Raw genomic sequence first — 121,465 nt, 5'->3', positions numbered from 1 at the left:
GGGGGGCTGACCATTCTTTTGACCTTTGGCAATGCCTGGCCACTTGACACAGCTTTGGGCCAATGTTTTCATCCTACTTTGTCCAGGGTGTGCATCTCCTGTAGCAAAAGCCATTACCCCAGGGTGGCACTATTACACGAGCCCCCCACAACAACATGTCACCCTGACTATATCTCTGTCCTATGCAATAGGTAGGGTCTGAGTTGCTCTGACTTATCATAATGCCAAACTTGTACTTTTGATAGTAGTGGGTCTCTCTCAGTTCAAGTTTTCAGATGGGTACCTGAGGCCGGCAATGTCTTGAGCAGGCGCAACATCATTATTTCTTGTTGTACAAGTGTTGACAGGACGGTCTGCGGAAGAGGAAGGCAGCTGAGTTCACCCCCATTCGATATTTGCCTCCCTGGCCAATGCTGCAAGGAGTAGTTGTACGCAGCTAGCAAGAAGGCCCATCTCTGTACCCTCGCAGAGACAACTGGTGGCACGGGCTTACCCTCTCGTAGTAAACCCAACGGCAGCTTGTGATCGAGCATTGATATGTGAATTTTAGGAGTAAAGAAGCAATGATAAATTCAAAGCCAGCAATGGTTCTATTGCGTGCAGTTTTGAGCACATTATGGAAATTGCAAAGCCACTAGACAGTCAGGATTCTGCCAGAGTTGGAAGCTACAGCAATGGAGAGATGTATTAATGGAACTTACTGCACTGGAGCAGGAAGCAAAGGAGAATTAAAAGGTGCTTGGAACTAGGAAGAGTTTTGATAAGAACAATGGAATAAGATTGCTTTCTCTTGTTGACGAGGATCAGGGGTCATCAATTCAAAGCCAAAAAGAGCAAAAATGTTTCTTTTCAGTAGGGCTGTTGGAAGACTGAATGCTTTGACCCAGGTACTGGTTGAGGGAAGGATCTTTTTAGGGAACATTGAATTAATATTTGAAGCAGAGGAAAATATAGGGACTTGTGGAAAGAAAGCAGGAGCCTGGTCATCCTCCCACTATACAAAACGTGTTTCCAAATTAGAAACCACTTGTGGCACAAATAAATTACAACTCAATGCAAACTGCACAGAAGCAGAGTTTTAAGTACTCACCCTGTACACTTCTTTGGTCTCCAGGTCCCATAGTTTGATGCCACGGCCCGCTGATAGCAACATCTTTCCATCGGGGCTGAGACAAAGACAACTGACGCTGCCTTTCTCAGCTTTCCATTTGCTGTTTGGGAGGGGAGGGGGGAAGAAACATGTGTTTTAGGTTTAATGTTGCACATGTAGATAAAGCTGCAACACTATAGAAATTAACAAATTCTTCTGATTAATTTTCAACTGGGGCTTGGGGAGAGAGGATGTAGGTCATTTAGCCCCCCTCAAGCATTTTCACCATTCAATGATGCAGAACTCAATTTTTTTTTAAATCTATCAACCTCAGTAACTGATCTAGCCATTTGTGGAGGGACCTTCCAAACTCCCATCACTCTTTGACTGAACTGTTTCCTGATTTCACTACTGAAATGTGTGGCTCTAATTTTTAATACTATAACGCCACACATTCCTATACTCTCCAGTCAACAGAAATAGTTTAGTATTATCTACTCCCCCCACATCTTGAAAATGTCAACTGAATCATCCCATAAACTTCTAAATTCATTAGAATACAACCCGAGTTTGTACAATCACTCCTCAGCTTAATCCTCAGAGTCCAGGCATCATTTTGGCAAATCTACACTGCGCTCCCTCCAAGATCAATATGCACTACATTAGGTGTGGTTGGTGCCCACAGTTGTTCATAATACTCCAAGTATTATTAAACAGAACTTTTTCACACAGGGTTTCATTTCAAAGACGCTTACAAATAGATTGATTTTACGTGCTAGATTTAGTGCTCAACTCTCTTCCTTTCTCCCTGGGCATCTAAGCATTGATTTTTAATCACTTTACACCTGGACATGTTTAGCTTGCAGTTTGTCTTCTCCTGCTTGGACCAAGCACCTCTTGCAATATAACTGCTTAAAGTCTCAAACACCGTCATGAAACCAGCAATTCTTCAAACTGGAGCTAAGGTCAGGAAAACCAATGTGTCACTTAATATACTTTACAGAATTCCAATATAAAGCAGCCAATTGTTTCTCTAGAACCCATTCGAATTATGCTGATTTCTTCCTCTCTGTGCCCTGCATCAAATTTAAGATCCACTGGGGGCACAATGCGATAGATGGAAGCAGCCCTCTGCTATCTCACACAAGGGAACATTCTTCACCCAAGAGCTTGTATGCGTCACTGAGCTATCTATCATAGCTGTGCCCACATGGTCTAAGAGTTTGGAAGAAGAGTGATGTTGGACTTGAAGCATTAATGCTGTTTCTCTCTCTTCACAGATGCTACTAGACCTGCTGAATTTTTCCAGAATTTTCTATTTACCTCAATATTTTGCTTTTATTTTATTGTCAAGAGTATTGAGGGAGACTTCCCATGACTGAGGTTGAATCTAATTAAAATTACACCACCAACATAGCATAAAATAGTATTATTTATTTTCTGCACATTAGGGTGAAGGGGTAACAGTAATGAAGGGGCCAATTTTGGAAGGCAGGCAGTCACACAAACACAATCATCATTTCATCTGCAAGGTTATCATTTTGTTTTAAATTAACCCTGAATGGCTACTCATCACCAAAGCAAATCGAGGGATTAGCCAGCTTGCTCAGACAGCCAAGGATGTGTCGTCAGGTTTGTCAGCAAAACAGCGAAACCTTAACAAATCATCACAGCAAGACTTCTGGAAACCCTGCTTTGGTGTAAAGAGTAAACTGTGCTCAAGAGATACAGCTATTCGTTTATGTGACAAGATTGAGAACTTCCACTAACCTTCCCTCCCACCACCCCTGACACCCCATTGCACAGAAACTTCACGCATTTGCTTGTTCCATCATTTTAATGCCAGGCTAGATTCTGCTATCATTCAAAACAAATCTAATCAATACTGATAACACAAAGTGCGCTGGTGGGGTGTGCATTCTGAAAAATCGTCACAGTTTAATGTAAATCAACAATGATCTCCTTGGACATGTGATACCATTGTCAAAAGGAGGTTTAAGAAAATGTCACATGGCACAGGTAATGCCCAGTGAGTAATCTTAAACTCAAAGTACCAAAATGGTAACCAGAAGAAACCCAAGAACCAAATATTTCATTTTTATTAAAAATTCATTCGTGGGACATGGGTGTCACTGGCTGGCCAGCATTTATTGCCCATCCCTCGTTGCCCTTGAACTGAGTGGCTTGCTAGGCCATTTCAGAGGGCAGTTGAGAGTCAACCACGTTGCTGTGGCTCTGGAGTCACATGTAGGCCACACCGGGTAAGGATGGCAGATTTCCTTCCGAAAGGGCATTAGCAAATCAGATCGGGTTTTTCTGACAATCGACAACGGTTTCATGGTCATCAGTAGATTTTGAATTCCAGGTTTTAAAAAATTGAATTCAAATTCTAACATCTGAGATCAAGGAATAGAGAAATGGCACAAAAAGGGAGTCGAGGCCGTAAAAACATATACTCCATAAAATACATAGTGTGATACAGTACTTACTAATTTATGAAGCTGTCTTGTGTCTCAGATACAATTTCAAACATTCAAGCCACAAAAAGACACAGCCTTTAATTCCAATTTAATCTCTAGAATCAGACATCAACTCACAAAGCAAGCAGCTTTAACTTTGTAGAAGTCACACACAGATATTTACCATTTCCACCCTTTCCAGTTTTTTCAGAAACTGTTTAAGACTGTCAAGTTGAAGATGCTGCAAGCACTGGGCCTCCACGATAAAAACCTCAGTTAGTTTCAACGATGGTACACAATTCATTTTAATTCCATTTACCAGCAGTGTGCTCAGATGGCCATAAATCAGGTGTATTTTAAACATCTGAGAAAGAGGCACCTTAAGCGAGCAATGAACTTTGCTATTTAGGACTGAGAGAATGCATTCAGTTAAGGAAACATTTCTCTGTCCCAATTTTCCTAAAGCACAACCAATCGTGTCGCTACCTGCCCCCCACAGCCACCGCAACTCTCAGGAGTGATTCACAAGTGTCTCAGGTTCTGAAGACAAGTCATAGAACAACAAACACTTGCCAGTTGTGCTGTGCATGTTATATACATTGCAGATCCAGTCAAATGATTTATTTTCAGAAATGGTTCACATCTCGGGGATACTCTCTGGTTTAACTATCACAACAAAAACCTGCAAACTTCTGGGGGAACCAATGCGAGCAACTGAACTCCTGAGAATTTACCACCACACAAAGGACTGCGTAACCAACAGAAGGAGATGGGAACTGTCACGGTCAAAGGAACCGTGGCCATATCTTGGCTGTTACAAAAGAATTGATTATAAACTTCAAGCAAAGATTCACTTGTAGAATAATCAAACTTCAGAAAAGTGGTATTCATTCATCATTAACTGGATTGGGGAAGTTATTTCTGAAGAGCCAGTCTAACACACAAATCAGCCAAGTTCCCCAAATCTGAATACAGGAATTAAAGAGGCCTGGAAGAAAATATCTGCCGATTTTTCATGGAAACTAGCAATCCCAGTATCTTTTCTTCAGTTTTGCAAGCACCAGGCAATGAACTGCCACATGTGTAAAATATCATTGCATAGGAATCTGTAATGTGACCTCAGCTTTTCACCATGTATATTATGGACTTAAATTAGATAACATTAATTTAAGAGCTATAAACTGTAATGGTGGGAGCACAAAAGACTGGCTCTGTGAAAAGCTATGACACAGTTTAATGTGAGCAAGTGTAAGGTTACGCACTTGGATCTGCGATAGATAAATATGAATAATTTATTCATGAACACTGGGGAAGGGAGCAAAGGGAATTCGATATCCATGTACACAAATCTAAAAACTGGTGCACAGGTACTAATGCAATGTTGGAAAAGCATCGAAGCATGTGTGACTCTGTTCTAACTGAATTGCGGAACATGCTTTATCAGCTGAATGGTACACTGTTCACATGTTCTTCCGATCAGTCCCATTAAATGTACCCTGGCAAATTTGCAATGCGTTTCCTACACCACAAGATTTGATTCCAGAAATGAGAGGTTTGTCTTACAAAGAGAGATTGGGCAGTTGAGGCCAATACTCCTTCAGAAGAATGCGATCTCTAACTGAGATGTACAAGCTGATAACAGGGACTGACAAAGCAGACATGGAGTGGATGTTTCCTCTTGCAGGGAATCTAGAACAGGAGGTCATGGTACTCTCTGGTTTAACTTCTTCTCTATCACAACAAAAACCTGCAAGCTTCTGGAGGAACCAATGCGAGCAACTGAACTCCTGAGAGTTTACTACCACACAAAGGACTGCGTAACCAACAGAAGGAGATGGGAACTGTCACGGTCAAAGGAACCGTGGCCATATCTTGGCTGTTACAAAAGAATTGATTATAAACTTCAAGCAAAGATTCACTTGTAGAATAATCAAACTTCAGAAAAGTGGTATTCATTCATCATTAACTGGATTGGGGAAGTTATTTCTGAAGAGCCAGTCTAACACACAAATCAGCCAAGTTCCCCCAAATACAGGAATTAAAGAGGCCTGGAAGAAAATATCTGCCGATTTTTCATGGAAACTAGCAACCCCAATACCTTTTCTTCAGTTTTGCAAGCACCAGGCAATGAACTGCCACATGTGTAAAATATCATTGCATAGGAATCTGTAATGTGACCTCAGCTTTTCACCATGTATATTATGGACTTAAATTAGATAACATTAATTTAAGAGCTAGAAACTGTAATGGTGGGAGCACAAAAGACTTGGCTCTGTGAAAAGCTATGACACAGTTTAATGTGAGCAAGTGTAAGGTTACGCACTTGGATCTGCGATAGATAAATATGAATAATTTATTCATGAACACTGGGGTAGGGAGCAAAGGGAATTCGATATCCATGTACACAAATCTAAAAACTGGTGCACGGGTACTAATGCAATGTTGGAAAAGCATCGAAGCATGTGTGACTCTGTTCTAACTGAATTGCGGAACATGCTTTATCGCTGAATGGTACACTGTTCACATGTTCTTCCGATCAGTCCCATTAAATGTACCCTGGCAAATTTGCAATGCGTTTCCTACACCACAAGATTTGATTCCAGAAATGAGAGGTTTGTCTTACAAAGAGAGATTGGGCAGTTGAGGCCAATACTCCTTCAGAAGAATGCGATCTCTAACTGAGATGTACAAGCTGATAACAGGGACTGACAAAGCAGACATGTAGTGGATGTTTCCTCTTGCAGGGAATCTAGAGCAGGAGGTCATGGTTTTACAATATGGGGAGGGAGATTTAAAACAGAGATGAGGAAAAATTACTTCTCTCAAAGGATCGTGACTCTGTGGAATTCACCACCCGAGAGAGTGGCGGATGTCGGGACATTGAGTAAATTTAAGGAAGAGGTCGACAGATTTTTAGTAAGGGTTTGGAGGGCCATGATGAATGGACAGGAAAGTAGAGTTGAGGCTGAGATTAAATCAGCCATGATCGCATGAAATGGTGGAGCAGGCTCGAAGCCCTACTCCTGCTCCTAGTTGTGTACAATAATGCAAGGGTTAATTTTCTGCAACTATTTCAAGACAACTTCAAAGTGCACATTCCGCTGAGGATGTGTTAGGGTTGATATCCAAACTCTACCACTGTAAAACACTTTGCTCACTGCTATTATGTAAACACCCAGGTCAAAGGGAATTTGCTCAACAGTTCATGCGCTCAAATGCTTTTTTTAAACTATCCTTCAGCAGACATCTTTGAATTAAATTCACCAACTTAACACTGATTCACCACACCAATTAATCTGTTCCATGCACTTTCAACTAAAACAACTCCATGATTTGGCAGTTCCACTAGTCCAGATGTGTGGCCTGGTGTTAGGACTTATACTGTTGGTAACAAACTCAAGGTTTTCTTACCAAAAAGGACAGATAAAGGATTTAACATTTTCTTTTGTATTTTAGGGCTCGATGTTTTAGTGGAAACCTCAGCATGTGGAGAAACCAAGAGTCTGGAATCATCTAACTAAGGCCGGCAGATTTCCTTTCCTAAAGGACATTAACGACCCAGTTTTTTAAAATCACAATGTGGTAGTGACATGATCCCATCGCTGATACCAGCATTTAGGATGAGGAGTGAGGAACATATGGTCCTGCGAAGTCTATGTGCAAATCAGGACCATGACCGACCTGGCCACTTCCATATATGCTGGTGATGGCAATAACTCCTGGGCTCGAGCAATGACTTGAGCATTGGCTGACCATTCTTTTGACCTTTGGCAATGCCTGGCCACTTGACACAGCTTTGGGCCAATGTTTTCATCCTACTTTGTCCAGGGTGTGCATCTCCTGTAGCAAAAGCCATTACCCCAGGGTGGCACTATTACACGAGCCCCCCACAACAACACGTCACCCTGACTATATCTCTGTCCTATGCAATAGGTAGGGTCTGAGTTGCTCTGACTTATCATAATGCCAAACTTGTACTTTTGATAGTAGTGGGTCTCTCTCAGTTCAAGTTTTCAGATGGGTACCTGAGGCCGGCAATGTCTTGAGCAGGCGCAACATCATTATTTCTTGTTGTACAAGTGTTGACAGGACGGTCTGCGGAAGAGGAAGGCAGCTGAGTTCACCCCCATTCGATATTTGCCTCCCTGGCCAATGCTGCAAGGAGTAGTTGTACGCAGCTAGCAAGAAGGCCCATCTCTGTACCCTCGCAGAGACAACTGGTGGCACGGGCTTACCCTCTCGTAGTAAACCCAACGGCAGCTTGTGATCGAGCATTGATATGTGAATTTTAGGAGTAAAGAAGCAATGATAAATTCAAAGCCAGCAATGGTTCTATTGCGTGCAGTTTTGAGCACATTATGGAAATTGCAAAGCCACTAGACAGTCAGGATTCTGCCAGAGTTGGAAGCTACAGCAATGGAGAGATGTATTAATGGAACTTACTGCACTGGAGCAGGAAGCAAAGGAGAATTAAAAGGTGCTTGGAACTAGGAAGAGTTTTGATAAGAACAATGGAATAAGATTGCTTTCTCTTGTTGACGAGGATCAGGGGTCATCAATTCAAAGCCAAAAAGAGCAAAAATGTTTCTTTTCAGTAGGGCTGTTGGAAGACTGAATGCTTTGACCCAGGTACTGGTTGAGGGAAGGATCTTTTTAGGGAACATTGAATTAATATTTGAAGCAGAGGAAAATATAGGGACTTGTGGAAAGAAAGCAGGAGCCTGGTCATCCTCCCACTATACAAAACGTGTTTCCAAATTAGAAACCACTTGTGGCACAAATAAATTACAACTCAATGCAAACTGCACAGAAGCAGAGTTTTAAGTACTCACCCTGTACACTTCTTTGGTCTCCAGGTCCCATAGTTTGATGCCACGGCCCGCTGATAGCAACATCTTTCCATCGGGGCTGAGACAAAGACAACTGACGCTGCCTTTCTCAGCTTTCCATTTGCTGTTTGGGAGGGGAGGGGGGAAGAAACATGTGTTTTAGGTTTAACGTTGCACATGTAGATAAAGCTGCAACACTATAGAAATTAACAAATTCTTCTGATTAATTTTCAACTGGGGCTTGGGGAGAGAGGATGTAGGTCATTTAGCCCCCCTCAAGCATTTTCACCATTCAATGATGCAGAACTCAATTTTTTTTTAAATCTATCAACCTCAGTAACTGATCTAGCCATTTGTGGAGGGACCTTCCAAACTCCCATCACTCTTTGACTGAACTGTTTCCTGATTTCACTACTGAAATGTGTGGCTCTAATTTTTAATACTATAACGCCACACATTCCTATACTCTCCAGTCAACAGAAATAGTTTAGTATTATCTACTCCCCCCACATCTTGAAAATGTCAACTGAATCATCCCATAAACTTCTAAATTCATTAGAATACAACCCGAGTTTGTACAATCACTCCTCAGCTTAATCCTCAGAGTCCAGGCATCATTTTGGCAAATCTACACTGCGCTCCCTCCAAGATCAATATGCACTACATTAGGTGTGGTTGGTGCCCACAGTTGTTCATAATACTCCAAGTATTATTAAACAGAACTTTTTCACACAGGGTTTCATTTCAAAGACGCTTACAAATAGATTGATTTTACGTGCTAGATTTAGTGCTCAACTCTCTTCCTTTCTCCCTGGGCATCTAAGCATTGATTTTTAATCACTTTACACCTGGACATGTTTAGCTTGCAGTTTGTCTTCTCCTGCTTGGACCAAGCACCTCTTGCAATATAACTGCTTAAAGTCTCAAACACCGTCATGAAACCAGCAATTCTTCAAACTGGAGCTAAGGTCAGGAAAACCAATGTGTCACTTAATATACTTTACAGAATTCCAATATAAAGCAGCCAATTGTTTCTCTAGAACCCATTCGAATTATGCTGATTTCTTCCTCTCTGTGCCCTGCATCAAATTTAAGATCCACTGGGGGCACAATGCGATAGATGGAAGCAGCCCTCTGCTATCTCACACAAGGGAACATTCTTCACCCAAGAGCTTGTATGCGTCACTGAGCTATCTATCATAGCTGTGCCCACATGGTCTAAGAGTTTGGAAGAAGAGTGATGTTGGACTTGAAGCATTAATGCTGTTTCTCTCTCTTCACAGATGCTACTAGACCTGCTGAATTTTTCCAGAATTTTCTATTTACCTCAATATTTTGCTTTTATTTTATTGTCAAGAGTATTGAGGGAGACTTCCCATGACTGAGGTTGAATCTAATTAAAATTACACCACCAACATAGCATAAAATAGTATTATTTATTTTCTGCACATTAGGGTGAAGGGGTAACAGTAATGAAGGGGCCAATTTTGGAAGGCAGGCAGTCACACAAACACAATCATCATTTCATCTGCAAGGTTATCATTTTGTTTTAAATTAACCCTGAATGGCTACTCATCACCAAAGCAAATCGAGGGATTAGCCAGCTTGCTCAGACAGCCAAGGATGTGTCGTCAGGTTTGTCAGCAAAACAGCGAAACCTTAACAAATCATCACAGCAAGACTTCTGGAAACCCTGCTTTGGTGTAAAGAGTAAACTGTGCTCAAGAGATACAGCTATTCGTTTATGTGACAAGATTGAGAACTTCCACTAACCTTCCCTCCCACCACCCCTGACACCCCATTGCACAGAAACTTCACGCATTTGCTTGTTCCATCATTTTAATGCCAGACTAGATTCTGCTATCATTCAAAACAAATCTAATCAATACTGATAACACAAAGTGCGCTGGTGGGGTGTGCATTCTGAAAAATCGTCACAGTTTAATGTAAATCAACAATGATCTCCTTGGACATGTGATACCATTGTCAAAAGGAGGTTTAAGAAAATGTCACATGGCACAGGTAATGCCCAGTGAGTAATCTTAAACTCAAAGTACCAAAATGGTAACCAGAAGAAACCCAAGAACCAAATATTTCATTTTTATTAAAAATTCATTCGTGGGACATGGGTGTCACTGGCTGGCCAGCATTTATTGCCCATCCCTCGTTGCCCTTGAACTGAGTGGCTTGCTAGGCCATTTCAGAGGGCAGTTGAGAGTCAACCACGTTGCTGTGGCTCTGGAGTCACATGTAGGCCACACCGGGTAAGGATGGCAGATTTCCTTCCGAAAGGGCATTAGCAAATCAGATCGGGTTTTTCTGACAATCGACAACGGTTTCATGGTCATCAGTAGATTTTGAATTCCAGGTTTTAAAAAATTGAATTCAAATTCTAACATCTGAGATCAAGGAATAGAGAAATGGCACAAAAAGGGAGTCGAGGCCGTAAAAACATATACTCCATAAAATACATAGTGTGATACAGTACTTACTAATTTATGAAGCTGTCTTGTGTCTCAGATACAATTTCAAACATTCAAGCCACAAAAAGACACAGCCTTTAATTCCAATTTAATCTCTAGAATCAGACATCAACTCACAAAGCAAGCAGCTTTAACTTTGTAGAAGTCACACACAGATATTTACCATTTCCACCCTTTCCAGTTTTTTCAGAAACTGTTTAAGACTGTCAAGTTGAAGATGCTGCAAGCACTGGGCCTCCACGATAAAAACCTCAGTTAGTTTCAACGATGGTACACAATTCATTTTAATTCCATTTACCAGCAGTGTGCTCAGATGGCCATAAATCAGGTGTATTTTAAACATCTGAGAAAGAGGCACCTTAAGCGAGCAATGAACTTTGCTATTTAGGACTGAGAGAATGCATTCAGTTAAGGAAACATTTCTCTGTCCCAATTTTCCTAAAGCACAACCAATCGTGTCGCTACCTGCCCCCCACAGCCACCGCAACTCTCAGGAGTGATTCACAAGTGTCTCAGGTTCTGAAGACAAGTCATAGAACAACAAACACTTGCCAGTTGTGCTGTGCATGTTATATACATTGCAGATCCAGTCAAATGATTTATTTTCAGAAATGGTTCACATCTCGGGGATACTCTCTGGTTTAACTATCACAACAAAAACCTGCAAACTTCTGGGGGAACCAATGCGAGCAACTGAACTCCTGAGAATTTACCACCACACAAAGGACTGCGTAACCAACAGAAGGAGATGGGAACTGTCACGGTCAAAGGAACCGTGGCCATATCTTGGCTGTTACAAAAGAATTGATTATAAACTTCAAGCAAAGATTCACTTGTAGAATAATCAAACTTCAGAAAAGTGGTATTCATTCATCATTAACTGGATTGGGGAAGTTATTTCTGAAGAGCCAGTCTAACACACAAATCAGCCAAGTTCCCCAAATCTGAATACAGGAATTAAAGAGGCCTGGAAGAAAATATCTGCCGATTTTTCATGGAAACTAGCAACCCCAATACCTTTTCTTCAGTTTTGCAAGCACCAGGCAATGAACTGCCACATGTGTAAAATATCATTGCATAGGAATCTGTAATGTGACCTCAGCTTTTCACCATGTATATTATGGACTTAAATTAGATAACATTAATTTAAGAGCTATAAACTGTAATGGTGGGAGCACAAAAGACTGGCTCTGTGAAAAGCTATGACACAGTTTAATGTGAGCAAGTGTAAGGTTACACACTTGGATCTGCGATAGATAAATATGAATAATTTATTCATGAACACTGGGGTAGGGAGCAAAGGGAATTCGATATCCATGTACACAAATCTAAAAACTGGTGCACGGGTACTAATGCAATGTTGGAAAAGCATCGAAGCATGTGTGACTCTGTTCTAACTGAATTGCGGAACATGCTTTATCGCTGAATGGTACACTGTTCACATGTTCTTCCGATCAGTCCCATTAAATGTACCCTGGCAAATTTGCAATGCGTTTCCTACACCACAAGATTTGATTCCAGAAATGAGAGGTTTGTCTTACAAAGAGAGGTTGGGCAGTTTAGGCCAATACTCCTTCAGAAGAATGAGATCTCTAACTGAGATGTACAAGCTGATAACAGGGACTGACAAAGCAGACATGGAGTGGATGTTTCCTCTTGCAGGGAATCTAGAGCAGGAGGTCATGGTTTTACAATATGGGGAGGGAGATTTAAAACAGAGATGAGGAAAAATTACTTCTCTCAAAGGATCGTGACTCTGTGGCATTCACCACCCGAGAGAGTGGCGGATGTCGGGACATTGAGTAAATTTAAGGAAGAGGTCGACAGATTTTTAGTAAGGGTTTGGAGGGCCATGATGAATGGACAGGAAAGTAGAGTTGAGGCTGAGATTAAATCAGCCATGATCGCATGAAATGGTGGAGCAGGCTCGAAGCCCTACTCCTGCTCCTAGTTGTGTACAATAATGCAAGGGTTAATTTTCTGCAACTATTTCAAGACAACTTCAAAGTGCACATTCCGCTGAGGATGTGTTAGGGTTGATATCCAAACTCTACCACTGTAAAACACTTTGCTCACTGCTATTATGTAAACACCCAGGTCAAAGGGAATTTGCTCAACAGTTCATGCGCTCAAATGCTTTTTTTAAACTATCCTTCAGCAGACATCTTTGAATTAAATTCACCAACTTAACACTGATTCACCACACCAATTAATCTGTTCCATGCACTTTCAACTAAAACAACTCCATGATTTGGCAGTTCCACTAGTCCAGATGTGTGGCCTGGTGTTAGGACTTATACTGTTGGTAACAAACTCAAGGTTTTCTTACCAAAAAGGACAGATAAAGGATTTAACATTTTCTTTTGTATTTTAGGGCTCGATGTTTTAGTGGAAACCTCAGCATGTGGAGAAACCAAGAGTCTGGAATCATCTAACTAAGGCCGGCAGATTTCCTTTCCTAAAGGACATTAACGACCCAGTTTTTTAAAATCACAATGTGGTAGTGACATGATCCCATCGCTGATACCAGCATTTAGGATGAGGAGTGAGGAACATATGGTCCTGCGAAGTCTATGTGCAAATCAGGACCATGACCGACCTGGCCACTTCCATATATGCTGGTGATGGCAATAACTCCTGGGCTCGAGCAATGACTTGAGCATTGGCTGACCATTCTTTTGACCTTTGGCAATGCCTGGCCACTTGACACAGCTTTGGGCCAATGTTTTCATCCTACTTTGTCCAGGGTGTGCATCTCCTGTAGCAAAAGCCATTACCCCAGGGTGGCACTATTACACGAGCCCCCCACAACAACACGTCACCCTGACTATATCTCTGTCCTATGCAATAGGTAGGGTCTGAGTTGCTCTGACTTATCATAATGCCAAACTTGTACTTTTGATAGTAGTGGGTCTCTCTCAGTTCAAGTTTTCAGATGGGTACCTGAGGCCGGCAATGTCTTGAGCAGGCGCAACATCATTATTTCTTGTTGTACAAGTGTTGACAGGATGGTCTGCGGAAGAGGAAGGCAGCTGAGTTCACCCCCATTCGATATTTGCCTCCCTGGCCAATGCTGCAAGGAGTAGTTGTACGCAGCTAGCAAGAAGGCCCATCTCTGTACCCTCGCAGAGACAACTGGTGGCACGGGCTTACCCTCTCGTAGTAAACCCAACGGCAGCTTGTGATCGAGCATTGATATGTGAATTTTAGGAGTAAAGAAGCAATGATAAATTCAAAGCCAGCAATGGTTCTATTGCGTGCAGTTTTGAGCACATTATGGAAATTGCAAAGCCACTAGACAGTCAGGATTCTGCCAGAGTTGGAAGCTACAGCAATGGAGAGATGTATTAATGGAACTTACTGCACTGGAGCAGGAAGCAAAGGAGAATTAAAAGGTGCTTGGAACTAGGAAGAGTTTTGATAAGAACAATGGAATAAGATTGCTTTCTCTTGTTGACGAGGATCAGGGGTCATCAATTCAAAGCCAAAAAGAGCAAAAATGTTTCTTTTCAGTAGGGCTGTTGGAAGACTGAATGCTTTGACCCAGGTACTGGTTGAGGGAAGGATCTTTTTAGGGAACATTGAATTAATATTTGAAGCAGAGGAAAATATAGGGACTTGTGGAAAGAAAGCAGGAGCCTGGTCATCCTCCCACTATACAAAACGTGTTTCCAAATTAGAAACCACTTGTGGCACAAATAAATTACAACTCAATGCAAACTGCACAGAAGCAGAGTTTTAAGTACTCACCCTGTACACTTCTTTGGTCTCCAGGTCCCATAGTTTGATGCCACGGCCCGCTGATAGCAACATCTTTCCATCGGGGCTGAGACAAAGACAACTGACGCTGCCTTTCTCAGCTTTCCATTTGCTGTTTGGGAGGGGAGGGGGGAAGAAACATGTGTTTTAGGTTTAACGTTGCACATGTAGATAAAGCTGCAACACTATAGAAATTAACAAATTCTTCTGATTAATTTTCAACTGGGGCTTGGGGAGAGAGGATGTAGGTCATTTAGCCCCCCTCAAGCATTTTCACCATTCAATGATGCAGAACTCAATTTTTTTAAAAATCTATCAACCTCAGTAACTGATCTAGCCATTTGTGGAGGGACCTTCCAAACTCCCATCACTCTTTGACTGAACTGTTTCCTGATTTCACTACTGAAATGTGTGGCTCTAATTTTTAATACTATAACGCCACACATTCCTATACTCTCCAGTCAACAGAAATAGTTTAGTATTATCTACTCCCCCCACATCTTGAAAATGTCAACTGAATCATCCCATAAACTTCTAAATTCATTAGAATACAACCCGAGTTTGTACAATCACTCCTCAGCTTAATCCTCAGAGTCCAGGCATCATTTTGGCAAATCTACACTGCGCTCCCTCCAAGATCAATATGCACTACATTAGGTGTGGTTGGTGCCCACAGTTGTTCATAATACTCCAAGTATTATTAAACAGAACTTTTTCACACAGGGTTTCATTTCAAAGACGCTTACAAATAGATTGATTTTACGTGCTAGATTTAGTGCTCAACTCTCTTCCTTTCTCCCTGGGCATCTAAGCATTGATTTTTAATCACTTTACACCTGGACATGTTTAGCTTGCAGTTTGTCTTCTCCTGCTTGGACCAAGCACCTCTTGCAATATAACTGCTTAAAGTCTCAAACACCGTCATGAAACCAGCAATTCTTCAAACTGGAGCTAAGGTCAGGAAAACCAATGTGTCACTTAATATACTTTACAGAATTCCAATATAAAGCAGCCAATTGTTTCTCTAGAACCCATTCGAATTATGCTGATTTCTTCCTCTCTGTGCCCTGCATCAAATTTAAGATCCACTGGGGGCACAATGCGATAGATGGAAGCAGCCCTCTGCTATCTCACACAAGGGAACATTCTTCACCCAAGAGCTTGTATGCGTCACTGAGCTATCTATCATAGCTGTGCCCACATGGTCTAAGAGTTTGGAAGAAGAGTGATGTTGGACTTGAAGCATTAATGCTGTTTCTCTCTCTTCACAGATGCTACTAGACCTGCTGAATTTTTCCAGAATTTTCTATTTACCTCAATATTTTGCTTTTATTTTATTGTCAAGAGTATTGAGGGAGACTTCCCATGACTGAGGTTGAATCTAATTAAAATTACACCACCAACATAGCATAAAATAGTATTATTTATTTTCTGCACATTAGGGTGAAGGGGTAACAGTAATGAAGGGGCCAATTTTGGAAGGCAGGCAGTCACACAAACACAATCATCATTTCATCTGCAAGGTTATCATTTTGTTTTAAATTAACCCTGAATGGCTACTCATCACCAAAGCAAATCGAGGGATTAGCCAGCTTGCTCAGACAGCCAAGGATGTGTCGTCAGGTTTGTCAGCAAAACAGCGAAACCTTAACAAATCATCACAGCAAGACTTCTGGAAACCCTGCTTTGGTGTAAAGAGTAAACTGTGCTCAAGAGATACAGCTATTCGTTTATGTGACAAGATTGAGAACTTCCACTAACCTTCCCTCCCACCACCCCTGACACCCCATTGCACAGAAACTTCACGCATTTGCTTGTTCCATCATTTTAATGCCAGACTAGATTCTGCTATCATTCAAAACAAATCTAATCAATACTGATAACACAAAGTGCGCTGGTGGGGTGTGCATTCTGAAAAATCGTCACAGTTTAATGTAAATCAACAATGATCTCCTTGGACATGTGATACCATTGTCAAAAGGAGGTTTAAGAAAATGTCACATGGCACAGGTAATGCCCAGTGAGTAATCTTAAACTCAAAGTACCAAAATGGTAACCAGAAGAAACCCAAGAACCAAATATTTCATTTTTATTAAAAATTCATTCGTGGGACATGGGTGTCACTGGCTGGCCAGCATTTATTGCCCATCCCTCGTTGCCCTTGAACTGAGTGGCTTGCTAGGCCATTTCAGAGGGCAGTTGAGAGTCAACCACGTTGCTGTGGCTCTGGAGTCACATGTAGGCCACACCGGGTAAGGATGGCAGATTTCCTTCCGAAAGGGCATTAGCAAATCAGATCGGGTTTTTCTGACAATCGACAACGGTTTCATGGTCATCAGTAGATTTTGAATTCCAGGTTTTAAAAAATTGAATTCAAATTCTAACATCTGAGATCAAGGAATAGAGAAATGGCACAAAAAGGGAGTCGAGGCCGTAAAAACATATACTCCATAAAATACATAGTGTGATACAGTACTTACTAATTTATGAAGCTGTCTTGTGTCTCAGATACAATTTCAAACATTCAAGCCACAAAAAGACACAGCCTTTAATTCCAATTTAATCTCTAGAATCAGACATCAACTCACAAAGCAAGCAGCTTTAACTTTGTAGAAGTCACACACAGATATTTACCATTTCCACCCTTTCCAGTTTTTTCAGAAACTGTTTAAGACTGTCAAGTTGAAGATGCTGCAAGCACTGGGCCTCCACGATAAAAACCTCAGTTAGTTTCAACGATGGTACACAATTCATTTTAATTCCATTTACCAGCAGTGTGCTCAGATGGCCATAAATCAGGTGTATTTTAAACATCTGAGAAAGAGGCACCTTAAGCGAGCAATGAACTTTGCTATTTAGGACTGAGAGAATGCATTCAGTTAAGGAAACATTTCTCTGTCCCAATTTTCCTAAAGCACAACCAATCGTGTCGCTACCTGCCCCCCACAGCCACCGCAACTCTCAGGAGTGATTCACAAGTGTCTCAGGTTCTGAAGACAAGTCATAGAACAACAAACACTTGCCAGTTGTGCTGTGCATGTTATATACATTGCAGATCCAGTCAAATGATTTATTTTCAGAAATGGTTCACATCTCGGGGATACTCTCTGGTTTAACTATCACAACAAAAACCTGCAAACTTCTGGGGGAACCAATGCGAGCAACTGAACTCCTGAGAATTTACCACCACACAAAGGACTGCGTAACCAACAGAAGGAGATGGGAACTGTCACGGTCAAAGGAACCGTGGCCATATCTTGGCTGTTACAAAAGAATTGATTATAAACTTCAAGCAAAGATTCACTTGTAGAATAATCAAACTTCAGAAAAGTGGTATTCATTCATCATTAACTGGATTGGGGAAGTTATTTCTGAAGAGCCAGTCTAACACACAAATCAGCCAAGTTCCCCAAATCTGAATACAGGAATTAAAGAGGCCTGGAAGAAAATATCTGCCGATTTTTCATGGAAACTAGCAATCCCAGTATCTTTTCTTCAGTTTTGCAAGCACCAGGCAATGAACTGCCACATGTGTAAAATATCATTGCATAGGAATCTGTAATGTGACCTCAGCTTTTCACCATGTATATTATGGACTTAAATTAGATAACATTAATTTAAGAGCTATAAACTGTAATGGTGGGAGCACAAAAGACTGGCTCTGTGAAAAGCTATGACACAGTTTAATGTGAGCAAGTGTAAGGTTACGCACTTGGATCTGCGATAGATAAATATGAATAATTTATTCATGAACACTGGGGAAGGGAGCAAAGGGAATTCGATATCCATGTACACAAATCTAAAAACTGGTGCACAGGTACTAATGCAATGTTGGAAAAGCATCGAAGCATGTGTGACTCTGTTCTAACTGAATTGCGGAACATGCTTTATCAGCTGAATGGTACACTGTTCACATGTTCTTCCGATCAGTCCCATTAAATGTACCCTGGCAAATTTGCAATGCGTTTCCTACACCACAAGATTTGATTCCAGAAATGAGAGGTTTGTCTTACAAAGAGAGATTGGGCAGTTGAGGCCAATACTCCTTCAGAAGAATGCGATCTCTAACTGAGATGTACAAGCTGATAACAGGGACTGACAAAGCAGACATGGAGTGGATGTTTCCTCTTGCAGGGAATCTAGAACAGGAGGTCATGGTACTCTCTGGTTTAACTTCTCTATCACAACAAAAACCTGCAAGCTTCTGGAGGAACCAATGCGAGCAACTGAACTCCTGAGAATTTACCACCACACAAAGGACTGCGTAACCAACAGAAGGAGATGGGAACTGTCACGGTCAAAGGAACCGTGGCCATATCTTGGCTGTTACAAAAGAATTGATTATAAACTTCAAGCAAAGATTCACTTGTAGAATAATCAAACTTCAGAAAAGTGGTATTCATTCATCATTAACTGGATTGGGGAAGTTATTTCTGAAGAGCCAGTCTAACACACAAATCAGCCAAGTTCCCCCAAATACAGGAATTAAAGAGGCCTGGAAGAAAATATCTGCCGATTTTTCATGGAAACTAGCAACCCCAATACCTTTTCTTCAGTTTTGCAAGCACCAGGCAATGAACTGCCACATGTGTAAAATATCATTGCATAGGAATCTGTAATGTGACCTCAGCTTTTCACCATGTATATTATGGACTTAAATTAGATAACATTAATTTAAGAGCTAGAAACTGTAATGGTGGGAGCACAAAAGACTTGGCTCTGTGAAAAGCTATGACACAGTTTAATGTGAGCAAGTGTAAGGTTACGCACTTGGATCTGCGATAGATAAATATGAATAATTTATTCATGAACACTGGGGTAGGGAGCAAAGGGAATTCGATATCCATGTACACAAATCTAAAAACTGGTGCACGGGTACTAATGCAATGTTGGAAAAGCATCGAAGCATGTGTGACTCTGTTCTAACTGAATTGCGGAACATGCTTTATCGCTGAATGGTACACTGTTCACATGTTCTTCCGATCAGTCCCATTAAATGTACCCTGGCAAATTTGCAATGCGTTTCCTACACCACAAGATTTGATTCCAGAAATGAGAGGTTTGTCTTACAAAGAGAGGTTGGGCAGTTTAGGCCAATACTCCTTCAGAAGAATGAGATCTCTAACTGAGATGTACAAGCTGATAACAGGGACTGACAAAGCAGACATGGAGTGGATGTTTCCTCTTGCAGGGAATCTAGAGCAGGAGGTCATGGTTTTACAATATGGGGAGGGAGATTTAAAACAGAGATGAGGAAAAATTACTTCTCTCAAAGGATCGTGACTCTGTGGCATTCACCACCCGAGAGAGTGGCGGATGTCGGGACATTGAGTAAATTTAAGGAAGAGGTCGACAGATTTTTAGTAAGGGTTTGGAGGGCCATGATGAATGGACAGGAAAGTAGAGTTGAGGCTGAGATTAAATCAGCCATGATCGCATGAAATGGTGGAGCAGGCTCGAAGCCCTACTCCTGCTCCTAGTTGTGTACAATAATGCAAGGGTTAATTTTCTGCAACTATTAACGAGTTTAAATTCTCCAGCTTCCTTGGTGGGATTTGGATTCTTGTCTCGAGATCATTAGTCCAGGCCTCTAGACTAATATGCTACCATTCCCTTTAAATACATTACTTGGTAAGTTACTTCAATGACGCAATCTACATGCCAGTCTGAAGCAGCCCTTTGAGAAAACTCCTAGCTTTTGATTGCTTCTTCCCAATTCCAAAACATGAATATCTCAAAAGTATGCAAGGGAATGGGTGACAATGCTGTAGGCCCAGTATGTAACTACGTGAAGCAGGGAAGTTACAAGATTGATTCTTAGTCTGCACTGCAACATTTCCAGCAGCCTTAAGTTTACAATGGCACTGGGGAAAACAACCAGAATTCTGGCTTTTAATCACAAGTGAGCACTTTATTTCACAAACAAAATTCCACATGTGAATTACCAACACCAAATATGAACAATGGCCCAATGGAGCTGGTGCAAACCATTCCAATAATCAACACTGCTGGCTATGGGCATACAGCAAAAAACTTTGTTCTAGGCTTAACACCTCAACTTCATTCAGTTTTGAAGATTAAAATGTAAATACAGTCTCATTGGTTATAAATTTAAAATATCAGTTATTAATGTATTTTGTTCACAAAATAGCAGACAATGCAAGATTAAAGACAATGGCTGCTTCTTGTAACTTACATATGTATTTCACGATAGACTCTGAATTAGTGAAGACAATTAGATGGTCCATGAAAATATGGCACCAGCTTTCAAAATAGCATATTCACTGATGAGTGCTCCGACAATGCATATCAGAAGAACTGCATTCATCTCGCTGCCAAATGAGAGCCTTGTGGCAGCAGAACCAGCTTTGTGGAAATGAAGTACGTACAGCGTTGTTACTGAATCAATAGTGGAAGAAATCATGGAATGTCAACCAAATGACCTGCCAGGCTCGTTCGTCTGAATGTGACGAGACAAGTCGTCATTTAGGCTTTCCTTTGGGAAGGAGAGAGAAGAAAAATTTGGGAGGGGGAGAAGAAAAAGGAGAAAACTTCACAGCCTGTGAACCAGACTTCTGTACTAACCATTTTACTTTCCCTGTTGGCACACTCCATTCCACTATGTGCTTGTCATCTGAGCAGCTATGGAGGCAATCATTTTCTGGATGTCACCCACCGCACACAATTTACTTTACTGTCATGTCCACCACCCTGAAATGCATAAAAAGACTATAGTTAAGAAGTTGTTTAAGGATGATTTTTATAAACACAGGATTTCCAATTAAGAATTTCATTTGAGCTGGAACTGTACCAAAAGTGAACACAGCTTAATTTGATTTATTGTCACATGTAGTGGTATACAGTGAAAAGTATTGCTTCTTGCACGCTATACAGACAAAAATATGGTGCTAAGCCAAAGCTAGGATGTAGAGAAAGATCGACTTAGTATAAGGTAGGGCCATTCAAGTCTGATGGCAGCAGAAGTATCCACAATTGGAAAAAAACAATTTTCCTTTTTCCTGAACAAAGAAACTAGCTCTTGAAAAATATAATTTCCCTCAAGTTTCAAAGCACATGCCACTGGTCCTATTATCCCATCCGCCACCAGTGGGTCAGAACAACAACTATTAGCTCACTCTGGATGCCGAGGTAACCAGAGTTACTGCTCGCAGTAACTACAGGACAAGAACCAATTCAGATTGCTGAATATCAGGAGGCAAAATGCCTCAATTCGGACCATTCCACAGCACTGCCTAATCCAAATGATAAAATATACTGTTAATGAGTCGAGTCGCCAAGTTTGGTCCCAGGAATATAAACCTATTATTGCATATTTAGTGATACTGGCACCAGGTATCTTTAAACAAAATTTCAAGATCAAATTGAATAACTTCCATGGCTTAAGAAAGTAAGTTGCAGCTGGTTGTATGTAGTGCTTTTCTTGATATGACAAATTAATCTTCTGGGCAAGATAGAAAGAACTGGAACATAAAGTGTTAGTCCCACCACAGATATAAAATTCTGAACATATTTTATTGGTGCACTTTTTGACTACAGCATTCTGAAAATAAACAAATTATTAGGCTATGTAATAATACAAATTTATAGCTGCTCTAAACTTGGAAAATATAGTTCATAGGTCATCTATTAAATGGCATTAATTCAACATAAAACTGATTGGCATGAGTAAAACTCTACTTTTGGTTAAGACTAAGCAGTTCAGTTAACTAGTCAACTCAATACGTTCTGGTAAATGACATTACATGGAATTAAACTGAAGCCAAACGGGCATTTTAATGTATAGATACACATATTAATGTGCCCCACTCTCCCAAATAATTTTCATCAAGTATTCTTAGTAACATGTATACCCATCCAATTCTGAAATACCCATCATTTCACCCAATGCAACATTAAAAATCAGTATCTTACCAGCTTACTCTGTAGTTCTCCCTTTACTATGCTGTATAACAAGATGCTACCAACCGCTGTACCAATAGCCAATAGATCTAATTCGTCATCACCTTTCACATCTTCTGATCTCCTCTTTTTCGTCTGAGGACCTTCCTGAAAAGGGGAAGAGAAAACAAATTGGGTACTCTTTCACTTGGGAATTTCATGTGCGCTGTTCAAACGATTATTTAACACGAGATTATTGTCCCCGTTTCCCAACCGGGGTCCAAGTTTAGGTTGGAGCCAAAGCCTTTGGTCATTATAACCCGATAAGACATTTTGGAAGGATTTCTACTTAGGTGAAAATTTCAAAAGTGCGTCCTGCCAGCAAGGAAGAATCTACAGTAACTTCAGCATGTCATCTTTTCACAACACCAGGTTAAAGTCCAACAGGGTTATTTGGAATCACGAGCTTACGGAGCGCTGCTCCTTCATCAGCTCAGTTACTCACTTGATGAAGGAGCAGTGTTCCATAAGCTCGTGATTCCAAATAAACCTGTTGGACTTTAACCTGGTGTTGAGACTTCTTACTGTGCCCACCCCAGTCCAACTCCGGCATCTCCACTTCATACCATCTTTTGGATGAGGAAGAATGGAGGAAAAGAGATTGAAGGACTAAGATGGAGAGAACAATATTTCTTGTTAATTTAATCATACAAACATTGGAAATGTCAATCTGTTTTGCCTGCTTTCTCTTTCTTCATCTCCAGACAACCCAAGTCCTGTTGGAGATACACATCCATCTAAGCTATCAAGACAAAGTGCAGCAACCCCATTGTGTCAGTTTGACTCAGTTGGTACCACTTTCAGCCAAGTCCAAGGTGAGCTGAAGTCACAATACAGATTAAACTTGTAGGAACAGATGCATGTGTTTCATTCTTGCACCCAGGAATACTTGGGATGTCTACAGGCCACTTGTACTCACTCCCTACTCCTCCATTTGTAACTTTCTTCCATGCTGCCACAGATAGAGCCCTCCACAATTGCTGTTTTATTCCCAAGGAACAAAGCTATCTTTTGATTCTTTTTGAAAACATTGTTCAATTAAAACTATCCAGGTATGAATTAAAAAGCTAAATGTAAAGATTTGAAGTGGAAAAATCTGAAAGAGCACTGAAGCTCGGCTAGATGTTTTAGAATAGAGATATTCTTAGATTCTATGCCATATACTTTAAAAGCTAAACATTTCCAGTTCTTGTTACTGAAGTGCTATAAAAAGACCCTAATAGGTACATGCATGTACCTGTTGAGTGCGCAGCCTTTGAAATCAGAGAATTAGCCAGAAAAAAAACATGAAAAAAGGAGGGCATGATTCTTCTGTAAATCAGTTGTTATTGCTTTCTGGTAAAACATTAATTCCCTGTTATTTTCAAACCACTAGTCTAGCTTCAATCCAAGTTAAGATCCAAAGAATTATCAAATGAAAAGATAACTGGCAGCAATTCGCGCCAATAAATGATACAAAAAACAAACAAGAATGGAAGTGCCAAACCAAACAAAATCTGAACACTGAAGCTCAATACTTCAAGATGACTGCTTGAAAAGCTCAGTTCTACTCTCAAATCTATAACCATGGAAAATCCCAGTTATTAGAACACTTCATATGAAGCATGGACCTCAGATTGACACTAAAAGGAGATAGGTTCATAGTGAAACTTAAACAAATGCTATGTTTACATCACTGAAATGTTGATCAGGACACTGAACAAGCCGGGTTACATCAGAACAATGTGAAATTTTAACTGTTTCCCTCTCCAGACCTGCTGATGATTTAGACCATAAGACATAGGAGCAGAATTAGGCCACTCGGCCCATCGAGTCTGCTCCGCCATTCAATCATGGCTGCTATTTTTCTCATCCCCATTCTCCTGCCTTTTTCCCATAACCCCTGATCCCCTTATCAATCAAGAACCTATCTCTGTCTTAAAGACACTCAATGACCCGGCCTCCACAGCCTTCTGCGGCAAAGAGTTCCACAGATTCACCATTCTCTGGCTGAAGAAATTCCTCCTCATCTCTGTTTTAAAGGATTGTCCCTTCAGCCCGAGATGGTGTTCTCTGGTTCTAGTTTTCCTTACTAGTGGAAACATCCTCTCCACGTCCACTCTATTCAGGCCTCGCAGTATCCTGTAAGATCCCCCCCCGCCACTCATCCTTCTAAATTCCAACTCATTCCAGCTGTTTTTCTTTCAGATTTCCAGCATTTGCAGTGTTTTGTTTTGGAGTCAATATCATTGCGATCAAAGCAGCAAACTGTGGATGCTAGAAATCTGAAATTGAAACCGAAAGTAGAGAAAAAACTCAGCAGAAAAACAGAGCTGAATCCAACATGACTCCGCTTTAGAACTGGGCACACGGATTTGAAACATTAACTGTTTCCCCTTCCACAACTGCTGCCAGGTCTACTGAGCTTTTTGCAGCATTTTCTGTTTTTATAACTAATATCGCATTGTACTTACACTCAAGAGACAAAGTTGGTTCAAACTGCTTTAAACTGGCATCCACCCATGAAGGGATCCCCAAGGTATTAGCATGAATACAATGTTCTGCATTTGATTTTTGAGCATATTATTTCTGCCAAGCTGACGGGTGACAATTGAGTACATATAAATTAAGCCTGTTTCTGCCACAATAGGGCTTTTTGCTTAGGATAGCAGCTCTCTTTCGAAAGTTCGGATAGTCATTTGGAATGTGTCTATGTGTAGAGTCTTCCAAAGGAGTGTTTGAAACTCTCCGCGAGGTGATGCATTTTGGTAGATTGAACCAGGGCAGGACTTACTCAGTTAATGGTAGGGTGTTGGGGAGAGTTACAGAACAAAGAGAGCTAGGGGCACATGTTCATAGCTCCTTGAAAGTGGAGACACAGGTGGACAGAGTGGTGAAGAAGGCATTCAGCATGCTTGGTTTCATCGGTCAGAACATTGAATACAGGAGTTGGGACGTCTTGTTGAAGTTGTACAAAACATTGGTACGGCCACACTTGGAATATTGTGTGCAATTCTGGTCACCCTATTATAGAAAGGATATTATTAAACTAGAAAGAGTGCAGAAAAGATTTACTGGGATGCTACCGGGACTTGATGGATTGAGTTATAAGGAGAGGCTGGATAGACTGGGACTTTTTTCTCTGGAACGTAGGAGGCTGAGGGGTGACCTTATAGAGGTCTATAAAATAATGAGGGGCATCAACAAGGTAGATAGTCAATATCTTTTCCCAAAGGTAGGGGAGTCTAAAACTAGAGGGCACAGGTTTACGGTGAGAGGGGAGAGATACAAAAGTGTCCAGAGGGGCAATGTTTTCTCACAGAGGGTGGTGTGTGTCTGGAACAAGCTGCCAGAGGTAGTAGAAGAGGCGGACAATTTTATCTTTTAAAAAGCATTTAGATAGTTCCTCACCGCCCCCCCCCCCCTCCCCCGCAGTGCAACTACACTAGAATCTTTGGACTGCAAGTCCAAGTCAACCCAGTCTTCCCCTCCCAGAATTATGGACAAGACAACCAGTGCTGATTAAGTTGCTGGTTACTTAATACCCCATTTTCCAGGAAAAATGTCAGATTTTATATCAGAATATAATTTCCCCACGCACACAGAATTTTACCCATAAAATTCTAATCAAAACCCTCGGGATTTATTAAAACCGCACACCAAAATTGCTGTAAAAACATGTCTTTGGTAAATTACTAAATACCCACAACTATAACCTTTGAGAAAGCCTCATGTAACTCCCACCACTCCCCCAACCACCCAATAAACTACTTTTTTAAAAACACATCCAGTTCAGCCCCATGAGTCAGAGTTTTACAGTACAAATAGAAGCCCTTCAGCACATCTTACTGCACTGACCATCAGACACCTATCCGAGTCCCATTTTCAAGCACCTGGTCGGTGACTTTGAATGCTATGGTGTTTCAACTGCTCACCGAAATGCTTAAATGTTGAGGGTCCCCACCTCTACCATCCTTTGAGGCAGTGGATTCCAGATAGCCATCACCCACTGGGTGAAAGTTTTTCCTCAAATCCCCTTCCCTTAAATCTGTGCTTCACGGTTACTGACCCTACGACTAAGGGGAAAAGTTCCTTCCTATCTACCCTATGTTCCTCAATTTTGTACACCTCGATCAGGCGCCCTCTTGGCCTTCTCTGCTCTAAGGAAGACAGCCTCAGCCGAACCAGCCTCTCCTCAAAGCAGGTTCCACATTTCCACACCATCTGACAAAGGGGCAGTGCTCCGAAAGCTTATGGTATTTGCTACCAAATAAACCTGTTGGATTTTAACCTGGTGTTGTGAGACTTCTTACTGTGTTTACCCCAGTCCAACTCCGGCATCTCCACATCACTTGATGATACCCAGCTCTACCTTGTCACTTCACTATGGAATACCAAAGTGCTTTTCTGACATCCAGTCCTGGACGAGTTGTACAGTTTAGGTATTACGCATCGGAAAGCCCTTGATTTCAGCCTTAGCCAGAAACGTCATTCCCAAGCCAACAATTCCAGTCCCTTTCGTGATCTGATTGAAACAGACTATTTTGATCTTACCATCATACTTGACCAGGGCCTGAACATCTCACTTTGTATCCTCTTCATCACTAAAATCGCCTAATCCCACATCTACAATATTACCTGTTTCAACCTACATTGTGCTGAAACTAGCATCGATGCTTGTTACCCGCTGTCAATTATTCCAATGATGGATATCCTACCATCAAACTTGGTTACTGACAGAATCCCTTTATTGCAGTAAAATTACTGAGCCTCACAAAAGCCTTACCAAACTTCATTTGGAGCAGTACGGTAGCACAATGGTTAGCACAGCTGCCTCTCAGCTCCAGGGACCTGGGTTTGATTCTCGGCTTGGGTGACTGTCTGTGTGGAGTTTGCACGTTCTCCCAGTGTCTGCGTGGGTTTCCTCCGGGTGCTCTGGTTTCCTCCAACGGTGTGCGGGTTAGGTTGATTGGCCATGCTAAACTGCCCCTTAATGTCCCAGCATGTGTAGGTTAGAGGGATTAGCGGAGTAAATGTGTGGGGATAGGGCCTGGGGTGGGATTGTTGTTGGTGCAGACTCAATGGGCTGAAAGGCCTCCTTCTGCACTGTAGGGTTTCCATGATTCTAAATAAAGAGCCACTTTGCTGCCTGCATCCTAACTCATATCGTGCCCCATTTATTCCTGTGCTCAATGGCCTTCATTATTTCCCAGCTCACCAGTGCCTCAATTTCAATTTTCAAGTTCAAATCCCTTGATGGCCTTGATTAAACTGTCCTAAAGATGGCTCACAGGAGCACAAACAGACAAGACATACTGAGACACAAAAATAAGATTTAGGTGACCTACAACTTGATCAGAGATAGATTTTAAGCAGCAGGTGTGTGGTGAGAAAGAAATTTAGTTTATTTATTAGTGTCACAAGTCGGCTTACATTAACACTGCAATGAAGTTACTGTGAAAATCCACTAGTCGCCACACTCTGGCACCTGTTCAGGTACACAGAGAATTTAGCATGGCCAATGCACCTAACCAGCACATCTTTGGACTGTGGGAGGAAACTGGAGCACCCGGAGGAAACCAACGCACACAGGGAGAACGTGCAGACTCTGCACAGACAGTGACCCACACCAGGAACTGAACCAAGGTGCCCGATGCTGGGATGCAGCAATGCTAACCACTGTGCCGGCCAAAAGAGAGAGGGAATTCGACTGGATCAGTAGCGAGACAGCTGAAGATAATGCTGTTAATGGTGAGGCCAGAATTATCTTCCCAATATCGTACTGTCCTCCAGCTCAGTGGGGTTGAAACATAGAAAATAGGTGTGTGAGTAGGCCATTTGGCCCATCAAGCTTGCACCACCATTCATAGAACCATAGAATCCCTACAGTGCAGGAGGTGGTATTCGGCCCATCAAGCCTGCACCGACCACAATCCCACCCATGCCCCATTCCCGTAACCCCTCACATTTACCCAGCTAATCCCCCTGACACTCGTGTTAATTCAGCATGGCGAAACAACATATGATGGTTGATCATGCACTTTCAGTATCCCGTCCCCACTTTCTCTCCATAACCCCTGATCGCTTTAGCCACAAGGGCTACGTCCAATTACCTCTTGAACATATCTAACGAACTGCCCCCAACAGCTTTCTGTGGTAGAGAACTCCACAGGTTCACAACTCTGAGTGAATAAGTTCTTCCTCATCTCAGTCCCAAATGGCTTAACCCTTATTCTTAGACTGTGACTCCGCGTTCTGCACTGCCCCAACATCAGGAACATCCTTCCCACATCTAACCTATCCAGTTCCATCAGGATTTTATATGTTTCTATGAGATCCTCTCTCATTCTTCTAAATTCCAGTGAGTACAAGCCCACTCGATCCAATCTCTCATGTCAGTCCTGCCATTCCAGGAATCAGTCTGGTGAACCTTCGCTGGACTCCCTCAATAGCAAGAATGCCCTTCCTCAGATTAGGAGACCAAAACTGCACACAATACTCAAGATATGGTCTCACCAAGGCCCTACATAACTACAGTGAGACATCTTTACTCAAATCCTCTTGCTATGAAAGCCAGCATGCCATTAGCTTTCCTCACCGCCTGCTGTACCTACATGACCACCTTCAGCGACTGCTCCACCCATGACACCCAAGTCAAGTTGTATTTCCCCTTTTCCAAAACTGCCACCATTTAGATAGTCTTCCTTCTTGTTTTTGCCAAAGTGGATAACCTTGCATTTATCCACATTATATTGCATTTGCCAAGTATTTTCCCACTCAGTCAGCTTGTCCAGGTCACTCTGCAGCCTCTTAACATCCTTCTCACAGCACACACTGACACCCAGCTCCGTGTTATCTGCAAATTTGGATATTGCATTCAAATTCCTTTGTCAAAATCATTAATGCATATTGTGAACAGCAGGGGTCCCAGCACTGAACCTGCGGTACCCCACTAGTCATTGCCTGTCACTCTGAAAAAGGACCCGTTTATTCCCAATCTCTGCTTCCAGTCTGCCAGCCAGTTCTCTATCCACATCAATACATTCCCTTTAATTTTGCTCATGGTATTGAACTCATCTGATTCCAGTTGTAGATTTGACTTAGAGAATCATAGAACATCCACAGTGCAGTGAGGCGCCATTTGGCCCATTGAGTCTGCACCGACAACAATTCCACCCAGGCCCTATCCCCGTAATCCCACGTATTTACCCTGTTAATCTCCCTGACACTAAGGGGCAACTGAGCACGGCCAATCCACCTAACCGGAGTTTTTGACTGTGGGAGGAAACTGGAGCACCCGCAGGAAACCCACTCAGACACAGGGAGAACGTGCAAACTCCAGACTCCTGGCCTGTCTTCCAGTTTCTACCTTCAATAAAGTTGAGGTCACCCAACAGATTCTCTTCCCACTCCTGCAGTGTTATTTCTGGTGTCTGCCACGGATTTACCCTTGATCCCCTTCTATTTCTCCCCCACAGATTGCCCCTTGATGACATTATCCGAAAGAGAGTCCGTTTTTCTGCGTACACTGATGGCATCTGACCTTGCCACCAGCTCTCTCTCCTCTCCACTGTCTCTAAATTGTCAGACTGTCCAGCATCGAATACTGGATGAAACATTTCATCTAACTGAAGAATCTATTGTCTTCACTAAGTCAAAAGCCCTTTCCCCTGTTCACTGGTTCCATTCCCCTCTTCTCTTGGCATCACTCAAAGGCTGAACCAGACTGTCTGCAACCTTGGTGGGATATCTGACCCAAAGATGAATTTCCAGTCACACTTTCACTAGAACCGCCTATTTCTACCTCCACAGCATCACCTAACTCCACCCCTGCCTCAGACCATATGCTGCTGAAATCCTCGAGGTCTTTCATTTCTAGATTTGACTGCTGGCCTGTCTCCCAGTTTCAAACTTCTGTAAAGTTAAGCTCTCCCAAAACTCTAGCTGCCCAAATCCTAACTTGCACTAGATCTCATTTATCTGTACGCTTGCTGACCTGTTTAGCCAGGTCTTGCTTTTAAAATTCTCATCAAATCCCTCCATGGCCTCAGCTCTCTATCTCTAATTTCCTTCTACACTACCACCTCGAGAGAGACCTGTAGTTTTCCAATTTAACATGCCCAATTTTATTTCACTCCCATCACTGATGACCCTTAGCTCTAAAACCTCCCCAAGATACTACTAAAAAGCTAGATCTTGGACCAAGCTTTGAGACATCTACCTCAATATCTCATGACTTTGTACCAAATTCTGTCTGTTAACACTCCTGTGAAGCGCCTTGGAAAATTTCAATATGTCATATTGTAGGGTAGAGGAGATTAATGAACTAAGGGCTGGAAAGACTAAGGAGGATTTAAACAGGATAATTTTTAATTTGAATTGTTGGCAGACCAGAAGCCAATGAGTCAGAAAACACAGAAAAGGTGAACAAAATACTGCTAGACTGGAGGCAAGTAGCAATATTTTGGATAAGCCCAAGTTTAGAGAGGTTGAAGATGAGAGAACAGCCCAGAACAGACGAAGAGTTTAGTCTAAAGATTTCAAAATATGGGTGGTTTCAGCAGCATTAGTCATGAAGAATGTATGCAGCTCGAAGCTCGTTATCAAATATACTTTTTTTGAGCTGAGAAAAAATGTCAGATCTGAAACATTGTCTTTTTCTCTTTTTACACATGTTCTAAGATTGTTGAGTCATGCCAACATTTTCTGCTTTTATTTCAGATTTCCGACATCACTTTTGCTTTCTTATATTTTTATTATTGTTTTAGCTTTAAAACTAGCGCTTAACATTCACAGCTTAAAGTTTAATTATTAATGTCAGAAGTAGCTTTACATTAACACTGCAACAAAGTTACTGTGAAAATCCCCTAGTCGCCACACTCTGGCGCATGTTCGGGTTGACTCAGGGAGAATTTAGCATGGCCAATGCACCTAACCAGCATGTCTTTCGGACTGTGGGAGGAAACCGGAGCAGTTGGAGAAAACCCACACAGACACGGGGAGAACGTGCAGACTCCACAGTCACCCGAGGCTGGAATCAAACCCGGGTCCCTGGTCCTGTGAAGCAACAGTACTAACCACTACGCCACCGTGTTGCCCCTTGCTTGTGGAAATAAGTGAAATATCCAGAGCCAGGTTTTCCTTGATGATGTTAAATTGGAGCTTGCAAATACAAAGAAACATTAAAAATGTTAAAACTAGATGTAAATGTCCTCATAACATTATTTTCCCCAAATCTCCTTATTCTCTCAAATCTGAAGCAGGCGTGTTTAACGGGTAAACGTGGAGGGTGAAGGATGTGAACTTTCTTCCTCTGGCGGTCCTCACCTGGCATTTAAAGTCAGATTTCAGACAGTTTTTGGCTGGGGTGTGAGGGGAGACCGACCCTCGGATTGCTCACACCAACATTACTCCTAATATTAAAACACAAAGACCCTTCTCCCCCGACCCAAAAACTCACCAGATTGTAGCGGGCACCTATTAAAAAAAAACCTTCGACATGAACCAACGTGGAGAGAACGGGAGCTGGATTTCACTTTTAAATTTTAAAACTTGGACAGGGTTTTTTTTTTAAATTGTGGGGAAATTGTTGGATTTTCTCTGAGGGAAGAAAATAACCCGATTATTTGAGGGAAAGTAAACTCGAAGCGTGGCGGCGGCCTCCCCTCCCGCCCCGGACTCAGGGGCCCCTCGTGTGGGTTAGAGGCCGGACCCAGGGGTGTCGGGAGCCGCATGTGGAGGGAGAGACATCCCGAGGCCGCTCACTACCCCGCTCCCGCTCTGCTGGGCCCACATCTGCTCCCCGTTGCCCCCTCCCCGGCTCCCCCCCGCCGCTGCCCCCTCCCCCCCGCCGCTGCCCCCTCCCCCCCGCCGCTGCCCCCTCCCCCCCCGCCGCTGCCCCCTCCCCCCCCGCCGCTGCCCCCTCCTCGGCTCCCCCCTCCCCGGCTCCCCCCTCCCCGGCTCCCCCCTCCCCGGCTCCCCCCTCCCCGGCTCCCCCCCGCTGCTGCCGCCGCTGACTAGGCCGCAGCCTGAGCCTGGCACTCACCTGACGGAGGCGCCGCGGGGGGAGCCCACGACAAGCAGCTGCAAGTGGCGCTCAGGTGCGAGGAAGGCACGTACTCGTGCCTCAGGCCCCCACCTTGCGTGTTCCACAGGCGGATGCGGCCGCCGCCAAACATCGGCCGGGGAGAAGGCGCAGCCCCCGCCGCTGCTCTCCGCTCCGCCACCAACCGCCGCCATGCTGCCCCTGGACACGTGGTGGCGAATGCGCAGGCGCGGCGCTGCCGGGGAAGGGCGGGGCCGCCGCATGTCAATCAGCAGAGAGGGCGGGGCATTGGCTGTCAATCAGAAGAGGTGGCGGGGCCGCCACATGTCAATCAGTAGAGGAGCGGAGCGAGGCTGGGTGACAGACACACACCCTTCCAACACACAGGCCACTGGGCCCTTCCAACCTGCCCCACCATTCAAAGTTTAAAGTTTATTTATTAGTAACAAATAGACTTACTTTAATAATGCAATGAAAATACTGTGAAAACCTCCGAGTCACCACACTCCGGTGCCTGTTCGGGTACACTGAGGGAGAATTTAACACAGCCAATGCACTGAACCAGCACGTCTTTCAGACTGTAGGAGGAAACCCACGCAGACACGGGGAGAACATGCAGATGCCGCACAGACAGTGATCCAAGCTCGGGGATCGAACCCAGGTCCCTGGCACTGTGAGGCAGCAGTGCTAACCACTGTGCCACCGTGCTCAACATGATCATGGCTAAACTTCTACCTTAACTCCGTACTCCTGTATTCTCCCAAACCGATTGATGCCTTAAAAATCTATCTACTTCCTTCTTAAATGTAATCAGTGACTAGGTTTCTGTGAATTGAATATAATTGATTTATTATTGTCACATGTATTGGGATACAGTGAAATGTGTTGGGGGGAACTTTCCTCTCCAACCCACCACGGGAATCGTAGTGGGCTGGGGGGTGGGGGGGGGTGGGTGGGACCGTGCAAAGATCTGTTGGCCTTGGGCAGGACTTTCCTTTTTTGGGGTGAACGCGGTCAGAAAATCCCGCCCATTGTCTCTTGGATGCTATACAGGCAAAACATACCATTCATAGAGTACAGAGGGGAGAAGGAAAGGAGAGAGTGCAGAATGTAGTGTTGCACTTACAGATAAGGTGTAGAGAAAGATTACCTTCATATAAAGTAGGTCCATTCAAAAGTCCAATGGCAGCAGGGAAGAAGCTGTTCTTGAGTCGGTTGGTACATATGGTTTCAAATTGTTGTAAGTAAAAAAGCCATAAAATGGTAACTGGAAGGACAGTGAACCTAAATTTGTCCAAGTTGTTGCTTAGAGTCGGCATTTAAGAAGAACATAAAAGTGCAGGGAAATGGGATTAATTGGCTCGAATCGAATAGCTCGCCACCCCTCAATCAAAACCACTACATTCTTCCAGAGTCAAAAACACCACCCACCATAATTACCTGTTGCATCCTGCCACTGAGTCAATTTTAGATTTAACATGCTGTTTCCCATGGATCCTCTGAGCTTTTAATTTTCTGATCAAGCTGCCATGTGGGACCTTGCCAAAAACTTCGTAAAACCTACATAGATTACATCAAACATGCCTTCATCGACTCTTCTTGTTATTTCCTAGAAAGCCAATGAATTCCAGGATATTAGTGAAGCAGGGGAACATGGAGGGGACAATGATGTTTCCACAATAATGTCCCTCTCCTGTATAGTAGTGGATGTAGTTATGAGTGTGAGATGTTGTGTTGTAAACTGCCTCTTTTAATTCAAGGTAAAATGGAGCTCCTACTCATTTTGCCCAGTGATAAGCTGATGTGACCTGGTTGCCATGGGGACCCGGAACCCAGGCCAAATCCTATTGAAACCCAAGTGCCATCTTTCACACCTGGACACAAAAAAAAGAGCAGCTGATTTTGGGAACACTATAGACTCTCATATTTACTGACTCAGAGAGAGATAATCCTGGAAAGCAAAACAGAATAACAGCAGCTTTTGTGGTCAACAGGAGAAATTGCTGTTCTCTGTTAACCACCAGGCAGAATGCTGGTGGGAGCTCAGCCTCTGATTGAAGAAATAGAAACTGCAGAGATCTAAGGATATTGGTAGATTGGAAGATATTGGAAGGACAGCATAGTGACACAGTGGTTAGCACTGTTGCCTCACAGCGTCAGAAACTTAGGTTCGATTCTGGCCTTGGGTGACTGTGTGGAATTCTCCCTGTGTTTGCGTGGGTTTCCTCTGGGTGCTCTGGTTTCCACCTATGGTCCAAAGATGTGCAGGTTAGGTGGATTGGCCATACTAAATTGCCCCTTATAGTCCCAAGATGTGTAGGTTAGATGGATTAGCCATGGTAAATGTGTGAGGTTACGTCGATAGGGCAGAGAAGCGGGCCTGGGTAAGATACTCTGTTAGAGGGTTGATGCAGGCTCGATGGGCCAAATGGCCTCCTTCTGTACTGCAGGAATTCTATGATTTGTGGAATTTCTGTTATTTTCAAGGAAGAAAGCATCATAAAGGACTATTATGTCCTCAGGATCTTGCAAAGCACTTCAAAGCCACTTAATTAATTAAAAATATTACAGGCAAAGTACAGGAAAATTGTCCATCGACATAAAGGGGGGGGGGTTAATCTGTTTAGTGGTATTGGTTGTGGGAGGAGTATTTGGCAGGAAGCTTGGGAACTCCCCTCCTCTTCTTCAAAAATGCCACGAGATATATTACATCCACCTGATCAAGGGCCCTGGTTTAAAATCACAGCTGAAATACTCTGGCAATACAAGACACTCCCAAAACTGCACTGCCTTAAGTGTCCAAGTCCCGGGACTTCATTCAATCATAGAGTGCAGGACAAGAGCCTTCGACCCATTGTCCCAGCATCAGCTCTTTAAAAGAGAAATCCAGTTAGTGCCCATAGCCGTGTTATAAAAAATATTTTTGAAGATTATATCCAAATTGGGCATGGGCAGACAATCTTCTGTGTCAGGGTGGCACGGTGGCAGTGGTTAGCACTGCTGCCTCACAATGCCAGGGACCCGGGTTCAATTCCAGCTTCGGGTCACTGCCTGTGTGGAGTCTACACATTCTCCCCGTGTCTGCATGGGTTTCCTCTGGGTGCTCCAGTTTCCTCCCACACTTCAAAGATGTGCGGGTCAGGGTCAGGTGGATTGGCCATGGGAAATTGACCCTAGTGTCAGGGAAATTAGCAGTGTAAATATGTGGGGTTAGGGGATAGGGCCTGGGTGGGATTGTTGTCGGTGAAGGCTTTTCCACTCTCCTCTGCCTTGCACTGCCCAGAGTATTGTGGAAGTGGAGCCAGATTGAGGGCCTCAAGTGGACAATAATTGACCACTTACAGGTCTCAATAGGCCGAAGGGCAGCTAGTATAGTGGGCATCTTACCCACCATCTCCCCCGACCCTCCCAACTCACAGGGACTGGGCAAGGAAAGAGAGGGTGTGGGAGGGATTGCATGCCAAAATGGGAGGCTGCGAAATCTGGCCCCATGTCACTGGTGGGACCAGAGCCCACACCTTTTTTAAAATTTAAATACTTTGAAATTCTTAATGTCAGCTTATCTCAATTGAAAGCACTCCTGTTTCTATCGGATTTAAATCCTGCTGATCTATAGAAGCAGGAGTGCTTTCAACTCTGATAAGCTGACATTAAGAATTTCAAAGCAATTTAGATTAACAAAAATGGTACAGATGGCACGGTGGCACAGTGGTTAGCACTGCTACCTTACAGCGTCAGGGACCTGGGTTCAATTCCCGGCTTGGGTCACTGTCTGTGTGGAGTCTGCATGTTCTCCCCGTGTCTGCGTCGGTTTCCTCCGGTTTCCTCCCACAGTCTGAAAGACGTGTTGGATAGGTGCATTGGCCGTGCTAAATTGTCCTTCAGTGTACCCGAACATTGTGGCGAATACGGGATTTTCACAGTAAATTCATTGCAGTGTTAATGTAAGCCTACCCATGACACTAAATAAAAGCTTTTAAACTTTAAAAATATGGACAGAGTTGCAGGGTGACACAGATGTGTGGGGGGTGGGGGGGGGGGGCGCGCAGCTGGGTGTATGTGTATGGGGTCAGCTGAATAAAGACAGCTCCTTTCTGCATAGCCTGTCTACATGCACACTAAACTCTCCACGTGTCTCCCTCTACACACAGGGGAATGGAGCTGGTCGCTTTCTTATGATGTTGCCGTGTTGAGGAGGAGCTTTGTAAGCGTCTGCTTCCTGCCTGCAAGAAGCAGAGAGAGGTAGGGGATGAAGGTCTTATTCTCCCAGCAGCAGTGACAGTGCAGAGACTCTGGGTTATAATGTAACAGAGAGTAGCTGCCTTTCACTGCGGGGAGAAGCTGCGCTGTGAGGCAGGAAGATGCTGCGCTGTGTGCGAACCCTGTGGCACAGTGCAGACAAGTGCCTGCCCCGGGCACAAGCTAAACGCTGTTCCCCTCATCTGTGCCTCGGTGCCGGGCTAACCTGCAGCAGGCGCCCGCTAACGCTCAGCTCCATCCCTCCCAGCCCAGGGGGTGGAGATGAAGGGGACAGGGAAGGATCCGAGCCGGGACTAGAGGAGGGAACTGGCCAGGGTCATCCAAGATTGGCACCCACCCCACCCTGGCCCCTGCCACCCAGGAGACGCTCCCTGTCACCCCTGGAACGGGTCAGCCGCCTGATCCCCCACCAGATGTTGTCCCAGGAGGTGTTGCAGCAGCTGGAGCAGGAATCTGGGGGTTACGACGCAGTGTCTGTCCCCACAGGGTCGCCTGCAGCCCCTGGGGGAAGCTGGCACCTGGGCCAGGAGGAGGACTATGGCCAGGGGGTGACTGCCTCCCAGCCAGAACCCCCAACCGAAGAGGTGCCCTTCAAAATTGGGGACGTGGTGCTGGTGGAGTTCCGCAGGAGGCGTCGCTTGGAGATGCGAAAGATGTTCAGTTTGGTGGCGGGTGGAAAGTTGCACAGTAAGTGGGGTACCCTTAGCCACCAGGAAGTACTGGGGAATCTCCCTGGCCAGGTATTCAAGACTTCCACTGGCTTTGAGTTTCTCATGAGAAGACCATCCCTGGAGGAGTTTGTGTTGTTGATGAAGAGGGGACCAGCCATTTCTTATCCAAAAGTATGAAGCGCTTTTATTATTAAATTTTTAAAAACTCAGTTGTTCACCTGTAAAGATTCAATTATAAAAGATAGAAAACAAATCAGTTTTTGATTTGATTGATTATTGTCACATGTATTAGCATATAAGTATTGTTTCCTGCACACTATACAGACAAAGCATACCGTTCATAGAGAAGGAAAGGAGAGTGCAGAATGTAGTGTTACAGTCATAGCTAGGGTGTAGAGAAAAATCAACTTAATGCAAGGTAGGTCCATTCAAAAGTCTGACAGCAGCAGGGAAGAAGCTGTCCTTGAGTTGGTTGGTACGTGACCTCTAACCTTTGTATCTTTTGCCCGAAGGAAGAACGTGGAAGAGAGAATGTCCGGGGTGCGTGGGGTCCTTAATTATGCTGGCTGCTTTACCGAGGCAGCAGGAAATGTAGACAGAGTCAATAGATGTGAGGCGTGATGGATTGGGCTACATTCACGACCCTTTGTAGTTCCTTGCGGTCTTGGGCAGAACAGGAGTCGTACCAAGCTGTGATACAACCAGAAAGAATGCTTTCTATGGTGCATCTGTAAAAGTTGGTGAGAGTCGTAGCGGACATGCCAAATTTCTTTAGTCTTCTGAGAAAGTTAGAGGCGTTGGTGGGCTTTCTTATCGATAGTGTTGGCACGTCACTGTCACTTTGACGTAAATGCTCATTTTCAACTTTTAAAATTTTGAAAATGAACAGGATTAAATCAGCACCCCACAATAAGAGTGATAATTGTTGGCCTCGCCTCTGAGAAAGGGTCAGTTTTCAGAATTATAATTCCCTGGAATTTAGCAGATTTGTCATTGTGTTCACAATGTTCAGGGAAACAAATATGGTGGATAGAGAGAATTTATTCCCCGCTGGTCAGTGAGTCTAGAATTCAGGGGCATAGGGCGGGATCTTATGGCCTTACTCGTCACGAAACCGTAAAATCCCGCCCAAGGTCAATGGACCTTTCCGTTGTCTGCTCCTCGCCCACTCCGATTCCCGTGGCAGGCGGGGCAGTAGAATTTTGGCCATCGTCTAAAAATTAGAGGCAGATCCTTCTGGGTTTTTTTAGCATGTGCCGTAATCACCAAGCCAGCGAAGCTCTCTGAGCTCTCTGCTAAATTTCCTTTTTATTCATTTGTGGGACATGGGCGTCGCTGGCTGGCCAGCATTTATTGCCCATCCCTAATTGCCCTTGTTCAATAGGCAGTCGTTGTGGCTCTGGAGTCACATGTAGGCCAGACCAGGTAAGAATGGCAGATTTCCTTCCCTAAAGGACATTTGTGAACCAGATGGATTTTTCCAACAATCGACAATGGTTTTATGGTCATTAGTAGATTCTTAATTCCAGATTTTTTTTATTGAATTCAAATTTCACCATCTGCTGTGGCGGGATTCGAACCCAGGTCCTCAGAACATTAGCTGAGTTTCTGGATTAATAGTCTAGCGACAATACCACTGTGCCATCGCCTCCCCTTTGTCGGGGGCAGTCTTGGGGTGCAACACAGAGGCAGTCCGGGTTCCCTGCAAGACCCCACTAGTGCCGCCAAAAGAGAAAATGCTGGAAAATCTCAGCAGGTCTGGCAGCATCTGTAAGGAGAGAAAAGAGCTGACGTTTCGAGTCCAGATGACCCTTTGTCAAAGCTAAAAGGCACAGAAAGTGGGAGATATTTATACTGCAGGGTGAGGGAATGAAAGATGAGTCATAGCCGGAGAAACAAGGGGAGAGAGAATAAAGGGTGTGAATGGGCAAACAGCAGAGAAGCTGTAAGCTGTGACAGATGAAGATGTAGTGGGCAGTGGGGGGAGCGCTGTGGAAAAGATGGGACAGGGGGAGAATGTAGAAAAGGGAAAGCGGGGGGAGAAAAGGTAAGGGAAGGGGGATGAAGTAGGGGGAAAGAGTTGGGGGGGGAAGAAAAATGAAGAAAGACAATAAAGAAATAAAAGGTAGAAATGGCGGCACGGTAGCACAGTGGTTAGCACTGCTGCTTCACAGCTCCAGGGACCTGGGGTCGATTTCCGGCTTGGATCACTATCTATGTGGAGTTTGCACATTCTCCTCGTGTCTGCGTGGGTTTCCTCCGGGTGCTCCGGTTTCCTCCCACAGTCCAAAGATGTGCGGGTTAGGTTGATTGGCCATGATAAAACTGCCCCTTAGTGTCCTGAGATGCGTAGGTTAGAGGGATTAGTGGGTGGATATGGGGTAGGGCCTGGGTGGGATTGTGGTCAGTGCAGACTCGATGGGCCAAATGGCCTCTTTCTGCACTGTAGGGTTTCTGTGAGAACAGTAAAAAAATTAAATAAAATGAATGAACACAAAGGGAACCAAGGTGGGGTAGAGCAAATCATCTGAAGTTGTTAAATTCGATGTCCAGGAATGCCCACTTGTGCCGATTTTCTGTACAAAGGTCTTGGTCAGTGTGGAAACGGTTGAGGAGTGCCCAATGTTGACGTGGCAAATTGATGCCAGGTGGTCGGGCTGTGTGATCTGTGGTGAGGAAGTGGTTTTTAATGGTGGCATGTTCATTCTATTTCTGCTGCCATAAGGCCTCTGCTGTTCTTCCTTGGCAAAGTGGTCTTAGCCAAACTGGCGTGATTGGCAGGCGGATTGGTACGGTCCTTGTGTAGCGGCAGGCTTGGATGGATGTAAACCTTCTCCAGGAGCTTACTTGTGACAATCTCCCTCCTTATTTGAGGGAGTGGGATGTTGCTCAGGACTGGGAGCCAGGGGAGTTGAGCTGATAGCAAAGTACCCAAGGTGATACACATTGTAGTGTTGAGCTGGATATCTACGAGACTGGTGTGGGATGAGTTGTACCATACTGGTACACAGTGCTCTGCAGGCGAGTAGACGAAGACAAAAACTGAGGTATGAAATTAGGAAATGTTCCTTCACACAAAAGGTGCTGGAAGTTTGGAACTCTTCTGCAAATGGCAATTAATGCTAGGTCAATTGGTGGATTATTGTTAACTAAAAGTTTTAAAGGCAGGAGTATGGTGCAGTGTCGCAGATCAGACATGATCTCACTGAATAGTTGAACAGTTTTGAGGGGCTAGGTGGCCTACTCCTGTTCCCATGTTCCACTGAGAAGGACAGCTAAACTGCTCCCAGACCTTTGTCCACTCCAAAGATGTGCAGGTGAGGTGGATTGGCCGTGCTAAATTGCCCCTTAGTGCCCCAAGATGTGTAGGTTCGGGGGGTTAGCGAGGTAAATACTTGGGGTTGCGGAGAACAGGTCTGGGTGGAATTCCCCTCAGTGTCAGGGGGATTATGTGAGGTTACAAGGATAGGGCCTGGGTGGGATTGTTGTCGGTGCAGACTCGATGGACCGAATGGCCTCCTTCTGCACAGTAGGAATTCTCTGATTCTATGATCTGCCTGTAGAATATGTGTGTGATAGATAGTAAAAATGAGTTGGAGCTCCACAAGATTTCACTTTAGGCACTTTTTTATTGTCATGAGTCCCTTGAAGGGGAACAATGCTGAAATGGAGACTCCTGACCAAGTTATAGAGTCATAGAGCACAGAAACAGGCTCATCAGCCCACCATATCTATGCTAACCATCAAATACCAATCTGTACTAATCCTATTGACAAGCACTCTATCCACAGCCTACTATGCCTTGGCAATTTAAGTGCTCGTTCAGATGCTTCTTAAATGTTCACCTCTGGGTGAAAAAGAATTTCCTCAGATCCCCTCTAAACCACTTACACCTCACCTTTAACCTATGCCCTCTGGTCTTAGACACCTCTGCCACAGATTTGCCCTATCTTTGTCTCTCAGAATTCTGTATACCTCTATCAGATCCACCCTCAGCCTCCTCTGCTCAAGGGAAAACAATCCCAGCCCATCCAGTCTCTCCTCATAGCTGAAACTTTCCATCCCAGGCAACATCCTGGTGAATCTCCTTTGCACCCTCTCCAGTGCAATCATGTCCTTCCAATAGTGTGGCAACTAGAACTGCAGATAATACTCCATCTGTGGCCTAACCAATGTTTTATAAAGTTTACCAAGAATACCAAGAATAGTTTACCAAGGAACTCTGTTCCTATATTCTATGCCTTAGCTAATGCAGGCAAGCATTCCGTATGCCTTCTTCACCATTCTATCCACCTGTGCTGCCACCTTCAGGGATCTGTGCACTTAGACACCAAGATCCCTTTGTTCCTCAATACTCCCCAGGGATTTACTGTTCATTTTGTATATCCTACCCTTTTTAGACCTCTCAAAATTCATCACCTCACACTTACCAGGATTAAATTTCATCTGCCATTGCTCTACCCAATTTACCAACTGATCAGTATCAGTCTGTAGCCTAAGACTGTTCTCCTCACTATCAACAACACCACCAATTTTCATGTCATCTGCAAACTTACTAATTATACCTTCTACATTCACAACCAAGTTGTTACTGTATATAACAAACAGCAAGGGTCTCAGCATCGATTCCCTGTGGTACACTGCTGGTCAAAGGCTTCCAATCTCAAAAGCAGCCCTCCACCTTCACCCTTTTCATCCTATTAACAAGCCAATTTTGGATCCAAGTCCCATCAGTATCGAATAGAAACGTGGGGAAGTTTTGCTGCTGTTGTTGAGACCAAATCTGGAATGAGTGCAATTTTGATCCCCTTACTTGAGAAAGGATATAATTGCATTAGAGTTCAGGGAAGGTTCACTCAACTGATTCATGGGATGAAGGGGCTAACATATGAGGAAATGTTACATAAAAACATAGAAGATAGGAGCAGGAGGAGGCCATTTGGCCCTTTGAGCCTGCTCCGCCATTCATCACGATCATAGCTGTGATCTTAATAGCCTAATCCTGCTTTCCCCCCATAACCTTCGATCCCATTCGCCCCAAGTGCTATATCCAGTCGCCTCTTGAATACATTCAATGTTTTGGCATCAACTACTTCCTGTGGTAACGAATTCCACAGGCTCACCGCTCTTTGGGTGATGAAATGTCTCCTCGTCTCCGTCCTAAATGGTCTATCCTCAGACTGTGACCCCTGGTTCTGGATACCCCCAGCATCGAGAACATCCTTCCTGCATCTACCCTGTCTAGTCCTGCTAGATTTTATAAGTCTCTATGAAATCCCCCCTCACTCGGCTGAACTCCAGTGAAAACAATCCTAGCCTAGTCAATCTCTCCTCATACATCAGTTGGACAGTTTGGGCCTGTATCCATTGGAGTTTAGTAGACTGAGAGGTCACCTTACTGAAAGATATAAAATTCTGAGCGAACTTAACAGTGTGGATGCTGAGAGGTTGTTTCCCCTGATGGGAGCGACTAGAACCACAGTAAGGGGCACAGTTTAAAAATAAGAGCTTTCCCACTTAAGACATAGATTAAGAGAAATGTTTTCTCTCAGAGGGTCGTTCGTCTGTGGAATTCCCATCCCGAGAGAGCAGTGGAGGCAGGGTCATTGAATATTTTTAAGGCTGAGTGAGTTAGATTCCTGATTAAGAAGGGAGTCAAAGGGGGTAGACAGGAAAGTAGAGTTGAGGTCACAATCAGATCAGCCATGATTTTATCAAATGGCAGAGCAGGCTCGAGGGGCCGAATGGTCTACTTCCTGCTCCAAATCTATATGGTTGCATGGTACAGAGAAGCGCAGAAAACCTCCTCAGCCGTGAGATTGCTATCAGAAATCCAAAGTTAAAAATCAAATAGAAAAGCAAGAAATACTGAAATCAAGAGAGTCGTCCCAAAGAACAATATTTACAGAAATCTAGGCCTTATCCCCTAACCCCATGTATTTACGTCACTCATCCCCCTAACCTACGCATCCCAGGACACTAAGGGGCAATTTAGCATAGCCAATCCACCTAACCTGCGCATCTATGGAGTGTGGGAGGAAACTGGTGCACCCGGAGGAAACCCAGACATCAGAGAATGTGCAAACTCCACACAGAGTCACTCAAGGCCGGAATTGAACCCAGGCGGCACGGTGGCACAGTGGTTTGCACTGCGGCCTCATAGCGCTGGGGACCCGGGTTCGATTCCTGGCTTGGGTGACTGGAGTCTGCACACTTTCCCCATGTCTGCGTGGGTTTCCTCCGGGTGCTCCGGTTTCCTCTCACACACCATAGATGTGCAGGTTAGATGCATTGGCCACGCTAAATTCTCCCTCAGTGTACCCGAACAGGCGTAAGATTGTGGCGACTCAAGGATTTTCACAGTAACTTCATTGCAGTGTGAATGTAAGCCTACTTGTGACACTAATAAATAAACCTAAGATCCCTGGTGCTGTGAGGCAGCAGTGCTAACCACTGTGCCACCGTGCCACAAGAAATTTACAAATGTCTTCCAAAATTCCCACATTAAATAGCAAACAACCTCGAAGTGATTTTGGGTTTACTGACAGGAAAGTGAATTTATGGCTTAGAAGGACAGACAAGCTTCAGCTCAGCAGCAGAATGTTGTGGATGATTCTTTATTCTTTCATGGGATGCAAACGTCGCTGCCAAGGTCAGCATTTATTACCCATTTTCCCGATTTTCCCCTTCAACTGAAGGGCTTGCTCATCCATTTCAGAGGGTAGCTAAGAGCCAACTAAGTTGTTGTGGCTCTAGTGTCTCATAAAGGCCAGACCAGGTGAGGACGGCAGATTTCCTTCCTTAAAGGACATTTAGTGGGTTTTTCCGACAATCACTGATAGTTTCATGGTCACCGTTACTGACAAAAGCTTTCAGTTCCAGATTTTATGAATTGAATTTAAATTCCACCAGTGGTCGTGGTGGGATTTGAACCCATGTCCCCAGATCATTAGCCTGGGCAGTTGCACCATTGCACCACTGTCTTCTCCTAATGATCATAGAATCATAGAATCACTACAGTGCAAAAGGAGGCCATTTGACCCATCGAGTTTGCACTGACCACAATCCCACCCAGGCCTTATTCCCGTAACCCCACATATTTACCCTGCTAATCCCCCTGACACTAGGGTCAATTTAGCATGGCCAATCAACCTAACCCACACATCTTTGGACTGGGGGAGGAAACCAGAGCACCCAGAGGAAACCCACACAGACACGGGGAGAACATGCAAACTCCACACAGACAATGACCTGAGGCCAGAATTGATCCAGGGTATCTGACGCTGTGAGGTAGCAGTGCTAACCATTGTGCCACCGTGCTGCAGGGTACTGTACCATACCGTAGGGTAATAATCAGTCAATTGTACAGTGAGAAACGCCATAGGGGATGTGTTAAATCATTCTAAATATTCTGTTATCCTTCTGTCTGGGATATGTGTTCCATCTCCCAATTCAGTTTGAAAACTTCAGTATCCCCAAAGTTTTTTGTTTAGTTATTCATGGGACGTGGGTGTCGCTGGCTGGCCAGCATTTATTGCCCATCCCTAGTTCCCCTTGAGAGGGCTCTGGAGTCACATGTAGGCCAGACCAGGTAAGGACGGCAGATTTCCTTCCCTGAAGGACATTAGTGAACCAGATGGGTTTTTTCGACAATGCTTTCATGGTCGTCAGTAGATTCTTCATTCCAGATATTTTGTATTGAATTCAAATTCCACCACTTGCCTTGGCGGGATTTGAACATGGGTTTAGCTGAGATTTTTGATTAGTTTCTGGATAGTCTAGCGATAATATCTAGCCATTGCCTCTCCTTATTCAGTCATTCTCAAACTTTCTTTTCCTCCCCTTTCTGCCTCGTCTAGGACATCAGTGCCATGTTGATGATGATGGATGTTAATAGTGGCGACTGTGTCTTGGAGTGTGGTTCAGGATCTGGGGCAATGACACTGTTTCTGTCCCGAATAGGTAATGTCTGCGTCAGCTTACCGATAGAAACTGAATGGCTGTGAATACCTTGTACAACTCTGCGCTGCCAAAACAATTTATTAGCATGCTTGAAAGAAATATTCACTGTGTTGCTGGCACTGGACTTACTTGCTATATTTCAATACAGTGAAAATTAACCTTAAACCAATTTGCTGAATATTATTACAAAAGTAAAATATTGGAAACCTGAAACAATCAGCCCAAAATGTTAACTTTGTTTCTCCCTCCATAGATGCTACTGAAGTGTTGAGTATTTTCAGCGTATTCTGTTCCTATTGCTCAATATTACGCTTTAAATTCATCAGTCAGCTTGGCCTCCACCACCAGTCACAGATCTGTCCCGACTATTACTTTTGCTGCAATGTCTTGTAGCTCAATTGTTCTCTGCAGACAGAACCTAAGATTGGATAGGATGCATCTTATAGTGGTACAGTTTATTTTGATTTGATTTATTATTGTCACATGTATTAACATACAGTGAAAAGCATTGTTTCTTGCGTGCTATACAGGCAAAGCATACCGTTCATAGAGAAGGAAACGAGAGAGTGCAGAATGTAGTGCTGCAGTCATAGCTAGGGTGTAGACAAAGATCAACTTAATGCAAGGTAGGTCCATTCAAAAGTCTGACAGCAGCAGGGAAGAAGCTGTTCTTGAGTCGGTTGGTACGTGACCTCAGACTTGTATCTTTTTCCCGATGGAGGAAAGTGGAAACGAGAATGTCTGGGATGCGTGGGGTCCTTAATTATGCTGGTTGCTTTGCCGAGGCAGCGGGAAGTGTAGACAGAGTCAATGGCTGGGAGGCTGGTTTGCGTGGTGGATTGGTTTGCATGATGGATTGGGCTACATTCACGACCTTTTGTAATTTCTTGCGGTCTTGGGCAGAGCAGGAGCCATACCAAACTGAATTAAAGGAAATGAAGAAATGCTGAAAATCCATATGTTGTATTACATTGTTAAAATGTGTCTAAGCACTGGCTGAAGTGAATTGCCCTTCAGATACCCAGGGAATGCTCTGGAGACCCGGGTTTGAATCCCACCAGGGTAGATGGTGAAATTTAATTCAATAAATATCCGGAATTAAAAATCTAATGATGACCATGAAACCATTGTCGATTGATGTAAAAACCCATGTGGTTCACTAATGCCCTATAGGGGAGAAAATCTGCTGTCTTAACATATGATGTGACCAACATGAATGTGGATAACTCTTAAATGCCCTCTGAAATGGCCATACAAGTCACTTAAGGGCAATTAAAGATGGGGAACAAATCGCCCAGCCAGCGATGCCCGCATCCCATGAAAAATAAGTACATTTGGGGATTGCCATTGACCAGAGAGTGAACTGAAACAGCCACATAAATACAGTGGCTACAAGAGCAGATCAGAGGCTGGCAATTTTGCAGTGGGTAAATTGCCTTTCAAGTGTTCTCATTGCTATTGTATGGGTAGAAATAGGTATACTGCAAAACGTCACATTCTCACCAAAGGTCTTACAGAATTCGGGGCGGCACGGTAGCACTGTGGTTAGCACTGCTGCCTCATAGCGCCAGGGACCCGGGTTCAATTCTGGCCTCTGGTCAGTGTGTGTGGAGTTTGTACGTTCTCCCCATGTCTGCGTGGGTTTCTTCCCGCTGCTCCGGTTTCCTCCCATAGTCCAAAGATGTGCGGGTTAGGTGGATTGGCCATGTTAAATTGACCCTAGTATCAGGGGAATTAGCAGGGGAAATATGTGGGGTTACGGGAATAGGGCCTGGGTGGGATTGTGGTTGGTGCAGACTCGATGGGCCAAATGGCCGCCTTCTGCACTGTAGGGATTCTATGATTCTATGAATTCGCTGTGATTATGCTGTACATGGCTGTACAAACTTTAATTAAATTACTATTTCTTCATAAACGACACACATACCTACAATATCAAAGAAAATAATACTGAGATGCACGCTGGAAGGAAAGATCAGGCAAGGACTTTTTACATTAAATGGCAAATCTCCTGAAGGAACTGAAAAACTTAAACAGAAGTTTTAAATTTATTTTTGACCTTCTATGGACATCCCAAAACTCTTTATAGCCACTGAGGTGCTTTGGAAAGGTAATAATTGTTGTACTTTAGGTAACTCAGCATCCAACTTGTTCGCAACAAGCTGTCTATAAACAGTAATCAGACGATGAGTGGATTTTCTGTTCCTGTGGTTGAAGGATATACATTGGCCAGGGCAACGGGAGGCCTCCCATTCCCTTCTTCAGTGCTCCCTCAGTCCCCCCACTGTCAGCATCCTTAAGGTTGCCATAGACCAGAAACTCATCTGGACTCACCACATAAACACAGTGGCTACAAGAGCAGGTCAGAGGCTAGGAATAGTGAGGCGGGTACTCGTCTCCTGACTCCCCAAAGCCTATCCAACACCTACAAGGCATAAGTCAGGAGTGTGATGGAATACTCCTCACTTGCCGAGATGGGTACAGTTCCAAGAACTGCCTCAAGAGGCTCGACACCACATCCACAATCACTCCCTCCATCACCGACCCTCAGTAGCAGCATTGTGTACTATCTACAAGATACACTGCAGCAATTCATCAAAGATCCTTAGACAGCCAAACCCACGACCACTTCCATCTTGAAGGACAAGGGCAGCAGATACATGGGAACACCACCACCTGCAAGTTCCCCTCCAAGCCACTCACTACCCTGACTTGGAAATATATCGCTGTTCCTTCGCAATTGCTGGGTCAAAATCCTGGAATTCCCTCCCTAATGGCATTGTGGGTCAACTCACAGCACGTGGACTGCAGCGATTCAAGAAGCAGCTCACCACCACCTTCTCAGGAGCAACCAGGATTGGGCAATAAATGCTGGCCAACCAGCGACGCCCATGTTCCACAAAGGAGAGGGACATGTTGACTGGTAGTGTCTCCGAGAGATGTGTTGACCCGTTAGAAAAAATCTCAATTACAAGGGAGGAAGTGTTAGGTTTTTTAGGAAACATTAAGACAGACAAATCTCCAGGGCCGGATGGCATCTATCCGAGATTCCTCAGGGAGGCGAGAGATGCAATTGCTGGGCCTCTAACAGAAATCTTTGTCTCTTCACTGGACACAGGTGAGGTCCCAGAGGATTGGAGGATAGCAAATGTGGTTCCGTTATTTAAGAAGGGTAGCAAGGATAACCCGGGTAATTATAGGCCAGTGAGCTTGACGTCCGTGGTCGGGAAATTGTTGGAGAAGATTCTTAGAGATAGGATATATGCGCATTTAGAACTGAATAATCTCATTCGCGATAGACAGCATGGTTTTGTATGAGGGAGGTCATGCCTCACAAATTTGGTTGAGATTTTTGAGGAGGTGACAAAAACGATTGACGAGGGAAGGGCCGTGGATGTCGTGTATATGGATTTTAGTAAAGCGTTTGACAAGGTCCCTCATGGCAGGCTGGTGCAAAAGGTTAAATCTCACGGGATAAACGGTGAGCAAGCTAGATGGGTGGAGAACTGGCTTAGCCATAGAAGGCAGAGGGTAATAGTGGAGGGGCCTTTTTCCGGTTGGAGGTCTGTGACTAGTGGTGTTCCGCAGGGCTCCGTACTGGGACCTCTGCTGTTTGTGATATATATAAATGATTTGGAGGAAGATGTAGCTGGTGTGATCAGTAAGTGTGCGGACGACACAAAGATTGTGATGAACATTGTCAGAGAATACAGCTGGATATAGATAGGCTGGAACATTGGGCGGAGAAATGGCAGATGGAATTTAATCCAGATAAATGCGAAGTGATGCATTTCGGTAGATCTAATGTAAGGGGGAGCTATACAATAAATGGCAGAACCATCAGGAGTATAGACACACAGAGGGACCTGGGTGTACAAGTCCACAGATCCTTAAAGGTGGCAGCACAGGTGGAGAGGGTGGTGAAGAAGGCATATAGCATGCTTGCCTTTATTGGACAGGGCATAGAATATAAAAGTTGGCATATGATGTTGCGGCTGTATATAACGTTGGTTAGGCCACATTTGGAATACTGCATCCAGTTCTGGTCGCCACACTACCAGAAGGACGTGGAGGCTTTGGAGAGAGTACAGAGAAGGTTTACCAGGATGTTGCCTGGTATGGAGGGTCTCAGCTATGAGGAGAGATTGGGTAAACTGGGGATGTTCTCCCTGGAAAGACGGAGGATGAGGGGCGACCTAATAGAGGTGTATAAAATTATGAAGGGCATAGATAGGGTGAACAGTGGGAAGCTTTTTCCCAGGTCGGAGGTGACGAACACAAGGGGTCACGGGTTCAAGGTGAGGGGGGGGCAAGGTTCAACACAGATGTCAGGGGGACGTATTTTACACAGAGGGTGGTGGGGGCCTGGAATGCACTCCCAAGCAAGGTGATTGAGGTGGACACACTGGGATCGTTTAAGACTTATCGAGATAACCACATGAACAGACTGGGAATAGAGGGATACAAGCGAATGGTCTAGTTGGGCACATGAGCGGCGCAGGCTTGGAGGGCCGAAGGGCCTGTTCCTGTGCTGTATTGTTTTTTGTTCTTTGAATGAATAAAATAAAGTACAACGTTGGAGTTCCAGCCTCGATTGAGTTTCTGATGTCGGACTTGAACCTGCAAACTTCTGCTTGGTGTGGATAAAAGAAAGGTAAGAAGTTTAACAACACCAGGTTAACGTCCAACAGGTTTATTTGGTAGCAAATGCCACTAGCTTTCGGAGCGCTGCCCCTTCGTCAGGTGGAGTGGAGAAATGCTCACAAACAGGGCATACTGTTGTTAAACGTCTTACTGTGTTTACCCCAGTCCAACGCCGGCATCTCCACATTAAAAGAAACGTGACAGACTGATGCAGTGGTGATGGCACAGTAGAGGGAGCTGAAGCACAGTCGAGGGAACTGTTCTGCCTTTACTTAATCTGCGAATAGTTGATGCTGTACTGACATTGGCCACCCAACGTTCTAAATTTACCATTCTCACACTCAAACATCACTCATCTTTAAGTTAAAAAATGTTTATAATCAGAAAATGAAGATACCCCAGTGTTAAGCCTGTTGAATAACTATTTCCAACTTTGATAATCCAAAATTCACAAAAGAGTTTTCAAGAAAATTGCTAACAACCAAACGTGCCCTTGTAAAATAATTTGTATTGATTACATTTCTCTCTCCATACTGCAAAACCTCTGTTTAACTCCGTAACAACAAGGTACCACGCATCAAACTAATTCATTGGGCGGGATTTTCCACCCTTGCTCACCCCAAAACCGGAAAATCCTGCCCGATGGACCTTTGCATGGTCTGGCCCCCGCCCGTTACAATTCCCATGGCGGGCAGGATGGGAAAATTCCGGTCATTGTGTGATTTTAAAATTCTCATCCTTGTTTTCAAATCCCTCCAGAGCCTACGCTTGGGCGGAGAGGTGGCAGATGGAGTTTAATCCGGATAAATGCGAAGTGATGCGTTTTGGAAGAAATAATGTAGGGAGGAGTTATACAATAAATGGCAGAGTCATCAGGAGTATAGAAACACAGAGGGACCTAGGTGTGCAAGTCCACAAATCCTTGAAGGTGGCAACACAGGTGGAGAAGGTGGTGAAGAAGGCATATGGTATGTTTGCCTTTATAGGACGGGGTATAGAGTATAAAAGCTGGAGGCTGATGATGCAGCTGTATAGAACGCTGGTTAGGCCACATTTGGAGTACTGCGTCCAGTTCTGGTCGCCGCACTACCAGAAGGACGTGGAGGCATTGGAGAGAGTGCAGAGAAGGTTTACCAGGATGTTGCCTGGTATGGAGGGTCTTAGCTATGAGGAGAGATTGGGTAGACTGGGGTTGTTCTCCTTGGAAAGACGGAGAATGAGGGGAGATCTAATAGAGGTATACAAGATTATGAAGGGTATAGATAGGGTGAACAGTGGGAAGCTTTTTCCCAGGTCGGAGGTGACGATCACGAGGGGTCACGGGCTCAAGCTGAGAGGGGCGAAGTATAACTCAGATATCAGAGGGACGTTTTTTACACAGAGGGTGGTGGGGGCCTGGAATGCGCTGCCAAGTAGGGTGGTGGAGGCAGGCACGCTGACATCGTTTAAGACTTACCTGGATAGTCACATGAGCAGCCTGGGAATGGAGGGATACAAACGATTGGTCTAGTTGGACCAAGGAGCGGCACAGGCTTGGAGGGCCGAAGGGCCTGTTTCCTGTGCTGTACTGTTCTTTGTTCTTTGTACGCCTCCCTAGCTCTGTAATGTCCTCCAGCCTCACAATCCTACAAGATATCTATGGATCATCTAATTCTGGTATCTTGATTAACCCCAGTTTTAATTGCTCCCACCATTGGCAGCCGTGCCTACAGTTGCCTAGGCCCCAAGTTCTGAAATACCTTTGCTACACCTCTCTGTCTCTCTACCTCACTTTCGTCCTTTAAGAACTCCTTGAAAACTACCTCTTTGACCAAGCTTTTGACCATTTTTCTTTATTCATTTGTGGGACATGGGCGTCACTGGCTGGCCAGCATTTATTGCTTATCCCTAGTTGCCCGAGGGCTGTTGAGAGTCAACTGCGTTGCTGTGGCTCTGGAGTCACATGTAGGCCAGACGGTAAGGACAGCAGATTTCCTTCCATAAGGGACATTCGTAAACCAGATGGGTTTTTCTGACAATCGACAATGGTTTCAAGGTCATCAGTAGATTCTTAATTCCAGATTTCTTTTTTATTGCATTCAAATTCCACCATCTGCTGTGGCAGAATTCGAACCCAGGTCTCCAGAACGTTAGCTGAGTTTCTGGATTAATAGTCTAGCGATAATACCACTGTCCTAATCTCTCTGTTTGTGGCTCAGTGTCAGATTTTATTCCTGTAAAGCACTTTGGGTATTCTATTATCTTAAAGGTACTACGTAAATAAAGGTTGTTGTTGTGTGTTGAAGACTTTGAGTTCTCTGTGAGTTGCCAAGTTTCTCTTACAGCAACTTGCAGGAACTGAATCAGTCATGTCTTTTCCAACTCCACGTTGTTGGTTTAGAAACACAGAAATGCAAACAAAAATGCATTTTTTAAATTAACATAAACTGGAATTTTAAATTTTGTTTATAGAATTCCAGATGAAAAGAGGCTTTTTAAAATTGCACTTTTCTCTTTGCTGGTGCTTCCTGAAGGTTCAGTGCGAGAAGAAGCTGCAACTAATGTGGAACTGAATCTTGAAACTCAAAAGAGAATTCATTTAAGGAATATATTTTTAAAAAATGTATTCTTTCACGGGATGTGGGCATCGCTGGCTAGGCCAGCATTTATTGTCCATCCATAGTGACCCCTGAGAAGGTGGTGTTGAGCCGCCGCCGTCTTGAACTGCTACAGTCCATGTGGTGTAGGTACAGCCACACTGCTGTTAGGGAGGGACCCCTTCGGAAGGCCGCTGCCCTTGACTCGACATGTATGCTCAAGCCCTCAGGAGATGAATCAATGCCAGATTCATCAGCCGCACTCAAAAGACAGCCCCGAACGTCAGCCAAGCACAACGCAACGCCATCCGCACTCTCAAGGCCAACCACAACATTGTCATCAAACCAGCAGACAAAGGAGGGGCCATTGTCATACTGAACAGGACAGACTACTGCAAAGAAACTGTGCCCACCCCAGTCCAAAGCCGGCATCTCCACATCACGTTAGGGAGGGAGTTCCAGGATTTTAACCCACCGACATTGAAGAAGCAATGATATATTTCCAAGTCAGAATGATGAGTGGTGTAGAGGGGAACTTGTAGGTGGTGGTGTTCACATGTATCTGCTGCCTTTGTCCTTCTAAGTGGTCGTCGGTCTGGAAGGTGCTGTTGATAGAGCTTTGATGAGTAGCTGCAGAGCACCTTATAAATGGTAAATATTGCTGCCAATGTGTGTCAGTATTGGTGGAAATGGCTAGTGAAAGTGATGCACGGGGTGCAAATTAGCTGGGCTGCCTTGCCCCGAATGGTATCGAGCTTCTTGGGTGTCGTACTCATCCAGACAAGAGGAGAGTATTCCATCATACTCCTGACTTGTGCCCTGTAGACGGTGGACAGGCTTGGGAGAGTCAGGAAGTGAGTCACCCACTGCAGAATTGGCAGCCTCTGATCTGCTCTTGCGGCCATTGTATTTATATGGCTGCTCCAGTTCACACTCTGGTCAATGCCAACTCCAAATGTGACCATCAACTGCACTTATTTTTGAACTTCATTCATGGGATGCGGGCATCGCTGGCTGGGCGATTTGTTGCCCATCTCCAATTGACCTTGGGTGACTTGTATGGTCATTTCAGAGGGCATTTAAGAGTCATCCACATTGCTGTGGATCATGTCACATGTTAAGACAGCAGATTTTCTCCCCTAAAAGGGCATTAGTGAACCACGTGGGTTTTTACATCAATCGACAATGGTTTCATGATGATTATTAGACCTTTAATTCCAGATTTTTAATGAAGGAGTAACTGGGGTGATCAGTAAGTTTGCGGACGACACAAAACTGGCAGGACTTGCAGATAGTGAGGAACATTGTCAGAGGCTACAGAAGGATATAGATAGGCTGGAAATTTGGGCAAGGAAATGGCAGATGGAGTTCAATCCTGATAAATGCGAAGTGATGCATTTTGGTGGGAATAATGTAGGGAGGAGCTACACGATAAATGGAAGAACCATAAAGGGTGTAGAGACGCAGAGGGACCTGGGTGTGCAAGTCCACAGATCTTTGAAGGTGACGTCACAGGTGGAGAAGGTGGTGAAGAAGGCATATGGCATGCTTGCCTTTATAGGACGGGGCATAGAGTATAAAAGTTGGGGTCTGATGTTGCAGATGTATAGAACGTTGGTTCGGCCGCATTTGGAATACTGCGTCCAGTTCTGGTCGCCACACTACCAGAAGGACGTGGAGGCTTTGGAGAGAGTACAGAGGAGGTTTACCAGGATGTTGCCTGGTATGGAGGGGCTTGGTTATGAGGAGAGATTGGGGAAACTGGGGTTGTTCTCCTTGGAAAGACGGAGGATGAGGGGAGACTTAATAGAGGTGTATAAAATTATGAAAGGCATAGATAGGGTGAACGGTGGGAAGCTTTTCCCCGGGTCGGTGGTGACGTTCACGAGGGGTCATAGGTTCAAGGTGAAGGGGGGGAGGTTTAACACAGATATCAGAAGGACATATTTCACACAGAGGGTCGTGGGGGCCTGGAATGTGTTGCCGGGCAAGGTGGTGGAGGCGGACACACTGGGAACGTTTAAGACTTATCTAGACAGCTATATGAACGGAGTGGGAATGGAGGGATACAAAAGAGTGATCTAGTTTGGACCAGGGAGCGGCGCGGGCTAATTGTTCCTGGTTTCTCGTTTCAAGGCTTCATTCTACGATCATCTTGCTGGTGCCAGTACAGAGTGAGACTGCGGATAGTTGGGAACCTGTCTCGGGGGCAGGGGATTCATATGGTGTTCGTGGAAGTGGAAATGACTAGGGTTGGGAAGCATTTTCCGATCGGGGCCATTGTGATCTCCTGGACTCGTTTCGATCGCCTCAGGGGGTCGGAGAGGAATTTCCCAGATTTTTTTTTCCCCATATTGGCCCTGGGGTTTTTCACTCTGGGTTTTCGCCTCTCCCTGGAGATCACATGGTCTGGAATGGGGGGGTGGGGGTAAGTTAATAGGTTGTAATGAACAAAGCATCGTAGCTGTGAGGGACAGCTCGGTGGATAGGATATTGGTATGTAGATAGGCTGGAAAATTGGGTGGGGATCCTGGATTCAGGATTCAATCCTGGACCGGGGAGCGGCGCGGGCTTGGAGGGCCGAAGGGCCTGTTCCTGTGCTGTATTGTTCTTTGTTCTTTGTTCTTTGAATTAAGTTTCACCATCTATCCTGGTGGGATTCAAACCCGCGTCCCCGGAACATTCCCTGGGTATCTGAATTACTAGTCTAGTGGTAATTCCACTATGCTACCCCTCCCCCATTAAGTGTGCACCTTCTGTGAAAATTCCCGAGTGGAAGATTACAGAGTGAAATCTTACTAAGTACCAGTTTGAGATGGATCTGTGCTGAGTTAACTGGAGCAGTGGGTGTTTATAGGGCAATGTGCGTCAGTGCCCTCAGGTGAGACTGGAGGGAAAATCTGCCAGGATTCCCATTGTGAGATTCTGATTGCGACCTGCAAAACATTGCGCAGTGTTTGAGGAGAACTGGCCTCTATGGCTACATCACTTACTGACACTGCTTGGGCCAATACATGAAGGATGGCCAATTGAGTCAGGTGCTGGCGGGCTGCCAAGCTTCTTCAAGGGGAGGTGATGGCCTAGTGGTATTATTACTGGCCTATTAATCCAGAAACTCAGCTAATGTTCTGGGAACCTGGCTTCAAATCCCACCACGGCAGATGGTGGAATTTGAATTCAATGAAAAATATCTTAGAACATAAGAACATAAGAACATAAGAAATAGGAGCAGGAGTAGGCCATCTAGCCCCTCGAGCCTGCCCCGCCATTCAATAAGATCATGGCTGATCTGACGTGGATCAGTACCACTTACCCGCCTGATCCCCATAACCCTTAATTCCCTTACCGATCAGGAATCCATCCATCCGCGCTTTAAACATATTCAGCGAGGTAGCCTCCACCACCTCAGTGGGCAGAGAATTCCAGAGATTCACCACCCTCTGGGAGAAGAAGTTCCTCCTCAACTCTGTCTTAAACCGACCCCCCTTTATTTTGAGACTGTGTCCTCTAGTTTTATCTTCCTTACTAAGTGGAAAGAATCTCTCCGCCTCCACCCTATCCAGCCCCCGCATTATCTTATAAGTCTCCATAAGATCCCCCCTCATCCTTCTAAACTCCAACAAGTACAAACCCAATCTCCTCAGCCTCTCCTCATAATCCAAACCCCTCATCTCCGGTATCAACCTGGTGAACCTTCTCTGCACTCCCTCCAATGCCAATATATCCTTCCTCATATAAGGGGACCAATACTGCACACAGTATTCCAGCTGCGGCCTCACCAATGCCCTGTACAGGTGCATCAAGACATCCCTGCTTTTATATTCTATCCCCTTCGCAATATAGGCCAACATCCCATTTGCCTTCTTGATCACCTGTTGTACCTGCAGACTGGGCTTTTGCGTCTCATGCACAAGGACCCCCAGGTCCCTTTGCACGGTAGCATGTTTTAATTTGTTTCCATTGAGATAATAATCCCATTTGTTATTATTTCCTCCAAAGTGTATAACCTCGCATTTCTCAACGTTATACTCCATTTGCCATATCCTCGCCCACTCACTCAGCCTGTCCAAATCTCTCTGCAGATCTTCTCCGTCCTCCACACGATTCACTTTTCCACTTATCTTTGTGTCGTCTGCAAACTTCGTTACCCTACACTCCGTCCCCTCCTCCAGATCATCTATATAAATGGTAAACAGTTGCGGCCCGAGTACCGATCCCTGCGGCACGCCACTAGTTACCTTCCTCCAACCGGAAAAACACCCATTTATTCCGACTCTTTGCTTCCTGTCAGATAGCCAGTCCCCAATCCACTTTAACACACTACCCCCAACTCCGTGTGCCCTAATCTTCTTCAGCAGCCTTTTATGGGGCACCTTATCAAACGCCTTTTGGAAATCCAGAAACACCGCATCCACCGGTTCTCCTCCACCAACCGCCCTAGTCACATCCTCATAAAAATCCAACATGTTCGTCAAGCACGACTTTCCCCATATGAATCCATGCTGCGTCTGATTGATCGAACCATTTCTATCCAGATGCCCTGCTATCTCCTCTTTAATAATGGATTCCAGCATTTTCCCTACTACAGACGTTAAGCTGACCGGCCTATAGTTACCCGCCTTTTGTCTCCTTCCTTTTTTAAACAGCGGCGTAACATTAGCCGTTTTCCAATCAACCGGCACTACCCCAGAATGCAACGAGTTTTGATAAATAATCACTAACGCATCCACTATTACCTCTGACATTTCTTTCAATACCCTGGGATGCATTCCATCCGGACCCGGGGACTTGTCCACCTTCAGTCCCATTAGCCTACCCAGCACTGCCTCTCTGGTAACATTAATTGTATTAAGTATTTCTCCTGCTGCCAACCCTCTATCGTTAATATTTGGCAAACTATTTGTGTCCTCCACCGTGAAGACCGACACAAAAAACTTATTTAAAGACTCAGCCATATCCTCATTTCTCACTATTAACTCCCCCCTCTCGTCCTCCAAGGGTCCAACATTCACTCTCGCCACTCTATTCCTTTTTATATATTTATAAAAACTTTTACTATCATTTTTTATATTAATTGCTAGCCTAGCTTCATAGTCTATCCTTCCTTTCTTTATCGCTTTCTTAGTCTCTCTTTGTTGTTTCTTAAATTTTTCCCAATCACTTGTTTCTCCACTATTTTTGGCCACTCTGTACGCAGCTGTTTTTATTTTAATACTCTCCTTTATTTCCTTCGTTATCCACGGCTGGTTCTCCCTTTTCTTACAATCCTTGTTTTTTGCTGGAATATCTTTTTGCTGAGAACTGAAAAGGATCTCCTTAAAAATCCTCCACTGTTCCTCAGCTATCCTACCTGCCAGCCTGCTCTCCCAGTCTACCTTAGCCAATTCATCCCTCATCCTATCATATTTCCCTCTGTTCAAACAGAGGACACTGGTTTGGGACCAAACTTTCTCCTCTTCCATCTGAATCAGAAATTCGACCATATTGTAGTCACTAGACCCAAGAGGGTCCTTCACAATAAGATCCTTAATTCTACCTACCTCGTTACACAATACCAGATCCAAAATAGCTCGTTCCCTCGTCGGTTCCGTAACATGCTGTTCAAGGAAACTATCCCGACAGCATTCTAAGAACTCTTCCTCCATTCCACCCTTACCGACTTGAGTCTGCCAGTCAATGTGCATGTTGAAGTCCCCCATGATTATTGCCGTTCCGTTTTTACACGCATCCCTTATCTGCTTGTTTATAGCCCTCCCTACCTCAACATTATTATTTGGGGGCCTATATATCACACCTACTAGTGTCTTTCTCCCTCTACTATTCCTCATCTCTACCCATAACGATTCCACGTTTTGTTCCTCATTAAGAATCTACTGATGACCATGAAACCATTGTCGATTGTCAGAAAAACCCATCCGGTTCACTAATGTCCTTTGGGGAAGGAAATCTGCCGTCCTTACCTAGTCTGGCCTACATGTGACTCCAGATCAACAGCAATGTGATCGACTCACAACTGCCCTGTGAAGGGGAACTGGGGATGGGCAATAAATGCTGGCCAGCCAGCAACACTCGTGTCCCACGAATGAATAAAAAAATCCATATCCAGCACCTTTAGTGGAGGGAAGTGGAGAGTTGGGACGTGGAGAGTTGGGAAGAAAATTAAGTGATTAGGAGTGCATGTGTATGTTCAGCTATAATTCGATTCAATTTTGCTTCTTCTCCCCCCACATCCCCCTAATAGTGGGATCTTCTGGGCATGTGTATAGTTTTGAGGTGCGACCAGATCACCACTCCAACGCTAAAAGAAACTACCAGCGCTGGAGGAGAGCCTGGGAAATGGCCCGTGAAAAAGAGTGGCCAAACAACGTTGACTTCTTTAATAAAGATATTGCATCTGCCACTGATGATATCCAGGGAAAGATGTTTGATGCTGTAAGTAACCTTTTTTAACCAGCCGTTACGTTGTGGATCTGACTGCACCCCTATGCTCTGCCTTCATTCCAAATGCTCTGGATTTGCTCCTGTAGAGAATAAGAGTCTCCCTACATTTCCATCGCTTTGTTGAATCAGAAAATAGTACTGCGGGAGGCTATTTGACCCATGAAATCCAGTGAGACCTATTCCATGCCTCTTTTCCCCAATGCCCTGCAATTTTTCTCTGTCAAGTATTTTTTTTTTCTCCATTAAGTGTTTCGCTCCTTTAAGTTTCAGTAGTTGCACTGATTTTAATACTTCAATGTGTGAGATTCTCATGCCTCCCAGCCGTGTGTTTCCTGCCAGCGGGAGATGGCACATTGCTTGCTATTGGTGCTCTGATCCCGCCACTGTGAATGGGAATTCCCATTGACATCAACCCCACGCCTGCGGGAACGGCCAGAGAATTCCAGCCAATATCTTATTCTACCATTGGCAGCTGTGCTTTCAGCTGCCTAAGTCCTACCTCTCTCTGCTTTACGACACCTCTACCTCTTTGACGATATTCTTGTTAACCACTTCTACTATCTCTTAATGCGTTTTGGTGTCAAATTTGGTCATTTGGTTTGGCACCACCTCTGTTTAGCACCTTGGGACATTTTATTAGGTTGATGCAAGATATAAATGCAAGTTGGTATTGTATCTCCCGCAGGAGGTGGCGCAGCGGTAATGTCCCTGGACTAGTAATTCAGAGGCCCGGTGTTCCGGGACATGGGTTCAAATCCCACCACAGCAGATGGTGGAATTTAACTTTAATTAATAAATATAAAGCTAGTTTCAGTGATGACCATAAAACCATCACCAATTATCATGGTTGACAAATGCCCTTTCGGGAAGGAAATCTGCCATTGTTAATAGTTCTGGCCTATATTTGACTCCACATCCACAGTGTCTTCTGTCCTGTGAAATGGTGTGGCAAGCCACTCAGTTCAAGGGCAATTAGGGATGGGAAACAAATGCCGGCCCAGCCAGTGACGCCCACATCCCATGAAAGAAGAACAAAAGACAAGTTGAATTACGATGCACACATCCAACTCGGAGTCACGGATTTAAAAGAGAAAGAAAACACTTTAAAAGGAAATCAAAAATGAAAACATAACAAGCAAAATTATCCGCCATCCCAATCAAATTGACTTTGTTTACAGTAAATTCATAAGCGCCACCCCAAAATGCACTACATTGAATCCCTACAGTGCAGAAGGAGGCCATTCAGCCCACCGAGCCTGCACCACCCACAATCCCACCCAGGCCCTATCCCCGTAACCCCACATATTTAGCCTGCTAATCCCCCTGACACTGAGGGACAATTTAGCATGGCTAATCAACCCAATCCGCACATCTTTGGACTGTGGGAGGAAACCGGAGCACCCGGAGGAAACCCACGCAGACATGGGGAGAATGTGCAGTCTCCACGCAGACAGTGACCCAAGCCGGGAATCGAACCCTGGCACTGTGAGGCCGCAGTGCTAACCACTGTGCTACTGTGCCACCCTCACTTGGGTGCTGTTCCATGTTGGACTGTACACTCAAACAATGGAATTTTAGGGCCTGGTCAACTTAGATATTCAAATCTGGAAACGAGTGCCAAATTTTCCAGCCGTACCGGCCAACTCCCGCCCCCCACCTCCATCCACAGACCTCCCAGCAGCGGAGGTTGCAAACAACGGGAAAACCCATTGACAGTGGCAGGACCGGAAGATCATGCCACTGGTCAAAGGTGGACTGCCTCCAGTGCTGCAAAATACACCGGATGGGAACGGGGACAGATGGAGGACATGGAGAATCCCGTCCTACGTTCCGAATCCACTCAGATTTCAGAAGATAAATCAATTGAGCAGGTGAACAGCTCAAGTTAGAATTTGGGCTTCTGACGATTTAAACTGCTTCTGGCTCTTTGTCTAGTATAAGCTCCAGGCCCACACGGCATCACAAGTCACCGCCAGACTTTCCAGATTAAAATGAGCAAGCTGTAAACTCCGTAATAATAAGAAAACTGAAACAGAAATTGAAGTGCAAGTACTGGCTAAGATTTATAGTTAATTATTGATTATACTGCAACACTATCCAGACAAGTTAACACATCCCGTCATTAACATTATTTATTTGTGTCACAAGTAGGCATTAATTGCAACGTGATCTTGATCAATTGGGCCAGTGAGCTGACGAATGGCAGATGGAGTTTAATTTAGATAAATGCGAGGTGATGCATTTTGGAAGATTGAACCAGGGCAGGACTTACTCAGTTAATGGTAGGGCGTTGGGGAGAGTTACAGAACAAAGAGCTCTAGGGGTACAGGTTCATAGCTCCTTGAAAGTGGAGTCACAAGTGGACAGAGTGGTGAAGAAGGCATTCGGCATGCTTGGTTTCATTGGTCAGAACATTGAATACAGGAGTTGGGACATCTTGTTGAAGTTGTACAAGACATCGGTAAGGCCACACTTGGAATGCTGTATGCAATTTTGGTCACCCTATTATGGAAAGGATATTATTAAACTAGAAAGAGTGCAGAAAAGATTTACTAGGATGTTACCGGGACTTGATGGATTGAGTTATAAGGAGAGGCTGGATAGACTGGGACTTTTTTCTCTGGAGCATAGGAGGCTGAGGGGTGATCTTATTGAGGTCTATAAAATAATGAGGGGCATCAACAAGGTAGATAGTTAATATCTTTTCCCAAAGGTAGGGGAGTCTAAAACTAGAGGGCATAGGTTTAAGGTGAGAGGGGAGAGATACAAAAGTGTCCAGAGGGGCAATTTTTTCACACAGAGGGTGGTGAGTGTCTGGAACAAACTGCCAGAGGTAGTAGTAGAGGCGGGTACAATTTTGTCTTTTAAAAAGCATTTAGATAGTTACATGGGTATGATGGTTTTAGAGGGATACGGGCCAAATGCGGGCAATTGGGACTTTTTTTTAAAAAGGGCAGCATGGACAAGTTGGGCCGAAGGGCCTGTTTCCATGCTGTAAACCTCTATGACTCTATAACACTGCAATGAAGTTACTGTGAAAATCCCCTAGTTGCCACACTCCGGTGCCTGTTCGTATACACTGAGGGAGAATTTAGCATGGCCAATGCACCTAACCAGACGTCTTTCGGACTGTGGGAGGAAACCGGAGTGCCCGGAGGAAACCCACGCAGACCGGGGGGGGGCGATTTTCCGGGTTCACTCGCCCCGAAACCGGAAAATCCTGCCCAAGGTCAATAGACCTTTCCACAGTCCGCCCCTTGCCCGGTCCGATTCCCGTGGCGGGCAGGACGGGTAAAATTCACCCTGGGGAGAGAGTGCAGACTCCGCACTGACAGTGACCCAAGCTGGGAATCGAACCCGGGTCCCTGTGCTGTGAGGCAGCAGTGCTAACCATTAAGTGTAGAGTTAATAATGATTAATAGTATATCACGTTCAGCTCACTTATTTTTTGCTTTCTAGACTTATTATAGAATCATACAGTGCAGAAGGAGGCCATTCAGCCCATCAAGTATGCCTGATAGAAGTCTACAAGATTATGAGAGGCATGGACAGAGTGGAGAGTCAGAAGCTTTTTCCCAGGGTGGAAGAGTCAATTACTGAGGGGCACAGGTTTAAAGGATATGTACGAGGCAAGTTTTTTTTTACAGAGGGTTGTGTGTGTCTGGAAATCGCTGCTGGGGGAGGTAGTGGAAGCGGATACGATAGTGACTTTCAAGGGGCGTCTTGACAAATACGTGAATAGGATGGGAATAGAGGGATATGGTCCCCGGAAGGGTAGGAGGTTTTAGTTAAGTCGGGCAGCATGGTTGGTGCAGGCTTGGAGGACCGAAGGGCCTGTTCCTGTGCTGTAATTTTCTTTGTTCTTTGTTCTTTGACAACAATCCCACCCAGGCCCTATTCCCATACGTTTACCCTAGCTAGTTCCCCCCAACAGTAAGGGACAATTTAGCATAGCCAATCGACCTAACCCGCACATCTTTGGACTGTGAGAGGAAACCCACGCAGACATGGGGAGAATGTGCAAACTCCTGGCTTGGGTACAGACAGTGACCCAAACCAGGATTCGAACCCGGGACCCTGGCGCTGTGAGTCAGCAGTGCTACCACTGTGTTACCCTGCTGTCCCACTGTGCCACTGTGCCGCAGTAGTACTTAATAAATCACATTTCCTTTATAATAGTAAAATAGCATATTGTAACCTGAAGAAAAAACTTTAACTTGACTATGTACTCCAAAGGATCAGATCTATTTAAAGCTATACCCAGTGATTGAGTCGGTAAGTGTCCTGCCTGGTATGGTACTAAGTCAGAATGGTTCAAGATTCGATTAGTAGCCTATCTTGAATGAACTGATCCCAGCTGGGACAGCAGTTAGAGTACACTGACTATCAAAATTCTTCATACTTTTAAAACCTCTCTCAAATCCCCTCCATCTTCTCTCCTGCAAAGAACAAAGAAAATTACAGCACAGGAACAGGCCCTTCGGCCCTCCAAGCCTGCACCGAACATGCTGCCCGACTTAACTAAAACCACCTAACCTTCTGGGGACCATATCCCTCTATTCCCATCCTATTCATGTACTTGTCCAGACGCCCCTTAAAACTCACTACCGTATCGGCTTCCACTACCTCCCCCGGCAATGAGTTCCAGGCACCCACCACCCTCTGTGTAAAAAATCTGCCTCGTACATATCTTTAAACCTTGCCCCTCGCACCTTAAACCTATGCCCCCTAGTAATTGACTCTTCACCCTGGGAAAAAGCTTCTGACTATCCACTCTGTCCATGCCCCTCATAATTTTTTGACTTCTATCAGGTCGCCCCTCAACCTCCGTCGCTCCAGTGAAAACAAACCAAATTTCTCCAATCTCTCCTCATAGCTGATGCCCTCCATATCAGGTAACATCCTGGTAAATCTTTTCTGTACCCTCTCCAAAGCCTCCACATCGTTCTGGTAGTATGGCGACCAGAATTGAACACTATATTCCAAGTGCGGCCTAACTAAGGTTCTATAAAGCTGCAACACTGCAATAGTTTCTGGTCTCAAGTCCTTCCTTCCACCTATAGTTACCCCCACTGTCTTTCAAACTATTTCTGTTGAACATGTAGTCCATTCCTTTGATTTTTGCAGATCATATTACTGAAACACAATATTAAAACTTCTGTACCTTCATATTCTGCTAACCAGTCTGTATATTGAGGTGAAGCAACCAGCATAATCAAGGACACCATGTACCCCAGACATTCGCTCTTCCACCTTCTTCCATTTGGTAAAAGATATAAATGTCTAAGGTCATGTACCAACCGACTCAAGAACAGCTTCTTCCCTGCTGCCATCAGACTTTTGAATGGACTTACCTTGTTTAGTTGATCTTTCTCTACACGCTAGCTATGACTGCAACACTACATTCTACACTCTCGTTTCCTTCTCTATGAACGGTATGCTTTGTCTGTATAGCACGCAAGAAACAACACTTTTCACTGTATGTTAATACATGACAATAATAAATCAAATCAAATTGAATTTGAAATGCATTTTATATTAATTTCCCCATCTTCTTGCATCCTTTGCAGATCGCTTTGGATATGCTTAGCCCACAAGTTGCTTTGCCTGTGACCTACACACACCTCAAGCAAGGTGGAATCTGTGCAGTATATTTAGCAAAGTAAGTGTAAAGTGCTCATGCTCAATTTTGATGTAGTTATTCTCGTGGTAAAGAAAGCACTTGCATTTATGATACGTGGATAATTGGAACACGTTCTGGGGAAGGTGGGACCTCTACAAACAGGACGGGGTGCACCTGAACCAGAGGGGCACCAATATCCTGGGAGGGAAATTTGCTACGGCTCTTCAGGGGGATTTAAACTAATTTGTCAGGGGAGTGGGAAAAGGAGTTGTAGTCCGGAAGTCAGTGTTGAGGGTGGTGAGATATTGGGGAAGGTATCAAGGTCAAGGGTGGGTACCGGTAGACAGGAAGATGGGTTGAAGTGTGTCTACTTCAATGCAAGGAGCATCCGGAACAAGGTGGATGAACTTGGGGCGTGGATTGGTACTTGGGACTACGATGTTGTGGCCATTACGGAGACGTGGGTAGAACAAGGACAGGAATGGTTGTTGGACGTTCCGGGGTATAGATGTTTCAGTAAGTGTAGGGAAGCTGGTAAAAGAGGTGGAGGAGTAGCATTGTTAATCAAGGATAGTTTAACGGCTGCGGAGAAGCACTTTGAGGGGGATATGCACACTGAGGTAATATGGGCTGCAGTTAGAAACAGGAAAGGAGCGGTCACGTTGCTAGGAGTTTACTATAGGCCCCCAAATAGTAATAGAGATGTGGAGGAAGAAATTGCTAAGCAGATTATGGATACGTGTGGGGGTCACAGGGTAGTTGTCATGGGGGACTTTAACTTTCCAAATATTGATTGGAACCTTTGTAGGTCAAATAGTTTGGATGGGGCACTTTTTGTGCAGTGTGTGCAGGAGGGTTTCCTGACACACTGCACAATATGTGGATAGGCCGACAAGGGGTGAGGCCACATTGGATTTGGTACTGGGAAATGAACCAGGCCAAGTGTTAGATTTGGTTGTGGGAGAGAACTTTGGAGATAGTGACCACAATTCGGTGTCTTTTGTTATTGCAATGGAGAGGGATAGGGCCGGACGGCAGGGCAAGGCTTACAATTGGGGGAGAGGTAATTATGATGCGATTAGGCAAGAATTAGGGGGCATAAGATGGGAACAGAAACTGTCAGGGAAAGGCACTGATGAAAAGTGGAACTTTTTCAAGGAACAAATACTGGGTGTCCTTGATAGGTATGTCCCTGTCAGGCAGGGAGGAAATGGCCGAGTGAGGGAACCGTGGTTCACAAAAGAGGTGGAATGTCTTGTGAAAAGGAAGAGGGAAGCTTATGTAGGGATGAGGAAACAAGGTTCAGATGGCTCGATTGAGGGTTACAAGTTAGCAAGGAACGAGCTGAAAAAGGGGCTGAGGAGAGCTAGGAGGGGACATGAGAAGTCCTTGACGGGTCGGATCAAGGAAAACCCCAAGGCTTTTTACTCTTATGTGAGGAATAAAAGAATGACCAGGGTGAGGTTAGGGCCGGTCAAGGACAGTGGTGGGAACTTGTGTATGGAATCAGTAGAGATAGGCGAGGTGATGAATGAATACTTTTCTTCAGTGTTCACCAAGGAGAGGGGCCATGTTTTTCAGGAAGAGAAGGTGTTACAGGCTAATAGGCTGGAGGAAATAGATGTTCGGAGGGAGGATGTATTGGCAGTTTTGAATAAACTGAAGGTCGATAAGTCCCCTGGGCCTGATGAAATGTATCCTAGGATTCTTTGGGAGGCGAGGGATGAGATTGCAGAGCCTTTGGCTTTGATCTTTGGGTCCTCGCTGTCCACGGGGATGGTGCCAGAGGACTGGAGAGTGGCAAATGTTGTTCCTCTGTTTAAGAAAGGGAATAGAAATGACCCTGGTAATTATAGACCGGTTAGTCTGACTTCGGTGGTTGGTAAATTGATGGAAAAGGTCCTTAGGGATGGGATTTACGACCATTTAGAAAGATGCGGATTAATCCGGGATAGTCAGCACGGATTTGTGAAGGGCAAATCGTGCCTCACAAATTTGATAGAATTTTTTGAGGAGGTAACTAGGTGTGTTGATGAAGGTAGGGCGGTTGATGTCATATACATGGATTTTAGTAAGGCGTTTGATAAGGTCCCCCATGGTCGGCTTATGATGAAAGTAAGGAGGTGTGGGATAGAGGGAAAGTTGGCCGATTGGATAGGTAACTGGCTGTCTGATCGAAGACAGAGGGTGGTGGTGGATGGAAAATTTTCGGACTGGAGGCAGGTTGCTAGCGGAGTGCCGCAGGGATCGGTGCTTGGTCCTCTGCTCTTTGTGATTTTTATTAATGACTTAGAGGAGGGGGCTGAAGGGTGGATCAGTAAATTTGCTGATGACACCAAGATTGGTGGAGTCGTGGATGAGGTGGAGGGGTGTTGTAGGCTGCAAAGAGACATAGATAGGATGCAAAGCTGGGCTGAAAAATGGCAAATGGAGTTTAACCCTGATAAATGTGAGGTGATTCATTTTGGTAGGACAAATTTAAATGTGGATTACAGGGTCAAAGGTAGGGTTCTGAAGACTGTGGAGGAACAGAGAGATCTTGGGGTCCATATCCACAGATCTCTAAAGGTTGCCACTCAAGTGGATAGAGCTGTGAAGAAGGCATATAGTGTGTTAGCTTTTATTAACAGGGGGTTGGAGTTTAAGAGCCGTGGGGTTATGCTGCAACTGTACAGGACCTTGGTGAGACCGCATTTGGAATATTGCGTGCAGTTCTGGTCACCTCACTATAAGAAGGATGTGGAAGCGCTGGAAAGAGTGCAGAGGAGATTTACCAGGATGCTGCCTGGTTTGGAGTGTCGGTCTTATGAGGAAAGGTTGAGGGAGCTGGGGCTGTTCTCTCTGGAGCGGAGGAGATTGAGGGGAGACTTAATAGAGGTTTATAAAATGATGAAGGGGATAGATCGAGTGAACGTTCAAAGACTATTTCCTCGGGTGGTTGGAGCTATTACAAGGGGGCATAACTATAGGGTTCATGGTGGGAGATATAGGAAGGATATCAGAGGTAGGTTCTTCACGCAGAGAGTGGTTGGGGTGTGGAATGGACTGCCTGCAGTGATAGTGGAGTCAGACACTTTAGGAACATTTAAGCGGTTATTGGATAGGCACATGGAGCACACCAGGATGGTAGGGAGTGGGATAGCTTGATCTTGGTTTCAGATGAAGGTCGGCACAACATCGTGGGCCGAAGGGCCTGTTCTGTGCTGTACTGTTCTATGTTCTATGTTCTATGTTTTCATGATCCCCGGATGTCCCAAAGCACTGTACGGCCAATGAAGTACTTTTGTAATGTGGCAGGTTCGTATTTGTAATACGTTTGCCTGAGGGGAGGAGTCGGGACAGTTACATTTATAATGCAAGAAACGCAGCAACTAATTTACCTACAGCTCCCACAAGCAGCAGTGTGACCAGAGGCACAGTGCTGGATCTTACACCACTCGATTTGAAAGCAGGACATGTAAAATCCAGTGGGTGGATTCCCCATCACCTACCCACACACCCCAACCTGACTGAAATTTTACAGAGGGTATTTGCACCGTAAGGGGTGGCATGGTGGCACAGTGGTTAGTACTGCTGCCTCACATCGCCAAAACCCGAGTTCGATTCCCGGCTTGGGTGACTGCGTGGAGTTTGCACGTTCTCCCCGTGTTTGCGTGGGTTTCCTATGGGTGATCCGGTTTTCTCCCACAGTCCAAAAGACATGCTGGTTAGGTGCATTGGCTATGCTAAATTCTCCCTCAGTGTACCCAAATAGGCACCGGAGTTTGGCGACTAGGGGATTTTCACAGTAACTTAATTGCAGTATTAATGTAAGCCTACTTCTGACTCTAATACATTAAGTTTAAAAATAGCTTAAACTTAAAGTGCAGGGAGGTGGGGTGCTGGTTCTGTGACAGATAGCCCTATAAGGCCTCTACCAGCCAATACCCTGAGATGGACATGCATTATGACAGGACTGACATTGCCCTTTAGGCCTCTCATTTTCTTACCTTGACTGACTGTCCCTTTCTCTCTCCCCCATCAACCCCAGGAGGTCAGGCATTTCTTACTTCACTCCTCCATGTCCCCCACCCCATCCACTGTCCTCCCCGATCCCTTTTCCACTGTCCCTGACTCCATTCCACAACCCCCCTCACTACTGATTCACCCTTGTTGATCCCAAGCCTCTATGCAAGATGCCACTCTCCTGCTCCCCTACGTTGTTCCATAGAGTTAAACAAGGAAAGCCACTGACCTGACACACACAACTGTAGAAAGCTGACTGGCCACATCACCTTTAAATGATTGTGAACCGGGTTCCACGGGATTCTCGTGCGCCACTGACTTTTTATCCCTGGGGTAGGAAGTATATTGAAAACTGCTTCACGTTATTGAGTATTCATGGCTTGCGAATATATTACCAAGAACAAACCTGCCACAGGTTGGCATAATGCTAGACACACCATAAACATGCCACTGACTTTATCTCAGCATCTCCAGTTGCCGTTGGGACATCATTCCGAATTAAGACACTCCGTGTGCCACATTTCAGTTCTTGCAGACTCCCCCCATCCCATTAACACTGTTTCTATGGTCACAGATGTTGTCTGACCTGATAAGTATTTCCAGTGTTTTTTTGTTTTTATTTCAGATGTTCAGTATTCACATTATTTTGCTCCTCTAACTCTTTGCTTCTCTTTTCGCCTTCTGAAAACAAATATTTTGAACAAGCTTTTGGTGACTTCTCCCGACTCTCTCACCGTGGCTGGGTGTCTGCTCTTTTTATTCCTTTTGGCGCAGTGGTTAGCACTGCTGCCTCCCAGCGCCGGGGACCCGGGTTCGATTCCCGGCTTCGGGTCGCTGTCTGTGTGGAGTTTGCACATTCTCTCCGTGTCTATGTGGGTTTCCTCTCACAGTCCAAAAGACGTGCTGGTTAGGTGTATTGACCATGCTAAATTGTCCCTTAGTGTACCCGAACGGGCACCAGAGTGCGGCCACTGGGGGATTTTCACAGTAACTTCACTGCAGTGTTAATGTAAGCCTACTTGTGACTAATAAATAAATAAACTTCTCTTTCCTACTTGACAATATGCCCATGTAATGCACCTTTGGATATTTTCTACATAAAAGGCGCTGCACAAGTGTACATTGTTGTAATTGTATGGCAAATTTTATTAAGGTCCTAATGTATTGTGTTCTTCTGCTCACCTATGTTACTTGCAGTATTACCCAGGTTGTTGATCTATTGGAAGGGATACGCAGCTCCCAGTTATCCCTCTCTTGTGAGAAGATCCTTGAGGTCATTCACAGGAACTGGCTCGTTGCACCAGCTCTACGGAAGGACGGCAGCATGGCACCCCGAGTGAAACCGCAAAGGAATGTGGACGACGGGTTTGAGGGTGAAGAAGGAAGAGATGCAACTGTGCTGGAGGATGACGGTAAGGTATTTATCCTGCTCCCAGCTTTTTCAAATTTACTGATTGTTTTCTCCAATGTAAACATTAAAATAGGTGACTCGAGTTGTTACCCATTCCGCGGAAATTAACAAGACGTCTGCCCCCCGAACTGTTGGCTCTCAGCAGTGCAGAAAGTATTACTGGTGGAATGGTCGGTGCACCATCTCTAGAACCATTTTATTCATTAAAACTTCAATTTAAAAATAAAGCAACCCTCAAAACAAATGGAATTGGAAATTTAAAAAGGATATTAGAGGGCGGCACGGTGGCACAGTGGTTAGCACTGCTGCTTCACAGCACCAGGGACCCGTGTTCGATTCCCGGCTTGGGTCACTGTTTGTGTGGAATTTGCACATTCCCCCCATGTCTGCGTGGGTTTCCTCCGGGTGCTCCAAAGATATGCGAGTTAGATGGATTCGCCATGCTAAAAATGCCCATTAGTGTCAGGGGGATTAGCAGGGTCAATATGTGGGATTACAGGGATCGGGCCTGGGTGGGATCATTGTCTGTGCAGGCTTGATGGGCCGAATGGCCTCCTTCTGCACTGTAGGATTCTAAAGACAATACCGGATAAAGACATACAGACAAGAAAAGCTAGGGTTCAAATCCCGACCTTTACTAAGTTAGCCGATGTCGGATGGACAATAATCAAAGTGTTATAATTGGGTTCAGTCTCTCTAGTCTAAGAAAAAAGATCAGTGAGTGTTCCTGATTGCTGTCTTGTGACTTCTGCCGTGAATTGCAAGCGTGGAGGTGTCGGCTGAAATTAAAATGGGAAGACACACAGTTGAATATTTCCAGCAAGTTTGTTTTTATCACCTGAAGAATGATCAATGAGCCATTGACTGTGGAATCATTCTTCCATTGGGAATTGAATGTATGCTTAAAATCTAAATTGATCCTAGCCATGAAGAAAGAGTAGAGGGAATGGGACTAATTCGATAGCACAGAGAGCCAGCACAGGAATAAATGGTCTCCCTCTGCGCTGTGTGACTCTAAGGCCTGGATTTACACAACAAAGGAGACTGGCTCCGTTGTTGCAAAAATGACAGGAGAGGTGGAAATCTGGAGATTCCGCCTGCAAACACAAGCCGGAATGGGCCTGGGTCGGGATCTCCATATCATCGATCCTAGAATCCCTACAGGGCAGAAGAGGCCATTTGGACCATTGAATCTGCATTGACTCTGACTGAGTATCTTACCCAGGCCCTCTGCCTTGCTGTATCCCTAATCCACCTAACCTATACATCTTGGGACACTAAGGGGCAATTTAGCATGGCCAGTTCTCCTAAGCTGCACATCTCTGGATGGTGGGAGGAAACTGGAGTACCCGGAGGAAACCCATACAGACACGGGAAGAATGTGCAAACTCCACACAGTTACCCGAGGCTGCAATGGAACCAGGGTCCCTAGCGCTGAGGCAGAAGTGCTAACCACTGGGCCACTCACATGTACATTTTATGCAGGCAGCTGATCATATGATCGGTGAATGGGCCGACTAGAGGTGAGGCCACATTGGATTTGGTACTGGGAAATGAACCGGGCCAAGTGTTAGATTTGGTTGTGGGAGAGCAATTTGGAGATAGTGACCACAATTCGGTGTCTTTTGTAATTGCAATGGAGAGGGATAGGGCCGTACGGCAGGGCAAGGTTTACAATTGGGGGAGGGGTAATTATGATGCGATTAGGCAAGAATTAGGGGGCATAAGTTGGGAACAGAAACTGTCAGAGAAAGGAACTAATGAAAAGTGGAACTTTTTCAAGGAACAAATACTGGATGTCCTTGATAGGTATGTTCCTGTCAGGCAGGGAGGAAATGGCCGAGTGAGGGAACCGTGGTTCACAAAAGAGGTGGAATGTCTTGTGAAAAGGAAGAGGGAAGCTTATGTAGGGATGAGGAAACAAGGTTCAGATGGCTCGATTGAGGGTTACAAGTTAGCAAGGAATGAGCTGAAAAAGGGGCTTAGGAGAGCTAGGAGGGGACATGAGAAGTCCTTGGCGGGTCGGATCAAGGAAAACCCCAAGGCTTTTTACTCTTATGTGAGGAATAAAAGAATGACCAGGGTGAGGTTAGGGCCGGTCAAGGACAGTAGTGGGAACTTGTGTATGGAGTCAGTAGAGATAGGCGAGGTGATGAATGAATACTTTTCTTCAGTGTTCACCAAGGAGAGGGGCCATGTTTTTGAGGAAGAGAAGGTGTTACAGGCTAATAGGCTGGAGGAAATAGATGTTCGGAGGGAGGATGTCTTGGCAGTTTTGAATAAACTGAAGGTCGATAAGTCCCCTGGGCCTGATGAAATGTATCCTAGGATTCTGTGGGAGGCAAGGGATGAGATTGCAGAGCCTTTGGCGTTGATCTTTGGGTCCTCGCTGTCCACGGGGATGGTGCCAGAGGACTGGAGAATGGCGAATGTTGTTCCTCTGTTTAAGAAAGGGAATAGAAATGACCCTGGTAATTATAGACCGGTTAGTCTTACTTCGGTGGTTGGTAAATTGATGGAAAGGGTCCTTAGGGATGGGATTTACGACCATTTAGAAAGATGCGGATTAATCCGAGATAGTCAGCACGGATTCGTGAAGGGCAAGTCGTGCCTCACAAATTTGATAGAATTTTTTGAGGAGGTAACTAAGTGTGTTGATGAAGGTAGGGCAGTTGATGTCATATACATGGATTTTAGTAAGGCGTTTGATAAGGTCCCCCATGGTCGGCTTATGATGAAAGTGAGGAGGTGTGGGATAGAGGGAAAGTTGGCCGATTGGATAGGTAACTGGCTGTCTGACCGAAGACAGAGGGTGGTGGTCGATGGAAAATTTTCGGATTGGAGGCAGGTTGCTAGCGGTGTGCCGCAGGGATCAGTGCTTGGTCCTCTGCTCTTTGTGATTTTTATTAATGACTTAGAGGAGGGGGCTGAAGGGTGGATCAGTAAATTTGCTGATGACACCAAGATTGGTGGAGTAGTGGATGAGGTGGAGGGCTGTTGTAGGCTGCAAAGAGACATAGATAGGATGCAAAGCTGGGCTGAAAAATGGCAAATGGAGTTTAACCCTGATAAATGTGAGGTGATTCATTTTGGTAGGACAAATTTAAATGTGGATTACAGGGTCAAAGGTAGGGTTCTGAAGACTGTGGAGGAACAGAGAGATCTTGGGGTCCATATCCACAGATCTCTAAAGGTTGCCAGTCAAGTGGATAGAGCTGTGAAGAAGGCCTATAGTGTGTTAGCTTTTATTAACAGGGGGTTGGAGTTTAAGAGCCGTGGGGTTATGCTACAACTGTACAGGACCTTGGTGAGACCACATTTGGAATATTGTGTGCAGTTCTGGTCACCTCACTATAAGAAGGATGTGGAAGCGCTGGAAAGAGTGCAGAGGAGATTTACCAGGATGCTGCCTGGTTTGGAGGGTAGGTCATATGAGGAAAGGTTGAGGGAGCTAGGGCTGTTCTCTCTGGAGCGGAGGAGGCTGAGGGGAGACTTAATAGAGGTGTATAAAATGATGAAGGGGATAGATAGAGTGAACGTTCAAAGACTATTTCCTCGGGTGGATGGAGCTATTACAAGGGGGCATAACTATAGGGTTCGTGGTGGGAGATACAGGACGGATATCAGAGGTAGGTTCTTTACGCAGAGAGTGGTTGGGGTGTGGAATGGACTGCCTGCAGTGATAGTGGAGTCAGACACTTTAGAAACATTTAAGCGGTTATTGGATAGGCACATGGAGCACACCAGGATGATAGGGAGTGGGATAGCTTGATCTTGGTTTCAGATAAAGCTCGGCACAACATCGTGGGCCGAAGGGCCTGTTCTGTGCTGTACTGTTCTATGTTCCATGTTCTATAAATCAGCAGCTGCCTCCACTTGTGTCTAATTTTGGTGACCCATTTGTGTGAAACACGGTGAGCAGATTAGATCTGTTCTCGGTCTAAGCTTTATGGGTACCTCTTTGGACATGGTCCTGGATCACCTTTAAGGGTGTCAGGTGCGCTTTGGGGAGATCCCGCCCTAACATCATTGTGCATGTATCTACACCATATGGACTGAAGTGGTTCAAGGCGGCGGCTCACCACCACCTTCTCAAGGGCAATTAGGGATGGTCAATAAATGCCGGCCTAGCCACCAAAGCTCACATCCCTTGACTGAATAAAAAAACGTCAGGTGCCTTTGGGATTGTTAAAATTAGACATGAAATTGCATAAAATGTACGTAAACACGTTAACTGTCAAGATTATTGGAACTGTTCAAAATTGTCGAAATGAACCATCAAAAATAACTATTGAGCTGTTAAAGCCTTTATATTTCCTGTCCTTTAAATCTTTGATAAAAATGTCTAGTGTTTTTAAACAAAATCATTGCTTCTATTTCAGTCTGTTGACATAAGCCTGAGGGCCACCATTACCAGATTAGCGCTGCCTGACTGCTTTCATAACCTTATATTATTCCAAGTAGTTACACACTCTGGTACAATGGATTCCACTTTTTTTATAACTCATTATGCACATGAATGTAATGTTTGTTGTTACAATCTTATAAGGGATTATGTAGTTGAAGGAATGTAAAGGTACTAAATGGGGTTTTAGAAGTGAGAATTTGCCCATGGTGGATACTGGGTGAGTTGGTATGGTAGGTATAAGGGCAAAGGAGGTGAGGATGCTGGGCGTGGGGGGAATGGAGACTGAAGGGCTGTTTTATGGTTTGCTGTTTCTTTTAAACTTCAACACTGTACCAGAGCACAGAGGCAGGTCTTCCGCCCAGCGGCTTCGACACCTGGCAGCTCTCTACACTTGTTCCGGAGTCACCTTGACAGACTCCCAAAGAACGCTGCCACCCTTAAATTCCAACTTCCGGGTCATTTGAGTTGGGTTTTGCAGCCAGGAGAAGTCCTGACTCTGTTCTCTGACTGGGGAGCGAACATCCAAGCCTAAGAGTGTGCACTTTGAGGTAAGGCAGAAATAGTGAATCCTTTCTAAAAAGATTAGGATGAGTTTGCATGTTCAATATTTCTGTCTTTGAAGTTAACATAGAACATGGTATAACATTTCAAAAACTGTTTCACATTAAATGCAGGTGAAGAGGAAGATACGAGAGCTTTTTGCACAGCGCCTTACATTGCCAGACCTCATCATGAGCAAGTTTCTCACTCAGGTGATTCAAGCCTATTTTTCTTTTTTTTAAAAACTTGTATTTAATTTATTCTTAACTTTGATGTTGCCTGTTTGTAAGTGTAACTGAGCCACTCGATATTGAGTTTGATTTGATTTATTATTGTCACATATATTAGCATACAGTGAAAAGTATTGTTTATTGCATGCTATACAGACAAAGCATACCATTCATAGAGAAGGAAACAAGAGTGTGCAGAATTTAGTGTTACAGTCATGGCTAGGGTGTAGGGAAAGATCAACTTAGTGCGAGGTAGGTTCATTGAGTTGAGTTGAGTCCATTAAGTTGTTAGAGACGAAGGGCAGAATTTTACCAAAATTTGTCAGAGTGTCAGGCTCTGACTGAAAACCAACGTGCATCTTTCCAGATAGAGAGGCTGGATAGACTGGGACTTTTTTTCTTTAGAGCATAGGAGGCTTAGGGGGTGATCTTATAGAGGTCTATAAAATAATGAGGGGCATAGATCAGCTAGATAGTATCTTTTCACAAAGATAGGGGAGTCTAAAACTAGAAGGCATAGGTTTAAGGTGATAGCGGAGAGATACAAAAGGGTCCAGAGGGGCAATTCTTTCACACAGAGGGTGGTGAGTGTCTGGAACAAGCTGCCAGAGGCAGGTACAATTTTGTCTTTTAAAAAACATTTAGACAGTTACATGGGTAAGATGGGTATCGAGGGATGTGGGCCAAACGTGGGTAATTGGGACTAGCTTAGTCGTTTTAAAAAAAGGGGCGGCATGGACAAGTTGGACCGAAAGGCCTGTTTCCATGCTGTAATCCTCTATGACTCTATGAGATGCACAGCTGAGTTTTCAGATCGGACTTTCTGGCACAGAAAACCTGGGGGTATGGTTTATGCTGTCATTCTGGTGGCAAGGCTGGCCCCATAGAGATCAGGGCGCAAAGGTGGAATTAAACACCACCCACGGACACAGAGGACCCACCCCCCACCACTGAGGTATCGAGGGCTCTTCTTCTCCCCCCATCACTCACACGCACATCGGGAAGCATTCTCCCCCTCTCCCCACCACTGCAGCAGTATCGCGGGCATGGTTCCCCCCCTCACTGCAACCCTCTTCTCAGGCATCTGCCCCCCCCCACCACACATAAGGGGAACCTCCCCAATGGGGGTCCCCAGAGGGCCTTCCCCTGGCACTGCCCCCCCCCCCCCCCCCCCCCCCCGGCATGTCCCTCTCTCCCAGGAGGCTATACTTTCCTTGGCGCCCCCAGGCGGGATCCCCTCAACTGAATCCCATTCTTACAAAGCCGTTGTGACGTCACGTCGGCAAGATATGAATATTCAATAAGGGGGGGATGATGTGGTGGGGAGGCTTGTTAATAATATTTAAATGCATAAAAATGTATTTAAATAAGGTTTCCACTCTGTCACTAGCGAGGGGCAGGGAAAATCGCCAGTGCGAATCTCGTTTCCCACTCTCGCAGGATTTGGTGCTGCGTCACCATTTATGCTCGTGGCAGAGATGGGCTCAAAATTCGACCCTTAGATACTGCAGTACCCATCTCACTGTTCTTTACCTCTCTCTTAGCATTGCTGTGGTCTCCTGGCCATCCAAGTACCATAAAAATCTCTCCAAGATATATATCTCCACCGTGTTACTCCCTCAGAATGCTGCCAGTGATTTGTCACCCTCGGTGAGTTTGTCCACTATGACAACCTATCATGCTCTCAGTCTCTCTTAGGAGTTCACCGCACTTCTATACTCTCTTAATCTCTCCCTGCATATAAACTCCCTGACTCATATTCATGACTACTCCCTCGACCTTGCAATCTCACTTGGCCCTAATACGCCTATCATGTTAATCACGGATAAAGTGATATCATTTTCTTATATCACTCTCCACCCACATCCCTCTGCTCTACCCCTCCACCCTTACAACTGCCACCAATCCTATCTTTCAACCCTGCAGAAAAGCTCTCTCCCAATTCAGTTACCTTTTCAAGATCTGAATTGTCGAGCCTTTGGCCTGATATTCACAATTCTGCAGCTGCTGATCTGTTCACTCACAACCTCATGATGCCCCATTAAAACCACTGGCCTTTCTCAACCCTGGTTGTACCCCCGGGGTAAAGCACTCCTCTCTTGTATTTCAAGACTCAAATTAATATGACAGATCACAGGCTGGTCTACATAGAAATCATAGAAACCCTACAGTGCAGAAGGAGGCCATTTGGCCCATCGAGTCTGCACCGACCACAATCCCACCCAGGCCCTACCCTCACATATTTACCCGCTAACCCTCTAACCTACACATCCCAGGACTCTAAGGGGCAATTTTTAACCTGGGCAATCAACCTAACCCGCACATCTTTGGACTGTGGGAGGAAACCGGAGCACCCGGAGGAAACCCACGCAGACACGAGGAGAATGTGCAAACTCCACACAGACAGTGACCCGAGCCGGGAATCGAACCCAGGACCCTGGAGCTGTGAAGCAGCAGTGCTAACCACTGTGCTACCGTGCCGCCCTTAGATACTGCAGTAGATAAAGCACTCTCGGGTCCTGCTTCTCATTTGCCAAGAATGCTCACTATTCCAGGACTGGACTGGAAAGCAAAGCTAACCTCTGATTTATTTTCTCTACCACAAGCCGTCTCCTTAAACACCTCACCTCCAACAATGTAGAGGAGCTCGTGGATTTATTTGTCATTAAAATTAAGATAATCTGATCAGCTGCCTTTGCCAGCTCGCCACACCATCAAGTCTATCTTCAAGGTCCTCCCCCACCATAGAACTTAACTCAAGTCTTTCTCTCCTATCTACCCTCATGCTCTCCAAGCTCATCTTCTGTTGGAATCACCTTTGGCTCCCTCGACCCTAGTCCCACTAACTGCTGAGCACCCCGCATCCCTTCCATGTTAATTGTTATTGCGAATGGTTCCCCCTCCTCAAATACTGTCCTACCCTCCTTCAGATCTGCCATCGTCACTCCTCTGCTCATAAAACCTTAGGCCCAGTCTCCAAAAGCCCCTCAACAGAAAATCTTTCCTCTCAAGCTTTTCAGTGATGCTGTTGCCTCCCAAAGCCAGACCCATCTTTCTTGGAACTCCATCTTTGTATTCCTCAACATAGCATTCTGTCTCGGTAACAGAACCCAAATGGCACTATTCAACGTCACAAATGATAGTTTCCGACTTTCACACTGATTTCCTATCCCTCCTCTTCCTTTTTGAGCTGTTTGTAACCTTTGGTAGAGTTGACTCCACCATCCTTTTCCAATGATTCTCCATCCTTCCCCAATATGTCTCTCCCCGCTTCCCCCCACAAACCCTACTAACTTACATCCCTGGAAAAAATACTCTCCAAATTTGCTTATAGTTGCACTTTCAAAATGTGAATTGTCCAGCCTTGGGCCCTCGGGTTTGACTGCAGTTACTTGGTTTCTTATTTATTCTATTTCAGTCAGAGAATCAGCTGCAATTGTTTCTTTTCCTCTTTCTGTCCCGTTGCCTCTGGTATCCCCCAAAGCTCTATTCTCGGCCTCTTCCTATTTCTCATTCACATGTTGCCCCATTGCAACATCGTTCACAAACACAATACCAGTGTCCAAATGTACAGTGACGACACCCAGTTCTACCTCATGACCAGCTCCCTTCACCATCTCAAAACTGTCAAACTGTACATGTGACGTACATTACTGCATGAGCAGAAATCAAATATAATTGAATATCAGGAAGACTAGAACCACAGACTCTTGTTAACTGACTACTGAATCTGTTCCTCTTCCTGGTAATTGTCTGAGGCCGATTCAGACTGTATGCAACATTGTTGTCATAATTGATCCGAGTTGAGCTTCTGACCACACATCCATGCCATCATTAAGGCACCCCGGGTGGCACAGTGGTTAGCACTGCTGCCTCAGAGCACCAGGGACCCAGGTTCAATTCCGGCCTCAGGTGACTGTCTGTGCGGAGTTTGCACGTTCTCCCTGTGTCTGCGTGCGTTTCCTCCAGGTGCTCCGGTTTCCTCCCAAACTCCAAAGATGTGTGGGTTAGGCGAATTGGCCATGCTAAATTGACCCTTAGCTCCTACTCCCGGCTTACAAGCAAAAACTGAAGCGGGAGAATCTACCAAAGAAAGTTGTGCAATGTTGGTCTGAGGAATCAGATGATCTCCTACGGGACTGCTTAGAGTCAGCAGACTGGTCAGTATTTAAAAACTCCGCGACCAGTCTGAATGAGTACGCCACTACAGTAACTGACTTCATTAGTAAGTATGTAGAAGACTCTGTGCCAAAGGAGCAAATCTGCGTGTTTCCCAACCGGAAATCATGGATGAACAGGGATGTCCACTGCCTGCTGAATTCCAGGTCTGAGGCGTTCAAGTCAGGCTGACCTATATAAGAAAGCCAGACACGATCTAAGGAAATCCATCAAAGATGCCAAAAGACAGTACCGGACCAAGCTAGAATCCCACGCTAGCCACGTTTTGAGCAAGAGGTCAGCGAGAGCATGCCCTTCATTCCGGATGTCTCGGCCGAACCCATATCCGAGGTCATCATTGCCGACATCAGAGTAGCCTTCTCAAAAGTCAACCCATGGAAAGCGACTGGTACCCGGACGAGCACGCAGATCCTGTGCGGACCAGCTGGGGTGGAGATATTCACAGACATCTTCAATTCTCTTTACACCAATCTGAGGTCCCCACCTGCTTCAAAAAGACGACCATCAACCTGGTACCACAGAAAAGCCAGGCAGCGCGCCTTAATGACTATTGTCCGGTGGCTCTCACATCTATCATTATGAAGTGCTTCGAAAGGCTAGTTGCAGCACAAATCAATTCCAGCCTCCCGGACTACCTGGAAACATTACAGTTCGCCTACCGCCACAACAGGTCCACAGCAGATGGCATCTCTCTGGCCCTGCACTCAACCCTGGAACAGCTCAATAACAAGGACATCTGTTCATAGACTATAGCTCAGCCTTTAACACCATTATTCCTACAAGACTCATCTTCAAGCTTTGTGGTCTGGGGCTGAGCTTCTCCCTCTACAACTGGATCCTAGACTTCCTAACCCACAGACCGCAGTCAGTAAGAATGGGCAACAACACCACCTCCACGATCATCCTCAACACTGGTGCTCCGCAAGGCTGTGTCCTCAGCCCCTTACTATACTCCTTATACTAGGCCAAATTCCCCTCCAACTCGATTTTCAAGTGTGCTGATGACACCACCATTGTGGGTTGATCTCAGACAATAATGAGACAAAGTAGAGGAAAGAGATAGAGAATCTGGTGAACTGCTCTCCCTCAATGTTAACAAAACGAAGCAGTCATCGACTTCAGGAAGCGTAGTGAACATGCCCCTGTCTACAGTAGAAGCAGAAATGGTCGAGAGCTTCAGGTTTTTGGGTGTCCAAATCAGCAACCTCTCCTGGTCCCCCCTTGCTGACACTATAGTTAAGAAAGCCAACCAACGCCTCTACTTTCTCAGGAGACTAAGGAAATTTGGCATGTCTGCTACAATCTCACCAACTTTTACAGATGTACCATAGAAAGCATTCTTTCTGGTTGTATCACAGCTTGATATGGCTTCTGCCCTGCCCAAGACCGCAAGGAACTACAAAAGGTCATGAATGTAGCCCAATCCGTCACGCAAATCAACCTCCTATCTATTGATTCTGTCTGCAGTTCCCGCTGCCTTGGCAAAGCAGCCAGCATAATTAAGGACGCCACGCACCCCGGACATTCTCTCTTGCACCTTCTTCTGTCGGGAAAAAGATACAAAAGTCTGAGGTCACATACCAACCGACTCAAGAACAGCTTCTTCCCTGCTGCCATCAGAATTTTGAATGGACCTACCTTGCATTCAGTTGATCTTTCTCTACACCCTATCTATGAATGTAACACTACATTCTGCACTCTCTCCTTTCCTATGTGTGGTATGTTTTGTCTGTTTAGCGTGCAAGAAACAATACTTTTCACTCTATACTAATACATGTGACAATAATAAATCACATCAGATGGATTAGCAGGATAAATACAGGGAGTTACATAGGGCCTGGGTGGGATTGTTATCGGTACAGGCTCGATGGGCCGCATGGCCTCCTTCTGCACTGTAGGGATTCTATGAACTACATTTGCTATATTTCTATCCACTCCGACTTGTTTTTGCTATTCTTCATTATCCAAATTCTTCATTGCAGTTTTCTGTGCCCGTAACAGCGACATTAAAAGAAGATGATATTCCTCTATTGTTCTTTTGAGATTCTTTGGACACTCCTTTCATCAGAAAAGGATGTGAGGCATGAGCACTACTTGTATAGATCAGAAATTTGCTTGGGGTATTTCCTTCTCTTGCTGTAACGGTGATGGAACTTGAAGGGAACCCCCATTTATACACAAAACAGGATTTCAACTGAAGTTGCCAAAGGTGGGGAAAATCTCAAGAGGAAAGTTCTGGCCCTGGCCTTTAGCAAATATTTATATAAAGTGGGTTAAACTTCCCAAGACAGTCCCCTGCTAAGTAGTAGATTGGTAATTACAGTGCAAAATGAGAAGGTGTTTTGCAGAATGGGGAACAATTTACTAGCTTTGTTTGGCTAACAGCTCCCTGCTGCTGGAATGCTGGATTTCTTGGGGTAGGGTAGGTGAAAGAGGCCTTCAACATTTAGAACACAGGGGCATCACGCAAGTCCACCAGCAGAAGGCACAGTGGTTAGCACTGCTGTCTCACTGCGCCAGGGACCCGGGTTCGATTCCTGGCTTGGGTCACTGTCTGTGCGGAGTCTGCATGTTCTCCTCATGTCTGCGTGTGTTTCCTCCGGTTGTTCCAGTTTCCTCCCACAGTCTGAAAGACATGCTGGTTAGGTGCATTGGCCATGCTAAATTCTCCCTCAGTGTACCCGAACAGGCGCCGGAGTGTGGTGACTAGTGGATTTTGACAGTAACTTCATTGCCGTGTTAATGCAAACCGACTTGTGACACAAATAAATAAACTTTAAGACTGCAACAGGTCTGAAACACTTTACTGAATGATTGGCCAGGGCACAGATTTTGTGCAAATAGAAGTTATTCTAACTGTCGCAAGTGATTCTCATCAAACTCACTGTTCTGTCTTTATTTTCCCCACCAGCTTTCCTTGTCAAATTAAGAAAATTTAGACCTGCCCCTTTATATTCTACTCGACACAACAGTGGAAAAAATACCTAGGAGCTGTGGAATCGTGAAGATTGAATGTGTTGTTAAGTTCTAAGCTGTACTCAGTCACTATGATAAACAAAATAAAAAGTGTATTTTCTTATTTATTCATGCAGCTTATATTGTGATACTTTTACATTTTTAAGTATTTACAGTGTGGCAGGATAAAAGATAACAAAAACAATATTAAAGAATCATTTGAACATAAAAAGGCGAGCAAAATAGTTTCATGTTAATAAAGAACTACATGTTTCTCAGTAAACAGGTAGCAAAGGACTTTGAAATAGCAACCATACAACATAAAAGAGATTTTAAAAGCTATTAGAAGCACCAAGGCCAAAATCCAGCCTTCCTGTTTCAATCTATTGGTCACTATACATTACCAGAATATTTTGACCACTCGTTTACAATGGTAGTGACTGTATGGTCATGAAAATTCCTGATGTAAGTTTTAACAACCTATTTAATATTTTTGTGGGGTTCAAGGTCGAGTCTTCATTTATACCAATGCCACTTGTTAGTCCCCTTATTTTTTCTTGATGTTCTTACTGGAAGGTCAATATCAGTGCTGTCGGATATGTGGACTCAGTGAAAAATGGTCTTCAGTTGATTACTGACCATGTGTATATGCCTTCTATAACTGCATGTACAAGGTACTGAAATTTACAGCAACTAATATCAACTATTTGTCACAAATTCAGTATGTTTTCCAGTTCCACAAACTGAAATGACAAAGTGGGCAAGAATTTTTTTTTTTAAAGTCACTAACTTGAATATTTCTGAGCAGTCTAAAGAGCAGCTGGGTGAATTTAAGGCAATAATTACTCCTGGATTTGGACAACAAATATAAAGTGACTGACCTTCACTTTCATGGATAATGTTGTCACCTGAGCCCCTTTTAATTAACAGAGAATTGTCAGTTATCCTCTATTTGACATTTCCATCACACTTCCAGGAGAAGGGACTTGATTATTATTTTATCAAATGTAGGATGTTGTTCTCTCTTGTTGGCGATGCATTTCTGGTGACATGAATCCAGTTATTTTTGCAAGGTGTCCTCACTCCTCATTTCCAGTAAACCAGTCCATGGATCTGTCCTTTACAGCAAGGTTGTATTTTCTTTCTCCGGTTTGTTCAGATTGATCGTCTAAAAGAAAATCGAATGATAGAGGGGAAAATTTGAAAATGTATCTGGTCAGTGGTCATATAAAAGAGTGAAGCGCGACATCAAACAAACTTAAGAATTGTTATGAACAGGATAGCTGGACTCAGCAGAGATCATCACCAAAATAGTATTATCGAGTTATATTTGCATAGAACAAGGCCATTTAGCTCGTTGAGTTTGTGCTGATTCTCTGTAGAGTAATCCACTCGGTCCTATTCCCTCTATCCCTGTAAACCTGCAAGTTTATTTCCCTCAAGTGCCTATCCAATTTCCTTTTGATATCATTGATGATCTCTGCTTCAAACATCCTCCTGGCTAGTGAGTTCCGGGATGTCTTTTGTTGTGTAAAAGAAAAAGTCCTTCCTCAAATCCCTCAGTATCGCATTAAAGGGTGGAATTTTTCCCAAAATAGCAGAATGCTGGAGCAGGAAATAAAAGTTGTGTGGAACTTGCTGGTTTCACATCTACCATTTCTAGCCTGATCAGACAGCACTCGGTGTAATTCACAGTGCTGGTGATGATCGCACACCCAGCAAGCGTAGGGGCTAAACTCAATGGCAAACAACCTCAACGCTGAGTTAAAGGCACCTCCCCCACGAACATCGGGCCTCCAGCAATCATGGGGAACACGAATAGAAGCACCCCCTTGCTCCCAAACCCCTGACCACTGAAAGATCAGGTACCCTACATCATCCAAGCATTGAGACTCCCCATATTCCCCACCCCCAATGTAGGCACAACCTCTCAACTGCATAAGGGAAACCTCCCCAATGGGATGACACAGAGTGCCAACTTGGTACTCCCACTTAGACGGCATTGCTAAAAATCCACCTCCAGGTTTCGATCTCCTTTTCCCTGGATTTCCTAGTACACTCATGTTTCACCTTTGAAGAATATTTTCAGCTCTTTGGGCCATGCCAAGCTGAACACTACTACTCTAAAAGGTTATTTTGTCTTTACGGTCCACAGCAGAGTTGTTGCCCTTTCAGATCTCCTGGGCTTCTCCTGAGCCCACTTTGCTTCAGGCCTGCTCCCTGCAGCTCACTCTTTAACTTGAAGCCTTTTTTCTCTGCTCCTGTTGTTTATGTTAACTCAATTGGATCTGTCTCTGATCCTTGCTTTTGCCTGGGACTTTCTTCTGGGACCTCTTCCTGTCCCACTCTTTGGTTTGGGACCGTCTCCTGTTTCTCCCCAACTCCCCCATGCCCTGCTCCCTGGGACACATTCTTTTCAATGGTGCTCTGGTTCAGGTCACTTGATCTGTAGTTTTGCACCATTTCACTTTTCTTCTCATTCTGCTCATGTGTGCAGGACCGATTCCTGGCATAATGACATAAGAATGGATGAACAGCACATGCGTGACCACTTCCTTTCGGCGCATGCGCAGGAGATCTGAGTTCCTAACCTAAAGATGGTGAAAGACACCAACTGTGCATGTGCGGCCATTCTCTGGCCGGCTCATGCGCAGAAGACCTGAAAACATTGTGCTAGTTCCTCCCTAATAAAACTTCTTAATGACAAGAAACCGTACGTGCTCAGGACATTCTATCTAAACTTAGGTCAGAGGTATATGTACTGTCTCCAACATGCAACCAATCCTGCACTGCAAACCAAATGTGTCAATTTACACTCTGTAGCTGATGCTCTTTTTCTTTAGTCTCAAACTTGTACCAATGCTTTCTTTTCTCCTTGTGCTTGTGCAGTTTCCCTGCAAAAAGTACTTTCTATGAAAACAATTTGTTCATTTCCTTCCTGGACAATCAAGACAATTCTAGCTCTTTGCTACTGTCTTTATCAGATTTTGAAGACATTTCCAATACTGCTGTTTGTTTCTACTTGTTTAATCTAAACTACCAAAGAAGTTTATTCAATTAGAATCACTTACAGCAAGTACTGAAGTCAATCCAAATAATACAGCAGCTATGAGCCACTTTAATCAGCTTTCTAAACGGAGCTTTCCAAAAAAGATGAGCAAATGCATCTCAGAAGAGAGTATCTGCCCAGCCCTACTGACTTGCACTCTGCTTTACACATGCATCTGGAATTTTAGCTACAGATCTGCATCCGTGTCTGTTAGACCTGTACCTTTTAATAGTATGCACAAAGGAATGAAGTCATGTATCCGGTTTGAAATTTAATCTCCCCTTTGAGAAGCCAACTTCCAAATGAGACAATTTCATAATATAGACAAAAGCATGCTGATGGTTAGCAAGTTCTGTAGGTGTTTGGACTACCCTAATTACATAGCTCATAGTTCATAGCTCGGTGAAGCATGGATAATTGTTTCTTGCATATCGGTGTTTTTGTTGGTGGTTTACTCAGATCTATACATTTATTGATAACTGTGCTGCCCTGTCAGGCTTTCTTATGCACTTTGTGAAGAGCTAACAAGATGAAAGCCATGCTTCCAGCATTCAGTTGAAGAAATCCTTTTGACATGATACAATTTTTAGCTCAGTTCATCTGCAGATAAAATTCTCAAGCATGCCTTTGTTGCCTCTTGATTCAACTGTTCCAGTAAAATTGAGCTCATCCAAAACTCTGCTGTATCCTAACCTGCACCAAGTCCTGTTCACGCATAATTCCTGAGCTACATTAGCTTCCAGTTCAGCAACATCTCTATCTTAAAATTCTCATCTTTTCTTTGAAATTCCTTCATAGCATCACTCATTTTGTAATTTCTTCCAGCTTTATAACCCTCCCTGGATATCTCCGCTCCTTCAATTCTGACCTCTTGAACATCCTCAATTTTAAAACAGAAAGCACTGGAAATACTCAGCAGGTCTGGCAACATCAGTGGAGAGAGAAACAGAGTTAACATTTCAAGTCAAATTTGACCGTTCTGCAGATCTGGATTTTAATTGCTCCACCACTGACACCTATTGCCAAGATTCGAAGCAGTGGAATTCCCTCCCCAACCCTCTTTGCCTCTCCTTTAAAGTGCTCTTCAAAACCTACCACTATGAGCAACCTCTCCCAATATCTCCTGTTGTGACTCGATGTTGAGTTAGTTCGAAAACACTCCTGTAAAGTGCATTAGGATATTTTACTATATTAAATGAACCATATAAATGCAAGTTGTTGTTGATGTACAGCTAGCACTGACGGAAGTGTTACAGGCTCCTGCTCTCTTATGTCGAAAGTTCTATGATTCTATCCCTCATTTTGATGAGTACATGAAAAAATTCCCAGGATATATGATTCTTACCTGCTGTGGAATAGTAAGTATTATGTTCCATGTCATCTGAATTCTGTTCTGGATCATCCCGATACAAGTCATTCTTAGTTATTATCAGACTTTCACAAGATGAGGAAGACGACAGATGCATGCTGAGGAAGCCTTCTTTCTGGCCACACAGTGAACAATGAACTGGTGTGTCACAAGGACCCCGAGGTATTTTGACTTCATTTCGTGTGTACCTTCTGATGGCACCACTGTGATGCAGTGGCCTTCCCCGTTGCCAGATATAATGAGATGGAGCAATTGCCATAACCTATCAAAAGAAAATTGTTTTACATGCAGCTTTACAGAAACGATTGTAGTTCAGAAATCAGTGAGCTACAACATACAGATCTAAAATTTCCTCCCCCTTTTTTTGGTGCAATAACATAATAGATTTGTTCCTAATTGAAGTACCGAGTGAGGTGAAGGAGTGAAGACTGTTGGTAAAAGCAGATTACTCATTTTTGCTGAACTCTTCCTCATTCTCCATATGAAATCATTATTTATAAACACCATAATCCCAAAATCATCAAGGGACACTGTCATTTTAAGAACTTCTTGTACACCTCTCTTTATCATCAAAATGTATATTGCCTTATTGTAATTGGATCAATAGGTCCTTCAATTAAAGAAGGCATCAACTGCACCTCATTAGCAACACAGCTGAAATACAACAAAAGAAATAAAAAGTTGTTTAGGCCATTTAGATCCTTTTGAGGTAAGAAACCAAAATTGCACACTTTACTCCAGATCCTTGTTTCCTTTCAAATAATCATCTAATTCCTTCTTCAATTCCTCAGTTTAGTTTTCCTCCAGGCAGTGCATTGTAGATCTTAACCACTTGCTGTGTGAAAAAGGTTTTTGCTCACATCATTTTTCGTCTTTTGCCAATCTGTGCCCTCTCGTTTCTGATCCTTTCATGAGTGAGAACAGTTTCCCCTGTCTACTCTGTCCAAGTGTCTCATTATTTTAAATACTGATACCACAATTCCTCTCAGTCTTTCCTCCAAGGAAAAGTGTTCCAACCTCTCCAATTTATCTTCATAATTGAAGTTTCTCATCCCTGGCACCATTCTCGTAAACTTCTTCTGAACTCTCTCCAATGCCATCACATCCTTCCTCAAATGTAGCACCTAGAACTGCATGCAATACTCCAGCTGAGGTCTACAAGTGTCTGATACAAGTTCAGCATAACCTCCTTGCTTTCCTGGTGGGCATCGCAGGATCTGAGGTGCTTTATTGGCCTCTTTAAACACCTTTTGTTTGAATGTTTTAAAATTTCTTTGGAATTTGTTTTTGTTTGATGCATTATCCCTTTAAGGGGTTGCCTTTTTATTTTGTCCCTTGATTTGTTAATTTATTAGCTTTAGTGATTTACCCAAAATGGGATAATATAGAGGTTACCCTATTTTGGATAAATCAGTAAATATAATATTGAATGCTTTATTATTTGCTCTCTCAATTTGTCCTGCCATCCTTTTGATGGCCCTCTGCTTGTTTCTAAAATATTCCCAATTGTCAGACTTGCTACTTTTTGCTGCAACATTTTAAGATGTACACTGAGCAGCTGAGGAAGAGAAAGGGAAGAGGCAGCCAAAAACAATTCCTTTCTGGCTGGATTGCCCATGATTAGCTCAGCTGACTGCCATCAGTGAACACAATGAAAATTCCCTCTTCACCAACAGTCCCACACCTTAGCTCTGTTACTGACCATGCACGTGCTCTTGGCTATAATGCCAAAATAAAAATCAACACCAAAGATTTCAATCCAACAATATCAAACTATCTAGTTTTTCATACAAAAGTCAACTAATTATCCTTGTGTGTTCTCTTAGTGTCTGTCTTACATGTGGCTTTGTTTGTCTTCGTGCTCCTACACTCTGCTATCCAAACAGTTGCAGTGTGGATGGTGGAAGACTACTGACTTTCAGTGGAGGAGACAACAGCTGACAACTCCGGGTGCTGTGAACTGTTCTGGCCCAGAAAGTCAAGCTTCAGACTGCGCCATCTTGGCATCGTGGGAGCAATTTAGGTTGGACGGCTGTAACGCAGCAGCAAGGATTCTGGTAGAGTGGATATGGTGGGAGGACAGATGCTGACAGAGCACAGCAGATTGATCTCCAACGAGTCACTTCCAATTCCCTTAGGATGGCTCTTCCCTAGCAAGCTGTTCGAGGACAGATATCAGAGGACATGCAAGCAGTCTGAGCTTCCATGGTAACAGGCAGAGTTTGCATGATGTCAGCTTCCACTGCAGCACCCAGACATTGGGTAGCTTCTTCTTGTACTGTAATGGAAGCTGAAACATCTGCTATCAGATTGTGGTTGAATTCACAAGTGTATTGGAGTTGGCCACCGTTTCCACCCAGGAAAGAAGGGTCTCCAAGCTCTGCACAAATCCCAGAGCAAAGTTTTTGTTGGATTCCTCCATGCTCCTTGACAGTGATTACAGCCTTTCTGGTAGGCCTGCCAATGCACCAAGTATTTCATGTGTATACTCATCAGTTTTGTTTCTGAACACCACCCCATCAAAGTCCTCACCTGATTCCTTTGCAGCAGAACTCCAGTACAAATTGCTCTGCAGAAAGCTGGCACCTGTGCTACCCTTTCTCTGTGTGTTGGCTGCAGTCCACTCATGTCCGCTATCACAGATGCTGATTTCACCTCTAAGATATCCTCTACAGTATATGCAGTGTCAGCAGCTGAGCTGATGGTCGAGAAGTGTGAGATCCACTAAAGGTATTTCTCATTAATAGTTTACTGCCATTTAAGTAAATACGGCAGTTTGTATTCCCATACCATTTCTCTGACCCAGATAAATGGATCAACAACCATTATCTGAAGGACAGAAAACAAAAGTGGATGACAAACAAGGGTGAAAATGAAAAAGCAGGTTAGGGTGTGGTGCAGAGAAGGCACAGTCAAAGGGAAGCATTGTGAATAAACCTTTTGAAGATAAAAAGGAAAAGAACGAGGACATAAAATTGGATAGTTCTTGCAAATGGACACGGGGATCGTGATGGGTCATTAACCTTCCCAATCCTTCCAATGCAAGCAGCACAGACCTTGTGTTTCATGCTCATTAGTGTAATTAGAGCATAATTAGTGTTCAATGTGTTACTGAGTGGCTGCAAGCCTCAGCAGGGGCCTTGGTCCGTGGGAGGCAAGTGCCACAAAGCCTGCAGTATTTATAGGTGAGGTTGCAGGTGCTGGAAATAGCTGGAAAATGTGTCCAAGCAAAAAATAACAGTTAATAATGGAGTCACATGGCAGATAGTGTGCTCCTAGGTTGTCCTCCACAAATAGTGGGGCCTGATTCAAGAGGTGGAGAGGTAATCAGGAGGCCATCATGGCAGACATTGCAAAGGTAATGGGAGTAGATAAAGGTCAATGTCAGCAGTGTCACAAGATGTTTAATGGGCTAATAACATACAAGATCCCGAGGGGGCCTTACAAGGTAGATGGTGAGATGGGTTCACTAGTGGGAGAGTCTCAAACAAGGGGACATAGCTACAAGATAAAGGGCCGGAATCGGAGATGCGTAGAAATTTCTTCTCGCAGAGGATGGCGAATCTCTGGAATTCTCTGCCCCAAAGGGTGGAAGAGGCTGGATCATTGGAAGTATTTAAAGTGGAGGTGGATAAACATTTGATAGATCGAGGAATAATGGGCAATGGGGAAATAGCACAGAAAAGGAGTTGAGGCCAGCATACATCAGCCATGTTCATATTGAATGGCGGGGCAGGCTTAAAGGGCCTGCTGGCCTACTCTGGCTTCTATTTCTTACGTTCTTGTGACTCCACAGGATGCAATCCTTGGGTAGCTGAAAGGAGAAACACAAAAGTGTAGGGTAGTGCTGAGGGAAATGGAGGAAAGCAAAAAGTGTACATGCTTAAGATCATTTGCAGCTTGTAAATATGAATAGATTGTTGGATATGTGGGAGTGTGGTGTGAGAAGGAGGTTTGAGCATACCACCACCTTCCATGGTTTAATCACGACTGGCCATAACCTCAATCATGGCTGCTCCAACAATGGCAAGCACAGCCTTCTCCATGGTGTGGGAACATGTATCTGTCCCCTACTAGTCAGGTGCTGCTGACTGCCTTTATTTATCAGTGTCCTGCAAGAGAGAAGAAAGTGTATCAGAGTGTGGCCTGCTGGGTGAAGTGCTGATCATGGTTGAATAACTGCTGATTTGTGTAAGCTGAGATGTGATATTTGGCTTGTAGTAAAACAAAGCGAGAGCATGACACAAAGCTATGAATGAGAGGTATGAGTTGTGGTTGATGACAGATCGTTGGCATGTGAGTGGAGAAGTGGTGAATAGAGCAGTGTGTGAGACAGGTGGGTAATTTGTAAGGATCTGAAGACGCATTTACTGACCTTGACTATCCATGTGAAGTCAGTCTTCATTTTTTTCTCTTGTTAACCTTTTATTATCTGGGTCAGAGAAGGTCATATAGAAATGCAAGCTACTGTATTTGGAGATATTACTTAAATGTGAATATGTAAGTTTATATCTACAGCAAGTGATCTATTATACTTTTCAGAACACCCATCTGAATTCACAAACATCGAACTAACAAAGATATTAGAAGTGGTACTCTCATTACTTGAACATGAAGCTAACCTTGTCCCTAGTCCCAGGAAAGTGTGCCTAGCTTTCTACTTAATCGAACACCTGACTTCAGTAACTTCCGTCAGAAAAACATCCTGATTTTCTCATTTTGTTAGAGAAACAAAGTTCTTCTTTCTGAAAAGGTACTCGACAAAGTGTTTCCCCTTCCTCAGTTAAATAAAGTGGGGCAACATACCAGATTCTGTGGTATTATTTATTTTAATTGCTTTTGCTATGACAGTGCATGTTGGGATGTTCAATATGCTCTTCCACGTAGCGTCAGGAACACAAGCTTGAGTCCATAGCTCTTGATACCAAATTTCAATCCTCAGCCATACCTCTGTGGAAGAGTAAGGTACTGAACAGAGATTGACACCAGGATGTATCTCTTGATAATCTTGGCATTCTAGCACAACCTGAGGTCTTTAAGCAGGTCACTACCCTGTGTAAAACTCTAGTTAGACCACATCTGGTATTTGTTCCGAGCACCACAATTCAGCAAGTGTATACTGGCCCCAGAAGGAATATGCACAGATGCAGAGAATAAAATAGTTACATTATGAGGACAAGCTGAATAGATTAGGTTTACATTCCCTTGGGGAGAGAGGAGTGTAAGATGATCTAACTGGGTTATTCAGATCTTTAGAGGTGATGTCAGGAACTCTTGAGGAAATCTAGAGTTCTCTCCCACAAAAAGTAATTAGGGCAAGATCAATTGAAAAATTCAAAATGACAAGGTAAGATTTTTATCAAGGAAGGGTAATAAGGAATACTGAAGCAGGGTGAATAAATAGAGTCGACATGCAGATCAAACAAGCTTAACATACTGAATGTCTTACTCTTCTTAGATTTTTAACTGAAATGTAGGGCATTTTCTGAGTAAGCAGAAAGAACATACCAACTCAGATTAGATACTGTGCGTGGCTACGCAATGGGCCGATGCCTACACTGAGGCAATGTGGTCATTCTTACCTCCTCACAACAACGTTTGCTCACAGCTGCCCTATAACTGATTTTTGCCCAAAGTTGATCTCTTTGTTTTAAGAAATCTGGAAATAATTTCTTCCATTTCTTTCCAAGAGCCCATGGAAAAATTTCATATTTGTATTCCTCTTCATCCTCTTCCATGGTATTGGCTAAGTACCTAAAAACAAGGGCAGAAACATTTTCAAATATGCGTTTCACTATATGCACATTGCATTGCTTCTTCCCCTTTCTTCCAGTTAAGTTTTCACCTGATGTCATTTTCTTCATCACAGGAATCACAGAACAAGACAGAATGCGCTGATTACTCTGCAGCTAAAACTAATCACACACAACATTAAATTTATGATGACAAGCAGAGTCATTACACATAAAATATAAAGCAAATGATCCCAACTATCAGATACACTTCATAATTTTCCTTGATTAAGGTTAGAATTTGGTTAGAAAAACCCATCAGTGTTCTCAGCCGAGACACCGGATGATAAATTCTGAGTTTGTAACACAGCAAAAATATTCTATTGAAATTTGATTTTTTAAAAAAAACGATAATTTCACTTTTTATTCTGTCGCCTTCCTTGCATTATTATAGACACAAGGTGAAACCTATAAATTAGTGTTGAATTTGCTGCTGAATTCTTCTATACCTGTTCTACTTTCCTCTTCACTTTGGAGCTATTTAGCTGACCCTTTGGACAAAATTTATTTCAATCCACAGAGCAGACGTGATGGTGGTGGGAAGGGGTGGGGAAGAGAGAATTTGGTGGGAGTATCTGCACCAGGTTCCTGGCATCTGGAAAACTATCCTCAAATTGGAGATGGGAAGGGTCCAAATACCAATCCCAGCAGCAGGATGTCAAATAGGTTCATTAATGAGAAACTTGCCACATTTCCGTCTCCAGGGTCCTAAATCCAGTGGAGTGCCTGATGTTGGCCAGCTAAACACTTAATTGCGTTGGGCCTCTCCCATGGAAGAGACACACAGTTCCCACTAGTTCTGCACCAGTTGGGGACAGGATTCCCATTGCGGGAACCAAATCTCAGCCTTTATCTTTCCAATGCCATTGTACTTAACACTTTTCACAACCCTCCTGCATTTTAACATTTTGATTTCATTTATTATTGTCCCATGTATTAGCATACAGTGAAAAGTATTGTTCCTTGCGTGCTATACAGACAAAGCATACCGTTCATAGAGAAGGAAACGAGAGATTGAAGAATGTAGTGTTACAGTCATATCTAGGGTGCAGAGAAAGATCAACTTAATGCAAGGTAGGTCTGTTCAAACGTCTGATGGCAGCAGGGAAGAAGCTGTTCTTGTGTCGGTTGGTACGACTTTTGTATCGTTTTCCCGACAGAAGAAGGTGGAAGAGAGAATGTCCGGGGTGCGTGGGGTCCTTAATTATGCTGGCTGCCTTGCCGAGGCAGCGGGAAGTGTAGACAGTGTCAATGGATGAGAGGCTGGTTTGCATAATGGATTGGGCTACATTCACAACCATTTGTAGTTTCTTACAGTCTTGGGCAGAGCAGGAGTCATACCAAGCTGTGATACAACTGGAAAGAATACTCTCAATGGTGCATCTGTAAAAGTTGGTGAGAGTCGTAGCCGACATGCCAAATTTCCTTCGTCTTCTGAGAAAGTTGAGGTGTTGAAAGGAGAGAGTCCTATTTATTGACGACAGCTCAGCCGTCAACACCATTATTCCTACGAAACTCATCTCCAAACTCCGTGGCCTGGGCTTCAGCTCCTCCCTCTGCGACTGGATCCTGAACTTCCTAACCCACAGACCATAATCAGTAAGGATAGGCAACAACACCTCCTCCACGATCATCCTCAACACTGGTGTGGGGCTGTGTTCTCAGCCCCCTACTATACACCTATGACTGGGTGGCCAAATTCCCCTCCAATTCGATTTTCAAGTTTCCTGACAACACCACCGTAGTGGGGTCGGATCTCAAAAAATGACGAGACAGAATACAGAAATGAGACAGAGAATTTGATGAACTGGTGCAGCGACAATAATCTCTCCCTCAATGTCAACAAAACGAAGGAGATTGTCATCAACTTCAGGAAGCGTAAAGGAGAACATGCCCCTGTCTACATCAACGGGGACGAAGAAGAAAGGGTCGAGTTTTTTGGTGCCCAGATCACCAAAAACCTGTCCTAGTCCCCCCCATGCCGACATTATAGTTAAGAAAGCCCACCAACATCATCAGCTGCCTCTTTCTGAAAATCTTAAGCGTATCTGTTCTCCTGACTTTCACTTTGCTATTTGTTTGATCAGTGTTGGAAAGGGGCTCTTTTTTCATTTTTGCCTCTTATCGTACATTTTCTCCATCACTAGAGCACAGATTAAGATAGTGCAACAAACATCTCTGTGGCCAAATCATCATTAACTGACAGAAAAGTGCCAATTCAAGGACCGCAACAATTCTGATCAAATCCTCCAACCAAACATTAACCCCTCTCATTCCTTCAGTTGGGTACCTCCAATATTTTCTCTTTCCCAGACTTTAGTTTGGTGCTCTTCTTTTAACCTCAGCTGATTTTGGAATTATGACCTATCAAATGGTGCATTACCAAAGGGATGTGTTACTTACCAGCTCCAGAGCATCACCTACAGAGCTGTGGGTCTAGGTTCCCACATGCTCAGCAATAGTGCTTAGCATGAGGGACCCAGGAAAATTATTTCATTAAACTTCTTCACCCAGAATAGTTAGAATGTGGAACTGGCTACCAAATGGAGTAATTGAGTATTATAGGTGCATTTTAAGGGGCTCTAGATAACTACTTGAGGGAGAAAGGAATAGAAAGGTATGGTGAGATGATTGACCTCCAACAAGCATAACCATCTTCCTTTATGCTAGGAATGCCTCCAACCAGCAGAGAGTTTTCCCTGATTGGAGCAGTTAGTAGCGGTTTGAGAAATATGCTTTGAAGTGGCTTGTTACTGTTACTTTGTCTCTCCCGAGCAGTTATTGATGAAAGTGTTTACTAGCAGAAACAATAGCCAAACACTTTTTCTCAACCTGAGTGTAGTGTCATTCTGTATACATTAACGTCCTGGATGCAAATGTGACTGGTCGTTGTGATGATAGATTTGAAAAAATATATTTTTGGGATAATGCTAGTATTCTGTATTAGCAAAGAAAGATGTATGTATGTGTGTGTATCCAGGATTAATTAAAGAGGTAGTTCTGTGAGAACTGAGATAAAAGGTTAAAGATGATAAGTTAATGCATTTGTGTTTGAGTTACGAGTAAATATGTTGGATCTAAAATTTGCATTAAAAGGTAAGTGGGGTCTTGGTTTTTCAGCTGTTGAATTTTGAAGGGAGTTTAGAAGTGATAAGGAACCTTTACAATTCACAAAGGTGTCATAGGCAAAGAGGGGAAGGTATATGAAATTGTATTGACTGAAATTTGAGACAAATAGGAAAAGATGAAAGATCTTTATAGTTGGAGAAGTTGAGCTCAAAGAGATGTTTGAGGACAATGGAATTTGAGATGAAAGGGAAAAAAAAAATTGAACTGAGTTGTGGTGGCTGTGTGGGAAAGGTCCCGGATGCCAGATCTGTGTACTGAGAAGTTGTGAAAGTTTTGAATTTTAAGAAGTGACCCAGTTTCAAGCTAGAAAAGTCTTTGTTTTCAGAAAGCAGTTTGTTTCTGAGCCTTCTTTTACGATTTCCACATCTCAGTCAATTAAACTGACAACAGTTCTTTGCCTTGGGTAATATTACAAGGGGAGGCAGTGGCGTAGTGGTATTGCCACTGGACTAGTAATCCAGAGACCCAGGGTAATCCTCTGGGGACCTGGGTTTGAATCCCACCACAGTAGATGGTGAACTTCGAACTCAGTAAAAATCTGGAATTAAAAGTCTAATAATTGTCGATCATTGTAATAACCCATCTGGTTCTTTAGGAAAGGAATTCTGCCATCTTTACCTGGTCTCCAGATCCACAGTGATGTCAATGTTCACTGCCCCTCAGGGGCAATTAGTGATGGGCAATAAATGTTGGCCCAGCTGGCGATGCCCATGTCCCGTAAAAGAATAAATTAAAATAAATATGATTTAAAATTTATAAGGGAGTTGTTGCCAAGAAGCTAATTTACTTGTGTATTTTTAACCAAATAGATTTTTTTGGGAGGTTGTTCTGTAAACAGTGTAACTTTAATCTTATGTGATTAAGGTTTTTGTTGTTTTTAATAAATCTTTTGATTTTTAGAACTGTAAAGATGTTACTGAGGTTCTATGCTTTTGGATCAGTAGCTCTTCTTCCTCTTTTTCAGATCTGGCTTACTTAGCACTAATATCTGCGGTGGTCATTACATTGTCCTTGTTGCATTAGGGTCGCTCTGAGAGCTATCTTGTTGGCAGGGTGACTTCAACATTGACTTCATAGTACTTCAGTGGCTTTTCTCAGCTGCTTTTACCAACTCTGAATATTTCTGTGTTCCTTTCTAATTCCTCCAGTTTTTAAAAATTCAAGACACCATGTTACCAGCTCAAAGTCTTCCCAGAATAATGTATCATGGCCACCCCCAGACATTCACTCATAGCAGAGGTCACATGACTATGGCAAGCCAGGGAGGAGATAGAGGAATGACTGTATTTCAAAACCTAAATGATTGCCAATAGTTTTTAATTCTGGATTTATGGAATAAATTTAAATTTGGCCAGCTGCTGTCGTGGGATTTGAACCCATGTCCGTACAGCATTAGCCTGGGCCTCTGGATTGCTAGCCCGGTGACATTACCACTACACCACCATCTCCCCTGATAACTTAATAGCTGAAACTTCAATAATCAAAATTGTTTCTGACTGAAGCAATGGAACTACATGAACTGTAGAAATGCAAAATATGTCCTGTCCTTGCACCCACCCCCTGTGGAATTAATGGGTGTCGGGTTCGGGGGGGGGGGGGGGGATTTTTGGATTCCGGGCTCCAGCACCATTTCTGCTCTAGCCCTTCTGGCTTTGCGAAAATTCAGGCCTATCACTTTCCTTGCAGAATGAATAAGGGTCAGTACACAGCAAGGCAGAGACAAAGGTAAAAGGAAATAGAGAATGACAAATCAGCAGACAATTACTGAAAAGATATTATCTTTTAAGTGTGTGTCATGCTGTGTATATTTTGATTTAGTGAACATCATTATAAAATTGGAGAACAACTTAACATTGTTCAATGTGAAGCAGAATTCAATACTCTATAATTTTTTGCCTGTGGTATTGAAAATCCTATTACCAGAGAATATAATTTTAAAACTCTGATCATGTACAGCCTTAACAACTAATTACTTGAATAATTTATCACAGAACTAATTTAGAATTCTGCCTCCTTGACATCTTTTCACGCTCAATATCACAGGAGCAGCAATCCATTTTATCAGTACTTGAAAGTGGCCTTACTGCTATAATGGAGGCACTCATTTCAATTCAGATTTTTCCAAGGTTGTCAATTTTAGAATTACATCTACGGTGTCAAGGAGTCAAAAATGAAATTTAAGTAGCACAGAGGCAAGAGCATTCAAATATTCAATTTTGGGACTAAAGGGGTTAAAAAGGCAGCTGAATAAATTACACCAATGAAAATCTTTGAAGTTGAAATATTTATTCAAAGGTCTTTACTCCATAAGAGTGGTGTTAAAAAAAAATCCATTCTTAGCAGCTGGGGGTATGCAGGAACATTGTATATGCACTGGAGATTTCACTTTAATTGATACAAAAACCTTTCTGTTCTATGAAAAAAACCTAAGTAAGCTCTTTCATGGCAGTCAAATAGCCGTTAACTACAACATGTAAATTTTAGCATAACTTTAGCATCTTTATAAACACACACTTGTGAAAATACAAGCACTGGGCTTTACAAAGAAACTCTGAAATAAACTAATTTTTTGTTACAATCTGCTGTTCACTTGTAACCATTGCTGATTTCAAAAAATAAATGCTGCTCTTTTCTCTGTAAGATCATCAGACAAGATTTTAGATCTAAATCCATTCTACCTATTTAATGTTAAAGATGTGATGAGGCACAAAGTGATGTCCCAGTCTGAAGGCTAACTTCCCTCCCTCACTAATACTATAAAATAAAGATTATCTGGGCATTCATCTCATTTCTATTTGTGAGATGGTGCACAGGTATCTTGCCATATAATCAAATGCTAAACCAAATCATTTATCTTTACTTTTCACCTAAACGAGACCCATTATGTGCAGGATTAAAACACAAAAGCCCCCAGCTATACTTACAAAGCAACGAAGAAATTAATTCTCGTTTGTTCACTTATTTCAAAACCAGCTCGCTTGAAATAAACAAAGGTCATCGCTAAAAGATACTGCAAAAATGAAAATAAATACATTACAATCTACAAAATTAAACAGAATTTGGAAATAAATACATCTGCAGTTATACTACAGACACACTGGTAGATTTAGTTGCATTGAGAGCAATGACAATAGCAACAACCTATAGATGCATGCAGTGCTTCACTTCTGCCCCACCCCCCTTCTGCCCGTAGCATGTTTTCCATCAGCAGAGGTGGCTTGACAGTGGTGCCAGCTGGATGCCATGGTCCCATCTATGTCTATGGCGTTTTGCATGGCTTGCCTGTCCTGTCGTCGAGGAACCCACTGCGTGGAGTCACCTTTGGCAGGACCAGAAGATCCCGCCGGCAGGAAGGGATGCAAAATCCTGCCCATCCCATGTGTTTTTAAGAAAATCTAAGAATCGCATTTTACAAAATTCCAGGGAGCTCTGATGCTTGGGCAATCAGTACTTGTTGCAAAATCCTAGCAGTCATCTTCAGTGTAGTCAGGAGTCAGGTAACCAGTTATGGTGCAACATTGGTGCATAACATAATTCCATATCAGAGGGCCATTTGGACCATCTAAATTCATTTATCAAGAAAAACCCTACAGTTTGCCCATTTCAACACATAATTGTTTCCTTAAATGATTCCAGGGTTTACACCTCCAGTATTCTACCTGGAAGACAATTCCATGTGTTGAGTAATTTTTGAGTGAGGGACACTTTGAAATCAGCTTTAAATTCATTGTTTACTGCGATGAATTGATGCAGAAATAATGATGCAGCACAATCACATCTTATGACTTTCATTTCAAATTTGAGGTAGGACTGCTCAGGATTTGTAAATTATGTACCTTGTCGGAGACCTTACAGCAACAGTCCATCCACAGGAAGTCTTGTATTAAGTCATCATCTGTGAAGCACCAAAAGCGAAATAATATCTTAATGTCATCAACTGAATTTTCATATCATGGTGTATAGTAACGAGTAAAGTATTTACTAACTGTTGCATATATACATATTTAAAAGGATTAGGGGATCAACATGTCAAACCAGTTGGTCTTGATACCTTCCAGCTGCCTCAACAGGTTAATAGTCAGTGTGGTACATAACATGTACTGTTTGTTATTACAACATTTGCTGGCTGGGAAATTTGTTGAGCGGATCTATAATTTCAATTCTTAGTCCATCCATGTAGAAAAGGCAGTTCTACTTGAATAGGTGAAGCAATGCATCTTATTGAATGTTTCATTTTCAAGTAATGGTTAAATAAATTGTACAAACTTCAGTCTGCTCATGTGAACCAGCATAACTGCGCCTTTGCCTCTGCTGCTAACTAATCACTGCAATCTAGGAGGCATTCAGCATGCTTGGTTTCATTGGTCAGAACATTGAACACAGGAGTTGGGACGTCTTGTTGAAGTTGCACAAGACATTGGTAAGGCCACACTTGGAATACTGTGTACAGTTCTGGTCACCCTATTATAAAAAGGATATTATTAAACTAGAAAGAGTGCAGAAAAGATTTACTAGGGTGCTACCGGGACTTGACAGTTTAAGTTATAAGGAGAGGCTGGATAGACTGGGACTTTTTTCTCTGGAGTGTAGGAGACTGAGAGGTGATCTTATAGAGGTTTATAAAATAATGAGGGGCACAGATCAGCTAGATAGTCAATATCTTTTCCCAAAGGTAGGGGAGTCTAAAACTAGAGAGCATAGGTTTAAGGTGAGAGGAGATACAAAAGAGTCCAGAGGGGAAATTTTATACAGAGGGTGGTGAGTGTCTGGAACGAGCTGCCAGAGGTGGTAGTAGAAGTGGGTACAATTTTGTCTTTTAAAAAGCGTTTAGACAGTTACATGGGTAAGATGGGTATAGAGGAATATGGGCCAAATGCGGGCAATTGGGATTAGCTTCGGGGTTTTAAAAAAAAGGGCAGCATGGACAAGTTGGGACGAAGGGCCTGTTTCTATGCTGTAAACCTCTATGACTCTATGATAGGCTCATTCTACTGAAACTCTCTGCAAAAGGCAACCCTCTCATCCAGGATCAACATTTGTTGCACACCCTCTAAGGGATGTATAACTTGTCCTTAAAAAGGGAGACCAAAACTATGCACAGTACTCCAGGTGTGGTCGCATCAAAGCTCTTTCACAGGTGATACATTATACACGCACATTAAAAATTATTTTTATGATGAATCCATTTTCAGTCCTATTAATAAAACTGCACCAGGCTTCCACATGCAAGTACATTATGGATGTTTATTTATGCAAGAAAATTATAATTACGTTCAAAAATGCTGCCCAATTGTGATTGTTCATGATAGACATTAGGTTCTGCAATATGCAGATGAGTTTGGGTGGAAACTGGAGCACAAAATTTAATTCAGAAAACTAGTGCAATTTTGAGTGCAACTTGTGCCCAGATTGCCAAATGTGTCAAAGTAGAAATTCTGCTCCAAATTCTTTTTTTTTCTTTATTCTTTCATGCCATTTCTGAGGGCAGTTAAAAGTCAACCTCATGGCTGTCTGGACACCAGATTTTCTTCCCTATAGGGCATCATTAGTGAACCAAATGGATTATTAGAACAATCGATGATAGTTGTCACAATCTCCATTACTGAGACCACTTTCAATTCCAGATTTATTAGCTACATTTAAATTCTTCCAGCTGCAATGGTGGGATGTGAACCTGTCTCCCCAAAGCATTACTAGTCCTGTGACATTACCAATACATCACTGTCTCCCCCAAAAGTAACTCATGGAAATATTTTTTAATGCATTCCTCTCCTTAGTACAACATTTTCACCATATCCAATAGTACATACCGAATAGTTTGAAGAAAGCTGCCATTTCTTGTCGCTGAATAATGAGACATGGTCCTCTCGTATGTTTAGGTTTTGAGATGACATTAGTTCTCTTTCCACATATTCTCTGAGCTTTTTGTACACATAGCTGCTTTAACTTTGTCCTTTTCCTTTGTTGGTTTGATCTTGATCCTACAGGTTTCATCCGGACAGTAATTGAAGGTGGAGTCTGGCAGCAGAGTTGGTTGTTCCTCATAATCTTCTAAAAACTAGAACATTTAGAGTATCAGGGATGATTACAGTCTCTTAAGAATCAATTAGCTGGTCTCTATGATCCCAAATAATGGCTTGAGAATTTATATTTCAAGGTTATATTCTCAGTAAGGTTGGCAAATGTAGTGGCATGGGGCACTGTGTTTGAATTAACCCATCTTAGTTCACTAAACATGAATAGTGTGGATAATAATGATGGAAGTGTCTGCAAGTGAACCCCAACTATGTTGATGTTCTCATGCATTGCGCCACCAATGCACCATGTGGTGAATTCCAGATCTCAGCTGCACCACTGGACAGAGCAATAAGTTGAGGTTGAGCACTAAGATCTCTGGGCAAGGGAAAGCCATCTGACAAGTGATTCCAACCTAATGTTCCCAAGACTGTGTCAATAACAACATCACAAGACAGGTAGTTCATGTGGAGCAAAGTGAAGGTATGCTATTGCTTAATGTATAGAATGTGATACAAGTTTGACTTGCTGAGCAGTGAGGAATTGTGAAGCGTGTGCCAACAGTAGAGGGCAAAGCCAGAGCAGAAAATCATGCCTCAGTCATTTACACCATTCTGATGGCTACTCTTGAGCCCGAGCAGCAGCAAGAGAGGTGAAAGAAGCAAAGGGAATAAAAATTTAAAAGGGGAGATATTTATACAAATATCTTATATTGTTAAAATGAATTAAATATCCTTCTCCTCAGCCTCCCTGTCTCGCGAGACAATGAGCGCGTGCCAATGGGTCACTGGAGTGACCTCTCCATGGCACGTGTTGGGCAGGATATATGTATGGGGGTTCGGGGTTGCCAATCACATAATCTGCATGTCTTTGGACTGTGGGAGGAAACACAGGGGGAATGTGCAAACTTCACAGACAGGCCGGAATCAAACCTGGGTCCCTGGAGCTGTGAGGCAGCAGCGCTAACCACATTAAAATAATTTAAATATGCTACGAGAGAATATGCCCAAGTTGCATAGGTTTGGAAGAACCAAAAAGAAAACTTACAATATTGACAATGACAATAACTTGCTTTTATGTAGCACATTTAATGTAATAATATGTCCCAAGGGACTTCAGGGACCATTATCAAACAATATTTGAAAATGAGCCAGAAAAGGAGATTTTAGTGCCGATTGTAAAAGTCTGGTCAAAGAGGCAAATTTTAAGGAGTGTCTTAAAAGAGAAGAGGGAGGTAGGAAGGTGAAGGGATTGAGGAAGATAATTCCGTAGCAGCAGAAGCCGCATCCCCTAATAGTAGATCAATTAAAATCAGACAAATGAAGGGGCCAGAACTGGAGAAGCAAGGTATCTCAAAGGGTGATCTCAAGCCTATTCAGCACCTCCTTTCTATTCTATTTCTATCCTATCCAATATTTTTAATGCTCCTCCTCGACCACAACAGTAACTTCATTATTTTCTTTTGTGAAGGCAGGTGCAAAGTACTCATTCAGTACTTCAGACAAGATTTCCTTTTTTGTCCTTAATCACCCTATCATTCCTTTAACTATTATTTATATGCTTATTTGCGGCACGGTGGCACAGTGGTTAGCACTGCTGCCTCACAACATCAGGGACCCGGGTTCAATTCCTGGCTTGGGTCACTGTTTGCGTGGAGTTTGCACATTCTCCCAGTGCGTGGGTTTCCTCCGGGTGCTACGGTTTCCTCCCACAGTCCAAAGATGTGCAGTTTAGGTGAATTGGCCATGCTAAATTCGCCCTCAGTGTACCCGAACAGGCGCCGGAGTGTGGCATCTAGGAGATTTTCACAGTAACTTCATTGCAGTGTGAATGTAAGCCTTACTTGTGACTAATAAATAAACTTTACTTTACTTGCACCACTCATATTCTTTATCAATTTCTGCTTGCAATCTCTGTTTATTTGTCTACTTTTAAGATGCCTGATGGGCAAGGCAGATGAACTCAGGGCATTGATGGGTACGTGGGACTGGGATATTGTAGCAATTACTGAAACATGGCTAAGGGAGGGGCAGGACTGGCAGCTCAATGTTCTAGGGTACAGATGCTATAGGAACGATAGAACAGGAGGTAAGAGAGGAGGGGGAGTTGCACTTTTGATTAGGGAAAGCATCACGGCCGTACTGAGAGGGGATATATCCGAGGGGTCAGTCACTGAGTCTATATGGGTAGAATGAGAAATAAGAAGGGGGAAATCACTTTGATAGGTTGGACTATAGGCCCCCAAATAGTCAGCGGGAAATTGAGGAGCAAATATGTAAGGAGATTACAGATAGCTCCAAGAAAAATAGGGTGGTAATAGTCGGAGATTTTAATTTTCCCAACATTGACTGGGACAGCCATAGTATTAGAGGGTTGGATGGAGAGAAATTTGTTGAATGTATTCAGGAGGAATTTCTCATTCAGTATGTGGATGGCCCGACTAGAGAGGGGGCAAAACTTGACCTCCTCTTGGGAAATAAGGAAGGGCAGGTGACAGAAGTGTTAGTGGGGGATCACTTTGGGACCAGTGACCATAATTCTATTAGTTTTAAGATAGCTATGGAGAATGATAGGTCTGTCCCAAAAGTTAAAATTCTAAATTGGGGCAAGGCCAATTTTGATGATATCAGGCAGGAACTTTCAAAAGTTAATTGGGGGAGTCTGTGGGAAGGCAAAGGGACGTCTGGTAAGTGGCATGCTTTCAAAAGTGTTAACCAGGGTTCAGGGTAAACACATTCCTCTTAGAGTGAAGGGCAAGGCTGGCAGAAGTAGGGAACCCTGGATGACTCAGGATATTGAGGCCCTGGTCAAGAAGGAGGAGGAGGCACATGACATGCATAGGCAGCTGGGATCAAGTGAATCTCTTGAAGAGTATACGGGGTGTAGGAGTAGAGTTAAGAGAGAAATCAGGAGGGCAAAAAGGGGACACGAAATTGTTTTGGCAGATAAGGCAAAGGAGAATCCAAAGAGCTTCTACAAATACATAAAGGGCAAAAGAGTAACAAGGGAGAGAGTAGGGCCTCTTAAGGATCAACAAGGTCATCTATGTGTGGATCCACAAGAGATGGGTGAGATCCTAAATGAATATTTCTCATCAGTATTTACTGTTGAGAAAAGCATGGATGTGAGGGAACTTGGGGAAATAAATAGTGATGTCTTGAGGAGTGTACATATTACAGAGAAGGAGGTGCTGGAAGTCTTAAAGTGCATCAAGGTAGATAAATCCCCGGGACCTGATGAAGTATATCCGAGGACGTTGTGGGAGGGTAGGGAGGAAATTGCGGGTCCCCTAGCCGAGATATTTGAATCATCGATAGTCACGGGTGAGGTGCCTGAAGATTGGAGAGTGGCAAATGTTGTGCCTTTGTTTAAAAAGGGCTGCAGGGAAAAGCCTGGGAACTACAGGCCAGTGAGCCTCATATCTGTGGTGGGTAAATTGTTGGAAGGTATTTTGAGAGACAGGATCTACAGGTATTTAGAGATGCAAGGACTGATTAGTGACTGTCAGCATGGCTTTATGAGTGGAAAATCATGTCTCACAAATGTAATTGTCATAGAAGAAATCATAGAAACCCTACAGGGCAGAAGGAGGCCATTCAGCCCATCGAGTCTGCACCGACCACAATCCCACCCAGGCCCTACCCCCACATATTTACCCACTAATCCCACTAACCTACACATCACAGGACTCTAAGGGGCAACTTTTAACCTGGCCAATCAACCTAACCCGCACATCTTTGGACTGTGGGAGGAAACCGGAGCACCCGGAGGAAACCCACGCAGACACGAGGAGAATGTGCAAACTCCACACAGTAATTGAGTTTTTTGAAAGGGTAACCAAGAAGGTAGATGAGGGCAGTGCAGTTGATGTTGTCTACATGGACTTTAGCAAGGCCTTTGACAAGGTACCGCATGGTAGGTTGTTGCATAAAGTTAAATCTCACGCGATCCAGGGTGAGGTATCTAATTGGATACAAAATTGGCTTCTTGACAGAAGCCAGAGGGTGGTTGTAGAGGGTTGTTTTTCAAACTGGAGGCCTGTGACCAGCGGTGTGCCTCAGGGATCAGTGCTGGGCCCACTGTTATTTGTCATTTATATTATTGATTTGGATGAGAATATAGGGGGCATGGTTAGTAAGTTTGCAGATGACACCAAGATTGGTGGCATAGTGGGCAGTGAAGAAAGTTATCTCCAACTGCAACGGGATCTTGATCAATTGGGCCAGTGGGCTGACGAATGGCAGATGGAGTTTAGACAAATGCGAGGTGATGCATTTTGGTAGATTGAACCAGGGCAGGACTTACTCAGTTAATGGTACGGCTTTGGGGAGAGTTACAGAACAAAGAGGCCTTAGGGTACATGTTCATAGCTCCTTGAAAGTGGAGTCACAGGTGGACAGAGTGGTGAAGAAGGCTTTCGGCATGCTTGGTTTCATCGGTCAGAACATTGAATACAGGAGTTGGGACGTCTTGTTGAAGTTGTACAAGACATTGGTAAGGCCACACTTGGAATCCTGTGTGCAATTCTGGTCACCCTATTATAGAAAGGATATTATTAAACTAGAAAGAGTGCAGAAAAGATTTACTAGGATGCTACCGGGACTTGATGGATTGAGCTATAAGGAGAGCCTGAATAGACTTTTCTCTCTGGAGCGTAGGAGACTGAGGGGTGACCGTATAGAGGTCTATAAAATAATGAGGGGCATAGACAAGGTAGATAGTCAATATCTTTTCCGAAAGGTAGGGAAGTCTAAAACTAGAGGGCATAGGTTTAAGGTGAGAGGGGAGAGATACAAAAGTGTCCAGAGGGGCAATTTTTTCACACACAGGGTGGAGTGTCTGGAACAAGCTGCCAGAGGTAGTAGTAGAGGTGGGTACAATTTTATCTTTTAAAAAGCATTTAGATAGTTACATGGGTACGATGGGTATAGAGGGATATGGGTCAAATGCAGGCAATTGGGATTAGCTTAGGGGTTTTAAAGAAAAAAGGGCGGCATGGACAAGTTGGGCCAAAGGGCCTGTTTCCATGCTGTAAACCTCTATGACTCTATGTGGGTGACTCTGTCAAGCCCATATTTATTTTCCTCCAATGTTTACCCCAAGAGAGAGATAGGCCTTCTTCTTTAAGCACAACAAATCTTTTCCTGACGGTTCTTCTAAAATCTTGTTCGGTAAGGAATTCTAGGATATTGACAGAAATTAAGAAGGAATGGCAGTATAAGTTTAAATCAGGATAGTGCACATCTTGGAAGGTGAGGTGTTCCAATGGCACTGCTGCTCTTGTCCAACTCTCTATTAGAAGTCACAAGGGATAGAGATGCTATTCAAGTAACCTTGATGAATTGCTGCAGTGTATCCTGCAGTATGCACATACCGAAGATACAATGCATCAATAATGAAGACACACAATAAAGGCAAAGGCAAAATACTGCGGATGCTGGAATCCGAAACAAAAATAGAAAATGCTGGAAAATCTCAGCAGGTCTGACAGCACCTGTGGAAGAAAACAGAGCCAAGCGGCGTAATTCTACCGCTTCACCCGCCATGGAATCTGAGCGGGCGAGAGACGGACAATGGAAATGTCCGTTGACCTCGGGCAGGAATTTCCAGTCTCACTCGAGCGGGGCCGTAAATCCCGCCCAATGTTTCGAGTCTGGATGACCCTTCATCAGAGCTGGTTTGGTGTTCTGTCCCGAGTGATATTGAGATTCCTGAGTGCAGTTGTTATTGTACCTATCTAGAAAGATCACTATTTCACCACACTCCTGAATTGAGTCTTCCAGGTGATGGAGAGTTTTGAGGGGTTGGATTTTAAGCATGGAACTCTTGTAGCCAGTGTGTTGATAAGGCTGGTCCAGTCAAGCTACTTATCACTTATGATGTTGGGGAATTAAGCAGTGATGGTACTAGGATAGAGTTATCCGTGCATGATTTGGGTACATTTAATGAAAGATAAGTTAGACTAACAGAAATTGGCTTGGATTTTTCTCTGAGGATTATGCTAAAAAGTATCTGAGGGCCTATAAAAAAAGAGGGACAAAAAGAACAGAAGTACAATCTGTATCAGCGAACTTTAATTGCCACCTTTATTGGGATGCACAGACAGAACAGAACAGTACAAAGCTACTTCTGTGTCCACTGTGTATGCTTGGATATCATCTAGACCCAGATTTCCCCTTACTGTTGACCATCTTCTTGGCTGTTTTATTGTCCTACAGGATTTCAGCAGTTTTTAAGACTTCTTTCACAGGATGTGGGAATGGCTAGCAAGACCATCATTTATTGCCCATCCCTAACTGCCCTTGAGAAGGTGATGGTGAGCGACCTTTTTGAACTGTTGCAGTACATGTGGTGTAGGTATACCCACTATGCAGTTAGGAAAGGAGTTCCACGTCTTTAACCTAGCAACAGTGAAAGAACGGTGAAAAAGTTCCAAGTCAGGATGTTGTGTGGCTCGGAAGGGAAGTTGCAGGTGGAGGTGTCCCCATGCATCTGCTGCTCTTGTCCTTTTAGGTGATAGAGGTCACAGGTTTGGAAGGTGTTGTCGAAAGAGCTTTGGTGAGTTCCTGCAGTACATACTACTGCCACAGTGTGCCGGTGATGGAGGGAGTTAATGTTTAAAGGAGTGGATGGGGTGCCAATTAAACAAGCTGCATTGTCCTGGATGGTGTTGAGCTTCTTGAGCTGTTTGACCTGCACTTATCCAGGCAGATGAAGAATATTCCATCACACTCCTGACTTGTGCCTTGGAGATGATTGACAGGTTTTGGTGAGTCAGGTGGGGAGGCGGTAGTGTCATTGGAGTAGCAATCCAGAGACCCAGGATAATGCTCTGGGAACCAGGGTTCAAATTCCACCACAGCAGGTGGTGAAATAAAAGTCCAATGGTGACCATGAAACCACTGTCGATTGTTGTAAAAGCCTATCTGGTTCACTAGTTTCCTTCAGGGAAGGAAATCCATCATCTTTATCTAGTCTGAGTTACATGTGACTCCAGATCCACCGCAATGTGATTGACTCTTAAATGTCCTCTGAAATAACCTAGCAAGCCACTCAGTTCAAGGGGTGGGAAATAATTGCTGGCCCAGTCAGTGACACGCACATCACCTGAACTAATAAAAAAAAGTTACTTGCTGCAGAATTCCCAGATTCTGACCTATTCTTGCAGCCACAGTATTTATATGGCTGGTACAGTTGAGTTTCTGGTCAATGGTCCAAGATATTGAAAGTGGGAAATTCAATGATGGTAATGCCATTGAATGACAAGGAAATATGGTTCGATTCCCTCCTGGCCATTGGCACTTCGCCCCTTGGGCAGTGCCAGGGGGCTAAACTGGCACTGCCAAGGTGGCAATGCCCAGGGGGCACCTCCCTGACCCCCGACCCTCTGGGGGGGGGTGGGGGGGGGGCAAGACTCTAGCGGGCTCTGAGACTTCAGTCCCAGGCCCGCTAATTACATGTAAAATACATTTAAATAGATATTGAAATAATTTATGCAGCTCTGTGCTGATTTTTGGCGCCGGAAATCCGGCTGCTGGAGACTCGGGGAGGCCATGGCGTCCAGAGGGAAGCCCATGAAACGGCCTCTGCTCGAGTCTCCTGGCCCGCTGCGCTGCGAGAGGATTTGACTATAGGGATAGGGATATTTTGCTGCAATTGTATAGGGTGTTGGTGTGGCCACACCTGGAGTATTGTGTGCAGTTTTGGTGTCCTTATCTGAGGAAGGATGTCCTTACTATAGAGGGAGTACAGCGAAGGCTTACCAGGCTGATTCCTGGGATGGCAGGTCTGTCATATGATGAGAGACTGGGTCGGTTAGGATTATATTCACTGGAGTTTAGGAGAGTGAGAGGGGATCTCACAGAAACTTATAATATTCTAACAGGGTTAGACAGGGTAGATTCAGAAAGAGTGTTCCCAATGGTGGGGGAGTCCAGAACTAGGGGTCATAGCTTGAGGATAAGGGATAAACCTTTTAGAACTGAGGTGAGGAGAAATTTCTTCACCCAGAGGGTGGTGAATGTGTGGAATTCACTTCCACAGAATGTAGTTGGGGCCAAAATGTTGTGTGATTTCAAGAAGAAATTAGATATAGCTCTTGGGGCTAAAGGGATCAAGGGATATGGGGGAAGGGGGATGAGGATATTGAATTTGATGATCCGCCATGATCAAGATGAATGGCGGGGCAGGCTCGAACGGCCTACTCCTGCTTCTAGTTTCTATGTTTTAAAAGCAGTGCAGCGGGCTGGGAAATCGCCCCCATTGTTTTTTTATATTTAAGGGGAATGATTCAAACTTTCAGTTCCAGTTTTTTTTTCTACAGACAATCAGTATGTCTGGAGGAATTGTGGCTCAGATGCTGGGAGACCTGGATAATTACTCAGTTTAGCTATGTAGTGTTTACTTCGGAGAGGGCTAATGGATTTTCCCTGGGGTTTTTGATTAGGTTGATTGACAGGGTCATATGATAATGTGGTTAATGGGAGGAGCTTGGTATATAGCAGTGAAAAACAGCTTTCAGTTCTGGCTGGGGTTTGTTTAAAGACAGAGGTCTGCAAGTTTCTCTCTCCAGAAAAATCTCTGAAAGCTTGAAGACTGTCTACATCCTTTATAGCAGGTATACTTATGGTTGCTAACTGTATTTAAAGTGGAATTTTAAGTCTGTAAGAGAATGTTGCTTATTTGGAATTAGAACACTGATAAGTGGAAATTAAAGTTGTTTCCTTTCATTTTTGAACTATTGTTCAACTGCTAAGAGTTAAGCTTCTTCATTTTGTTAGAGTTATGCTTAAACTATATTATTAAATAACATTTGTCTTTACTATAAAAGGTCCCTAGTTAGTCAGCGGAATTACTCCTGGAGTGAAGCATTCTATCCTCACATTTATGCCAAAAAAGAAGAATTGTTGGGGTCTAGTCTGGCTTCCTAATGTAATTTGGGATTTGGTCCAGGGCCCTAACACCCAATAAACATAAAATATATCAATAGCACACTATCATCACAAGACGAAAAGGTTTGAGAACCACTGGTCTCTGGTGATCCCTGGAAGCAAGCTGAAGATAATGTACATGGTTATGGGGAGATGGCACTACTATACAGAAAGAACATGATGCAGAGATAGCAAAAGATAATTGTTGATTACTTTGCCAAACAACATTACAGTGATCATAATCCAGAAATTCCAAAAACTGCTACACAGACAGTTACAAACTAACAATAAAAGCACCTTACAAAATATTTGGATTAAGGAATCTTGGCACAAAACTTTACAATAGTACAACAGTGAGTTTGGGATCCCTGATATTAGACTTTACAAAAGCAACATCTGCCCACAGAAAACTTTATGCTTAGCCCGCTTCATAGTGGGTGACTATATGAAACGACTAAAGTAGGGTACCATGGAAAATCTCTTACCTGGTGATATAACCCTTAGGTTGAATGAACATTTGCTTAGGTCACAAATGATACAGCTTATTCTTACAGATTCAAAGAAAAACAAATTAAAACTTTGCAAAGGACGAACAAGAAAACAAGACGTGGATACTGACCTGGTCACTGATGGAATATTGACACTGACAATCTTAGTATCCCTAATCCTTTGAGGGGAAGCACCACTCAAGCAAGTTCTGAATTAAAAAATTATCAATGAAAGAATAATCAATTATTGTCAAGAGAGTGGACAAACATCAAAATAAAATAAGACCATTACTAGCAAAAATTCTAGTATGGAGGTATTTGTGCACTCAGCCAGCATTCTAATTATAGGGGAAAGGATAGTGTGATTGACCACATCCCATGTACCAACTTGGGGCATGACAGAAATAAAACCTCCAGCTCTATCTTAAAGCAAAACATCTTAAACATTAACTTGGAAAAGATTGAGCTGAGAATCAACAATGAAACACTGCAGCATTTATCTGTGCAAAGCTATTAATTTTGCAACTTCTGCACCATATCACATGGAGAAATTGAGGGAAAGATTATTAACCTCAATCTCAACTCCACCTACCAGGAGCTAGGTCTGGCAGGGGTGGGATGGCAGGTGAGTGGGAAGGGGGGCTTAAGAGAAGGAATTTTAAATTGCAGGTGGCAAGGAGACCTGCCCCAGCCCTCAGAACGCTACTGAAAAATGCAAATCATTCCCCAGTGACATCATCAGGACCTAATCAGTGATGTGAACCAAAAGCCTGGCAGGCTAATGGTAACTTCCCCTCCAAGTCAAACTTGCCAGAAGCTGGATCGAAGTCTGAAAGTCTTTTTTAAAGTTTCCTTATGAACCAAAAGTAGAATGACTCTCCCACACCGTCCTGGATCGCTTCACTGGTTTGGGCGTGCACCATTCTTAATGGATCCCAAACTTAGTGTACCCAAACCATGCTTAAACCTCTTATTCCAAGTGGTTCAGCAAGCACACGTCTGTTATCCTCGTCGCCAGTTTTGTTATAGAACATAGAACATAGCATAGAACAGTACAGCACAGTACAGGCCCTTCGGCCCTTGAAGTTGTGCTGAGCTTTGACCGAAACCAAGATCAAGCTATCCCACTCCCTATCATCCTGGTGTGCTCCATGTGCCTATCCAATAACCGCTTGAAAGTTCCTAAAGTGTCCGACTCCACTATCACAGCAGGCAGTCCATTCCACACCCCAACCACTCTCTGAGTAAACAACCTACCTCGGACATCCCTCCTATATCTCCCACCATGAACCTTATAGTTATGCCCCCTAGTAACAGCTACATTCACCCGAGGAAATAGTCTCTGAACGTCCACTCTATCTTTCCCCTTCATCATCTAATAAACCTCTATTAAGTCGCCTCTCATCCTCCTCCGCTCTAAAGAGAAAAGCCCTAGCTCCCTCAACCTTTCCTCATAAGACCTACCCTCCAAACCAGGCAGCATCCTGGTAAATCTCCTTTGCACTCTCTCCAATGCTTCCACATCCTTCTTATAGTGAGGTGACCAGAACTGCACACAATATTCTAAATGTGGTCTCACCAAGGTCCTGTACAGTTGCAGCATAACCCCACGGCTCTTAACCTCAAACCCCCTGTTAATAAACGCTAACACACTATAGGCCTTCTTCACGGCTCTATCCACTGGAGTGATCCACTTCAGAGATCTGTGGATATGAACCCCAAGATCTCTCTGTTCCTCCACATTCCTCAGAACCCTACCGTTGACACTGTAATCCGCATTCAAATTTGTCCTACCAAAATGAATCACCTCTAAGCACTAATCAGGGTTAAACTCCATCTTCCATTTTTCGGCCCAGTTCTGCATCCTATCAATGTCCCTTTACAGCCTACAACAACCCTCCAACTCAACCACGACTCCACCAATCTTGGTGTCATCAGCAAATTTACTGACCCACCCTTCAGCCCCCTGCTCCAAGTCATTGATAAAAAACACAAATAGCAGAGGACCCAGCACTGATCCTTGTGGTACACCGCTGGTAACTGTTCTCCAGTCTGAAAATTTTCCATCCACCACCACCCTCTGTCTTCTATGAGATACAGTAAGAAGTTTAACAACACCAGGTTAAAGTCCAACAGGTTTATTTGGTAGCAAAAGCCACACAAGCTTTCGGAGCTCCAAGCCCCTTCTTCAGGCGAGTGGGAATTCTGTTCACAAACAGGGCATATAAAGACACAAACTCAATTTACATGAATAATGGTTGGAATGCGAATACTTACAGTTAATCAAGTCTTTCGTTCTCCAAGGCGGCCTTCGCGACACACGACGGCGCAGAGTCGCTGAGCAGAAACTGATAGCCAAGTTCCGCACACACGAGGACAGCCTCAACCGGGATATTGGGTTCATGTCACACTACCTGTAACCCCCACAGTTGCCTGGACCTGCAGAGTTTCACTGGCTGTCTTGTCTGGAGACAATACACATCTTTTTAGCCTGTCTTGATGCTCTCTCCACTCACGTTGTTTTGTTTCTGAAAGACTTGATTCGCTGCAAGTATTCGCATTCCAACCATTATTCATGTAAATTGAGTTTGTGTCTTTATATGCCCTGTTCGTGAACAGAATTCCCACTCACCTGAAGAAGGGGCTTGGAGCTCCGAAAGCTTGTGTGGCTTTTGCTACCAAATAAACCTGTTGGACTTTAACCTGGTGTTGTTAAACTTCTTACTGTGTTTACCCCAGTCCAACGCCGGCATCTCCACATCGTGACTTCTATGAGATAGCCAGTTACTTATCCAATCGGCCAAATTTCCCTCTATCCCACACCTCCTTACTTTCTTCATGAGCCGACCATGGGGGACCTTATCAAACGCCTTACTGAAATCCACGTATATGACATCAACTGCTCTACCTTCATTTACACACTTAGTTACCTCCTCAAAAAATTCAATCAAATTTGTGAGGCAAGGCTTAACCTTCACGAATCCGTGTTGACTATCCCGGATTAAGCTGCATCTTTCTAAATGGTCATAAATCCTATCCCTCAGGACCTTGTCCATTAACTTACCGACCACCGAAGTAAGACTGACCGGCCTATAATTACCAGGGTCATTCCTAATTCCTTTTTTGAACAGAGGAACAACATTCGCCACTCTCCAGTCCTCTGGCACTATCCCAGTCATGACTCCACATCATGACTATCCCCGTGGACAGTGAGGACCCAAAGATCAAAGCCAAAGGCTCTGCAATCTCCTCCCTTGCCTCCCAAAGAATCCTAGGATATATCTCATCTGGCCCAGGGGACTTATCGACCCTCAGGTTTTTCAAAATTGCTAATACATCCTCCCTCAGAACATCTACCTCCTCCTGCCGATCAGCCTGTATCACACTCTCATCTCAAAAACATGGCCCCTCTCCTTGGTGAACACTGAAGAAAAGTATTCATTCATCGCCTCTCCTGTCTCTTCTGACTCCATGTACAAGTTCCCACTACTGTCCTTGACCGGCCCTAACCTCACCCATGTCATTCAATAAACAAACATAACTTCATGGTGTGTTCTCTCTCATACTTGCTGAGTCTCTGTTTCCCCGCTCTACATTATGTCCTTGCATTCATTACTGTAGCAGGATTCTACATTGAGCCAGAAGAGACAAATATATTTAACAGAGACTTTCCCTTGATTCTCATTGACTTCAATTTTGCTAGGCTTCCGTGATGCCACAGTCAAATGCTGCCTTGATGTTAAGGGCAGTTATTCTCACCTCACCTCGAGTTCAGCTCTTTTTACTTGTTTGGACAAAGACTGTAATATGATTAGGAACTGAGTGGCCCTAGTACAACCCAAACTGAACCCTGGTGAGCACATTATTGTGTCAGCACCACTGGATAGCACTTTCAGTGATATCTTCCATCACTTTGCTGATAGAGAGTGGAGCAGTAATTTGGTTGCATTGAATTTGTTCCCCCAGGAACTTTGGCCTCTGATTATTAGTCCAGTAACATTACCACTGTATCACAGCCTCCCTTATTCTTGAACACATCACACTGATTTGATTTGTCACATATGTTAACATACAGTGAAAAGTATTGTTTCTTGTACGCCATACAAAGCATACCGTTCATCGGGAAGGAAACGAGAGAGTGCAGAATGTAGTGTTACAGTCATAGGTAGGGTGTAGAGAAAGATCAACTGAATGCAAGGTAAGTCCATTCAAAAGTCTGACAGCAGCAGAGAAGAAGCTGTTCTTGAGTCGGTTGGTACGTGATCTCAAACTTTTGTATCTTTTTCCCGAAGGAAGAAGGTGGAAGAGAGAATGTCCAGGGTGCGTAGGGTCTTTAATTATGCTGGCTGCTTTGTCAAGGTAGCAGGAAGTGTATACAGAGTCAATGGATGGGAGGCTGGTTTGTGTGATGGATTGGGCTACATTCACGACCTTTTGTAGTTCCTTGCGGTCTTGGGCAGATTTAAGCCATACCAAGCTGTGATACAACCAGAAAGAATGCTTTCGATGGTGCATCTGTAAAAGTTGGTGAGTGTAATAGCTGACATGCCAAATTTCCTTAGTCTTCTGAGAAAGAAGTGGGTGGGCTTTCTTAACTATTGTATCGGCATGGGGGGACCAGGACAGGTTTTTGGTGATCTGGACATCTAAAAACTTGAAGCTCTCGATCCTTTCTACTTTGTCCCCATTGATGTCGACAGGGGCATGTTCTCCTTTACGCTTCCTGAAGTCGATGACAATCTCCTTTGTTTTGTTAACATTGAGGGAGAGATTATTGTTGCCGCACCAGTTCACCAGATTCTCTATCTCATTCCTGTATTCTGTCTCCTCATTGTTTGAGATCCGGCTCATGACGATGGTGTCGTCAGCAAACTTGAAAATCAAATTGGAGGGTCCAGTCGCATGCTAATTACTCGAGAACATTTCTCAACCCTTCCACACAACAATAAACCACCATCCACTCAATGACAAATCACTTTAGAGAGAGCATTTATTCACACCTATTCAACAAGATGGAAAAGCATGTTTTTTTTATTCATTCAGGGGACATGGGGCATCATTGGCTGGCCAGCATTTATTACTCATCCCTAGTGACACAGTGGTTAGCTGGATGTGGTGGCACATTGACACTGCTGCCTCACAGTGCCACTGCTGCCTCACAGTGCCAGGGACCTGGGTTCAATTCCCAGTGTGGGTCACTGTCCGTGCAGAGTCTGCATGTTCTGCCCATGTCTGCCTGGGTTTCCTCCAGATGCTCTGGTTTCCTCCCACAGTCCGAAAGATGTGCTGGTTAGGTGCATTGGCTATGCTAAATTCTCCCTCAGTGTACCCGATCAGGTGCAGGAGTGTGGCTACTAGGGGAGTTTCACAGTAACTTCATTGCAGTGTTAATGTAAGCCTACTTGTGACACTAATAAATAAACTAGTACCCCTTCATAGAATCCTTAGTGCAAAAGGAGGCCATTTGGCCCATCAAGTCTGCACCAACATCAATCCCACCCAGGCCCTATCCCTGTTTAGTTACCATGCTAATCCCTCTAACCTGTTACATCCCAGGACACTAAGGGTTAATTTAGCATGTCCAATCAACCTAACCCGCATATCTTTGTACTGTGGAAGGAAACCAGAGCACCCGGAGGAAACCCACGCAGACATGGAGAGAATGTGCAGACTCCACACAGACAGTGACACAAGCCAGGAATTGAACCCGGATCCCTGGAGCTGTGAGGCAGCAGTGCAAACCACCGAGCCACCCTTGGAGGGCAGTCCAGTGTCAACCACATTACACTTGACATATTCATCTTGACCTTATCCACTTTTGCAAATCTGACTGTCCCACTGGCTTACCAGCAAGTGACCCCCCCCAACCTGACAAATAAAACACCCAACACTGCAGGGGAAATAATTTGTAAAGACGGTTCTACATGTGCTTCACTTCTCCCCGCCCCCGCATCAAACCCAGACAATCCACAACTACACCCAAAGCTCTTCTCAACGAGGTGTCACCGCCACTGAAATGGCGCTTCTCCCAGCGTAGTGCCCGAATTGCCCACCATTTTGAGCTTGAACACGAAGCATTAGAAAATGTAAGTGAACGGTCGGGTACGATGAAGAAAGACGCCCTGTTCAAACCGGTGCCTCTTGACTCATTGGTGTTTGGTGTGGTGTAGCGGGACATGGGGAAGTAAACTCACCGAACATGACATTACATATCACCATCGAACCCCCCCCTTCCTCCTGCCGGCGCCGGCTCTCAGCAGCCGGACACTGAGCCCGGCAATGGGAGGGGCTGGGACACATGCGCGAGCTTTCCCCACCGCGTACTACAACGCATGCGCGAGCTTCTCCCACCGCGTGCTACAACGCATGCGCGAGCTTCCCCCGCCCCCACCCGCGCGCCCCACCGTTTGCCCGCACCGCCACCCCCCTGCCTGCAAGCAGCCGCATGCCTCCCACCGCGCGCTGCATGGTTTTGAACCCTCCCCAACTCGGATTGGTCCGGATCCCAGAGAGACGGCCGCTTGGCGCACTGGAAGCGCGCACCTGGGGGAGTCACGCGGGCCGCGTTCTTGCGCCTGCGCGCCGGGTCACCGCGCGCCGGGTGACCGCGTGCCGAGCACCAGTAGATTTGGAAGCCGTGGCGCGAGGCTTTGAAGGAGGGGGCGGGGCTTGGAGGGGGGGGGGGAGTGGGAGTGATGCAGATTTGATTTATTATTCTCACATGTATTGACATACAGTGAAAAATATTGTTTCTTCCCAGCTATACAGACAAAACATACCGTTCATAGAGTGCAGAGGGGAGAAGGAAAGGAGAGGGTGCAGAATGTAGTGTTAGGTAGCTAGGGTGTAGAGAAAGATCAGAGTCCTGAGGGTCAACAAACTTGTTAGAAACTTCAAAAGAACATGATTAGAAAGTTCGGAAGAGTTAGAGTTCAATTTTCAAAGCACAGGACAAGAGTAAAAGATGAAATTAGAGGGCAATATTAGAGGACGCCACGGTGGCACAGTGGTTAGCACTGCTGCCGCACAGCGCAGGGACCCAGGTTCAATTCCCGGCTTGGGCCACTGTCTGTGTGGAGTCTGCACATTCTCCCCATGTCTGTGTGGGTTTCCTCCGGGTGCTCCGGGTTCCTCCCACAGTCCAAAGACGTGCTGGCTAGGTGCACCGGCCATGCTAAATTCTCCCCTCAGTGTACCCGAACAGGCACGGGAGTGTGGCGACCAGGGGATTTTCACAGTAACTTCATTGCAGTGTTAATGTAAGCCTACTTGTGACACGAATAAATAGACTTACAATTTTAAATTGGGGACAGCTCACAAATAGTCACCTCGCTTTGGTGCCATTTAAAAAAAATGAGTGGGTGGATGGGAATGAGGGGGGAAGAGGAATGGACATATGTAGTGGAATGAAGGGAAAGGAGGGGTGAGTGGATGGAGGGAGGGTGGGGAATGGAAGGCGGGATGAGGAAGAAGAAGGTGGGAGGGGAATGTTCTGGGGAAGGAGGAGGAGGTGGGGTCGTGGAAGCTGAGGAGGGGGAAGGAAATGAAATGGTGGGGAATGTGGGGGAGTGGTGGAGTAGAAAATAAGTGGAGGTATGGGGAACGAAGGAGTGGTCATCAGGAATACTGTACAGTTTTGGTCTGCACATTTGAGAAAGAATATACTTGCATTGCAGGCGGTACAGCACAGGTTCACTGAAGGAGGAGAGGAGGGTGATGAGGGGAGGAGAATGAGTGAGGGACATGAAGGGGGTAATGAGGGGAGGGACAGGATGATTAGGTGAAGGAGAGGGAGGGGAATGGAGAGAGGGATGGGGAGGGAAAGGGGAATGATGAAGAGGGGAAGGGAGTAGTGGAATGAGGGGGAGGTGAATGAGGAGGGCAAGTAGAGGAAAGGAGAGTAGGCAAAAGCAACTCATGGCAAAATGTAAACCTGACTGTCAATTATCTGGGCTGCTGCAGGAACGTTTGCAGTACAACATCACATCCAGGATCAGGTCTGTGTAAGGTCGAACAAAATTAATCACAAACTGCTGAAGTATATTGAGGGGAGTGTTTGTGTTTTTTTAAGAGTGATTTGCATCAATAGGCCAACATTTTCAGTTTAAATGATCGAGAATTTGCAGGTTTCAACTAAATATAAATTTGCAGTGAAACCTGCAGCATTCTAGTTTATATAAATAATTAGGAAGCATTCGCCACACGGGTGGAAGGAGGGAGTGAATGTTGAAGGTGTTAGATGGAGTTCTAAGCACGCGGGCTGTTTTATGCTAGATGGTGTTGAGTTTCTTGAGTGTTAGAAATATAGAAAATAGGAACAGGAGGAGTCCATTTGGCCCTTCATTATGAGCTTGGCTGATCATCCAACTCAATAGCCTGATCCTGCCTTCCCCCCATATCCTTTGATTCCCTTTGCCCTTTCTTGAAACATGCAATGTTTTGGCCTCAACGACTTTATGTGGTAGCAAGTTCCACAGGCTCACCACTCTCTGGGTGAAGAAATTTCTCCTAATTTCAATCAGGAAAGGTTTACCCTGTATCCTTAGACTAACCCCTGGTTCAGGGCACCCCAACCAACGGGAACATCCTTGCTGCATCTACCCTGTCTTGTCCTATTAGAATTTTATAAGTTTCTATGAGATCCCCCCTCATTCTTTTAAACTCCAGTGAATAGAATTCTAACCGGTTCAATCTCTCCTCAAAGTTCAGTCCTGCCATCCCAGGAATCAGTCTGGTAAACCTTCTCTGCACTCCGTCTATAGTAAGAACATCCTTCCTCAGAAAAGGAGACCAAAACTGCACACAATATTCCAGATGTGGACTCACCAAGGCTCTGTATAATTGCAGCAAGACATCCCTGCTCCAGCACTCGAATCCCCTCAAGTTGTGCTCCTTGGGGTGCCCATCATCTCAGCCCCAGGGCATTCCCTACATAAATTCTTAAGGGCGGCATCCTGGAACAAACCATCTTCAGCTACTCTTCTTCACTGATGTTTGAAGAACGTTCAGTTTCACTCAATTTCTCAGCTTACGAAGCAATTCATGCCTGCTTGCAACAAACTAATCTGGGCATTATCTAGGCTTGTGTGGTGGGAATGTCATTTGCCCTTTAAGTGGGTCAGGCAGTGACCATCTCCAACAACAAAGAGTCTGACCACCTCTGACTTACCGTCCATGATTCTCCATTAACATCCTGGGAGTCACCATTGACCAGAAACTGAACTGGTCATGTAAGTGACATTTGTACTGGGGCAGATCAGAGTAGCTCAGCTCCTGACTCCCAAAGCCTGGCCATCTACAGGGCACAAGTTAGCAGAGTGATGGAATGCTCTGGGTTCAATTCCAGCCTCAGGTGACTGAGTGGAGTTCACATGTTCTCCCTGTGTCTGCGTGGGTTTTCTCCGGCTGCTCCAGTTTCCTCCGCCAGCCCAAAGATGTGCAGCTTAGGTGGATTGGCCATGTTAAATTGCCCTTTAGCGTCACAGGGATTAGCAGGATAAATATGTGGGGTTACCTGGATAGAGCTTGGGTGGGATTGTGGTCGGTACAGGCTTGATGAGCCGAATGGCCTCCTTCTGCACTGTAGGGATTCTATGATAAAAGTATTTTTTCAGATGAACTAAGTGCAGCTTGATTGCTGGCACAGAACAAGGAACAAGAAGTGTATAAAATTATGAAAGGCATAAATAGGGTGAACGGTGGGAAGCTTTTCCCCAGGTCGGTGGTGATGTTCACGAGGGGTCATAGGTTCAAGGGGAAGTGGGGGAGGTTTAACACAGATATCAGAAGGACATATTTTACACAGAGGGTGGTGGGGGCCTGGAATGCGCTGCCAGGCAAGGTGGTGGAGGCGGACACACTGGGAACGTTTAAAACTTATCTCGATAGCCACATGAACGGAGTGGGAATGGAGGGATACAAAAGAATGGTCTAGTTTGGACCAGGGAGCGCACGGGCTTGGAGGGCCGAAGGGCCTGTTCCTGTGCTGTATTGTTCTTTGTTCTTAAGCTAACGGTGGTATTTGTCTGAAAAAAGACAAAGGTGACATTCACTATAATACTCTCTTCACTAATGAGCAAATGTAGGCTGCTAGGCATTCTTTTTTGAAGAATGTAAAATTTGAGCATTTTAAATTTGTCTGGCGCAGTAAGAACTAACAAGATTCCGTGACATACACCAGTCACC

At 44.2% G+C, this 121,465-nt stretch overlaps 3 protein-coding genes and 3 non-coding genes across 7 annotated transcripts in view; 1 reads left to right on the top strand and 5 right to left on the bottom strand.

Moving 5' to 3' along the window:
* Positions 1-32,801, bottom strand: part of LOC144493400 (uncharacterized) — a 47,290-nt gene extending 14,489 nt beyond the window's left edge. Inside the window, exons 1-6 of the mRNA XM_078212264.1 lie at positions 32,604-32,801; positions 22,553-22,687; positions 21,206-21,331; positions 14,612-14,732; positions 8,382-8,502; positions 1,091-1,211 (exon numbers count right to left, since the gene is read on the bottom strand). Of these exons, the coding sequence (XP_078068390.1) occupies positions 1,091-1,211; positions 8,382-8,412 (152 nt within the window). The 5' untranslated portion in view covers positions 8,413-8,502; positions 14,612-14,732; positions 21,206-21,331; positions 22,553-22,687; positions 32,604-32,801. The remainder of the gene's footprint in view (positions 1-1,090; positions 1,212-8,381; positions 8,503-14,611; positions 14,733-21,205; positions 21,332-22,552; positions 22,688-32,603) is intronic.
* Positions 2,693-2,766, bottom strand: LOC144494595 (small nucleolar RNA SNORD53/SNORD92). The gene has a single exon (XR_013498124.1). It is a non-coding gene; the product is annotated as a small nucleolar RNA SNORD53/SNORD92 (small nucleolar RNA).
* LOC144494594 (small nucleolar RNA SNORD53/SNORD92) lies at positions 9,984-10,057 on the bottom strand. Its single transcript, XR_013498123.1, has one exon. It is a non-coding gene; the product is annotated as a small nucleolar RNA SNORD53/SNORD92 (small nucleolar RNA).
* LOC144494593 (small nucleolar RNA SNORD53/SNORD92) lies at positions 16,214-16,287 on the bottom strand. The gene has a single exon (XR_013498122.1). It is a non-coding gene; the product is annotated as a small nucleolar RNA SNORD53/SNORD92 (small nucleolar RNA).
* A 4,001-nt stretch (positions 32,802-36,802) lies between the features above and the next one.
* Positions 36,803-82,637, top strand: LOC144494068 (tRNA (adenine(58)-N(1))-methyltransferase, mitochondrial-like). 2 transcript variants are annotated; one of them, XM_078213645.1, is made up of 7 exons: positions 36,803-37,705; positions 45,394-45,496; positions 58,958-59,148; positions 64,728-64,819; positions 69,983-70,197; positions 75,279-75,356; positions 82,465-82,637. In XM_078213645.1, the coding sequence occupies exons 1-7, from the start codon at positions 36,965-36,967 to the stop codon at positions 82,539-82,541; spliced, it is 1,497 nt and encodes a 498-aa protein (XP_078069771.1). In that variant the 5' UTR covers positions 36,803-36,964; the 3' UTR covers positions 82,542-82,637. The 2 variants fall into 2 exon arrangements, with proteins under 2 accessions (XP_078069771.1, XP_078069772.1); XM_078213646.1 differs by having other exon boundaries at positions 36,847-37,705; positions 69,983-70,202; positions 82,465-82,635.
* Positions 82,638-83,587: 950 nt separating this feature from the next.
* Positions 83,588-101,892, bottom strand: LOC144494067 (speedy protein A-like). The gene is made up of 6 exons (XM_078213644.1): positions 101,658-101,892; positions 99,684-99,742; positions 98,772-98,857; positions 92,509-92,680; positions 86,903-87,188; positions 83,588-83,676 (listed from the first exon to the last, which is right to left on the bottom strand). The coding sequence occupies exons 1-6, from the start codon at positions 101,890-101,892 to the stop codon at positions 83,588-83,590; spliced, it is 927 nt and encodes a 308-aa protein (XP_078069770.1).
* Positions 101,893-121,465: the final 19,573 nt, after the last annotated feature.

This window comes from Mustelus asterias, chromosome 5 (genome assembly GCF_964213995.1).
Source record: "Mustelus asterias chromosome 5, sMusAst1.hap1.1, whole genome shotgun sequence".
Lineage (NCBI taxonomy): Eukaryota > Metazoa > Chordata > Chondrichthyes > Carcharhiniformes > Triakidae > Mustelus > Mustelus asterias.
The sequence above is the reverse complement of the archived record's forward strand: the minus strand, read 5'-3'. Positions and strand labels throughout refer to the sequence as shown.

What these genes read in the sequence shown, in the direction of transcription:
- LOC144494068 (XM_078213645.1), top strand. Translation starts at nt 36,965, where the DNA reads ATGCTGCGCTGTGTGCGAACCCTGTGGCACAGTGCAGACAAGTGCCTG. An exon ending in AGGGAAAGATGTTTGATGCT is followed by an intron (nt 59,149 to 64,727) that starts GTAAGTAACCTT and finishes CATCCTTTGCAG; the next exon opens with ATCGCTTTGGATATGCTTAG. An exon ending in TGTGCAGTATATTTAGCAAA is followed by an intron (nt 64,820 to 69,982) that starts GTAAGTGTAAAG and finishes TGTTACTTGCAG; the next exon opens with TATTACCCAGGTTGTTGATC.
- LOC144494067 (XM_078213644.1), bottom strand. Translation starts at nt 101,892, where the DNA reads ATGAGGAACAACCAACTCTGCTGCCAGACTCCACCTTCAATTACTGTC. An exon ending in AGCTTTCTTCAAACTATTCG is followed by an intron (nt 99,743 to 101,657) that starts GTATGTACTATT and finishes GGTGCTTCACAG; the next exon opens with ATGATGACTTAATACAAGAC. An exon ending in TACTTACTATTCCACAGCAG is followed by an intron (nt 83,677 to 86,902) that starts GTAAGAATCATA and finishes ATTTTCTTTTAG; the next exon opens with ACGATCAATCTGAACAAACC.